General features: G+C 38.0%; 6 protein-coding genes and 1 long non-coding RNA gene across 9 annotated transcripts; 1 reads left to right on the top strand and 6 right to left on the bottom strand.

Moving 5' to 3' along the window:
- Positions 1-28,578: 28,578 nt before the first annotated feature.
- pitx1 (paired-like homeodomain 1) lies at positions 28,579-39,724 on the top strand. 2 transcript variants are annotated; one of them, XM_086177152.1, is made up of 5 exons: positions 28,579-28,678; positions 29,741-29,795; positions 34,522-34,671; positions 36,244-36,446; positions 38,531-39,724. In XM_086177152.1, the coding sequence occupies exons 2-5, from the start codon at positions 29,750-29,752 to the stop codon at positions 39,077-39,079; spliced, it is 948 nt and encodes a 315-aa protein (XP_086033278.1). In that variant the 5' UTR covers positions 28,579-28,678; positions 29,741-29,749; the 3' UTR covers positions 39,080-39,724. The 2 variants fall into 2 exon arrangements, with proteins under 2 accessions (XP_086033278.1, XP_086033279.1); XM_086177153.1 differs by lacking the exon at positions 28,579-28,678 and adding an exon at positions 28,690-28,707.
- A 10,150-nt stretch (positions 39,725-49,874) lies between these two features.
- Positions 49,875-77,575, bottom strand: LOC147216965 (pterin-4-alpha-carbinolamine dehydratase 2). The gene is made up of 4 exons (XM_086177254.1): positions 77,294-77,575; positions 65,276-65,407; positions 53,260-53,340; positions 49,875-51,627 (listed from the first exon to the last, which is right to left on the bottom strand). The coding sequence occupies exons 1-4, from the start codon at positions 77,465-77,467 to the stop codon at positions 51,532-51,534; spliced, it is 483 nt and encodes a 160-aa protein (XP_086033380.1). The 5' UTR covers positions 77,468-77,575; the 3' UTR covers positions 49,875-51,531.
- LOC147216966 (uncharacterized) lies at positions 74,235-77,233 on the bottom strand. Its single transcript, XR_015109070.1, has 2 exons — positions 76,864-77,233; positions 74,235-76,477 (listed from the first exon to the last, which is right to left on the bottom strand). It is a non-coding gene; the product is annotated as an uncharacterized LOC147216966 (long non-coding RNA).
- Positions 77,576-78,423: 848 nt separating the features above from the next.
- Positions 78,424-88,429, bottom strand: txndc15 (thioredoxin domain containing 15). Its single transcript, XM_086176884.1, has 6 exons — positions 88,213-88,429; positions 87,106-87,422; positions 86,432-86,569; positions 80,905-81,068; positions 80,561-80,691; positions 78,424-78,797 (listed from the first exon to the last, which is right to left on the bottom strand). Exons 1-6 carry the CDS (start codon positions 88,289-88,291, stop codon positions 78,601-78,603), a joined length of 1,026 nt encoding a protein of 341 aa, XP_086033010.1. The 5' UTR covers positions 88,292-88,429; the 3' UTR covers positions 78,424-78,600.
- A 2,341-nt stretch (positions 88,430-90,770) lies between these two features.
- On the bottom strand, positions 90,771-99,233 carry c29h5orf24 (chromosome 29 C5orf24 homolog). The gene is made up of 2 exons (XM_086176886.1): positions 98,967-99,233; positions 90,771-97,090 (listed from the first exon to the last, which is right to left on the bottom strand). The coding sequence occupies exon 2, from the start codon at positions 97,075-97,077 to the stop codon at positions 96,457-96,459; it is 621 nt and encodes a 206-aa protein (XP_086033012.1). The 5' UTR covers positions 97,078-97,090; positions 98,967-99,233; the 3' UTR covers positions 90,771-96,456.
- A 313-nt stretch (positions 99,234-99,546) lies between these two features.
- ddx46 (DEAD (Asp-Glu-Ala-Asp) box polypeptide 46) lies at positions 99,547-113,856 on the bottom strand. 2 transcript variants are annotated; one of them, XM_086176879.1, is made up of 23 exons: positions 113,717-113,856; positions 113,310-113,474; positions 112,834-112,947; positions 112,307-112,394; positions 112,027-112,195; positions 111,606-111,844; positions 111,124-111,234; positions 110,652-110,817; positions 110,336-110,456; positions 109,791-109,966; positions 109,517-109,638; positions 108,984-109,062; positions 107,749-107,831; positions 105,664-105,828; positions 105,385-105,547; positions 103,268-103,461; positions 103,001-103,138; positions 102,746-102,895; positions 102,345-102,572; positions 101,645-101,863; positions 100,350-100,494; positions 100,165-100,238; positions 99,547-99,998 (listed from the first exon to the last, which is right to left on the bottom strand). In XM_086176879.1, exons 1-23 carry the CDS (start codon positions 113,731-113,733, stop codon positions 99,951-99,953), a joined length of 3,174 nt encoding a protein of 1,057 aa, XP_086033005.1. In that variant the 5' UTR covers positions 113,734-113,856; the 3' UTR covers positions 99,547-99,950. The 2 variants fall into 2 exon arrangements, with proteins under 2 accessions (XP_086033005.1, XP_086033004.1); XM_086176878.1 differs by having other exon boundaries at positions 112,834-112,956.
- A 288-nt stretch (positions 113,857-114,144) lies between these two features.
- camlg (calcium modulating ligand) lies at positions 114,145-120,212 on the bottom strand. Its single transcript, XM_086176885.1, has 4 exons — positions 119,907-120,212; positions 118,410-118,876; positions 118,084-118,149; positions 114,145-116,990 (listed from the first exon to the last, which is right to left on the bottom strand). Exons 1-4 carry the CDS (start codon positions 120,058-120,060, stop codon positions 116,799-116,801), a joined length of 879 nt encoding a protein of 292 aa, XP_086033011.1. The 5' UTR covers positions 120,061-120,212; the 3' UTR covers positions 114,145-116,798.
- Positions 120,213-121,896: the final 1,684 nt, after the last annotated feature.

A 121,896-nucleotide genomic window follows, 5' to 3' on the forward strand; every position in this document is an offset into this window, starting at 1 on the left:
ATTCAACCTAGTGAATCATTTGAATCATAATCAACTAAGCCCATAGTTCCATATAACTTATGATGAAGCAGCTTAAGTTTTTCTTCACTGAGGAGATGTAAATGCATATCTTCACACTTCAAACAGAGCCAGAGTCGACCGACGAGAAACTGCATGGCTGCATTTCTATATCTGACATTAATCTTGGTTCCTGAATGCAGTTTTGTGTCCTCAAGTCTAGGTTTTAAATCGTCTGTCTGGCAATCACAAACTCAGTTGGCATTTAAAACAATGTGCTTTACTTGCAACTATTCATTGATGATAGTTCCAAGGACCCCACATGAATATAAACTTACCACAACATGTGACCCCAGCTGGAGGGATACCTTTGTTTTCTTACCAGTGAGGAGTTTATCAGAAATACAAAGTGGAGATAATCATCTGTACGTTTTACTGCCTTGTTTAATAACATCCCCCTCCCATTGTAGACTGAAGTATTGTTGTACCTTGATGTGGCCTGAATTTCAAAGGATACAAATAAATGCTGAAAAATATTTTTATATAAAAGCTTTTGCTGAAATAAAGGCATTGTTGTGCCTCCAGCATGATGTATCATGCTGCCTTGTTGCTTGGGGTGTTTTCAGGCAGTTCGTGTTTTCTCAAGAGAATAAAGTTTGATTTCGGCTACATGTGTCTTTTATGTGCACTTTAAATACCATGTATAGGTTGCTGCTTCAGTTTAAAGTGCAATGATGGAAATGTGCGTCAAAAGTAATTTTAAGAACTTCATTCTGTTTGTGTCTTTACAAATTGTAACCAGCTTGGGAAACCTAGCAGTGGTAAATAAATGTAACAGATTTTTCTGTTCATGAAAAAAAACAATCAAAAATGCTGTCTGTAAATAAAGCATTTTGTCTTTGTTCAAAAGTATACAGTGTTTGAGAAGTTTAGTTTGACTGTTACAAAAGGCAACACTGTTGAATATTATTTTCATACTTCATTAATCAATTGACAGCATTTAACCCGTCATGTATGAACCATGAGCAGCACCCAGTGTGTAGTGTCTTACTCATCAACATTTCAGCATTCTATCAAAACAAAAACTATACAGAATCTTCTACCACGCTGAGTCATCCCAACCCTTGCTTTATTATATAACATTACAACAATACTAACACTGTTGTTACACATATCATCAAAATGAAGTGTTAATACCGGTATGTACCCTTTGTACAACACTCTTGGTGTATTTTCTACAACGTACAGACAGGTTAAAGGATAATATTGCTTATTTATTAAAATCAGCAGCCATCCAGATCAATGTAAGCAGTAATACATCATTTCACGGCAACAAGGCCTGCTTAATTTTTTTAAGATGTTTCTCCTCTCACCTCTGAAAAAGGTTTCTTCGCTAATGGACAAAATAGGGGCAGCTTCTCAGTGAGCAGTATATTGCTCAGTAACTTCTTTTCACCCTGAACAATTTCACCTCACATGCCTGGGAGTATTCATCTGCTAATGCTTTGTGCAGTAAACTTGTCTTTCCACCTCTGCATCTAGTTTTATGTCTATGCGTTTGTGAAAAAGCTTGCCATCTCTTGTCTGTATGTCACTGCAGTGATCTGCAAGTAGGCCTGCAGGGTATTCTGTCATGTTAAGCGAGGAAATGGCAACATTTAAAGAGACAAAAAGTGTGACTCAAAATATCATCTTCACTTTGCTGTTTTAACTTCATGTCTTACATTTACTTAAAACAAAATTTGGCCGGTGTCCCCACAAACTATACACCCAAATATGAAAAAACTGTTGTAGATTCATCAATGGATTTCAAACAACTGCTTCTAAACAGAAGATGCCAAATAGATTTTCATCATACACACACACACACACACACACACACCAATAAAAAAGCTAATAATCAAAGGCCAATTATTAGTTAAACTAGCCAATAAATCAGACTAGACATCCAGATTTGTTTTGCTGTTGTATACAAGATCAAACGTTAACTTTGAATTTGCTGATGTACTTGTCATGCAATCCATTGTTTCAGAACAGCCACTATAATCAGAATTGTGGCGTGACTGGTTTCTCTGCCTCCGTTTTGAAGTTTAAGTGAACCTAAAATTACTCAAGGATTTCACCAGTCTGGCTGTAACTGAGTTTCCTGAATTTAAAGTGCGCAACAAAATCTGTATGCACCACTTAGATAAGCTGTTGACTGGAAATGGATTTTGAGAAGCAGGAGAACAACACTAAATGATGCTAAGTGCTAGTGCAGCTGAAGCCCGAAAAGCTACAGGGGGTGTGTTTTCAAGCTAAAATACCTATTGAAAACAAAAATAAAAATCATACGGTGATCAGATTAATGAGTGAACTGTGGAGAGTGTGGTAGAAAAGGAATGACATGGTATGCAAATTTCTGGTCCAAGTGATCAAAATGCTAACAAGCTAATACACAGCATACAGAAGATAGCGCCACTAACAATGCTGTTGTGCAAGCAGGCTTGCAGGAACTGGACATGGAAATGCATAGAGTTTCCAGTTGAATGCTAAGAGACATAACAAACAAATCTCTAAGCTAACTGGAATAATGTCACCACAGGAGAGCAGCCATGGACTATTGCAACAGTCAGTGGCTACTCCCAGGCAGACCTATCGATTTAGAGTAACAATAAGACAGGAGGTCAAGGTTAATGGAAACATCATGGAAAAGATAAGATTTTGTGTTTGAATCCAATGCACCAAAATGATCTGAGGCTAAAGAAAAATCACACTGAGGCTGAAATTATAGAAGCAGTTGTGCATAAGTTCAGACTTCAGCCTGTGTGATATGTTGGACATTAGGTCTGAGTTTATCACTGCCTGATAAATATAAAACACAGAGCAGAAATTAATTGCCCATGACGTTTAAGAGAAATTAGACTGAAAGAGAGACTGTTGGTGGCATCCACAGAGCCTGGCTTGAAAGAGAATTACAACCTGAAACTGAGCCAAAAGACATTTCTGAGAGCTGTGAGAACAGGCTGCGTCAGCGATAACATGACACATCAACTCAAGCATTCCTATGACAATTAGCCATTTCCTGATGATAAGTCAATTGCTAAACAAACAAAGCAGAAAGTTCTGAATGGGAAATCCAGTGAAATTTCAAACACCAAGGAACCCAAAGACAGGTATCAGTTTAGATATAACTGATATTGGCTTACACTGGATACTACGCAAGTCAGAAAAATAAAATTATATAAAGAGGTATGCAGAATATTCAGCGTATGTGGGTTTGCCAAATATTTTAAGCTCAATTACAGCATCCTATGTTTACTTTCTGAGGTAGGTCCATGGATCTTGATAAAACCTGCTATTGTCATTTATGTGATTTTTTTTCAATCAACTTATTGAGTATCCCTTTAAGTTTCTGTTGGCCACTATTTAATTCACAATGCTTCTTGCAAATAGGTTTCTTGTTGACTGAATTCTGAACCAAAGCAGAAAAAAAATGAAAGTTAGATGAACATATTTGGTTGTCTAATGTCAACAACATACATCCAAATTATCTTTGAAATCCTTTTGACCCACCCAACTTATCTTGTCAGTATGTTAATCAGTGAAAATAGCAGAAATCACCAATGTATTCCTAGATTCAGAGGTAAGTTAATTCTCTGAGAACAGGATGTTGCTTTTATGTGCTTTTTTGGATACAATGTATTAGCATTGTTTAAACGACGGGATCACATTCAAGTGCTGAGTGTGTGAAGAGTTGACTTTGTTTTGACAGGCACTTTGAGAGAGTTGTTACTCTTCCAGTGTAGCATTGAATTTGTTTTGATGGAGGGAGGTTAAGGGTGTCAGTCTCATATCTTGCTGTTGCCCGGCCTTAACAGTTATTACTGCAGTTGCTTACAGACTCCTCTAACACCCACACACCACAAACAGAACTAATAGAGAAAAACAGAAAGAAAGAAACTGTTCCTCTATTCAAACGTTGGAATTTAACAATAAACATTCAAAAGGAAATTATAAAATACTCAGTTTAACTCAATGGCAGTGGCAAGATGATCATCTTAAAAAGAAAACATCAACTTTCCAATGTTGTTACCGGGACATAATCCACTTCCAACTGACAAAGTAGAAATAAAGTTCCCCAGGTTGTCAGTAAATGATAAAAAATTATATACCACTTTTGAACTAGTCTTAATTAATGCTTTTAAAACTAGATCTTCATTTCCAAGCTCACAAGCCTTATATTTCGTTGTTAGCCAAATGCTAATTTGGCAGAGCCAGACAACATTCAACATAACTGATACCTTCTTATTTTTATTTGAATACTTCGGACCAAGGATAAACAAATAGAAAGTAATGGAAATGCTGGAACCAAGAAACAAAACCTTTAAAAAATTGAACAGTTGTAGCAACCCTATGCATTCAATAAACACATGAAAAGTTTCAGTGTGAACAAAACAAAGAGTATCTTGTCAACCAAGTCTCATACTGTGTTCTATATCTGTTTGTGTACTATACTATACTATATACTATATTATAGTGCAATGCACAGTGCAATGTACAGTCCTCCACTGGAGGTCCCCTATCCGTTTTTCAGGTAGTGGCTTGTACAGAGCTTGCCAGCTTCCCTTCAGGGAAATGTCTGCTCCAAGCCACTTGGACTCCTTCACTTTTGATAAAGGTTGAAGGTTTAGGGCCTTGACACAGGTCTTTTTTTCTTGGTTCATGAACATTTTTAAGTTTGGTCTTGAAGGTCAGCACTAGGTCATCTTCTTACTCCCGCTTCCAGGTCCATGGCAGGATGGTCAGCGAGGGGAACTTATCTCTGTTCACACTCTATGACTCATGGCAGAAAAGATCCATTAAAAAGCATTTCAGATGGGGTAAAAAGGCAGCTCAGATCATATTTCCTTATTAACACTGTTAACCAGCCTAATAGACATGGTCTATGCAGATTATTATAGTGCATCTAAGGAAAAAGAGGTTAGTTTAAAAGATGACCCAACTTTTTAAGACCAACCCTGCTGAAGCAGGGATGCAGCCTTGCGGAAAGCACAGACTGGGATCTCAAAAAGTTAGGTTTCTTCCAACAGCCACCAGACCAGGAGATCATTGGTACCCCGGCTAAACACTAGACTGACCTACAGAAGGATGTAAGTCCAGTTTGACTGAGAATCTTTAGCTGCATCTAAAAATCCGGTCTGTACAACCTTAAATGTTCAACCTTTTGCAGAAGCAGTTTTGCTGACCAGCCACTTTGGTCTACACTCATACAGAATACTTTTTTGGTCCACAGTCATCGGAATCCTTACTGCACTCTGAAAATTGATACTTTAGAAAAATGTTTGTGAGGCCTTGGCCTCCCTCTGCAGCCAGAAGATAAAGCACTGCCGTTCAGGTCCAATGTTTTCCTGACCAGAAGAAGTCCAACATTATTTTCTGTGTATCCTCAACAAGCCTCAACAATTTTATGACAATTTTATGTTGAAGCGATCAAATTAGTCATGGCCAGCGTGTTGTCATGAAAGTGTTTGTCCATATAGTTCTTCTTTGAAGAATTTTTCAGTTACTTGATTGATGTGAATATTAATATAACGTCTGCAGAAGTTTAATCTTGTAGAGAACAGTATCTTATTTTTTAAGTCTATCACCAAATGACATCACAACTGTTTATCCACCTGCTGGTTCATTCTCCCTGTCACTATGGAGCAGTGTGGCAGATACGTTTCCTGCTCTGCAGTAATGTTTTGTCATTCACTATAACGCATCGTTTAAAGTTCATAAAGTCAAATGACATACAATATCTGTGTTTTGCTGTGTTTAGTTACATACATGTCGTAGGTGCGCAGGAGCAAAGTTATAACGGCTGTTTGTGGTGGAGTCTGTATCACTTATTTTCTGTTTTTTACCACATTCCAAGCACCTGTCAAGACAAGTTACATCGTATCTAAGAGGAAGAGTTGAAAGGAAAGGTTCATTTAACAGCAACAATCGTCTTCATTTTTTGGCTAAGGTTTAACTTGGTGTTAAGTCAGTGATTCAACACACTATGCTAGAACACTTCAGTCAAAAAAAAAATTCTGGATGTTTAAAGTCACCACGATGGCAACAAGTCAGAAGTAATTGAATCCATGCCAGAAGCAGCAAAACTTGCATCAATGGCAAGTGCTGTACACGCCACAGCTAAAGTCACCAAGGTGTGAGCATCATACGCTACCCAATAAGCTCAGCTAAGAATGGAAAAGGCTGCTGGAGAAGCAGCGATAATCCAGAGAGATGCTCAGCGTCGGCTCAAAGCAACAAGAATAAACACATAGCTAGAAGTGGTAACACACCAGTACAGTGAGCGCTAGAGGCAAGTATTGCGGAATAACAAGTGTGAGAAGATACTGCCACAGTGAATTCTGTAACTGACAGAGACAGAGTAACTGGACCAAGAAAGACAGAATTGCCTGCACTAGTTCAATTAATATGTTCAATCACAGATTGAATTTCATGATAAGCCTGATTCCCCAGTCATTAGCAAAAATCATATCGTATGCTCAATCTCACAATAGCAAGACCTGGTATCAGCATAGGACCCTTCCGACTTATGACCTATTACTAATAAATGTAACCATGAAAATGATTAGAGAACTCATTCACTCTGACCTGATTTAACAAAACCAATTAAAATTGAGACAAATCTTGTTACTACAGGAGTGTACCAGTGTGATGATGAGACAAAATAATTGCCGAGCATGGCGGTCATCATTCATTATATGTAGCGGTTGAAGTTAACCCAACACCAATACAAGAACCAGGCATCATGATCAGGTGGCTTGGAAAGCTATCTCATCAGCCTGGCATATCAGCATACATCTTTAAGCTCTAGACCAATCGTGGACAAGCTCCCATACTGTTGGATCCTATGTGCCCACTGGCAGAATGTGGTGCATCATTTTATGAGGCCCGTGAGAGCTTAAAAGGTGTATGATTGTCTTAAGATAAAGCTATGTTGCTTTAAAGTGCATATTGAAAACTGACTACATCTCTGACAGAGCATGCGACTATGGTACCCTCAAAGTGACGGCTTTGCGCCACTAGACTGCGGTGTATCCCACATCAGAGTTTGCCAAGGGTGATTTTTCCAAGAAGCAGAATAGTGAACTTTCTACAAATTCTCTCAAAATTTCCAGGGAACCGAAAAATAAATGCTGGTAGAAGGACCACGCCCACCCTCAACAAAGACTGTTCACACTCCTACCCTCCGGCCAGAGGTACAGGAGTGTGAAACATAGAATGACACGACTCAAGAACTCGTTCTACCCGACTGCCCTCAGATTCTTAAACAGTTACACATGAAAGTTACAGTTGCACGGACAGCAGTCTTTTTTTCTCAGGGCTGATTCCAAAAGCTTGAGGCCAACTACAAGTAGCTACTGCTCTTGCTGCCACTGGCAAGTCATCAGAGTAAGTTCTTCTTCTCCTTTTGGCTTTTCCCTTCAGGGGTCGCTACAGCGAATCAACCTTCTCCAGCTAGCCCTTTTCTCTGTATCCTCCTGTATCATACCACTTCCTTCATATTCTCTCTCACTGCATCTTCTGTTTGGTCTGCCTCTAGACCTCCTGCCTGGCAGCTCCAATGCCAGCATCCATTTACCAATATAGGGAGACACTCGCACGTGTCGCCCTGAAGCTGCATTAAGTCATCAGAGTGAGGTAACCACCAAAAATGTACTCTGTTGTAGTGTGCCATAAGGGTTCATGCAATTTTGCAAGGTGCACAAATATATATTAAGTGTACTCACTAGACATATACACAAATAAATATTCAGCATTTTTAGTGTAGATAGATCATTTTCACATGGTCATTTGAAAAGTAGCTCACAAGGCGAAAAAAGCATGGGCACCTTTATTATGCCTTTTATAGCGAGGCATCGGAAATGGAGATCACTTCCTTCGAAACTCATTGCAGTGTCAAGTGACCTTATGGTATTCAATTTGCATTCCATTAAAAAAAAAAACTGAGCAGATTGAAATAATACAATCAAACCTACAATACATGCAAAGCAGAATAGTCCTTGATTTCAACATCTTAACATAATTTTTGGTTGGATCGAGGATCTTTTTGTATCATCCTGCTCTGTCTGGCCAGCCTACTGGCTTTGTACGTAGGATTGTTGGGCTCCCCGAAGAGCTGGGTATTTTCTGGGAGGCATACGTACTGGTAAGGGCTCAGGGCTTTGTTGGTCCTGTGTGTATGGAGACTCTGTGTTTGCGCTTTCTTTTTTTTTTTTAAAAGGACAAGCTGAGCTTTTGAGAATAATCAAAATGACCAGTTATCGACCAAAAAAGGATAAAAAGGACTCAGTAGGATATGGCGCTCTTCCATAGCACATGACGTCTCCATCCAGTGGCAAATGGTATGTGCCATTTATTGTAATAAATTGAAAAATATGGTATCTCAATATCTGGAAACAAATCCTGGCATGAGATAACAAACAGAGGGTGAATCTGAAGCGGCAAGGAGACAGGATTACCTCGGCGCTACCTCAAATCCAGCCGATCCCCACTTTAACCCTTTGTCCCCTATTATGTATATGCGTCCATTTAGCAGATGCTTGCAGATAAAGGTAGCTCCTAACAGACAAAATGAGAGACAATTAGGTGATAGCCTTGGCTTTGTGAAGCAGGATTACTGTGAAGTCCAAAGGTAAGTATATAGGAAGTCTCTTACTGTGTATTTCACTTCAAGCATCATTCTGCTTTGATTTTGGTACTTGTCCAGTTTCCAATTATTTCTTTCACTCTTTATTTCTTTCATGTATTGTTACATGTCACCAACCAAGCCACACACACAAACGCTCTCTAAAAAAACCTGGGGGTGCTAATAGGGCTGCAATTACTTCAGTTCTAATTGTCTGAATGTAGGAAGTCAGGGAGCTCTGTATTGCTGTATCTTCTGCATCTGTATATCACCAAGATTTACCTGACAATAGTTGGCATAAAGGGTTGTATTTCATTTTTCATTGAGTTGCCACAATCAAACTATTGTTTTGGTTAACTGTTAAGGTAAAACAACTAAAACGATTAGTGAAGTTATATTAGTTATATCAGGCAATTAGGTAATATAACTATTATATTAGTTATATTAGGCAAGCAGTAATAATGTTACATGTATATCAAGTGGCTTTTGCAGGAGCTTACACTATTCTACTGCTCTAACGTTTGTTTATTAATTGGTGATAAAGACTAAATTAAACTAATAATTAAACTAATAAATTACTAAATTAGCCTAGCACTATTTATAACATAAACAAACTTCCCAGGTATGTACTGATACTTATTTTACTTTCGAAAAAAATAAAATTGCTCAAGAGAAATCAAGCAGTATGGATTTGATAATCATTACTTTTTTTGATTGGTTTCCACAACAAATAAGTCCTACAGTTAACTTTGGACATTTACACATCTAGCACAATCATTATAGGTTGCTTGTTTGTTATGAAGTTCCTTCAAAATCATTTCAGGGTTGTCATTGTTATGTCAAGGCATAAGGCCATTTGTATCTAGAATTCAAATGTAGCAACATTTTCATGTAAAATGTTTGTATATTTATATATCTTCTCCTCCTTTCGGCTGATCCTTTCAGGGGTCACTACAGCGAATCAACCTTCTCCATCTAACCCTATTCTCTGTATCCTCCTCTCTCACATCTGCCTTCACATCCTCTCTCACAACGTCCATAAATCTTCTCTTCAGTCTTGGTCGAGACCTCCTGCCTGGCAGCACCAATTCCAGCATCCGTCTACCAGTTTAATCACTATCCCTCCTCTGTACATGACCGAACCCTCTCAGTCTGTATATATTTATATATACTTTATTTTATTCATTTTTATATTTATATATTTCTTTATTTGTTGTCATCCAAATGAATGAAATAAGCACCAAGTACCTGTGAACATACAGTAAGTACTGTATATAAACAGCCAGCCAATCAACTACTTCTCTAGTTGTGATGTGGTTGAAGATGAGATCTTTTTGAAACCTTTGTATATTGTTGTTGTTTTTGTTTGTTTGCTTGTTTAGTTTTGTTTGTAATATATATTCATGACTTAGTTTTCTCAAACATAGAGGCTGTGTCTAGAAGATTCGTTTTTGGGCAATCCTATTGGCAAAATAATAAATAAATTTTAGAAAATAAAATCAGTTTACGCTCATCATTTCTTTGGGGTCCAACTGAGTGATGTGGACTGGCGTGCGCTGTAATCTAAATATAAGAAAATAAGTCAACAGAAAGACAGACAAAAGTGATTCTTTTTCGACGTGCATTTGCTTTCAGCAGGCAAAAACCTCACTGAAAAACAGTTGCAAGATGATCTTTTTTGGCATGAAAATCCCACTTTTCCATAAATCTTCACGTTCATACAAATGCATAAGTAGGGTTGACAAACCCATAAAAGGAAGCTCAGGGGAAATTGAATTGCTCAAAAACAGGGAACAACACGGAAAAAATAGAATGGAGCTGACACATAATAATGACAAAGAATGAGTGAAAGAAAGAGGTTGAGGAGGGGTGCTTTTCTATGTCAACCAGGAGGAGTGTGTCAGCTGTGTTTATTTGAACTTTGACCTTAGGATCATTCCATTCTCAACAAAACCTTATTCTGACTTACTGGCATGCACACACACTCACATGTGGCTCAGCACAGAACCGCTGCAAACACTAGTTACCTCAGATTACCAAGGTTGTGTGTCACATTAATAAAATAGTACAGTTATAGCCACCCAACACGATATGAACAGAAACCTAAATGAAAACTAAATCAATCAACATTACACTTTTGACCTTTTCGTCCTAATAACTCATCAAGCTATTCCCATACATTGGAATTTCTGTCCTTGCTAGGGCCTCAAATCCTTCCTGTCCCCGATTAGATGAATACATCCTTAAAAGTACTGAGTTTGTAAATATCTTGCTGTTAGAATTCAAAATTAGAATGGTTTTAGGCTAAAAAAAAGATGAAGCATGCTGGTGAAAAGTTCCCTACATCATTGAACCTTGAAAATCAATGCTGTGTAATTAGTCTTTGTTCTAGAGATCAATTATCAGTATCACTTTCTGTCTTTATTGTTTTAAGGATCAGTTGATCCTGAAAAAGGCATGAATTACATGAAAAAAAATCACATGGTTAGTTACATTGTTACATCAAAATCTCACTTTCTTCTCGAAGACCAGATGCTTGATGCACTTATGTTTTTAAATGAAAAACAAAGCAATTGTTCAGATAGATGCATTGGAAGAATCCATTTGGCTGCATAATGCTTGCCAGAATTTCATCCAGATAATTGCCAAAAAGGGTCAAATCAAATTGCGTTGTGTGAGTTACACTTACTATAGCTAGCTTGGGCTAGAGATTGTTGTGAATAGTGCAGTTGACAACTATGGTTAGACCTAGCGACGGCATGGAAAGACAGCAATGGCTGCAATAGGTTAGCACCTCAATGGGGCAGTAGCCAGGGCCAATAGGCCATTCATCACACCCTACTGAACTAGGAAGTTGAATCATGGAAAAACAACCCTAGAGTCTGCAAGAGCTGAGGCAGAAGATGACTCACCTATGACTGACACGACTATTGACCCAGGAACGGATTTGACCACGAGTAGGGAAAACATGTCAGTGGGAGCTTCTAGTTCAGGCGTAGATGGGAAGAAACAGCAGGTTTGTTTGCGTGGCTAGCAGAAAGTAACAACTGTAAAGGGCCTTAGAACCCATCAAGGGAGGAAGAGGTGGGAACAGCATTGATAAATATTTCTTAAGAAGAATATCAAGTCAGTTGAGGGAAGTCCAGCGACAGAAAGTAACCCACAGCTTGCAAGACCTCAGCACCCCTGATGTACCGAGCACCGAGGCAGGCAGAGAGGTCAGCCAGCCAAAGAGGGAGAAGATTAGTGCTCAGAAACCTAGAGTTAAGTGACCAGGTGCAGCAGAAAGTAAGAAGTGGGAAGATGTTAATAGTGATTTGGTTAGGATGTAAAAAAGGCTTAAAAGGACTGTTGAGAGCGAGTTGGAGAACATAGGAGAGCTCATTTATGACTATGGTTAGAAAAGCTTTGGTGTTGGTGAGATAAGGAAGAAACCACAGGAGAAGAGTAGTTAGATGTAGGCGTCAACAAGAGGTCGATAGACTTGTTAAAGAGAGAAGACAGCGTGAGAGGCATTGGAGGAAAGCGACAGAGGTTGAGGGTGGAAATTGATTGATCTGCAGTTAGATTTGAAGGAGCAACTGGTAGTGCAAAGAAGAGCAGAGAATATTAGAAAATGTCTGACAAGAACAAACTAGAATAGCATTTTTAGGGACCCTTTTAGATTTTGTAAGTTGTTGCCTAGTAAGAAAAAGAGTGGTACTGTTGTAGAAGACAAGCAGTATTTGCAAGAGCTTTACAAAGATAGGGAAAGACATAGAGAAATGGCACTCCCCTCTGATATTCCACCTATTGGGGAGACAGATAGTTTGTGTGATGATAATCCGTTAAGGTGGAAGGAGGTTCAGGAAGAAGTGAGGTGAGCGAGGTCCTCTTCAGCCCCGGGACCTAATGGAGTGTCCTACCGGCTGTATAAGAGTGTGTTGAGGTTTCTGTTGAAACTGATGAAGGTAAATGAAAAAGCAGGTTATTCCCAAGGCTTGGCTCAGAGCTAGGGGAATCTTCATTCCAAAGTAGAGAGATTTGTTACAGATAAGTCAGTTTAGACAAGCCAGCTTACTTAATGTTGATGGGAAGATTTCCTTTAGTGTGGTGGCACAGAGGCTGTCTAGTTACCTCAGAAAGAATAGGCTAATGGACACTTCAGTGCAAAAGGCTGGAATCCCGTCTTCTCCAAGTGGTTAGAGCACACCAGCATGATTTGGCACAAAATCCAGTCAGCTAAGCATGAGGAGACGTATTTACATGTAGTGTTTTTAGACCTGGTTAATGCTTTCGGGTCAGTGCCACATAGGCTTTTATTGAAAGCTTTTGATTTCGTTAGAGTGCCAGACAGTGTGAAGAGTTTGGTGAAAGCATATTTCTCTGATATTCAGCTATCATATAACTGAATATCAGCAAATATATAAGCAGGTATTATGGTGGGTTGCACAATTTCTCCAACAGCAGGTTGTTGAAGAAGTTTAGTAGTAATCTGCAGTGGGCTAGACTAAAAGTTAATTCAAGTAAGTCTAACAGCATTTCAGTTATTAAAGGGAAGGTAGTAGACAAGTGCTTGTAGTTTGGGCTGTTGCCTCGGTGGATGTGACTGGTATCAGTGTTTGAGGTTAATGTATCGAAGGTAGTGAAGCTATAAAGGATGTTGAACTCAGTTATTAGGAAATGGCTTGGAGTCCCATGCTGCCTAAGCAGTGCAGCCTTGTATGGGAAAGGTATATTGGAGTTGCCAGTTTCTAGTCTGTCAGAAGAGTACAAGTGTGCTAAGGTTAGATTGGAAATGACTCTCAACCAGTCAAAGGACTTTGCGGTCAGGAGTGTTGCACCCATAGTTAGAACAGGGAGAAAGTGGAACCCAAAAGAGCACCCCTTGGTCATAGGAATATTATAGGCCGGGTGCAGGATGGGCTTTGAGGCTTAGGGCTGGGTGTAAGAAAACCGGTGCGGAGCAAGGCACCGGTTGCCGAAAAAGGAAGTTGATAGTTGATGAAATACATAGGCAAGAGGAGGTAGTAAAGCATACTAGAGCAGTGTCACAGGGTAAGCAAGGAGCAGGGGTGAATTGGGAGAATGTGGAAAGGAGCACACTGAAATGGAGAGTTGTGGAGAATGGAGGAGCATAGAATTAGGTTTATCATAGGGGCTGCGTGTGATATGCTACCATCTCCAAAACTTAAAGCAATGGTTGGGCGAGGACGCTACCTGCCCATTGTGTTCTGGGATGGACACACTTAGACATATATTGTCAGGGTGTAAGGTAAGCCAGGTGTTGAAATGCTTGGCAGCAGCAGTGGAAGAATGTAACTAATGTGTAAAGGACAAAGCTGGTTAAGAACAAATGTCGACTACTGCAACACTATATGAACAGCCGCCTGTTCAAGATATAAGCATTCTTGAGCAGGTGATCCAAAACACTCAAGACATGGATCATCTTCAAGTAACCTGAAATTAAAAATGGAAAAAAGCAATGTCATTTGATCTGTGGAGGTTGTCAGTCATCCAGGTTATGATGAAATCTTGTTGAAATCTTGACTTGAACTTCTTCACTTGAAGACATTTCACCCCTCATCCGAGAGCCTTCTTCAGTTCTAGTTTCCGCATAGAACTGTTATATTTGGAAACTCCCAACAGGTCATTAAAACTGAAGAAGCCTCTCAGATGAGGGGTGAAATATCTTCAAGTGAAGAAATTCAAGTTCAATTGACACGACAAGAAGATTTCGACAATGTAATTTTACTGTTGTCTATCTAAAATAGTGCTCACCTTACTGTTTTTTGTTTGTTGTAGCTGTAGCTCCATATTTTTAAGCAAAAACTAACTACCGGTAGTTCTTCATATAAAGATGAGTGGTCTTTTCTTTTTTATTTAGACACTTTTCCTGCACACAAAAAAAGAGATACTCCATGTTGTTGAAAGATTGCTGTGGTATATCCAAACACTGGTGTAGCAGAAAAATCCCAAAGGCAAAAAAGTTTATGTTGGCAGTAGGAGTACTTTTATGAAACATCTATGATAAAAAGCTATTGAATGTGGTTGAAATATTAATTTTTCATCAGAAAATCAATTACATTTTATCAGTTTAGATACAATGATAGCTACCAGGTGTACCTTATTTTTCTTATAAAGGTCAGAATATAAAATGTCCTGCAACAGATTCATACATTTGTCAGTTTGTTAGCAAGTATCGCTTAAAAAAGCAGCTGTTTAATTTTTACAGTAGGTGAAGTCATTTTTTTTTTAGCTTACCCATTCTGAGGATGAGTCACAGTAACAAACAGACTAAGATAGAGATTAGTGGGTTTTTCCGTGCCCACACAGGGAGATACTGTTAAACACATTGCCAAGATGCACTGACAAGCAAGCAGACATAAGCTGGTGCTTGAAGATTTGAACAAACAGAGACAATAAAAGCATATTGTGGTTTCAGGACCTGCTTCAAATGCTTTCAATATACTGTTCCCTTTTGAAGAAAAAAACAAGTTACTGGCTGTTTCAGGTAATGAGAAGACAGCAACTTTAGGATGAATCCTGTCTATTTCAAAAAGCTTTACTGTCACTTTCCATGATTAAAAATGGTTTCTCATATCTTAATTAAACTGGATCAAAGTGTGTTTGACAAGTTCCATGTTGTTTATTGTTCTTGAGCATTTACAGGCTATAATCTGGAAAGAATATGTTATCAATCAATATCTGTTATACCCACAAACCATGCACAATTATAACTGAATTGCTTGAATTGCTGTTGTGTGTCTCTCTCTCTTCTAAAATGTAATTTTGTGACAAGCAAATTTGCTGATATGCATGAGTGATATAGCTCCACTGGATAGGAATCCAATGCTCTAATTATGAGATAACTTGTGTATTATCTGTATGATGATTTAGGTGATCGATCAGGTGCATTTCAGATGATCATCAGAATTGGGCCTTTGTGTCCTTGGATGATTTATTCAACAATTTAAAAATACTGCCAGGTAATCATAACTAAAAACTCATATTGTCTACCACAGAAAATGTATGTATCAATCATTCATTTCTTATCTACCTATATAAAAACCAATTATGCTCTCACACATCTGGACAGTTTTCTACTTTTTTCCAATTAACCTTTTTTGTATTTTTCTACAGAACCCACAGAAAACCTGGAAGGCATGGGGTGAATATGCAAACTCGAAATAAAAATATATATATATATATTATTGGGGAATGAGGCTCGCTAAGTGACACACACAAATACCCTTTTAAATATAAAATGAAGGAGAGATACACATAACTTCATACCCAGATTAGAATATGTATATTGTTATTGTATGATACTCCTGGAAGTAAATTACTAACATATATTTGTATTCATACACAAACCAACACAGTAATGACATTGATTCCCCTCTTCCATTCAATTCCCCACATACCGCCCTTTCAAAACCTTTACGATGTTAAGGTAAAATGCATTCGAAGAATATGCACACAGAAACAAAAATGAATCAGATTTTACCAGTGTACGTGTCAAGGCAAGTATATTAAGGTTAACTCCCAACATCACACTGCAAACACACAGAAGCACACCCACGCAGCCAGATTTCACCGGTGGTCCTGCTTGGAGAGGACCTAAAGCTCTGCTTACTTTATCTCTTGTGGGAGGCCCAGACAAAAGCAACAACATGACAGGTGAGCAGGCAGTCATGTTTGGACAAACCTACCTGGGAAAGGCTCTTGCCTGTTTTCAGCATCACACACATACACCCTCCTTCCATTTCATTTCAACTGCCACAAGCTCCTGTTTTCCTTCTCTAATATGTTTCTCCACTACCAAGCTTTTAAATAATGTAATTTCCAATGAATCTTGCATGAATATTTAACTAATTGTAAAAATGCATGCATTTGATTGTCAATTGTAGAGTTGCCAACCACCAAATTTTGCTTATATATTTTGCTAATGAAAAACAAATGCAGAAAATGAAAAAAGAAACAACATTAACACGCTCAAAATCTTTGGGAGAGCATGCAGTGTCCTTGAAAGGAAGATATAATTTAGATGATTCAAAAAAAATGAGTTATGGTGTGCAAAAGGGCAACCATAATTGTCACCTTCCATCCAAGGAGGTAGTATGCTGCCTGGATGGGACAAGGGACATTACTACCATGTAAGTATGATATCTGCATAAGTCAGATTTCTTTTTGTGCAAGGTTTTCAAATTAATGATATACCATATGCTCATATACGAAATCTGTGTTTTTATGTCTAATAAAATCATTCTATATCTAAGAAAAGATTGTTGACGTAGGGGATACGGAAAATAATTTTATTTCAATATGAAATTATAATTCATATTTGTAGATGTCCAATAAATTGTCCCTCTAAAAGTATATATCCTCAATCATTTATTGTTGGAAAGCACCAATGCACTATAATGCTCTCAGATCACAAAGTATAGTTATCAAAATTATTTTTAAAAGGTCTTCTTTGTATTTTAATGGCAAGGACTACCATATTCTGTTCAGGGTTTCTTTTTCTTCCCTTTTTGCAAAGGTGTTGAGTTTGTTATTTATAAAATTCTGCCCCCATACACTTATCTTCAGTGCACTGTGATGCTTTCACAGAGCCACACGCATGTAGACGTACACTAAATGAGCACAATCCCATCCAGATTAGCCTGTCAGAACAATTCAAAACATTCAAAAGAAAGTCTGGAAGCGTAGGATACGATTCTGACAAGACAACTACAGCTGCTTTAACACCATTCTGTATTTCTTGAGATTTTGCTGAGTGTATCTTTCACTCTGCTCAACAGACAAAAGACTGATGAAATACTGAGATGAACAATTATCTTGCTTTTACAAATAAACATTGAAACATAGGCAATAAAAGATAAGGTGGGGAATACACAAGCTATTGCAGGAAATCCCGAGCTTGTTCATTCCCCACTTTTCAGTCACACAATACTGTGTGACAGACACCTTTACCTTTTTGCCATCTAGCCTAAAACCTCATACTTGATGGTAATTAAAAACAATAACTTTTGCAAATCCATGCACTGTTGTGCACATGTGGAGGGTATACTGTATGTGATGAATATTTCCCAAGAAACCATTATCTGACAGAATAAAAAAAATACCACCACTGTTGAGTGCATTAAAATGTAAATCCCCATGAAGCTGTTTGCTGTTTGCTTTTTGCTGTTGCTGTTTTTTTCAAGAATAGACTCCGTCCTGACTGATGATAACCAGAGACCATAAAGTTCATCTTCCCTGCTCCTCTTGACCTGGTCCTCCAGGAAGTACCTCCGTATCTGTGTTTATATCAATCCGTGTCTACCTACTGTTCATCTATACCTGTGACTATTGGCCTGTTTATGTTCACAACTTAGTGTGGAACAAAAAAGGAACAATACAGGCTTAAAAAAGTCATGTCAACGATTAATGTTTGAAAATATGAAATATTCTGGTGCACAAATCAAAATGAAAATCTTTGTATATCAACTTCTTATTTTATTATTAATAATTCAAAGCACTGGAGTGCAATCTATAGAGACTGATGCATTACATTTAGCACAATATTTCATTGACGATTTTATGAATTACGAAATCTCTTGGGACTGGATACTTCATATTCTTTCACAAGGGTGTAATATTGAAATCATTGTAGTTTGATTTATTTACAAAATACATCCTTCCAGTGCCAATTTCAAAGAGTATGGCTTTTGTACTATAAATACTGTAACTAATGCTTTCAAAAAATATTCACACAAATAGTCTGCCTTCGCTGAATAGTTGATTCTCCCAGCCTTCTACCACCTATACTGACCTGGATACAATGTTTGCTTTTTATCAGAAGACAGAATGAGAGGGATCTGAAGTGCCTTGCGCTTAAGATTCACAGCTCTGGTGCAGCAGATGCTGCGATAAGTGACAATAATAATAAAACTGCCAGCATGAGTTCACTGCTAGAGCTTTTCCCTCTCTCCATTCCAATAACTGGATCTTGTGGAATTTCCAGAGAAAGGCAGTAAATTGTCTGGCGAGGTGATGTTCTCTTTCTCCTCACGAGTAGCTTTTACTCTGAGAGAAGGACAAAGGAGAGGAGGAATGTTGAGTTTCACCTACTTGTCCTCTCTGAAAACACATACATCATTTTCGGAGGAGGATATTGGCTTGGGGTTAAGCAGTGTGTGTCTGTGTGCGTGTGTGTGCGTGCTTGTGTGTGTGTGTGTGTCTGTGTGTGTGTGTGTGTGTGTGTGTGTGTGGTGTGCGTGCGTTCATGCGTGCATGCGTACATGCATGCGTGCATATAAATATGAGTTTGAACAAGCTCACTCACTTTCCTAGATGACGGCAAATTGAATTTAATGCTTTATGAAAAAATATGTTTTACACTGTTTAAGCACAAATGCCAGGGATGTCCCAGAATAGATATGTAAGGGAAGATTCTGTAATTAAATCTCTGGGGTTACTTTGGATCCATAGACAATGCGTGCTTACTGGCTGCAGCCAGGCCTTGAACATGTTACCTCCATTGGCAAACATATACAAACCTCTCAGACAGAATGGAATAAACAGCTGACAGTTCTAAACACTGTGTTTTGGTCAAGTAAAGTTGTTTTATTGGAGATTTAATAAAAGATTTAATAAGATATAAGAGTAAGATTTAATTAAAAAATTGATTTTTATTCAAATTTTTTTCATGAGTTTTTTTAAGTTCTTGATGTAATGAAATGGAAATATTCTTTTCCTTATTTATAGAATATCTTAAAGCTGGGAGATCCATCCAAATAATTTGCCTTCGGTGGAAAATCTTTTTTTTTTTTTTTCATTTTAGGGAGCTGAGGGGTTCTTATTCAGAACAACCACAAGATATCATTAAGCAGACAAGAAAACTTTATTGCCAGTGACTCTTTTTAGAATGACAAATATAATTACACACGTAATGTATCAGTTATCACTGATAGTGATGCCAAATAAAGCCAAAAGATTGTACTTTTTTATCGTGTTTTATGTTGCAGTATAACTTATAGAGTTGGCAAGTAGGCTTTTTATTTTAAATTTATGAAGTAGCATTTATAAAACACCAACAACCAACAGAATGTTTTCTTCACTCTCTGATTGGATAAAATGGGGAAAGGGGAATAACATCTCTGATAGCAATCCAGCATTGGTGAAATCTATATTAGTTTTCAATTAAGTTCTCATTTCACCATTTTTTTTTTATTTTGTTATGAAAAATAACTGAGCTGAGTGTATCTCCCTAAACACATCTGCCATGAATAGTCATGATTTACACCACACAACTCTTGCATCTGTCAAAAAATTTGCATGAACTGTTAAAGATAAATCCCGATAAGATCCATCTATGCTTTTTCCTTATGCCGAATTATTCCTCATGGGATTAATTGTCTGATATTGGGTGTCCTCTTTTTGAAAAATAATACAATCACTGTTTTTTTCTTATGAAACCATCAAATGTCTGCAAAACCATAATATTCTAATCAGCACTGATGTAGATCATTGTCATGCAACATATGGAAATGCGTTTGGTGTATTTTGTGAGTAAATTTGTTATCAGTGAGTTTGTGTGTAGGCCTGCTCTTGTCTGCATGGGAGCGGGACTATTACTGTTTACTCTTCAGGTTCCTGTGCTGGGCCTGGTTCCACTGGGCAGACAGGTACAATGACAGGGAGGCAGGCTTCAGCGGCATTTCTCATCACATTTGTTTTGTTTCTCTTCTGACAGGCCTTCCTTTTGTTTGACGCCACCAACACAACTCCTGCCTGCCTACCTTTTCAGGTCTCCTGAAGCAAAACTACTAATACACTTGCTGCTCTCTCCATCACCTTGCCATGCCACCCTGAGCTCCAAACTGCCGTGACACTATAGGAGACTCCCTTTTGTTTCCCGTGTTTGTCCTAAAATTGTTTCAATATGTATTTTGGGGAACAGTAATGTTCACATAATAAATCTTTGTGTCATGGAAAAACAAAGCAAACTATAGGTCAAAATCTGGGAGGGTCTGATTGGATATTCACTCTCTCCTTTTCTCTCTCTCTTTCTTATTTACTTTTCACTTTAACACTGCCAGGTTGTTTTTCCAGCCCGTCTTCGTTCGGTTTATACACACATTGGGCCTGGTGTAGAGACAGGGATAGCTGCCTCCAAACAAATTTTTAAAGTTTCAAGCCCTCCATTTCTGTTGTCTTTACATTACCTGCTAATGCAAGGTAATGAAAATGTATAGAGACTTTTAAAATTCTGCAAAGAACATCCTATCCCCCATTCCAAAGAAAGCACAGCATTTTAATCCTGCTTCTGTGATGCGGGATTGTTTTCCAAAAGTAACAATTCACTGTGCGCTGAGTAAGCAGACAAATTCATGGCCTTTATGCCAAAGGCACCCTGGATGTACTGTATGTATGCAGCCAGGCTCATCATTTTCAAAATCAACCTTTGAAAAAGAATAAAAAAGTAAAAGTGCAAGGTGGATTGGTTCAGGAAAAAGAAAAGGGAAGTGATACATCTTATTCAATGTCCTCCGGTATCAATAAAGTATTTCTGATTCTGATTCTGAAGTTTGGTAACGCGTTAAAATCGGCGAATTAGGGAAGTGAGAACTACGAGTCGAGAAGTAACACAGGTTATCAACATTAGTTCAGACAGAAGACAAGTAAAATAGCACCTATGGTAATAATATGACACAAACACAACATGTTATATCTTTTTTTGACTGAATATTTATATTAAACATTTGCTAAGATCTTTAAAAATGCTGTAACATTTCTATTACTGAATTACTGATGATGGGATATATTTGGGTGTGTTTTTTTAAATGCATTGTCTTATTTGAAAGACCAATTGTCTAATAATTCATTCACTAAATATATGATATGCATAGTATATATTACATGTTGCATTGAGTGCTTACTGAAGCTGGAGCTAATTCCTTCCTGTCATTGAGCAAAAAGACAGGGTACACATCTGAGAAGTCACCAGTCAGTCACAGGGCCACATATAGAGACAAAAACAAAACAAAAACATTCACCCAAGCAATTTAGAGTCTTCAATTAACCTAATGCATGTTTTGGATTGCGGTAGGAAACTGCAGAGCACAGAATACTCAGTTGGAATCAGACCAAGAGCAGCAGATTAGTGCTGCTGCTGGGACTCTGCAGCTGTGAGGCAGCAGCGCTAATCATTGCGCCAGCATGCGTCCCATTTTCTAATGAGAAAGATGAACATTTTAAAAGAGAGTGAGTCTTTTACATCCTCCAGAGGCTTTAATGTAAAACTTTAATGTTTTTGTCATTGGTGCAGTTGTTTCATAGCATATTGTTTTTCCCAGAAGAGTTGATTGTACTTTCTGCATCTGACCATATTTGTCAGCAGATGCCTTCACAAAGATGTTGCACAGTTGATTTGTTTACTTTTCATCATTTTGAAGCTTAATGTCACATTCACCATTGCCCAAGAAATCTATAGATCCACCCATTCATTGTCTACCCTTATCCTAAGAAGGGTCAAGGGAGATGCTGGAGCTGATCCCAGCTGCCGTCGGGTGAACTTTTCACCATTCAATCGCAACGCCACAGAAACAGAAGACAACCATTCACTCTCTCATCGCTCATCTGTGCAATTTTCCCAATTGACCATGTTTTTGGACTTTAAGGAGAAACCAGGGAAACACAGGAAGAACAAACTCCACAAAGAAAGGTCGCCTGTCAGATTCAAACCAGGGTTTTTCGTGCCGTGAGGCCGAAGCACTAATTAACTTAGTGCTGGTGTTTGAATTGACTCATCCTAACCTGTTGCAACATCAATTTTCATACAGTTCAAGCTAGTAGCGACAACTCTAAAAGCATAAGTCAGCCAACACCACCGCAATAATCTATAACTGAGGATTAACATGCCTGGTTGATTTATATCCACTCGTTCAGCTTCTTACCTACTAATACATAGTTACGGATAGTTAGTTCCACACCCTTAAATTGCATTACTGCTACCAAAATAAAAGATACTGAATATGTTTCTCTAACTTTGGATGTATATGAAATAGTTAATTCAAAATGTTACAACATAGATACAGAGGATGGGTTTTAAAAGATGATGTACATATAGTGGAAAAATTGATTAATTTGCATTTGTGATAGTCATTGGAGTTTTAAATGTATGAGTATCATGAACAACAACAGAGCCTTGTTGGATTTGTTCATTCACTGAATAGTTCAAACGATAACGTCGATAAAATAGCACATAATTTGTCTATAATTGTCTGTTTCTACTAACATAAGCAAGCAGGCAGAGAAGGGAGGAGAGGGATTGCCAGTTTTCCTCAATAAAACTGAGGGTGAGAGACAAAAAGCAGAGTGTAGCGAACTTATTCGGACACAGTGCCAAATACATCCGTGCTGTAGGTGCTATAACTCCTTGCAAAATAATTCCAGGCGTGCCACACTACCACCAGGAATGTGTGCAACTTGTGAGGATGGAGTGAACTTGATAATGAATGATAAAATAATTTTGTGAATAATGTTTAAAAAAATGGAAATAGCTATCTCATTTAAATGGTAATGAAAAGATTCTTCAGTATTCCATTCTTGCTGGGAATAACTGATATTTTAGCAATATGTGTGTTATGCTGTTCAAGGTGTTTCTGAATCCAAGGCAAGTATATTCAGCTGGATTAGTAATACATATATTGAATTAGGTGAATTGAAAGGAGGAGCAGATGTGAAAAACCTCATTGGGAAGTAAAGGTTTTAACTTTCGCAAACCTCTCCTCCCATCCCGGTTGTATTATCTTGGAGAGTTGCCTTTAATTTCTGATATTATCATTGATTGCTATTGGATCCATTAGCATTTGAGTGCCATTGTTTTTTTGAGAATGATTTCAAAACAAAATGAGACATTTGGAGAGGGAGGCCTCGTCAAAGATCAGATCATCATAGGTTCGCTGAAGAACTTGGCTGATCATTAATCATAGAAATTAACCAAAAGTAGAATGTAGTAACACGAGCTACCAACATTACTTCACACAGAAGACAAGGGAAATGCCACCTATGGTAATCATCTTCACAGCCCCTATGACCTCCAGTAATAATATGACACTATCACAACTTGTTATATCTCTTTTTGACCGAATACTCAACATTCGGTCAAACATTTGCTAAGCTCTTTAGAAATGTTGTAACATTATTATTACTGCATTACCGATGATGGGATATGTTTGACAATCTTGGTATGTTTTTTTTTTTCAGAACATTGTATATTTTAAGGACTAATTGTCTAATAATTCACTATATTACATATATATAGTATATATTATATTCTGCATTAAGCGCTGGAGCCAGTTCCTGCTTGCTGAAGCTGGAGCTAATTTCTTCCTAAGCAAAAAGATAGGGTTCACACCTGACAAGTCACCAGTCAGTCACAGGGCCTCATATAGAGACATAAAAATATTCATCCAAACAATACAGATTCTTCAAATGTCAAAGGTAGAATTGTAGTGACAATGTTATATTCTTCAGTATTACCCGATGGTAAACGTAACAATACGGACATTGACAATCAATACCAAATCATGCTGAGACATTACAAATAAAATGTGGAAAAAACAGTAATTTGTTTCATATATTACTACATACAGTCAAACAAGCTTTTTTTCAGGTCAAGCAGAAGATTGAATCAGTTTCCAAGTATCACCTTAAAATTAAGTATTTGTTTTTTAAAAAGATAGTTATCTCTCAAGAATATGAATTAAGCCCTCTTTTGATTTACCTCAAATATTCTATTGATTTAGTATTTGCGTTCTAAATCAATTCTATTAATGTAGGCCCATATTTTATTTTACTTTTTTAAATGATTTTCTCTTATTTCTATTGTTTATTAAGTTCTTTACAAAAATGTCATCTTTAATTGAGATTCCCAAATAAAAATTCTGGTCAACAGATTTGAAGAAATGACTGGGGGCAGACAAACTGCAATGTTTAGGAGTGGGTAAGGAAGATGTTCCTGGTATTGTTACTTTTTTGCACTGCAATTTAAAACTCTGCCAAAAGGAAGTATCACTTTAACCAGCATTCAGTTCATACTTGTATGAAAAAGTAGACTGTGGAAGTCTAATTCTCATTAGCGCAAAGCCAAAGAGGCCTGGTAAAATTTGGATAAAGTGGAAAAGGGAATTATGCCCCATCTTGAGATGAACTATGCACCATACTTGTTTACTTTGTTAATCTCACAGCTGTGTGTAATCAAGACGTTACTAATGTCATTACTGTTTGGAAACTGTGACATGTGTTTTTGAAAAAAAAAAATCTCAAGAGGTCAAAGAAAAGAGGACAACAAGGAATTATCCAGTCCGTATAATAGCCTCGGTGAAGGGAGGGAGACTGTATTCTCATCCATTCAGATTTTCAGAAGTGGGTACATGTAAATGTCTGGAGTGGAAACAGCAAGTTGTGTTTAGCATGCCTGCTGCACGTCTAAACAGACAGTTACGAGTCTAAGGGTCTGAACAGATCCAATGTTTGAATTAGTGACATGCAGACAAACTCTCTAGCTGTTTCCTGACTTAGTAAAACAACTGCAATGGTAAAAAAAGACTTCCTACAGTTAAGGGCTCAAACCACTCCTAAGTGATTCTACATATGAAAGTCATACTTTCAAATGTACTTCTTTTGAACAAAAGCTAGCCTCACATTAGGTCATTTAATTTTCTGAAAAATACATATAGGGTGGGTTTTTTTTTGGAAGAACATGTCATGTGTTTTTTGAATGCATCATAAAGATACCACTAAGCGGAGTGATGAATTATATTTTTGGCTTTATTTGTTTTTTGTTTTTTGTTTTTTTTGCATTACCTCTTCTGTTTAGGAATAACTATTTACACTGCAAAGGTAACCATCAGATTCTGGCCACAGGCACACACCTGCCCTCTCTTCACACTCATATCAAACAGGTAAAATAATGCCTCCACCTATTTAAAGACAGAAGAGATTAGTCTACGATCTCACCTTCAGGGTACTACTTAACTCCTCCAGTCAGTCAATGAGTAATCACAGTATTTTCCTCCCTGCCTGCTACTAACATGTCCGATTGAAGTGATAAAAGCATTTGTGTGAGTGTCTGCGTATGCAGGGGGCTTTGTCTGTCAGTGTGTGTGTGTGTGTGTGTGTGTGTGTGTGTGTGTGTTTGAGAGAGAAAGAAAGAGAGAGAGAGGGAGAAAGAGAAAGAGTGAGCGCAAGAGAGAGAGAAATATTTTTACCTCTTGTTTTTTTTCTTGTTTAAACAGCCACACTTCTTCTTGGTGATAAATAAGATAAACATATAATTATAAATATGTATTATTTTTATTGACTACTTTTTAATATACAAGCATATCTGGCAAACATTGGAAAACAGTGAACAGTGAATAATTCAAATCCCTTTTTTTGTATTGACCAATAGACATGAATGTGTTTGTCATCTGTGTCAAGTGTGGCAAAAAACAGTAGCTGAATGTGGTACAAAATATGATAAATGGAGTTATAATTGTAGCAATAGGTTAACATGTGTATTTCCTAAGATTATTAATTTTGATCATATTTTACATTTAAAGAGCCATTTGTGGTTCTCAAAGTCAAATCAAGATTCTAAATCATCAATTTTGGTTGTTGTTTGTGTTCTACTTGTATAACTGTTTATTTGGTGTTTTGTTTTTGATTTTCTTTTGCATGACATCACCGCAGACAGACAGACAGACAGTATTTCGAAACAGGAGTCAACTGGGAAAAAAAAAAAGCAGCAGACGTTAGAAGAGGTGACAGAACCCTGGTCTGGTCCTGATGTGAATAGGTCTGTCTGTGCCCTGGAAAGAGGCCCGCAGCTCTCCTTTAATCCCCCTAGGATCCCTCTCTCAGAGCCAGGCTTTTCTTCACACACAGTTCTTGGCAACATCAAAAAGAAAGGCAAAGGGTGGGACAGTATTCAACAGTTCTCCCTGTCTTTACCACACAAATGTTGTGGTGCTTCATTAGTGGGTCTGGCTAAGCGTCATTTTAGTTCACTACAAAGATATTGTCTACTTTGCATGCTGTCTATTATTGCATGTAGTATCTCGGAACACTGTCACATCTGTTTTTAGCTAATCAAATAAACAAAAGATTTTTCATTGTTTTCTTTTTTTTTTTTGTCTATCATCATTGTTAAGTCTGCGTTTCCTTAGTATTTCAAATTGAACTCATTTTCAGGTTGTGTTATTTTTTTTGTCCATGTACATTAATTTTATGTTCAAAAAGATACATGTTTTCACTATTATTTGAATGTTGCAATTCTTTGTTTCAATTAATATAAAATCAATTTAATATTACTAGTACAACTACAAAACTACTGCAATTTCTGTATTACTACAGATACTGCTGCTACTGCTGCTGCTACTGCTCCTGCTGCTGCTCCTGCTGCTGCTGCTACGACTATCAACAAAGCAACTACGATTACATTTACCCTACCACTGCTATTACACCCACTACAACTACTAATATTGCTACTACTACGATTAATATTATTCATATGATTCCTCTTCCTCTTTTTCCTCTCCTTTCGGCTTTTCCCTTCAGGGGTCGCCACTGTGAATCAACCTTCTCCATCCAACCCTATTTTCTTTATCCTCCTCTCTCACACCAACGAACTTCATATCCTCTCTCATTACGTCCATTAATCTTAGTATGATGAATAAATAATAATGATAATGATAAAAAAAATCATGTTTTGAACAAGAAACTTTTAATATTAGAGTTTGATCATTACATGTAAAAGTGTCTTAGTGTTACCCATTTCACTTACGCACCTTTCTTCATGGCAAGGTACTCACCATTGGGACTACTAAAACAACAGCGGATACTACCACAACTAGCACTACTGCTCTTAGTACACCTGCAAAAAATACCTCTATTGCTGATACCTATCATCATTTTTAGTTGTTAACATAATTACCATGTCAGTGCAGTGAGGTGACTTGATGTTTTTTTGGGGCTGCACAGATATATAGATGGTGAATTTGGTAAATTGTGCCATGTAATGGGGTAGGCATGTATAAATGTATACTTCTGCCAACACCATTTTGACCATGTCAGAAGAATGAATGAACCTGCAAAAACAGTGAAATGTGATTTTTTTTTGTAAATGAACAGTTTTTTGTAAATAAGATTAAATAGATCAATAAATCATCATCATCATCTATAGGTCTTTCACAAGAAACTTTAACCTTTGTGTATATTACACACTTTTAGAATTTGAAAATGTTACTTTTTGCCTCGTTACTCAGACATCTAGAGCTATTTACGCATAGAAGATCCACAGAAAGAAATAACAGCTTAATTTGTTCCTTTGATTACAAAGAAAAGACAGACCAAAGCTAAAACACAAAAACAAGGAGTGATCATCTAGAAAAAAAAGAATAATAGTCGCTGTTAACGTGTAAATTTCTCTTTCGAGTCCGACTCTACATTAGAGAGATTCTTTAAATACACACACACACCTTTAAGCATCATCTTAACTCGTTAAAAAGCAGTGTCGGCAATGCCAAGAAAAACAATTAGTAATAATAAGAGTGACGAATAAAACCTGAAAGTTAAGTAATGTCAGAATCTGAAAAACAGAAGAAAAATAAGAAGAAAAGAATAGCCCTGGTGAGATGGGGTGAAATCATTGTGAAATCATCAGACCGAGGGTTATGATTAACGTTTCGGGGGGCCGGGGAGGGGGAGGATGGGGGGGGTCACGGTGTAACAGAAGGATGAAGAGATGAGCGACGTGGGAAGGAGAAGGGGATCGACAGGGGTTGCGATTTCATAATGACGTCATTTGAGGTGGTCGGCAGCGAGCTGGAGGAGAAAACAGAGGCGGCTGTGCGTAAACGCATCCAAAGAGACTGTTACCGGGGACGCGTCTTTTACGCGCAAAAACCACGCTGAAGTGGATTTTGTTGAACATCTGCATGGGGAGATCCTGAGGCTTAATTTCCTTATTTATCGTTTGCTACTGCTGGTGATCAATCGGTGAGTAGAGCACACAGCGTGTCAGTCAGGTCAGTGTGTTTTATAACTTTTTGAAAATATATGTGCTTGGTTGAGGATCTCGCCTTGAGCGTTGCCAAAATGACGCACGCGTTGGTTTCAAAACGATAAAGAAACTTTGTTGTTGGTTTTCGTGTTTGAGCAAAGTGTGATGTCAGGTTATTGGGGTCAGAAAGCCTACATAGTTCGTATTTATGCGTCCGGACAAAATTGATTTAATGTCAAACAGCTTTTTACGTGTAATGACATGTTTATTAAGCAGCGTTTATTCTCTGTTCCATTTGGCAGAAGCTAAAATATGCGTTAATGAGTGACTGAATTCATCAACTAATTCACGCGCATTACTGGATTGCGCGTACAAAAGTCGCGCGTTAAATCCAAGGTTGGTTCCAAATTGACAATATATGAAATAATTTTTTAACATACATACACATGTATATGTACATCAAAAGGAATATATATGTATATATTCCTTTTGATGTTCATATACATATAATTCATTATTGGGGACAAAATGAAAAAGGCCCTCCCTGATTCATATTTGTTCATATTTCCCATTACCAATGTTGTTTCTCATATTTTGATGATTGTTATATTTGTTATTGCCTTTCCTTAGTTAATACAAACGCTATTTATGAAGTGTCCCTTTTCACACATTTCTCTTTATATTTCCAATTACCATTCTTCATTTGCTAATTGTACTTTTTGCACTTGTTGTAATGTTCAATTTAGCTTTATTTGGTTATTTGTGAAGCAATTTGGATTAACTTGTCTATGATTATTTGGTCATTTTTCTAACCCTCTAATTTTGCTATTTTTAAATCTATTTGTAAAGTCTCGAATGATTTAATAAAAGGACTATTGCATTAAATTTATAGCTTAGCTCTACTATAATAACTTTCTTTTTGAAAAGTGACAAAGCTCTAAGATTTGTATCTTTACACAGTTTGGTCAAAATGAAACCAAAAATGTCTCAAGGATTCAATGGGCAAAAAGACCCCGTAATGCATTCTTCACTATGTTTTTTTTTTTGTTTTTTTTCAGGCAACTGGAATGGAACTGAATCTGTCGAAGAATGTTATTTCTTGTCGGGAGCCAGGTATGCCTTGCAGGTTTAGTTCAATCCACAGCTTATTTTACATTAGGATATGTTTGTTTTATTTTTTCAAATCTTTCTAGATAGATAGATAGATAGATAGATAGATAGATAGATAGATAGATAGATAGATAGATAGATAGATAGATAGATAGATAGATAGATAGATAGATAGATAGATAGATAGATAGATAGACAGACTTTAGTCGTCACCTGGGGAAATTCAATCATTCATACCTTAAGATAAAAAGCATGCAGTCGATACTAATAAAAACAATAATAATAACTATGATAATACTAGTGATAATAATAGTAATAGCTCTACTAACAATACCAATAATAATAACAATATGGTAGTAATATTAATAATGTGTCCGTGTGTGTGTGTGTGTGTGTGTGTGTGTGTGTGTGTGTGTGTGTGTGTGTGCAGATGTACAATGTACAGATGATGCGTCGGAAAGAAACTGATTCAGTACAAAAATTATCAAACAGGAAAATTAACTAGAGTGAACAGATGGACCAAGTAAAAATTAATCAAGTACATATACATTTTCTTGAGTTCAGATTTTCAAGAGGCTGTTTTCCCCGTGATGGGTACTGTTTTATTCATACTTATGGGGTTGTTTGTAGATTGTTAGGTTCCAGGTCAAACAGACCTTGAACCCAGCAGGGAAACTATTACCAGGGCAATAATCAGCTCTGTCCTTCTCCAGTTACTGACCGTCTCCTCTTACTTCCCAACTGCTGTCCATCCTTTGAATGCACTCGCCAGACTTACTTTTCTGTTACCTTTGTTTTTTGCTCCCAGGATCACCTCCACTGTGCATGGTTGCTTTTCAGTTGGAAAAAAAAAATCAGCAGTAGTGTGTGAAGAGGGGTGTTGGTGGACTTTATTTTCTCTTGCTGGAGAAAAATATGAGTGTTTGCATTGCTACTGACATTTAGCATGTCCTGCCAAATGTAAAGACTTTTTAACCCATCCATCACACGCAAGTGCACTCCACAGTGGAGGAGGATCAGCATAGAGGGATGCAAGATGGGGAAGCTGGTCATTTAGATTACACCCATTTATCAACCTGTAATATCTGCTGGAGGACATAGGAACTGTCATCCCCGCCTTGACATAATCCTTCTTTCCTGTTAATCTTATAATATTCCTCTGGGAGTTAAAGGGTCAGAGAGTTTATCATGATTGTGTTGTATTTCAATTCCAGTGCTGTTGTGTTATTCACAAGAATACACTTTGATTATTCAGATCCATGATTCAAAAGTTATGGATTTGTTCAAACATTGGGATACAATCAAATTCTTCAAGATATATTCAAAATTGTTCTCTCTTAAGAAGACCTACATCTGCATTAGTTAACATTAGTGTAGCTACATCTGCACTAATGTTAACTGCACAATTATACATCAGACTCACTGATCTTCATTAATATCTGCAATAATTCAATTTTCACATTCGTCAGTAAAAAGCACCTGCTGCCCAAATAGGATGAAAAGGTATCATTCAACTGCAAACCAGAAAATCAGTAAGATTTTGGAGAATTGAGATTTAAGAGGCACTTTTAGGATCACGAGGAATTTGGAAATGTTTTCCCACTGCCTCCAAGAACTTTACAGCTTAAACAAATAAAACATGCTCCAATAACCACTCCAATATGTTTTTTTTAAAAGTAAATTAAAGCAGCGCTACTCTGAAATTGCACGACAATTGTTACTGGGAACAATAAAAGTAATGCTCCATTTATACCTATCTATAGATTTAGAAATAAAGCATACATGAAATACAGCTCAAAAAGTTTTGAATTATTGAATCAAGGGCAGGCATTAGAGTAAAACGATCATGCAATGACAATAGAATCAAACATAGGATCACTGGATCACAAACAGTGATCATATAGACATACAACCACTCAATCTCATATGAACATTGTCACACACTAACCTGCTGCAAACAGGAATGGGAAGAATATGCAAACACCTCATTTCTGAGAGGCATGAGTGCTGATCCCTGTACCACTATTAAGTTCAAGTGTAAAATTTGATCAATATTTTTGAATACTTGTTCATACTCTGTATGAACTTTGAAATGATATACCTCACAATAAATATGAGTGTATCAATCACTGATTGTGAATTTTGACAGCATCAAGCTTTGTTTTATTTTATTTTTTTCAGTTGTTTTTTTTCTTCTGGTATTTTAGATTTTCCAGAAGTCTAAGATTGAAAAAATCTTTTCAAGGGTTTTCTAAATCTTCCTCGAGTGTTGAGATCCAGATGATATAACTAATAAGAAAGTGTGAGTAGTGAACAGTGAACAGTGTTGTGCTGTGAGTTAACCTCCTTCAAAAAATGAATAAACAGAATAAAAACCTGCTGATAGGGACAGGTACACTTGGATTTGAAGGTTTTTGTTACTACATAAAAATTCACAATCTTTAATTAAAATTCACACCTTGAGTACAAAAGTCTGTAAGGAAGTATATTATAATATTGATTATAGGTACACTTATTGTTTCAAAATGTAGCACAAGTCTTTACATGAGACCTTCTTGTCCGACAGCGGTCTCTGGAAGATGCACTAAAAAATGTAGATGGAAAAAAAAGCAAGTGATTGTTGACAGCTTACACAATTGTCTTCTGAGAGGGCTGGAGGGGGTTTTCCGGTTGGACGGGGATCTCATGTCAAAAGTCGCTGAGATACAATGGCCACAAACGCTGGAGACTGGCGCCGGGGACAGTGCGAGTCAGACTGTTAGGCCTCAGCCCAGTCACATTTACCTGACACATACAAACTATAGGGCCGCAAGAAGTTCGGAGGTCAGCTGCTCATATTGCATGAGACCGGCTTGAAATAAAAACCTTCGACTAATTTGAGCTTTCAGTTGAAGACATGGATTTTTTTTTTTCCATCTTAAAGCTGACTCTACGGATGTTCTTTCAGTAAAATGAGTTTGGCATTCTAGAAAAGAATATAACAAAAATACAATAATAATAATATTTTATTAGATAATTATATATATATGTATGCATGTATGTATGTATGTACATATATATATCTGTGTGTGTGTTTATGTATATATATAAAACTGAAAACCCCATAGGCTGAATTGTTTGTATTTATTTGAAGGGTAAAAAAAGACACTCACACACACAAAAAGGTTTTTTTTAATCAATTTATTTATTGATTTATTCATTGGGATACAATATCGAACTCCATAGTTCTGTAGTGTGGGCCGTTTCCTGGAATTCAGTTATACAGTACATTCCTCGCCATACCTTGACAACGTTCTAGAGACACATACACTTTCTGAAACCAGAAAAAAAAAACTTAATATATAATCAAACATTTCTCAGCATGAAATAATTCTCATCAATTCTCATCAAAGGGAAGAACCGCCTTTTTAATTCGGTGGACAGATAATTGGGTCCAGGGAGGAAAACAAACCATCGCTCGAATTAAAACAAGTGAACATATCGTCTTTTCCCGCTGCAGAGCCGAATATGCGAGGCCTCAATTGATGCAAAACGGAATAATATTACAATTTTCAAGAAATTAACATTTGTCAAAATAGGCCAAATTCATACCAGTCCGCAGCACTGAGATCTGCGATTGAGTCAAAGTGATGCCCCAGTTTTACAACGACTGCAAACTTCTAATGCGCATTCAAGCACGGAAAGCTACATACAACTGTTGTCCAAGTTTAAAAATGATTATCACAGAAAATCAATTATGTTTACAATATCGTGTCTTTTAGAACACATTTGACAGTTATTGGTGTCATTTTGCCATCGCTTCAGCTGTTCAGGGACTGCATTCCAGATGGCGCAACCTCAAGGGGATTCTAGCGCTAAAATAGCTTTCTGATTTGGTTTGGTTGAAGCTCAAATGTTGTTTGGTCGGGAAAGTGCGATGGAGGAACATATTTTTGCCGTTAAAAGACTGATTCCGGCGCAAAAAAAAAAAAAAATAGTGTGTTTTTGCGCGTTTAGTCAAGGGGCCCGTTGAAAGTCGGATCAACGACCCCAGGACACCAAAACATCGCACTTTTCTCCCCGAATTCACTCTCAGTCTTGAAACTCACAACAACACACACCGATAATGTGTTATTAACTTGTTTATTTTTTTTTATTTCAATCTAATATGTTGCTTTTAGTGTTCCATTTGAAGGACACAAAGGCTGATCCATGCGCGACCGAATTTTTAATCACCTTTTTTTTTAATTCAAATATATATATATGTGTGTGCGTGTGTGTGCGTGTGTGTTTATATAACTTGCCATCAGACTTTTCTTGCTTCGGTTGATGTTTTTCTCGCAGCGAGCAGGCTCAGTGGGTGGGACTCACGGGTTTTGGGGAGGTTTAACGCACCAGATAGGTGGGTCTCATGTCTTGGCTTCCTCTTGATCGAAGCGCCCAGCTGCTTTTAACGCAGCGGAGAGAAGTTTGCGTCAAGCTGAAACTGCTGCACAAAGGGGGAGAAGCGGTTCTATTTTTTGTCTATTTCTTCAAATTCGTCTTTGTTCCCCCCCCCCCCCCCCTTTTCTTTTTCTTTTACCCTCCCCGTGGGAAGATTGGAATTCTTGCGGAAATCGTCCCCACGCGGTTGCGGCTTCTCATGTCGCCGTGTGGCCGGTGGATTGCTCGTACTGTAGACATCGGGAAAGCTTTCGCTCTGCACCCGGATTCATTTCGTTTCCCATTTTTACACATCGTTTTCCTCAAGGTGGGATGAATTTGGACAGAATCGCCGAGGCGGTGAGGGCGCCGCAGACCCGAGATGTGGCCCCCGCGTTTCATTTACCGAGAACTCCAAACAGCTCTCGGGGAACTTTAGAGAACTCAAGCAGTGAATCTTCAGACACAGATTTGGCAGGTAGGCCCAAAACATTTCTTCCTCTGCCTGATGATAGTATAAAGAAAAGTTTTTTTGTTTTTTTTCTTACACTAGACTCGTTTTCGAAAGGCTTTCGGGAGGAGATATCTGTGCCAAATATATATTACTAATATAAAACTACATATTCATAATATAAGAAAGTCAGCCCTACCTACATATATAGTATTTGAGTATGTTGAAGCCGAATTATATGAACTGGATATCCGTTAATATACCTTTTTTTTTTTTTTTAAACATCACGCCCCATTTTGATTAATAGTCCCTTCTTCGTGAACATGCGCGTACAAGTCGATGAAGAAAAAAGAAAAAAAAAAGAAGAGTCCAGTTTTAGGTGCAATTACACCACTCAGAGGCCATCATTTGGCACGATAGACGGCGGTCTGTGAGGGAAAAATGTGCAGAACAGCCTGGCCTGCCTTCAACTACTGCATTAAAGTGGAATATTAATATTGGGCCTTCAAAAATGGAAACTGGGTGTCAGTGGCCAGATCTCTTAGATACGGATTTTCTTCTTCAACTTTGCCACATTAGTATTTTTTTTTTCTACACACCTTTAATTTACAATTTGGTTAGAATAGTTGAATTTATATCGCCGCTTATTTGAATTATAACAGTTTTTTAAGCGTGGAATAGATGCGAACACGTGTCGGAGCGTCGCATTAAAACGAGGCGACGTTATCGGTAGGGTAGTACAAGATAAAAAGCAGAGGTTATATTGTATCTAACACAATATAAATGTATTTTAAACAATATATATTCAGGAGTTGAATAATACTTTATTAATACAATCAACATTTGTAAATTTTACCCGCGCGTCTGTATCGCTTTCGTTCTTTTTTCTTATCTATTTATTGTATTATTTTATTTTTTTGGCGTGTGTTTGTATTTGGTGTTTTTTTTTTTATTTGGCTTTTTGTCGTTGATATTGTTGGGGGGGGGGGTGTTCGTTTTAGTATGCATTATTGTTTATTATTCCGGACAAAATGGTATTTTCCGTTGGGGTATAATTTACATACTTACATACTCACATACAACTTACATACTTCCGGCACAGCTGCCTGCCAGAGTTTCTCCTCACCTTTGAGTCTCTTTTTCCTAAAATTTCTTCTTTTTTTCTATTTACTTCTCTTCCTTCAGCCGAAGGAAATATTCAAATCTTTGCACTTTTTAATACCTTAAAACACTTTATAGCCTCGACTTTGACACTTTATAGTTTTTTTTTTTGTATTTCTTATTCTCCCTCCTTCCTACTATTATTTATTATTGTCATGTTTTACTTAAAACTCTGGCACAACAATTTCCTTTGGGATAAATAAAGTTATTCTTATTCTTATTCTTATTCTTATTCTTATTCTTATTCTTATTCTTATTCTTATTCTTATTCTTATTCTTATTCTTATTCTTATTCTTATTATTCTTGATGGGACGTATTTGAAAGACAGCGCGAGAGATGGGTGACGTCTTTTTTTTTTTTTTTTTTTTCTTTTTTAAAGAAAAGACAAAAGGAAGTATCCAGCTCGAATATAACGTCTTATGATTTCTACTCAACAGAAAAGCAGCGTAACGCTGAACTCAAGAGCGACGATGGAAACGCGGACGATGCCAAGAAGAAGAAGCAGCGGCGGCAGCGCACTCACTTCACCAGCCAGCAGCTGCAGGAGCTGGAGGCCACTTTCCAAAGGAACCGCTACCCGGACATGAGCACCAGGGAGGAGATCGCTGTCTGGACCAACCTCACCGAGGCCAGAGTCCGGGTAAGCCTGCAAAAAAAAATAATCCGTAATTTAATCGAGGGTTAGAAAAAAAGACAAACAAATGAATGTCTGCTTTGTTTTGGGAGGAAGCGCACGAACAAATATGAGGGATTTGAAATTTTCGTTGTTATAAACTGGTGAGCCGGCAGGAGAAGCTCATGTAACTTAGTGTAAATTTAAAAAATCAACTAAAAAAGAAATCCTAAACACCTAAATGCAATTTTTATGAAGGCCACGCAACTTTTTCTAAAAATAACCGACTCGCCGCTGATACTGACATCTGACTCGATGGTTCTGTGTAAATATTCCACGTCAACAAAAAAAAACAGACCGATTTATCAAGCATTTAAAGTTTTGTGTTTTTTTTTTCATTTGTTTTGTTTTGTGATGTTTTTCCCCTGTGCAAACTTTAATAGAATATCAAGGAAGAAGTCACTGTCACAGCGGCTACTTGTTAAGCCCTTTTTGGGGGAAAAAAAAAAAAAAGTTTTGTTTTTTTTTATGCGTAAATGCGCGCCTCACAGGTTTATGCGCCAGGAATACGCAAAACACATTTCAAATGTAGGTTAAAAAACAGAGCTATATTCAAAATGTTGAAGAAATTAAATGGACTCGGAATAAGTTAAGAAAGATGAACTCCTACCGCCAAGAATTTAGGAATTTCAAACTGTACAGCATTTACTATTTTAGTAGTAGTGGTAGAAGTTGGTAGTATCACCAAGCTGTAACATATGTTTTACTTTTTAATAGGGCAAAAAGTATTCAAAAGGTGTGCTGGTTTTTCATGGGGTGTGTTTCAGATGATGTGGCAGCAATGTTTGAGATTGTTTTACCACTGCATGCTTGCTTTGTAACTTTCAAACAAATTTTCTTTGTATTTGTGTTTTTTTGCCCGGCCCAAGAGGGTGTAGTCTCAAAGGTCTTTTTTCTCAGCAACCCATCCACCAAGAGACTAACAATAGAGCACTTGTAAAGTTTTTGTCTTTAAAAATTATTTGACGGAGGGAGAAGGTCCTCGCTTTGTTAGGATGAGATCCAGACTTCTGTAAACAGCACGTCTGTTTCACATTGATCACAAACTGACCAGGATACATGAAGGTATGAGTTTATTTTTACTTCTTGGCAAATATGTATTATTTGACGTTGTTCTACTACTCTAAAATTGGGGAACATTTTGGAGCAATGTGTCAGCACAGCATTTGTTATTCATCCATCTTGTTTGGCACTGTGAAGGTCTAATAACTTTTTACTGTTGAATACACCTTTGCTGTTCTGGGGAACTGTTTGATTTAAATTTGATTTCAAAAGAACTTTTTGGCTGAATTATGTTTCATTACACACCAGCACGCATTTCTCATCGGCTGCCAAGGAAGCTCAGCTGAATAAAAGAGCTATTGGATGGAGAAATTGAGGGGGTTGCAGGTGAAATAACATTGAACGCTAGCTCAGAAAAACAATGTGGCTTTCATGAGTTTGCCGGCGTTGTTTGAAATACTGTTTTTTGAATTGCGGAAGTGAATTAGTTATTATATTTCACTTTATACTGTCCTTCATTAGCTACGTAAATGATTGTTCTATCCCGGAGAGATTTGCATGAATGCTGTATTTATTTTTTTCCGTTCCTCGAAATGTTTGCACCGTTGTTTAAAGTTGCATGTGTCTTAATGTAAAGAAACAAATACAGGAAATGCTTTGTTTTGTTTTTACTCTGTTGTATTTACAAACTGTTTTAAATGAAATATTTAGACATCTGAGAACATTTAACAGATACAGTTGTATAAAAGCACGGAGCCACAAATTCTGACCTTGATTATGAACATTCTTTGAGGGATGAAAGGTTAGAGAAGCATCTAAAACATATTAAGGCTGTATTTGTGTCATACTTCAAAACATTTAAATAGGTAACACAACTCAATTAATGAGACTTTGAAACGAGGTAAATGTCATTTTAAAGAAATGATGGGCTTTGCTGTGTCGAACCATGTCGTGTCGATTTTTTCGTCTGGTGTTGTCAAGTTGGGTCTTTGGCGTTTCACTTTTTTCAGATGATTTTCGCAGTCCTTTTAACAGCGTTTGTCCTCCAGGTCTGGTTCAAGAACCGCCGGGCCAAGTGGAGGAAGCGGGAACGGAATCAACAGATGGACCTGTGCAAGAACAGCTACCTGCCGCAGTTCAGCGGTCTGATGCAGCCTTACGACGACATGTACCCTGCTTACACCTATAACAACTGGACTAACAAGGGCCTGTCCCCAGCCCCGCTGTCCACAAAGAACTTTACGTTTTTTAATTCAATGAGTCCCTTAACCTCTCAGTCCATGTTCTCGGCGCCCAATTCAATTTCTTCCATGACCATGGCTTCTGGGATGGGTCACTCGGGTGTGCCGGGGATGCCAGCCCCAGGTCTCAACAATATCAGCAACCTGAACGGGATCGGAACGACCGGCATCAACTCGGCCATGTCGTCACCGGCTTGTCCGTACGGGCCTCCTGGCTCGCCGTACAGTGTTTACAGGGACACTTGCAACTCCAGCCTGGCGACGCTTAGACTGAAATCCAAGCAACATCCAACCTTTGGATACGGCGGCCTCCAGAGTCCCGGGTCAAGCTTGAACGCTTGTCAATACAACAGCTGACGGACCAAAAATGAGCCCGAAATGCATAGATAAAAGAATATCTAATGAAGTGATACCTTGTAAGAGCTGATGGGCCGTCGGATGCGGAAAGGAAAGACAGCTGGACCAGTTGCAATCATTAACACATGGAATATGCGGGTTGTATGTTTACCATTGAACTTGCACAGCAATTGAAATGTCCAGTTTCTTTCAACTTTTTTTTAAATGAACAAGACTCGTTACATTGCTGCATTGTATATACATAAGTGTAAATATATATCGTATGTCCTTTTTTTTCTTTTTTTCTCTTTGTTTTGAAAGCTCTCCAGGGGAGAAGGGAAGTCAAACAGGAAAAAAAAAAACAAAACTAAACCATAAATCAAGAGTCGTTATAGATGTATTCTAACCGATGTTGTACATATGTCTTCTGTCAACTTTTTGTTCAAATACCGAGTACCCGCGGCCAGTTAAGTGACAGCTCTTACGAAATGTTTTTTATTTTTGCCTGAATGAAAATCATGCATGTTTAACTTGAGTGCTACGTGCTTTTGTACAATGTATGATTTTGCAGAAGTAAATTTATTACTCTCAACTATATACAAAAGGTGATTTAAAGTCTTCGTGTGTTTATGGTTACATGTGTACTTCAATAAACTCCAGCAAAAAGAGGCTTATTTCACTAAGGCCGCAGTGCACCGGCTTTCAACCGGAGGAACATAAAGTAAATAGATAAAGCGCCTTAAATCCTCAGCCTTATCATCAACACAGATTACTCGAGAAATATGACCCCAAACATGTAGGAATCATCGGGAGCTGACGGTAGTCTATTTGAGAATTCTTCCCATCAGATCAAAAAAATTATTTTAATCAGACACCAAAATACACTTATTTTGTGGATGACAAAAAAAAAATCCAAAGCATATACACATGACATTGAAATTAAAATGAATCTAAAGATGCTAGAAGAACTCGATTGTTGCTTCAACATTCGCTGTTGTGTTTTATTTTGATGGGGAAGATTCTAAAAGCATCCAGCTTTGGTCTTGTTTGAATATCAAGCCACCGCTATAGAACCTCGTCTTCATCAAATAAAATAAAAACAGAACTCAGTCTCGACTACTCCCTTCACAACCTTCAGGACATTCTTGAATATTAGGTCAATAACCGGTATGTCATGTAAGGTACAAGAAACACAAAAAATTATTAGACAATGAAATGTAGCTTTAATTTAAAAAACTGAATCCCTGCAAAATCCACCTATAAAATAATGCATATAATGTATATAAATAATGTATATGATAATGCAATCCTATGGTATAAAATATCCTATATGTTTAGGGAATCACATTTTTTCCCTCTTACATCGCATAAATCAAAACTTTCTTACCCTTTTTGGTTTTCCATTTTTTCCCTTTGTATTCTCCCAGTAAGTGATATATATATATTATATTTACATATACATACATGTAATATATGTATGTATATATTTATATGTATAATATACATATATATGTACGATGGAATATGTTAGTTAGAGTAGGTTAACTTGAACTGTGATACTAAAAAAAAGTGTTTTTTTTTCGTTCATCTTGGACTATATTATATCATTTCCGTTTTTTTTTCTGTCTCTATCCTCTGCATTTGTATGACAGAGGCTTTGTACACAAATGAGAATTCAACAATTATAAATAACTTCCTCATGGTAAATGTTTCTACCCAAACCTATTTAACCTGGAATTTTTTAAGTCGTTTTGACATAGTTATTGTACATGACCTACAACTGTTACATAAAGAATTGATTTTATTTGAATGATGAGATGCGTTTTGACGTGTAATATTTGTGTCAGCCAAACATAATAATTTTAAAAGAAAATTTTGTTGAGGTGACGGTTTGAATAAATACAAATAGAAAGAAGAGGGAAGAATCTGGAGCGCAAAGGTCCGTTCATGCGGCGGCTGGGCGGGCGCACACGCGAAGCCGTGCGCTTTCTCTTGGAATTACGCAAAAAAGGCAGTACAAAAATTCAAAGTAAATCGTACCAAAAGGCAGTCATTGACATATTATTTTTATCATATAATATATCACTAGGTTTATTTTGGTGCAAATCAACCTTTTTATACGAGCTCGCTCATTTGTGAACGTTTATTAACCTGGAGAGCAAATTAAAATGTGAACTTTACAATTTCTACATGCAAGAAGTAACATCTACCCTGTTCATTTCAATTAATTTGGTTGTGTACAACTAAAAAAGAACTTGCGAGAAAGCGTACTTTCATAAACGCATATAATTTAAGTAATGGTAGTTTTATTGCACATATTGACGAAAAGGTCAATTTTAAAAAAATGTTTTAACTGAGAGAAATGGTCATATTGTCGCCTATCAGTAAAAATGGGATACACGGTCCCATTGAAGAGTTAAGTGTAAGCAAATGTGCTGCCTGAAAGCCAGTCACTGCAAAGCTTTTCATTTTGCCAAGTCGTCAAACCTTCTCTTAAGCTGTCGAGGAAGAAAAAAAAAAAGTTTCAGAATGAAGGCCTCTCTTCAGTTATAACTGCTTTCTGTTCTTTCTCGTCTTCGTTCCTGTTCAAGTCGTCTGTTCCTCAACTTCCTTGCACGTTTGCAAATTGTAAATAAGCCTTATATTAACAAAAACCATAAAAACAACAACTACTACTACCATAAACAAGAGGAAAGCTATTCAAAAGAGAAGTAGTTTTATTCCATAAGCAAAGAAAATAAGTGATAAGTTGTTTGCAATAAAAAACAATAATAGTTCTCAGAACGACGAAATTGATGATGTTCCAACTTATCAGTTAATAAGAACACATGGCTTATTAAAAAGACAGAAAATATTTTTGCAATTGTCATGAAACAGCTATCACAAATTGCAATTATTGATGATAAATATTTAATCCTTCCAGGTGCTACTTTTATTCATGTGTCTCTTTGGCGTTGTGTCACTTGGGTGAAGCCTAGCTGTGTTAAATATGAAATTAATAAAACAAAGTCAATCGGTTTGTGTGACCGTCATATTAACACCGATCGGTAGCATAAATGGATACTTGAAAATAAGATTTTGGTGTGCTTTAATCCACCAATGGCCAAATGGTTGATCAAAATAAACACCTGGATATTTCTCATTGGAAAGAAGCCAAAATGAATTTATAATATTGTGTCTCAAGACCATAAAAGACAAACAGTCACAACATAGTAATGCAGGGTGGTGTTAAATACTGTGGTTAGTCCCACTGTGTGAAAATTGTCTGGAATAGATTAAAATGATATTAAAACCGGGAGTTCTCAATTTTCCTGTCCTAGCACCCACAAAAATGTATTACAATTCTTTTTTTTTTTATATATCATCGATTTAGATTGTGAACTGTTCTTACAATGACAACGAAATTACAGAAAGCAGCATAATCGTGCAAAAGTAAGCACCCCTGTCTATGATATCCAGAATGATCTGTTGTGCTCTCTGGGTTCTCTGGCCTTCCTGCAAGGGGCAACCACGTGCAGAGGTGTGTGAAAGAGTGAATGGGTGTTTGTCCCGCTATGCGATCGGCTGTTGACAGGCTGAGGGTGTGACCACGCCTCTCGCCAAATTACCTCCAACTGCGTAGATAAGGAATGAATAAATAGTACAGTGAGCCTTAAGAAACCTGCAGATACCGCTGATGGAGCGTTGTTTCATGTCGATGATATTTGGGAAATATGCTGACAAGCTAAAACAAAAAATAAATGGCGAATCAAAAATGTAAAGATAAACTATCTTTTTTTCCAGCCAGATATTTGGCAATTATCAGCTTGTTTATTGTTCTTCATATTTTGTAACTGTTATGGCTATGGGTATTTGTAAGTCGCGGTCATATTTGATTTGATTTCTGAAAATCAACTTCATGTCTGCCACACTATGCCAGAACCCCACTTTGGGAACCCCTGTTCTTTAAAAGGTCGTGCAGCAAACACACACACAAACACACACTTGTTCAAATTGCAGCATATAGAGGAATTTTTGTCCACTTTCCCACTTCTCATTCTGGCAAACCTGAAGCAACCTGTATCAAGTCCGAAACTCAAGCCCATCCACTGTTGGGTCAAGCTAAACCGTCCAAACCAGGGCACAGTATAGCCTTTTGATAGTTATTAGAAGCAAGGGTCTTTAAAGAACTCTAGCAACATATCAATGTGTAGAGTACTAAAAATCTAGTCGTGGTTATAAAATCCGAACTCATTGACGTAGTTTCTGAACATACGGCAATACTGTTTTGTTATTACTTGTTTGTCTGTCAGAAAGTCTTGCCCATGGAGAGAGAGAAAGATAGACAGAGAAAGAGTAAGAGAGAGGGATCCCAAGGGGAAATTAAGAAAGTGACATTAATGTTTAGAGTAAGAAGCGTAGTCATTACATTGGCTTACTACGTGAACAACAACCAAAACCTGTCATTCTTCATGCTATTCTTTGTTTAGTGGGCATAGAACTCACAATTTTCACTGGGAGAGGTCAGTGGTCTGCAGTCCAGGGCAGACATAGCTGAGAATTCAATTGAATGAGCAGTTGCACCGGTGCTTCCACCAAAATGTCTGCTCTTTACGATTTGGTCATTGGCTGGAACATAGCAAACATGCCAGAACTGCAAGGTGTGTGTGTGTGTGTGTGTGTGTGTGTGTGCGTGTGCATGTCACAGAAACAGTCCAGTCAACAGTTACAGATATGTCTGAGGTTGCGATAGTGATGTGGGAAGGTTAAAGTAAGCATTGTGTAACCTGTTTGTGTGAAGATAATTGTAGGCGTGTATCAGTGTTATTTTGTCAGACAATAATCAAGAGGAAATACTGTCACGAAGCACATTCCTCTATGCCTTTACTTATGTGCTTGCTCACTTTCCCTCTCTTTTTCTGTCTCTCTGTCTCGCCCAGACTCTCTAGAATCTCTCGCTCTCTCTCTTCTTCTCACCCTCTCTCTTTACTGTTTCTTATTCTCCCTCGCTCTCTTTAACACATAAGAACACTTTTTGTTAAAGGTGAGATGCTGCTTTTGTCAATTAAAAGACCTTATGAAATTTCATACTAGTATAAAATTACAACAGTGACACCAAATTTAAGTAGTCCTTTTGAAAGATAAAATGTTAAAAATTAGCTATGATTAAGAAGATTGAGGGTTCAAATATATATCCAAAATTGAAAAATAATTTTAGATTTTCTCAGGTTCATTTTGGTCCAATTGATCTCCCAAATATAGATTTTAAAAGTATGACCCAAACAAAAATAATGTATCATCAAAGACACTATCTCTTCACGTATTGATTGATTATGTACAGAAAATGGCATTAGGGCTTGAATTGAAATAAATTGAATGACTTGCAGGTTGCCCTTTAACTGCACGGTCTTTGAGATTTGTGATTATCTCAATTCTATGTGTGCTGAGAAAATATAGTTATTACTGCTTGTAACCCATATGAGTACATTAGAAATTCTAACAGAAGTGAAATATTGCATGGTCATTTTATATACAACAACCTCATAGTCCAGTTGTTTATGAGTCTATGCTTAAAAGGGAGTTGTGAGTGGATGAATAGAGGATGAGATTTACTGTGCAAAAGAAATACACTTATAATTAAAATTAGAAATTATCTGGTTTCATTCTGAATCAAATGTTGAATGTAACTCTTCATCTCCCTCAGTTGTTGCTTCTTTTTGATAAAATCTCCACGAAACACAAATCATCCGAAACTACCGGCCCATTTTCAGCAATACAGAGGCAATTAATGTGTCCAACTTTTGTACACCAAACCCTGACCTCACTTTAAACACCAAGGGTGTTGACTTTGCCACAGTAATGCACAGTGTTGTTCAAATATGCTTATATATTGTCGACTTTATGAGAGAATCCTGCATCCAATACAAACAACAGTAGGCTGAAATGATAAGGAATATATTTATCATTTTCTTTTAAGACCCAAGCTCCTGTTTGGTATGAATTGTTACTTTATCTGTCCTATGTGGGCTTATTAGGATTTGATAATCATAAAAACTAAGCATCATCTTTTGACACGATTTAGTTTTTGCGGAAATTTCACAATTTCATTAGGGCACAATAAGGTCAGCCCGAATGTGATGTCGAGTTGTTAGCCCCATTTGTGACATGCTAAAATTTTTAGCAAATATCATATTTTTAGCTACAAAATATGATATAAAATTCTGGATGGACATCAATCATTCCATTATCATCATTTCAAAACAAGGCAATGTGGTTAACATAAGTATTATGTAATACACCTTGCTATTTTTCCCAATATTTAGTCAAGAGCCATTCTCATTTGCTTATAAAGACTGAAAATTCTTTACTTAAAAAAAGAGCCTGTGGGCACAAGAATGTGTTAAATAATCTTCTGAACACTGGAATTTGACCATTTTCACTGTAAAAGTGATGACATGTAAAGCAATAAATTCTGGGAGCTATGATAGTAAGCATTGCAAGCTTAACGCAATAAGGATGTGGGTATGTATTTGTTTGCACTTCTCCTTTAAAATAAACTCCAAGAGGCTCATTTGTTGCTTTAAATTACCTGCAGGCGTGAAGATGAGTGGTTTTGAAAGGCTGTCTATACGTCAGCCCTTTAATTTACTGCACCCGTTAAGTTTTAAGGTTAGCTCCTCCCCCAGTCAATGTTTTATATGATTTTTTAATATTGTTACAACTTTGTGAAATTGGATGTACCCCTTGCTATATCTCACTGTGTAGGGGGACGGTACATGCCCATGGTGTATGCTTGAACATAAGCCATGATCATATTTTTCAAAAAAAAAAGGCAAAATTGATCATAAGTATTCAGAAACACCGACTAGTTTAAAATAAATAACTGTCAATTGTCACTGTCAATAGTTTATATTTAAAAATTTGGGAGGCAATGAACAAATAACAGTTATGACTCAATAGAAAAAATATTTTTTAAAACAAAAAACAGATGAAGAACTGAAGCCCTTTTATTCAGTGATTATCTGAAGCACATCTCCTGCACAAAGGGTTGCCTGGGGACTTGGCCAAGCCGTGTCTACATTGACGGTTGCCACTTAATCATAGGCCAATGCGCAAAGACTTATAACCATGCATTCTCTGAATTATGACTTAAAACAAATTAGAGTCTGAAAATAACCTAATGCATGTCTCTGGACATTTGGAGGAGCCAGAAGAACCTGGAGAGACCCCACACTGAAACAGGAAGAACATGTAATTTCTATACTGAATGACATATGTCAGCCACTGGAGTCAAACCAAAACAGAGGTAAAAGTTTACTAAACTTGGAAAAAAAAAAAAATCTTATTTTGGGATTGCAATCTTTTTTCAAGCTGTAATTAAAACCAATATGTCATTCAAGGAAACGGTTGTTTTAGATTTTTGAGGCTCACAAAAACGAGCCATTCAAGTTTCTCTGTGCATTTTAAGTTCCTTTTTGGAGTCAAGTACACCTTTATGGCTTATCAGCATTGACTTTTAGACCAGAGATTGTGAAAGCAATTTTGAGTCAACACTGACTTTTTATTACTTTATCCTTACTCTGCAATATCAAATAGGTGCCAGCTCCCAACTTCCTTTTTTTCGCCACGGAATGAAACCATTGATTGCCGTTTCTTGACTTGCTGAATGTATTGACTGTTCAATTCCTCTTTATTTGTTCCTCTTTATTCTATTGTTCCTCTTTATTCTATTGTAAGTCGCTTTGGATAAAAGCGTCTGCCAAATGCAATGTAATGTAGTGTAATGTAATGTAATATTTGTCTATTCGGTTTCTTCTTTTACTGGCAGCATAATTATTTTTCCATTGCCGAGAAAATAATGAAACTTATATCAGCCGGACTAATTAATTCACCTATTCTCAATGGTATTTCTCCTTCATCTTCCAACTCGTAATTGATTTTTATTACTTTCACAATCTGCCTCAGCTAAATTCCCCCAACAGACAGTTTCACTCCTCTTCATATTCCTACATTTGTCTATCTCTGACTATTTTTTTGGATGAGTGTGGAGAGTGCTTGAAGGCTTGGCTGTGAATTTGTACATCAAACATAAAATGGATTTATAGGCCAGAGTGAGGGGAGTTGACTAATGGGAGGCCTGCTTGGCAGCCTGCTGCTTCTCGCCATCACTTGAAGCAAATTCGGAAATGAGGCGACACCTGACCTGGTCTGGGCCAGCTTGTCCTGGCAGAAATGCCTGTCGGGGCAGTTAGAAAGTGCCTCTCCTCTATCCCTGCCTCAGAGGCCTGGGAAGTGCTAGAATAACAACTACAATAAGAAGTCGTCAATAGAAAATAAATCAGTGTTTTTATTGTGTGTTTGTACGTTTTTGACGTTTCAGTTTACCAGTGAATTGCTTGGGATTGACAAGGAGGAGCAAAGCAAACAAAACCACTGAAAGTGTTTGGAAATTTTTGGAAAAAGCTTTTTGATTCATGGTTGCAATGACAGAAAGTCTGGTGAAATGTAATTGTCTACAAAACAGCTGTAGAAATAACTGCTCAGCAGTTTCACCCCAAAACAGGAAACAAACTGATGGACTAATAAAACAAACAAAAAAAAAAAACTTAATACAAAATATTGTCCTTGTGAGGAAAACTCTTTATGTCAACAATAATATTTCACCCTGCTTTTGGTGGATCCAATATCTGAATGAATTTAAGAATTTATACCTAAACTTGTTTTCTGACAACGCATTTGTTGGCGATTTGTGAAAATCCTGGAGAAAATTCATTGGGGACAGTAAAGGAATCTATTAACGCTTCACAATAATTAAATCTTTTGCTTCGGTCGATGACAAAAGTTTGTATGCTGCTTCAAGGTCTGTCATCACAAGACGACTTATCGACAATATCGACAAGCTCTGTCTGAAAAATTGTTCATGTGGCAAGACCGTACATTGGCTACCATTATCTTTTAGAAACTGTTTACAAGTATTATAACAATTTCACCCTCATCATTTTCTTTCATGTCAAGTTCAAACCCATTCATTAAATTCTTCTGCAACATCTCTTAAATGTGCCTATTGAATCGCTCAAAAGTATAGAAGAAAGCAGTGGATTTAGTATGCCTGTTTTAGAGCGAAAGAAACAGAAACGTATATAGAAACTTCAAAAGTCTTGAGCCTTATATACCCAAGTTTTTTATATATATTGCTCATTGTACTAATTGTTTTATATTTTATAATTGCTCTTAGTGTATTATTTGTCTGTGATATGTCAGTTTTGCTGTTTAAGGACAGACTTGAAAATGGGTAACTAAAAAACATAACGCTGACATAGATATGTGTTATCGTCCCTGTTGTGAAATATTTCATTAATGCCTAGATTGTACAAGTTTGTACCCCAAGGGGACTTCAGTCATCTTATATTAATGTAACCTGTGAGTGTTTATGTTTACTTACAGCATTGTTCCTAAGCTTTTTCTCTCAGTTATTATGAAAAAAGAGGAGAAGCTTTTCAAATCATCAAACAGCCACCAATGTAGTAAACAATGTTATATACAAAAGAGACATTTTCAAGAAAAAGCTTCAGCCTTGCAGTGAACAAGTGGCTGTACGTGAGGTGAAGTGGGTCATTTTCTAATCAGAAATTTCCTGCAAGTACAAGAATGACCATGAGCATGTTTATAATGCAATTCTTTTAGAACATGTTGCAAGGTTATCACACTCTTGTCATGCCTAATATATATATATCAGTATCTTTTGTTGAGCTTTTGTACTACTAGCAAAATAAAAGATGGATGAATAATGTTGGAATTTATCACATTTCTACTCAAAAATAATGAAATTAAGGGTGGCACAGTAGCGTGGTAGTTAGTGCTACTGCCTTATAGACATAATGTCCCCAAATGATCCTGAGAGGGGGCCTTTCTGCATGGATTTTGCATGTATTCCCCGTGTCTCTGCGGGTTTCTTCGAGGTTCTCCAGTTTGCTGCCACAATCAAAATGCATTAGACTCTTTGAAATTGATAATATTTATCTTTGGTTGTGGACAATGTATGTCAATCTGGGTGGCTTTCCTAAGAGATTGTGACAGATAATATGATAATATAGCAGTTTAAGAGGCTTCAGGATGTGACCTTAAATTATCTGAGGCCTTATCTATGGTACAAACATATTCAACATATGGTGCTCTGTGTAATTGTTTTCAGTGATGTTTTGCACTTGCGTGTGACCTCCATTTCTTGGGCTCAACATACAATACCACTTTTTATGTCCCAACAAATAAAGGTTTAATTGCACTCTGTAATGCAATGCAGAAGAATTTTACTGTATTTAATTTCCTTAAGAATGTTTCAGGAAGTTTTCTGATGATGAATCACAGAACAGCAAATAGTTTGGCTTATTTGACATGAGCTCCACTAATGGAGACTTTGCGGTGTATTCTTATTAGTCAAAGCATTATACAATCATGCAATCTTTTTGATTCCTCTTTTTTCTTTTCAGATTCAGATACAAACCTTTAAAAGACGTAGACTGACTCTTGGATTGGGTTAGAGCATTGCAATATCTTAGTCTTCTTCTCTGCAAAAGTTATTCAGATGTGCCCTGAGTGATCTCAACAAACAGTTCCCCAGCTGTGCTGTATTTTAGTTTAAAAAATAGCATCAAAAAAGGTGATCATGCTGCAAAATGGCCCAAATATGACAGCATTATTCAAGCTACTGAAATGTTCAAAATTGGAGGAAGGTGTAATAATTGTCAGGTTTAAATTTTATTGAAATGTTAATGTAGTTGAAAGGTCCTCTTAAAGATTCCTTGAAAAGACAAAAAAAAGAAGAGTTATCCATTATCCATTCCCTACAATGTCTTAAATCATTTTATAATTTTATTATTAGTCAAAATCATCACAATTACATATATTTTTTCCCATTTTCTTCAGCCCTGCAATAAACGCACATCTTCTGGGCAATCACTCAAAGTTCGGACACAAGAATTGATACTGTTTGGCTTAAATCCTCATGAGTTCAGTTTTATTGAACTTATTTCTTCACTGATCTTCTGATGGCAATCTAATCAGGAAAAGTAACAACACCAACCAACTCAACCCTCAGAGTACCAATTTCAAGATGAAATAAATCCCCTTCCTACTAACTTTGACCTCTTCCTCAATTTGCTACAATTTCCACTGCCGAGAGGAGAACATGCGGTCTGGTAAACCCTAACCCTGACACGAAAGTATATCTTCTGTAGCCTTGGCAAATACTGGACAGCGTACAGCACAGCAATTACACCACGTTCAAACTCCATGTGTGAAAATAAACAGTGTTGAAATAGGAAAACCCCTCACACACGGACAATGACATTTTCCAGAATTGATGTGCAATGCCGTTAAAGTCTGAATGGGATGTCTTGACAAATCAATGACAAAATGACCAGTAGCATATCTATTTACATTAAATGAATGTATCATGATCTACTGCTTGATTAATAGATTTATGTTTGAGTATAGTACTTTATTAGCTACATTAGATGGACAGCATTGTCTTCATGCACAGGTTGGCTATGTCCCACCAACAGATAAAAAGGGATGCAGGATGGCAGCTCAGTACTAAAAGGAATGCACGATGAAACAATGTTTAAACGATAATGTGAGTTCAAATGAAGGCACTTATTAAGTTCCAACAACGACAGAAAAAGTTCAATCAGCTGATCCTAAGGTGAGGTGTCTTCTGAGGTGAGAGGTTGCTTCTTCTATAGAAATAGACTGACAGAGGTCAGTAGCTATTACGGGGTGCGGTAGTACGGGATAATAATTGTGTTGTTTTTATATTAAGAGAGGTGTAACCCTTTTGACCATAGCAGAATTATTGGGCTGGCTTGGAGAGTGTGAATCAAAATGTGTTTTACCGCATAAACACACTCTGTTAAAGACCCCAGTGTTGTTTCTTGGAGGATGTTTGACATTCTTTTTTGACCATTTTCACACTCTGTATAATGTTACCTATCTAACCTTTGCAATATTGCCTGCAATAGATGCCCTACCACTGTCAAAAAAAATAACTCCAAGTTTGTTTAATTTTTGGGGGGTTAACTAGGCTAATAGACAGCATTAATGAAATTAAGTACATGATATGGGTTATAAGACTCCAAAACAGTGCAACAAATCAGAATCAGAATTAAAAAAACTTTATTTTTCCCAAAGGGAAAATTGCATAAATGGAAAGGATTTAAATATTCCTATGAACATGTCTCAATGTAGAGGCGCCATTATAAATCAATCACAGCATTTAAGATAATGAAAAGTGTTACTCTGACAGACAGTTTGCAAAAAACATTCTGTAAATACATTAAGCATATGATACATTTCATAGATTTAATATGGAAAGCCCAGGGGAGCTCAAACTCCTCTCCTTTCAGAGTAACAAGACTTTCAGAGAACCCAATTATGTCTAAAAGCAAAGGGCTAAGGTACACTGAGGTCGAGAAGTAGAGCTGTTTGATTGAAGACCATTACATGGAAACTACAATTTTGTCGATAAACTTTGCCATTTTGATGTCCCATTTTGACAATCCTCCACAGCTGTGTGTTGTCAATGTGATCTGGACCTGTGAGAAAAAGGATGAGAGTAAAATGGGAGTGTTTCAGCAAAAAACAGGAAATGCTCAAATTTGAACAATGAGAATTTTAATAATGCTGGTGATGTTTATATTTACATTTATTTAAAGCCTCTTACAATAGAGGTTTGATCGAGCATGAAGACAACCATGGTGAGCATATAGAATTCAACATGAGAAATTAAAAAACAATTTTGACATCTATCCAGTCCTGAGTCCCACTTATTTCTTAATTCATGTCAGAATTGGCCCCTTTAGGACATCAAGCATTTCAATAACATGTTTAATATTCAAAGAAATAGACACCGGTGAAGTTTTATACATTATAGTGTAAAACATTAATTAAGGAACACATTATTTATGTTTCAAAAACCACAGTGTATTTATCCAGTTCAAAAGCAGGTTTCTTTGGTTGAATACGATAGAGCACTTTCACATTTATTAGCATTAAAATACAGTATTGTGTTATGATGCTAGGTTGACGTTAGGTAGATCAGTGTATTCTAAGACTTTATGTAGACTGTAAATGTCTACACTAATATGATATGAATGATGAAAATGTCCATATGACCATTCTAGTGGTACCAGAAATCTTGGAGTTTGAGTGCTTTATGTCAAATGGTGTCACTTAAATAACATGTACAACTCAGGGTTAATTTTCTTATTGAGGCCTTTTCCTCATGATATTATGGTATATTTATTGATAGTACTTGAGTACTTCAGCCTGCTATATGAAGTAAATTGGCTGAAATCTTCTTTTCTGAATATATTTACCACTAAATATTGTTTTGAGCTCTAAGAACTCAGACTCAGTTAGACTGTAGTCACAATAATCAGATCTCAACTCAGCTTTATATATTTGAGACAAAAAAATATTATATTACTTATCAATAACTTTTTGCTTGCCGTCCTCTCCCTCAAGCAGGCATTTGAATATATCTGAGAGAAAATTGAAACCCATTTCCAAATGTTGGCTCAGCCAATGAAGTAACAGACAAGCTGTATAACTATATAAATCACCTTTTTTTACTCTCGCTGAATTATTTTCAGTGTTGGATCGACGAGTGGGTGTGTAGTGGAAAGTGCTATGGGGTTCCTGAAACCTGTAGCACAATTGTACATCCACTTTAATAAAGACTGGATTACAAATGACATTCCTCTCTGAGGAACCCAGAACACCACACAGTAATTCAGTGGCTACAGCCTCTAATGCAGGGAGTGTCAGGGACTGGGTTTGTCCTATCAACCACTACTTAATTTCTATGGCTGTGTGAGAATGTGTTGGGGTTGCAGGGCCAAGTGGAGATATTTGAACAGCTTTTTTTTGTTACACTTGCTAAAAGGGTATTTCAAGCTTTATGGCCGAGACCAGATGGGATTGTCTGACATGACAAAACTTAACTTTATCCAGGGTTGATTTATCTCAGCTTGTCTGTAATTTGATACTAAGCAACTGTAGCATTGTAAATATGGTAGGAAGTCAGACATGAAGTCGGGATAAAAGTTTGATTCTATGAAACGTGATTTCTGCAATAGATACTAAACAAATGCAGCACGGAATAAAACTCTTCAGTCACCATTTCAAAATGTAATTTAATCTACAATTGTAAAGAGGGTTGTTACCTTATTATAAACATTAAACCATTCTGGATGATGGTTCATCTTCTCTGCCTGCAGCGCCACACGGGACATGAAGCCAAATGCCTGTTTGTCAGACAAAACAGTAAGTCAGTTCAGGAGGTGAACTTTATATATAATTTCAATTATGTGTATATTTTGATTTTGAAGTGATAGTTTTACTCATACATAAACTATCAATAAGAAATACAACATTGAACTACTTCCATTTTTTTTTAAAAGAACCTTTCACACATATTAACTATTCGACGGAGTCGGTAATTGCCACTAAGGAAAAAAAAAACATGAGATCGAATGGGTAAACATCCAAATGACAGTAACATTGTCCAACACATCTTCAGAAATGTATCTAAACACTAAAAAAAAGATTAACAATGTTGGCTCTGAAGGCAGGCAGTACAGCCAACAGATCCCCAGACATGGAAAAATCAAATACCTGAAGACAGAGTTGGAGCAGGAGCACAGGTATATTTAAGAGCAGGGATACATTTGTAGAGTGGAGTGGAGTTTACTATCCATGGTTAAGTCTACCATATTTTAACTGTAATTCAGAATATCCAACGCAACTGAATGTGTAGAAATGCAGAGTAATAAGCTAAAAAATGTAGAAGAAATGATTTCACTCATCTTCAAACCCTGATATAATTGAGAATGTATTGTTTCACAACCAGTAAAATGATTTCCAAAAACAATTTCTGAAACACAAGCAACAAACACAAGCACACTAATTTTCTAGAGCATAAGTCAAAAAAAAATGTAGATCTTAAAATTGCAATGAGGACATAAATGCACTCTGCTCCGAAACAGGTGAAGTATTTATTCAACAATCACAGACAAACATCCCAAATAAAAACTTTTAGCGGTAAAAACTTGCCAGACAAAGCTGCCATGTATGGCACAGACAAGAACCTGAAACTGTATCTTCTTTAGGACACAACACCATCATGAAGACATATGTTATACACATAAAACCATACCCAGGTAAAAAGCAGCTAATTTGCGCACACACACACACACACACACACACACACACACACACACACACACACACACACACACACACATACACACAAACATTCATATTTCATCTTTGGCATGTGGTTCTCTCAAATCACAGTCATCCAGGGAGTGATTACATATATTGTAATTATCTACAAAGAGGAGAGTGAAATCCCTCATCATGCACGCTGTGAAGAGAGGGGGAAAAATCAGGTAGACCTATTTCAGAGTAATTTCCCAATGCAATCTCAATTCATCTCCTAAATACTTCCTCTCTAGCTAGTTAAATCAACTGAAATGCCATTGTTTACAGGCCATGGCTGCCGCCATGTCCACCACCTGACATGACAAAACAGAATTAAACTCACAGAGGAAATTGCATTTATCCTTTTTAGTACGTTGTAACCAATTTGCGAGAAGTCCTGTGCAATGCCTTTGCAGGCAAGAGGTGTAATTTGATCGGCAGCCTGATCAAATTGGTTATCAGGTAAACAGTCTCCTGATCAATTTAAGTAATTGGCATATTCCTGCAACTTGACCCCATTGGCACCAATTTAGAGTCTTTGGCAGCCTGCTTTTTCTCAGCTCTCATTTGCTCTAATACGTATGGTTAAGCAGCCTGTCATGTTGGTTATTGTCTAAACATGACTGGATAATCTGCTGCTGAGGAACATGGAATGACAGGTAAAGGATTCTGGGTGAACGCTCAAGTTTTCCAGCAGATTATCCCATTTCAAAACACCATAGAACCAAAACAAACACTCCTTAAATACACATGCGTGCACACACGGACGCACGCGCACACACACACACACACACACACACACACACACGATTCAAAGGATAAGCAGTATTAGTCTGCTCTATTCAATTCTTAAATATTTAGAATTTTACACGACTCCATTCCCCACAATATGTGCATCTCCTGCACATATTTTTAAATGTCTTTAACAAAGGAAGCGCTCCTTGAAACATGAAAATACTTAACAATTGCTCAAGCAGCAGCATCACAAGCTGTGGATATATGACCAGGCCACAAAACAAAAAAGTCTGATCAAATCTGGTCAATTTGTTTCAGCAATTCAATTCGGTTCAGATCAGTCAAAGTAATTTTTCCAAAGTTAGAGAAGGTGAAACCTGCCCATCAGTACAATTAAAATGGTTTGGTCAAAACTAACACCAAAACATAAAACTGACAAGAATATGTGCTTTTAAGAAGAGGAGGAGGATTATTATTGCACTGTTTGAATCATGTATAATGTGGGACTGAGGCAAATCATAGCAGTCATTGGGCAAGAGGTCGGCTATAACCTTGGCTGGTCACCAGTCAATCACAGAGCCACATAAAACCATTCACTCTCTCAATCACATGTCTGGGCAATTTAGTCTTCAATTAACCTAATGCATGTTTTTAGAATGTAGAAGCCATGCAGACATTGGGGCAACATGCAATCTCCACACAAAAAGCCCTCCTTTCAAGATTGAACAAGGAACGCTCTTGCTGTGTGGCGAAAGAACAAACCACGACACCACTGTGCCACTCTAAACAAACCACTGCTGTAAAATGAATTGAGAGGAAAGGGGATTTTTAAGCTTAAGTGCATTCTGAATACATATTATTTATCTAATTTTCAATGGATGCCTACAAAAAAAAGTTCTACAATTATATTGTTAACAATCAACACTATGAAGTTATAGGTCATTTAGACATTAGTATAGACGCTCATCAAAAATTTGCAGCATCAAAAAGTACCTGTCATTTGAATAGATTCATCATATTAATGCATCCATTTTTTTTAAACAAATCAAGCCAGCTTGAATAAATAAGTAAGCCAACATCTCCACGATAATCTATAACTAAATTAAAATTGTATTCCACTGGCCCTGTGTCAAACCCATACGCGTAATTTAACGAATCCATGATCATTTAAATTCATGCTTAATTACATTTTTGATTTGAGATCAATTTCTTGATTGATTTCCATTGAAAACGATCGTGTGATATAAGCAGTGGGAGCCTGGGGCTTTTATGGGCATTTAGCTAGAGTGCCTCGAGGCAATTACAATACTTTATTGAAGAGCTTTGGGCCAGAAGAATACAGTTTCTTATCATAAACCAAACTTAATCAGTAAGTGACCTTTCCTTAAACAGACTGTGATCAGAAGGTGAACAGTCCATGTCCAAATATGAGACCTGAGGTAGCAGGTGGGGACAATTTAGATGAGGCCGTACATATCGTGCAGATAGTTATCATAGATGGATTTATTTATTTCTATATTTCTCTGAAGAGAGAGACTTGGAATTTCTTGTTTTGTGTATTGGATTTTTTGTGCAATGCAGCTTGTTCCTGTTCTGTTCAATCATTTTTTTGAGCTAACCCCTATAGAAGACACTCATTATAAATTCACTAAGGATGTGGATTGGTTGAATTGGAAATCCAACACCCTGAAATAATCCTATAAAGACCCAAACGTAATGCTGTACATTGTCATGCTGCTAACGGTGGTAGTCCCTTGAGGGCAGTAAGAAGAGTGGTAGGTTATGGTTTTTATATGTATTGTATGGCTCGTACTTTCAAAGGCAACAGGTGAGCCACTGAGTCAGCTGTCCATCCCTGCTGCCAGCCAGCCATTCTTTCCAACAAACCAACAGGCAGAAGCTGTCAGTTTGATAATTGGACATAACATTATCCAGGCCTCCATCTCAAATAATCAGAATCACTCCATGGCAGACCCCACTATGCCCCTTTCCCCATACACCAGCTTTTGAGGAGCCATTTTGGTGCTATTACAGCATGATTGTCATACAACATTGGATGAGACAATTTGACATCGGAGCAGACTAGTGTTCTCTCTCTCATTGCGGCTGAGGGTTGGAATACAGGACTCAGTTTAAAACACATGTGTCTGTTATTTACAGATCGGTTTTCCACCGCTGCGCAGTCTAGGGGCTTAGAAATGCCTGCTCTGCCTTGCCAAGACTAAGTGCATGCAGATTTTGCCTAGTCTTGTTCGCCTCTGACGGACACACATATACTGATATTTGTATGAATGCACATATGTGAACCCTCTAAGCGTACACACAAGTACGTGCCGACACACAGGAAGACAAGTATTCTTGTTCTGTAGTCGCTCTTCTCCATTACATACCACCATGACTACCCAATGATTACCCTGTGAGCCCCATCATCACACGCACCAGTGCCAGCTCCCTGGAAAAACATTGCTTTTCCACAGCAAAAGGCAAAAAACTAAATGGTGGTGGTGATGATGATCATGATGATAATAATGATGATGACGATGATGATGACGACCACACCTCTTATGTCCCATTTCTATTCTTTCCCAAAACACTCTTCATATGCTTCCAGCTGGCTCAATAAGATTGCCTGCAAAGTTGACATGTAACTTAAACTTCAAAATATCAAATAATTATGAAGTTAGCTGCCAAAACCCAAGATTCTGTCATATGCGAGGGTGAGTTCTGCTGGGCATGTGTAAATTCAACAGTTATCAACTCTTTGTATAAACAATTCAACTTCAAAAATAAAAAATATGAATTCTTACTTGATACTCTGACAGAATGAGATGTCTTCTCATATGGTGGACACTCATTCAGTGAATAATACTGTGCTTAATAAGTGTAAATGCACATCAGGCACTATTTATATAAGGTGTCCCATGCCATGCTCAAGCATGACATTAAGGTCAACTTGTGCAAAATCCTTCATAACTGAAGGGGTTACCAGCAATGGCTTATTATTATTACATTGGGTTTGACAAAAGACAGTAGACTTAAGAATTATCTCACCCTATCTAAACATTGATAGCCAGATTATCTAACGACCTCCACTTTAGTCCCTTGCTTATAGTTTGTCATTTTGACAACATTAGATGAATCCTGGATGATTGCTTTTTCCAAAGAAAGTTCAGTTATTCAGACAGAGCCGGAAACCTGTAGACTACTAAGCCATCAGACAATGTTCTACCCTCCTCTGAATATTGTTTTATAGTCTTGATATTTTTATGTTTTATGATGCTATTTTAAGATATTTTGAGCAGAATAAGAATATTGCATAATAAATTTAATTCTGATCGATAAATGAAACCGTAATTACATATAGACAAAAAGAAAAAGAATTACTGTACACCAAATAGTTTACTGAATAATGACCAAAATGATAAGGAAATGCCACTTCAAATAAAATATATTGATAATACCCAAAGTATCAGTGTACAACTGGTTTGAAATCTTTTGAGCCTAAATCAAGGAGGTATGGAGATAGCAGTAGATATACATGCAGCATGAGTAGGGGTTGTTCAGTTTGCCTCGGGGTTCAGTTTTGCCTGTTTCTAATTCAGCACCAACAGAATAAGCCCCACAAGAATGGGCTGAGGCTTAAAGGAGACTTGGTGGTACGGGACCCTCTGACAGAATATTAAAATAGAGTTTTGCCTCAGAGAATGTTTCTGCTCTCAACAAAAATCACAGCAAATGCCTCATAACAAACTTGAAAAAGAGCCTAGAAGATTTACATTTCCCAAGTTTAATAAGTCTCACAGCTGCTGTGAACATCTTTGAAATATTGTCGATCGTGTGTGTGTGTGTGTGTGTGTGTGTGTGTATATTGTGCGTTTATTTTGACCTACATGATAAAACCTATAATGTGATAAGAATCTGTGTTCATTTGGGGCAGTTTTTTTTTTTTTGTTATTATATTAACTGAAACCTTGTTCAAACAGAGTGCTGTTGAGTTTCACCACATCATGGTGTAGGTCAGTATTTTTCAAACTTTTTTCAGGCACTGCACATTTTTTGGGGAGGGGAAATCCTGCGGCACACCACCAAACAAAAATGGTACAAAAGTATATTCTGTAGCTTAATGTAGCTGCCATCCAGTGGAGTGAAAGAGTATTTAATTGCTTAGCTTGTCACTACGCATGCTCAGACACTTAATAATGACAAATTACATGTAGTCAGTGATTAATAATTTTTTTGGACCAATTATGAGAAATCTGACAATTACCCATGGCAAACCAGACAATTTCTTCAGAGAACCCACAGGTGTGACTCAACCAAGCATATGCACATACTTGAAGCCCTGGTAGCTGACCCAAATTGAATTTCACTACCGATAAGTTCTGGACAAATACAATTCACTGTACACTATCACATTAATCAACAGAATAAAAAGTTGAACCATAAAAAATAAAATAAATAAAAAATCTGTAACATTGTCCTACGCAGCAATATATGAAGCTATAAATGTCACAAATTTCTGCAGCAATAAATGTAATTATAAATGCTACTCTGTTGAGGGAAAAAGAAAATAATATACACATAAAATTCAAACAAATGTAGCCAAATATCACAGATCTCTACAATATTTAGAAAAGCATTCTGAGTCATTTTTATATTCTAGCTGTATGTATAACTTTCCTCTTCTGCATATTTATTTCACAAGTTCAAATAAATGAAGTAGGAGTTACAACCGTCTTACAACTCAAGGAATCAATGGACGTCCACAAGATGATTATATTTGACTGAAAAAGCAATGTAAACATATTTTACATGTTTTACAATTTAGTCCTCCCAGACTTGATTGGGAGAGGAATTTGCGGCCGTAATTCATTAAGCTGTGTATAAATCAGTAGAGTGAAAAGTGGTGCGGTGAGTAAGTCAAAAGAGGATCGTAACACTTTGGATTTGCTGTAGTCAAAGAAAAATAAAAGTTTAGGGAGAAAGGTAAGCAGCTTATTTGGATAATTTGCAATCTGTGGGTTGCTCTGTGTTGATCTATTTGGTTCTGCCTTAAAAACTGGCCAAAGAGATTTCCATTCTATGGTGCAGCTCTATTACCCCCTGCAGGCAGCAGTGAGAAGTGTTTCCAGCATAAGAGAATTTTGTTACTTGCCTTAAAACCTCTGAGGATCTAATTTCGTCAAAGCCATCACACAGAGAAAAAGGGCGGGTTGAAATCAGCCAGAATGTTGCTCCTGATCCCTTTTCCCCTCTGCTAAAAGTTCTTAAGAGCGGTCTTGAAAAATGAGCAAGTGAATTTGTGAAAATCACTGCAGGGGGATAGAGGGACGAGAGAATAGAAGAAAGAACAAAATAAAGCACCAAAAAGAGAGAGCCAACATGTTAAATTGGAACAACATGAGCTCATTCCCTTTTTTACATTGGGCACAAACTCAGAATGAAAGACAGAGAGACAAAGGCTGGGAAGGGAGTGTTGCGCGACAAAGAAAAAGCAAGCAAATCACATCTATCAGAAGGAATGATGGAGTCGTTAGTGGTTTGTGAACCAGATGAAACATTTTAACCAATTTGATTGTTTATGAAAGAAATCATTCTGATCGAAACCCCAATTGCTGCCAACTGGCCACCTGGCATGTCTCAAGGTAATGAAGGCTGACATGCTGGGGTAAGAGGAGAGGCTTTAAAACCAGAAGGAGCAGATGGGGGAGGTCAGACCTCATCCCCAACTTCAAATACGGGGAAGTGTAAAAGCAGACTATTTTAGGGGCTAAAAAAACCCCAGCAGGATTAGAGGAAGTCCACTAAGAGGCCTTGAGATGTTTACTTCGTCCCATGAAGAGGAAAAGCCAAGTAGCAAGATTTCTCCTGGTGATGTAAGGAAGAAAAGATACCTACATATACAATAAATTGTGTTGCTGTGTTTTCCTTCTGCTTTTTTAAACCACCGAAACCACGAGAATGTAATGGAACGGTAAACTTAAGTTGCACATATCTTTTCAGGTTTCCTGGTATTATCCAGATAGGATTAACCAAATCTGTCAGGCACAATGAATTAAAAAGTATTGTTTGTTAACATAGTGGAGGCAGACTGTAACAGGGAGAAGGTAAATCCAAAAACACAAATATCACAACAAATATCCTGCCAGTGTGGAAATTACTTCACATAAAACTGAGCCATAAAATGGCAGAAGTGGACAATAGTGGTACAAAACAAAAGCCAATGACACGTACTAAAAATGTAACCTCTGAACTCTGTTTAGTAAGACGCTGAAATTTTTGTCTATGTTTTTTTCCTCAAAGTAAGAAATTCCTGTATTTGCAATGAAACACAATGCTTCTCTGAACTTTAAAATCACATTACATTCATAAATTTGTATGACGTAATAAAAGCAATAATAGTCTAACATCCTACTACATATTAAAACTGCATTTGTGAATTAGTTCTACGAGTGTAGAGCAATTATTTTTTCTCTCTTGAAAATACAATTATCACCAGGTAAAAGTTTTGTTTAAATTTGGCTTTATTCGTACCTTTTAACTCAAATGAAGAACTAATAAAAGGATATGGATAACGATACATCAGTCATCGTAAACTCATAGCTAAAATATTCCACAGAGTAAGGAATTATCAGTGCGAGCCCTAATAGACAAAAAGGCCCAAACCTTTTCCACTTATTAGGTATAGTTTCAGTTTCAGTAATTATTTTTGATAACTTTACTCAGAAAGCTGTCTTTATGTGTTGTTGATTTAATATAACTGTAATAAAATAAAAACCTTCCACTTCTGTCACATTCATTGAAGGAATGTAATTAATACATTTGCCAGATATTCTACCAAACTATTTAGTCAGTCAGTCAGTCATTCAGCAATCATGCAGCTTATCCTGCAGTCAGGGTCGAGGGAGGGCTGGAGCCTATCCCAGCTGTCACTGGGTGAGAGGCGAGGGACAAACTGGACCAGTTGATCACAAGGCCACATACATAGACAAACAGCCATTCACTCTGTAATTCACACATTTGGGCAATAAAAGGTCTCCAACTAACCACCTACATGTTTTTGGACTGTGGGAGAATCTGACGGAAACCCAAACAGGAACAGGAAGAGCATGCAAAATCGACACTAAAGGACCTCCAGACAGAATCAAACCAGAGACCTTCTCGGGTTAAGGCAGAAGTGCTGACACCCAAAAAAAGGGTAACCGAAGTAATTTGGCATGAAAGTGTACTGTTTCTTCAAAAAACAAGATAAATAATCATTTAAAATATTCATGAGGTTAGTTCAAGATGCAGGCAGCATAGTGGCACAGTGGTAAGCGCTTCACAGCACGAGGGACCCTGGTTCGATTCCGACAAGGGACCATTCTGTGTGGGGTTTGCTTGTTCTCCCAATGTCTGTGTGGGGGTTCTCCAGTTTCCCCCTACAGTCCAAAAATATGCAGCAGGATAATAAGGAAAATTGCTCAGATGTGTGAAGGAGTGAATGAAAGTGAATGGTTGTCTGTCTCTGTGTTATGTGGCCCTAGAATTGACTGGGACGGCGGTTGACAGTGTATCCCGCCTCTCAGCCAATGACTGCAGGGATAGGCTTCAACCCCCACGCAACACTGCTGGTTCCCGAAACATGCCAAGATAATAGCAATGAGAAATGAAAACACATCTTTAAACAAAAGTCTTAAATGTTCCATAGTTATATATTACTTTATATGCGATAAAGCATCTTTTTGTTGCCTTCAATTTCTTACTATCACAGGTTTTTCATGAGGCTTTCGCTTAGACTCTTTGTTGCACCACCATACAAATTCACCACATCAGGGCCTCCTGATGATATAAAAACAACCTTTAAAAATGAAGCTTCAGTTCTCATCCCTCCTACTACTGCAACCAATCAGCAAACACACACAGATAAATTATGAGTTCCCAATGGCTATAAAACTGGCTGCTTGCTTGGCTGTCTGGCCCCTGTGCCCAAAGACAACAGAAGAATACACATAAAAACAGATTCATATTGATGGGGAAGTTATAACTGGCTATCTGGAATAAAAAGTGAGTTTAAACTAAAGCCCTTTTTTAAATACAAAATACTGTTTCCTTTTTTTTTTTTTTCTTTTTCTTTTTTAGCAATTAGCAATGATGGCTTATGGATTTCAAAAATACTGCATTTGATATGCTTGTAATCGCTGTATTATTTACATTGTAAAATCTCAATTATTTATTCAGTTGATCTTAATTATTTATAGATTTATTTTCCAGTTTCTTATATCCAACAGTGATACATTTCATGACAGCAAAAGTTCAAAACAAATAGATCTTACAATGAGCCCAGCTGTGTTCTTATATATGTTGTTAAAACTCGTTTGCAATATGTAATATGAACATCAAACTTGGTCACATTGCTTTGTCATACTTGTGTTAATTATCCACCAAAAACCTATTATGTATTTATTTTGTTTTGTACTTTAGACTTTATGCTTCAAAAAAAGTGGGGAATTGATGAAACTTGATTTTGATGTTTAAAGAACTAACAGCCTAAATTTAAAGGGAAATGACAGGAACAAAAGGGGGAAATTAGCAGGATCCTCAAGATATTGTAGCTAAGAGTCTTGGCTGAATTCCACCCCTCCCCAAAGCGCCATATGTACGGATGGTCAAAAAACAGGCCAGGCAAGCAGGATCCTAATTCTGCCATTTGCTTTCCAACCATCTTCTCCAGATATGATTTCAGACCCTGATATACTGACTTTGAATTTACTGCCACTGACACAACAGGCTGCTCATATTGGCCCCAGTTTAAAAACATACCAAGCACTATCTGCACTGTATCAGTCAGGTAGTGAAATGCAAAATGTCAACAGAGTTTTTATCACCAACACATAATTCACATGGATAAGGTTAATACAGACATGCCAGATTACAACCAACATGTGATCTTTGCCACCAGATGAGAAAACACACTAAACTTGGTTTACACAAACATTATACTGGCATTCAGGATGATGAGTGTTCCTTATACAGCTGATCTTAAAAGTAACCTACACAGTCAGCTAAAGCTAAACCACTGGTACTGAGAACATGCATAGGCGCCAGTGTATATGTATAAAGATCAACTTATGCACACCCTCTTAAACATCTACAACCCTTTGCTGAGCAAGCCCATAATACCCCAGTTTTTTATGACCAGGACCATCATTCCAGTGCTGAAGAGTTTGGCCACATTGATCAGCAGAGACTATAACCCAAAAGCCCTCCAATTATTATCACATCTTCAAGAAAATTATTGAGGACTCCTGGAAAAAAATCCCTTTCTGTTACACTTGACCCACTCCTGTTTAGGTTCTAGCCCAAACATTCAAGTAAAGATGTTAAAGTGTAACAGGGGTATTCCCATGGACCTCTATGCTCTGCTGAAAAAAAGTAACAGTTGTATATTGATACGTATCATTGACTTCAGTGATCAAAAAGCACCTTTTTATGAATTTGGTCCACTGGGTTTCAACAACTCACAGTGTAATTGGATATTACATTCCTCACAATTATAACCAGACTGTATTAGTTGTGAATATACTTTTAAAACCATTATTCTGAGCACTGGGGTCCCCTTGGGCTGTGTTTTGAACCCTCTGCTATTCAGCCTGATGACCCACGACGTATTATGCACTGTGCAACTTGAACTACGTCATCAAATTTGATAAGGACATGACAATGGTGGGTCTTATCTTTGACAACAACTCAGCCGGCAGGGAAGGTGTGAATCACCTAAGTGCCTGGTGAACAACTTGTTACCGAGAGTCAACAAAACAAAGCCCATCACTACTGTCTCCAGGAAGAAAAAGGAAGTATAGAGTCCACTCACAATTTTCAAGAAACACTCAGTTATTGGAAACAAGGTCTTGGAATAAACTACAAAAACAGCCATGCTTGCATTTTGTGCAATGGAAGAGGAGACCTAGCCTTCCCATCCTTTGCCCAGCCCACATTCACATCACTAAAACCATCCTGACCATTGCCATCTCAGTCTAGTATGGCCGCTGCCCTGCTGCAGACCATTTATACCTGCTTGGAGTCACGAGGACGGCTGAAAGAATAAGACAAAATATGAATCAGGCAAATCATGGAACACTATTACCATTTGTTATTCATCTTTACACACTCAGTTTTACATCTTACATCGTACAAGACTTACATCTATAGAGGTCAGGAGTATGTTGGTGTAAACCAACATGTATGATAATTGACACACACCTGATTAAACGTTTTAAAGTGAAGTTCTTTGAAGATGGCATCACGGTCCTCCACCTCCATCCATCCAGTTGCCCTCAGCTCCATCACTTGCTGATCTCTGTCCGCTGGGGATAGCCAATGAGAATCTGATGACTGAAAAAAGATGCACAGACTACTCAGAATGTGAATAATAACAATGGTGATAATAGCTATTTTATTAATTATCTTCCATTCACTATCTCATTCACCCATCTTGGCAATTTTCCATTTCTTTTCCAATTAACCAGCATGTTTTTGGACATAGGAGGGGAAACCCGCGACCCTACAGAAAACCCACACAGACTCAGGGAGAACATGCAAACTACACAAAATAAGGTCCCTTGTCAGAATCGGAAAAGGTTCCTTCTTGCTGTGAGGCGGCAGTTCTAACCACTGTGCTATCTTGCCACTGTAATACATTTATTTATAAAGCCAATTCCACAAAGCTGCATAAACCAGGAGATTTGTTGCATTATTTTGTAAATGTCAATCAATGATGATGGCCAAGTCTTTTCCTGAAATTATTTCCTGAATTTCCCAAAAATTGAACTGTTCATTTCCAAATGACATTACCTAATTTTGTCTTTTATGTATTTACAAGGCAATCTCTCTCAGATTATATTCCCATACCAATTTCACATTGACGCCATGTGTCTAACAAAGTATGAGTTAAAACATTGATAACATGATAACATGATTCTCACCTACAATTTGTTTACATACTAATAAACTGATAACACACACACACACACATATATATATATATAAAAATTCACATTGGTTAAATATATAGTAATGGGCATACGTTGCTAAAAATGATTGGTAAATGTAAAAGGAGCAAATCCGGCCATCACGTGATTGATAATGCCTTAGAATACTGACTGGATAGTGAACATCTCTCAAATAATGCAGGCTAAAGGGAGCATGAGCCAGCCAAACAAAGGGCATATAATACTTTATATGCTAGGATGGGCAGTATGGAGGGAGAGACTGAGATATACAAGTTGGTGAGGTGCGCCAAAGGTGTGACAGGAGTACAAGGTGGAGGTGGCGCTACATCAGGGATCAGCACTGAGCCCTCTCTTGTTTGCCATGGTGACTTTCAGGCTGACATATGAGGTTTGACAGGAATCTCCGTGGTCTATTATGTTTGCAGATGACATTGTGATCTGTGTTTAGAACAGGGAGCAGGTGGAGGAAGATCTAGAGAGGTGGAGGTAGAGTATGCCGTGGAAAGGAGAGGAATGAAGGTTAGCCACATAAAGACAGAATACATGCATGGGAATGAAAAGGACATGAGTTAAACGGTGAGATTACAAAGAGTAGGGATAAGGAAAGCGGAGGCTTTTAAGTACTTCAGGTCAACAACCTAGAGCAATGGAGAGTGCAGGATAGAGGTGGATAGAGGCATTCAAGGAGGCTGGAACGGGTGGAGAAAAGTTGAAAGGCAATAAAAAAGTATCAGCCAATGGCATTGAGAGGCAGGGCTGGAGATCGAAAAGCTGAAAGCGTTGAGGTTCTCTTTGGGAGTGACAAGGATGATAGATCAGGAATGAGTCCCTCAGAGGGACAGCGCATGATGAATGTTTGGGAAATATAGTCAGCGAGGTCAAACTGAGAGGATTTAGACATGTGCAGAGGAGGGATAGTAAATATATTTGTAGAAGAATGCAGGGGTTAGAGCAGCCAGGCAGCAGCCCAAACAGTATCAATGTAGGGAAAGAGGATTGAAGTTATTGTTGCAAAAGGAGGATACGGAAAATAGGGTTAACTTTCACAACAGTTTCCTCCCACAAGCTGTTAAAATGCTGGCCTGCTGATCTGCTAGTCATTAACAGGAATAACTACAGCACCTTATAGATTTTTTTCCGCCCCTGTATAAATACTGTACCTTGTCTGCATTTTGTTCCAGTTTTGATTTTTCTATTATTCTACAGTAATTCCATATTATTTATTAGAGCTGTAATTATTGGTCTCAGAGATGCAAGAAGGAGGTATAAGCTGGTATAACCAGAGAAACATTGTCTCATGTTGTCTGCACTGCCTGGTATGTATAGCAAAGTGACAATAAGCTTCTTGATTCTAGAGGTGGAGGAAAATGACTCTTGCAGTAACCCCTAAAAGGGCAGCCGAAAGGAAATGGGCATGAGAGTGTAATGTATATTCAATTTGCAAGATAAAGAATAAATAAAAATATTCACAAGGTTAGTTCAAGATGCAGGGTGGCACGGTGGTAAGTGCTTCAGCCTCACAGCATGACGAAGCCTCGTTTAATTCTGACAAGGGAGCATTCTATGTGGAGTTTGCATGTTCTCCCTGTGTCTGTGTGAGTTTCCTCCGGCTTCTCTGGTTTCCTCCCAGTGTCTAAAAACACACAGCAGGTTAATTGGAAAAATTGGGAAAATTGCCCAGATGTGTGAATGAGAGAGTGAATGGTTGTTTGTCTCTATATGTGGCCTCCAGATTGACTGGCAACTAGTGTGGGGTGTACCTCCCCTCTTGACTAGGCTCTAGTAGAATAAGTGTTGGATAATGTATGGATGGCTGGACGGGACAGCTCAAGATACTAAACTGCAAATGTTCAAATAAAAGTGAATGGATGCTTTATCTCTTTACGTGACAGGGCATACCTCCACCTCTCTAGATCTTCCCCCCTGCTCTCACTACAGATCACAATGGCATCTGCAAACATCATAGTCCATGCGGACTCCTGTCAAACCTCATATGTCTGATCATCTGCAAAGAAGAGACTCAGAGCTGACCCCATTGCACTTCCACCTCCCTCTTGAACTCTGTTACGCTTCACCACTGTCTCACAGCTCGTATACATATCCTGCACCAGTCTGACATACTTCTCTGTCACTCCAGACATTTTACAGTAGCAGAGGTCCTCTCTTGGCACCCTGGTGTATGCTTTTTCTAGGTCTACAAATGCACAATGCAGCTCCCTCTGACCTTCTCTGTACTTCTATAACAGCATTCTTAAAGCAAATACTGAACCTGTAGTACTTTTTTAGGCATAAACCTATACTGCTGCTCACAAATGCCAACTTGCTGCTCTCAGTCTTGTTTCCACTTATCTTTCCCCAAACTTCATTGTATGATTCATCAACTTTATTCCGCTATAGTTACAACAATTCTCACTTGTTGTTAAAACTAGGCACCGTTACACTTGTTCTCGATTCTTAGGGCATCTTCTCACTTTCTAAGATCCCGCTGAATAATCTAACCAGAAATTCTGATGCTGCGTCTCTTAGAATTTTCCACACCTCCACAGGTATATCATCAGGACTAACTGCCTTTCCACTTCATCCTCTTCATTGCCCTCCTCACTACTTTTACTAATCTCTGCCACTTCATGGCTCATATAGTCACCTCTTCTACCCTTTGCTCTTACAGTTTCCTGATTCATCAGCTCTTTAAAGTACTCTTTCCATCACTCTTCTGGCACCTATCAATGCATTTCCCTCTCTATTCTTAATCACCCAAACCAGCTGGATGTCGTTCCCATCTCAGTCTTTCTGTTTTGCCAACCTGATGTCGGGTGTTGATGAGGACAAGAATGTCCTGGAATGTACAATATACAATGTACATGTGCAATAACTCATAGTTTAAGTTGTTTTTCTATTCATATAAGAAGCTTCCTTATTTAAATACTTATTGCTCCTCCTATCATTATATTTTTTATTGTTGATTTCAACCTTGATGTGTACTATACTGTCTCCAAAGGGATTAATAAAATTTCTATCCAATCCTATCTAAATTATTCTTTCCCTCCTTACTTTCCAATTTATCATACAAGTCACAATATACCCTTTGTTTGGCCTTTGCTACCTCTACGAATACCCAGCCCTGGAACTGCCCGTTCCCCCATCTGCTCTCTTCAGACCCCTCAGTGTCTCACTTCTATGCTTACCTCTTCTTCTGTATATACTCTGCACTTCCTCATTCCAACACCAAGAGTCCTTATCGCCTTTCCTTCCAGATGACTCACCAAGTACTCTTCCCCCTGTCTCCCTGATAATATTAGCTGTAGTTGCCCAGTCATATGGAAGATCAGTCTGACAGCCTTTCTCAACTCCGACCTCCACTTTTATAAGGTGCCCTATGTTCCTGCCTCTTCAGGAAAAAAATATTCACTTGAGTCATTTCCATCCTTTTTCCCTAGTCTACCACCATCTGCCCCCCTGCGTTCATATCTTGGATAACAAATCTGTCCATCACTTCTCCATCCCCCCCAATTCTGCAACAGTTACCACTCTCTCACCTCTTGGGATATTTTTCATCAGTTCATCGAACTCATTCCAGAATTTGTCCTTCTCTTATAACTCACATCCCAACTGTTGAACATAACCAATAACACCATTGTGCACCACACCTTCAACGTCCAGCTTCAGACTCATCAGTCTACTTGGCACTTTTTTCACCTCCGGAACATTCCTAACAAACTCCTTCTTGAAGATATCTCATGTTCCATTTCTCGTCATGTTAATACCATGATAGCACTTGAAACCTGCAACTACGCTTGTAGCCTTGCTACCTTCTCGACACACAGTATATTCACTTTCCTTCTCTGCATCATGTCAACCATCTCTAGCTTTTCCTGTCATCGTCCGAATATTCAAAGTCCCGACTCTCACCCCTAGCCTCTTGCCTTTCCTCTTCTATCTCAGCTTACGGACAAGCCTTCCTCCTCTCTTTTTTGGCCCGCACGAGCCCAATTTCCAGGGGTGCCCTGTAGGTTATTGGCACGAATCATGGTTGTCGTTTACCCGGGCCATGACCCATGTGGTATGACAGTCGTAGGTCTGATTCACGTATTTGGCTTTGGCACAAGTTTTACGTGAGATGCTCTTCCCGATGAAACCCTCTGCATTTATCAAAGCTTGGGACCGGCTCAAAAAGACACCCACTTGTTGTCTGAGGCTGCATTATATTTAAGCCCAGTAGCATACAGCAAAAATCTGTAAATCATAACCTTTCTTGCAAATTTATTGTGAGGGTGTAAGTAAAATACATATACCGAGCTTCTTAGCACCTGCTGTATGGAAAAGTGTCTCTGTGTACAAGAAACACATATGAAAAGTTATATTTATAACTTCTTGAGAATTATATGAGGACAGAGGTCAGGTTAAAGGATTTCCTCAAAAAACTGAAAAATGTACAAAATACGGTACATTTTCAAAAACCACTGTTAAAAGGTCCGGTCATTTTCAACAGTTTTTAAATGTGTGATGGAGGGTGAGTTCTGACAATCTTCAGTAAGAACTCAGATATTTCTCATCAAGTTGAGTTACAATGGGAATTTAGTATGAATGTGGGAAAAAAAAACATGAGACATTGTTTTCCCTCATATACTTATGAGTCAAGACTGCCAACAACCCTGTTTGAGGTTGAATAATTCCCCTTCACTTTGGTTGGTACTGATTTACCACAAAAACCGAGGCTGAGGACTGACACTAATCCAGGCATTAATCAATCAGAATGTGACCCTTGGAAAAGTCACATCCTTACACAACCTCGACCATTACTGTTGGTTTCAGAAAAATCAACTCGAGGGAAAAATTTGACTGTTTGACAACAATATCCATTCCACTGACAGGTGCCATTGCAGTATTCAATTCATGACATCTGTACTGAGGTCATAATGTTATACCTCGACTCGCAGCCAAAGAATGATGCCACCTTCAGACATGCAGCTCACAGCAAAATATTTTCTGTGTCTGATGAGAGTTGTTCTGAATGGGCAAAAAGCCTGGCAAGTTGAAGACTGATTTGTGGTCAGTTCTATAGGCCATGTTAAACTTAGCTAATATCAGATTTTGAGTGCAGATCTGAAAGGGGCTGTAGTTAACTTACATTACACAGGAAAATTTGAATGTATTAACCACATTAACAAAGGCAATATGACTTCAGTACAGAGCTGCATGAATAGGAACAAAATTACATTTTTATTAATACTAAAGTCATGAATATTTATCACAATTGCTCATAGACTGGAGAAAATACATTAATTCATTCATTATCTACACAACTTTTACTGCTGCCAGGGTAGTGGGGATGCTGGAGCCTAACACAGCTGTCATTAGGCGAGACATAATACACCCTGAACCAGTTTCCAGTAAATCACAGGCCCACATGCAGAGATACAGCATATAACCATCCAATCTTATTCACGCTTGGACAATAAAGGCCCTTCAACCAACCTACTGTATGCTTTTGGATTGTCGTCAGAAACGGAGAATCCACAGAGGTAACCCATGCACACACAAGGCAAATATGCAAACTCTACACAGAACGGACCCCTGGAGAAATTATGCCAGGGACTTACTTGCTCTGAAAGTGGAAGCACTAACCACTGAATGACCATGCTACCTGCATTTCTTTAAATCATATGAAAACTAAAATATTTTCTTATAATGTGCTTTTTGAATATGCTACTGATGTCTTCTGTAGTGCTGAAATTACTTCAGATTGCATTATGTTAAAGAGTATTTATCACCACAAAACCAGTACATCTGCATCTGATATCTTGCTTACGAAATCTTCCCTTGGCCTTGAATCTTTAGAGGAAAGTTAGGCATCAGCAAGCAGAACTTGACCGTAATAATTTTCTTCTTCATCATCCAATCTCATTCGAGCAAAGCACAGCTTTCACTTCTTTGTTGTAACATTCATGGTAATATGAAAATCCATGCATCAAAATAAGACTGACATGCCAAATAAACCTCAATGTAATTAAGATTTTCAAAACAAAAACATAGAAATCCGCTTTTACCACATCAAGCCAGCAAAGCAGAGCTTCATCTTTCCACAATAAGCAACACAATCTTGCTCTGTCAGTACTATCTTCTGTCCTTTTCCCTTCCTATATATCCTCACTCTTTACTTGTTGGGGCAGTTGTCCTCCCATGAACAGTATTTCTGTGCTAGTTTCTTTCAATTAAAATTATTTTTTTTGTTGGTTGGCTTTCCGTTTGTGGTGTGTAGCAGCAGCTCTACAGTCTCTATAACCAGACTGAACACTACAATGAGTTGTGTTTTATCATCAAATAAGTGAGCTGGCAACACTGAACACTGCAAAGTAGCATGATTGTGCATGGTGCCTCTGTACATTATTAATTCTTTTTTTTTTGGCAGAATTGGGGTGAAAAGTGTTCTGCAATCTGCAGACTGTAGCGATACCAACGAGAGGATTAAGCGCAACTGAATTTACCTGTCGCAAAGCATTTGCATGTCTGCAGACAATCAGTCATACAGCAGTTGCTGAACATAAGAAAATTACCTCAAACCGGTTCAAGTAGTTACAACCAGGGATCTACCATTGATTCTGCTTCATCTCCAGTAACATGGCTCATTCAAGTTAGCATCTTTAACTTCAAAAGATGCTAAAAAAAATCCACAATCCAACAATCCGCCTGCTTTTGCTGGGTCACAAATCAAATAGCATTCAGCACCAGATGAGACCAGACAATTTCTGGGAACACTGAGCAATCCGATACCCCAACTATAGTTGAGCCCTCTGGTTACCTTGATCAAATAAGTAAAGAACTGCCCTAGTTTGCAGCTTAATATGTACAGTAACTTGCAAAGGGACTGGAATATCTGATAATTACATTGGGTATGTTCCAAATTATACATCACTACTTACACTCAGTAATATCTTTTCATGAGTATATGTTTAAATTACATCAAATCTTAAATCAGAGTAGCAGTTCAACTGTTTCGTTCAGATCAGCTGAAAGCACAGCTATAAATAGCAGAAATATGGTACTGAATAAGATTTAGTTGTGAGTCAATTTTAGAATACAATTGTAATGTAAAACTTAGCTTACTTTTGAATACAGCAATGTATAGATGTTTCAATCTTATATGAAATTTAAAACAGTTCACATTTACACCAAAAATGAAGGATGTATAATTAGATTAATCAAGTAAATAAGTGATCATGCTTTGCAAGAAATATACGAATTTCCCAAGCAAGGGCTGCTAGGTGCAGTGACCTTTAAGAGCACCAATTCGAATGATCTTAAAGGCAGGATCACAGTTGAAGTTTTGAGTTTGAGTATTGTCGAAGCAAAAAAAAACCCTGATATGGCCGAAAATAAAATGACAACTTGAAATGGGTGTTATGTGTTAAAAAATGAGACATTTATTGTACCCCTTTAAAACAGTATTACCTGCATTAGAGTATAAGATACATTTTCCACAAAAGAGGTCTTGTTAGCTAAACATTGAAAAGAAAAAAAAAATGTTTGGTTTTCTTATGATTCACATCTAGGATCTAGAAAACTTTTACTGGATTGCTGTAACTTTTTGGATTTGTCTGTCACCCCCAACCTTACCCCACCACACCCCCAAAGTTAGGTTTGTCAAACCTTTAATACTGTTTCAGCAAAGTTTCAAAATTATATTATACAACACAAAAAAAGATCCAAAATTCAGAAAGAATGTATTACTTTTATAGGCTTGTGCTCAATGCAAGCAAAATTAGATAAGATATTAGAATGCCCGAGAAATGTATAATTTCAGCAATTTTGCTATATTTTGCTAAACAATATTAAATGCTACATTTTAAATAGGAAAAAAAAAATATATATATATATGTATGTATATATATATATATATATGTGTGTGTGTGTATTTTTAAGTATACTTTCTGAAATACATATTTAAAACAGAGTACATTGAACAAATGCACCCTGAAAGTTAATAAATAAGCTTCTGGCGGTTAGTTGATCGCTTTGTACTATAACTCTCCAATTACCAATTTTGAAGAAATATTGAAAAAAAAATCATGTGCTCGTTTAACCTTAAAACTTTATAATGTTACAATTGCATGAGAAGTATGCATGTAAAAAATAAGAAATGTTCACAGCCACTCTGAGACAGACATTTCTCAATAGCCACACAGAACAATTAGAACATTACAACAATGTTGAAAAGTTCAATTTATTGTCAGGTATTTTGTGAAAATTGAAAAACGTATATTCGAGACTCATTACATGAACTAAACATCAACTAAAATGTTCCGACTCTTTTTTTTAATTACATTTTGATGATTAAACAGCTATATAAATAAATAAATCGAAATATTAGAATACCATAAATTAAGTGCGAGTAGATCACTACTTTTGCAGTAGAATCATCACCATCTCTGTCAGGTTAAGCACAGAATTAAAAAATTATAGTAAAGTCTCTGAAAGACTGAAGAAAAGGCTGGCTGTTCAGAGTGCTGTCTTAAAGCATATTATTGGAGCGTTCACTGGAAGGGGAACGCCTAACAGGAAAAAGTCCACAAGCAGCAGAGAGGATCCTCAACCAGTTGGAGGACCTTCACAAGGCCTGAGGCTGGAGACAGTGTCTTTAAGAATCGCCACATATGTCCTGGAAATGAGCTAAAGGTGTAACAATCCTAGTGTAAAGCCAAACCCTTGAGATTCCAAGTTTTATAGCATCCAATGCTATGTCTCTATGTTCAATGATAATTTGGGTTGAAATGCCATCTGCTGGAGTTGGTCCAGCGTTTATCAAGTCCAAAGTCAACATAGCAGTCTAACAGTTTATAAGACATCATGCTTATGTCTACTTACAAGACTTTGGGAGATGCTGATTTTCTTTTCCAGCAGGACTTGGCATCTGGCCACAGTGCCAAAACTAGTCAGAACTGAGTTGACGTATGGAATATTGTCAAAAAGAAGGTAAGCAACGCCAGATCCTACAATCTGGCTGAGCCGAGGTCCGCTATCAAAGCAACTTAGGGTTCCAGAACTGCTCAAGGGTGCCACAAGATGACAACTCTGTATTACACCCAAACGATGCAGAAATTTGTGAAAAAGGAGACTGACCAAATACCAAGCGCTTAAATGAACATATTTTTCATAAGTTGTACCCTTCTGTGTTATAAATTATTTTTATCAAATGTTTTGATACTCTAAGCTACTTTTTTTATTTTATTTTCATGAGCCATATGGCAAATTATCAAATTTAAAACAAAAAAAGGCTTGAAACATTCCGATTTGGGAGTGAAAAATAACAAAAGCAAACATGTAAACAAAATAATGTGACAAATTAACTTTTGTATGATTTTCAGGGATTTTAAATGCACCTGTATATTTGGAAAGAGATGACTTAAGACTTAGACAAACTTTTATTATCATTCAGTGTACAAGTGTACACAGAACAAAATTTTGTGTAAGTTTTCATTAAATTTTAAATATCATTAAACAAAACATCATTAAATTTACAGTATATCATAAAATGTAGCGCAGCAAAGGGAAGTGTAATAGGGAAAGTGATCTGTGGAGTTAACAGATGTAGAAAAAGTGATTTTATGAATAAAAAAAAATTGAAGGGGTATGACAGTAAGACTGCAGGGGCATGATGTTCAGGACAAGGTATCCAGTATCGGCAGAATATTGTTTTTAGAGTGTAGCAGTCTGATGACCTAGGGGAAGAAGAACCTGGTAGTTCTACATTGGATGCTGCAGAACCTCTTTCCAGAGGTCAGCAGGAAGAAGGGTGATTATGTTCTTTACTCAGATCATGCAATTCTTGGGTGCAATGTCCTTGATAGAGGGCAGAGTTCCTGATGATTTTCTTTGCTGTCCTCAACTATCTCCTCACATTCTTCCACCCAGAGGCTCTGCAGCCTCCGCACCACACCTCACAGAAATTCAGCTGGTCAAAATGCTCTTCATTGCACTTCTGTATGGAATGTAGTGAGGATGAATGGGGTCATATGGGCTCTCCTCATTCTCCGCAGGAACGGCATAAGCTGCTGTGCCCTCTTGACCAGTGACACAGTGTTTGCACACAAGGTGAGGTTGCCAATGATGTGCACACCAGCTGCTCCACCTCTTAGTCTGTTGGCAACTGTGGTTGTCACAGACACCGTTGTGTCATCAGCAAACTTCACAACATGGTTGGTGTTGGCCATGGTGATTCTCCTTACTCCAGCTGAGGGCTGTTAAGGAAAGATCCAGTATAAAGCACCACATCCAGCAAAAGTGTTCGGTGTTGCTGCGTGATACTGATAAACAAAAAAAGTCTGTCCTGATGGATTTGTGCAATTGCCACTGGGTGGTGGTCACTTAAAGCATTCCCCTTAATAGGCGGCAAGATCCTCATGCTTGAAAAATATGTTTGGAACATTGTCAGTTGGGTGGATGACAGTGATGGCAGCTGAAGGAGACAAAAATCAGTGTCATTGCCATGATGCCTGTAGTGACTGATAAAACACAATATAATGTAGGGCACTTTATAGCATTTGGTCTTTACTATTGTTACAGGTTGTTAAAAATCACAAAACAAGCAAATCAAATTCGCTTTCTCTATTAAACGCAGACTAACGTGTTAATGTCAACAACGCTATCAACTCCGTGCTGACAGTAAGACCGACAAACTAAACTTTATTTAACCAAAAAGCGGGATATTCGAGCCTCAACTGATGACGCTTCACAACACAGGTACGCGTAAAGTACAGGTACGTGTCGTTCCTGGCAGACTTGTTATTGACCGACTGCTGACTTTATTTTCCACGAGAAAAGGTGGATTCAAATGATGCTTACCTGGCATCTCTCTCTCTTTCTCTGCGAGGCTCCTCTTCGTATTCGTGCGCCGTCACAAAATGCAAGCTAGCATCCAAGTGCTCCGCCGTATGGCCGCTTCCAAAACTCGGGCCCGGTCTTAAAGCGAAAGACTTACCTCCTGATAGAGGCTTTTTGTAAACCTTGAACGCTTCTCTCTTTAATAAAGGTAAGTCGTGGCGAACGAATTTGTATAACCGCTGCTCTCCACGGAGTTTGCGTATTTCTTCTTCCCTCGCGGACATGGATTTAATACCAAGTAAATACGATAGTTTACGAAGGCGTTCGCCTCCGTTTGCAGCTAGCTAACGGGTTGGCTCCAGCTTGCCATACTTCGCCAGCGCGGGGGCGGTTTGAGGTACCTGGCAGGCTCTTCCAGGCGAAGGGCTGCCCCGCGGCCTGCAGCACTCACCATTTTAGACGCGCCGGTCTCGCAGAGTCTTGGTAGAAAAAGACTCGTCAGTCCGTGCAGACGGCTGGCCGATGAGCTGCCGGTTCTCAGGCTAAACATTAAACCAGACATGGTCCGCGCTTCGCGTGTGTGGTCCGTCACCTCGTCTAACACTTGTCCTCCTGGCACTTTCATCAAAGTTGTTCAGGTAACTGCCAGATTAAAAATATTTTCTATAGCAGCCTGGTTATGTTGTTTGAAGTAAATCACCAACCCACAGACCAGAACCTCCACTTGACTACCGTGATGGATGCAAGATGATGATTTATGGGTGTAACACACTCTTGCAAGAAAAAACACAAGGGAGACTATTTCCAGGTACCATTGTAAAACCAGCAGCACCCTACTGGAGTGAAGGAGTCTTTCAACTCCTTCCAACTGTAACCCAGTCATTCATATAATAGCAAGTCACGAATGTTGGGGTTTATGTTGATGTTTGTTTTCTGTGTGATTTTGGGGTTGCTGGGAATTTCTTGTGCGTGGTTTGGGGTGCAATGAATTCTATTTTTTTTTTTACCTGGAATTGAGCAGTTAGTTGTATTGCAGGTTTGTGTGGCATGGCTGTGGCCAACAACAGCTATTGCTCATTAAACAGATGTTTTGCCATCACCCGGCGTTTCCCTGACTAAAACGCCACAATATTATAGTCTGTAGTTGTCCAAGAATTTTCAATACAAACTAAATTAGGATTTACTGATGCCATTTAGTATTTGATTTGTTAATTAAAATGCATTACTTCAGACCTAACTCAAGGACTAGAAAGGTTGGGTTGAGAACTTGTGTCCTACCACTGACCAGCAATAAACTAACCACTTCTGAGAAACTAATTAACCCCAATCGACCCAGTGTGAGCTTGCATGTGTGAAAGCTTGAAAAGCCAGAGGGGTTAAGTAAATTATAGGAGCAGAAAATGAAGGTGGTCTGATAACTGTGTTAAAGTTAATAGTGAATTAAGCTTTACTAATTGCTACAGCCTTTGATTTTAATTTCTTTCCTAACTCACCTTTGTTTCCTCAGTTCCTTGCTACAGGGTACATCAAGAAATTGTCTGCATTGGGAATTTTGCATTAAAGTGTCACAGAGAAAGAAGTGCACAAAAAACAGAACAACCTTTAATTAGTAACACGCATTATAATATTTAATCAAAATGGCTCAAATGTGGTTAATGAAACACTTAAACTGTATTATAACCCTTTGCTTATTGTTTCACTAAATCAACTAAATCAGCTGTCAGATAATTGGCCCAGTCCAGAGACATGACCTTGGTTTCAGTCTTGATGCTCATGCTCCTGCCCTGGTATTAGCCAACGGATGCTGTCAGTCCGCAGAATGGCATATATAGTGAAGCTTGTGATGAAGAGCACAGAGAAGATGAACAACCAGTCGTTGCCATTTACTGGGATGCTGGAGAGGGGGCCCAGCGAATCTGCTTCCGTCACATTTCGTTCAGGTCCAGCTTCAAGCCCTACAGTACATAGATGATATGGATTTCTCCATGAACAGCAATTTAAATCTTTAGGACTTTTTTAACAAGCCCATAGTTTTCAAAGAAAACCCATTAACAAACTGCTGACTAAATCTGATGTGAAAAGAGGGAATAGAAAAGAGAATAGCACTGAAGTTTGCGGTCACTACGTTTTTAGGGATTTGGAAATGTCTCTAAAGCAGTGCATGATGCTATAAAACACCGGAACAGATACAAAAGAAAATCATTAAGTATCCAAGTTTGGAAAGGGTTTTAAAGCAGGGTCTGGGGTTTAGGTTCTCTCGCAAACAACACAAGGGCCCATTCTCTACAAGTTGGAGATTGATACAGTGCATGATTCCACAACAAAGATGACACTGGACAAAAATGAACCCCCTGGGAGAGTTCAAGAAGAACACAAAGGCTTATCTCATAATTTTGAGGACCAGAAACACTTTGGGGATCATTGTCTGTGGATAAATTAGTCAAAATGAACAATTTAAGAGGACCTGCAGCAAGTCTCTGTTGTAAAGGTAACAGAATTCAACAATATTGATACAAAATACAATGGAACTACCGGTATTATACATTAAAGGTAGTCTGAAGGTCTATACTAGAGGCTTTGCTGCTTCGGAACTTGGATAGTTTGAACAATGGGATGAAACATTTAATTCTGCGACTGAACAAACCTGTGACCATTGAAAATGTTTTTTCCGCCACAGGGGTGACCTTTAAACCTATGTTAATAAATACAATGATCATTTGAAAAAGTGCTTTTTGTGTTACTCATAAACTAGCACTATTTCTCAGACACTGAACCATGGTTAAGCTGGTGTGAATGCTAAAACGGACTCTGGTGAGGAATAAAGAACCGGACCCGCTTGAAGAGACATGTCGGATCACTTCCAATTGAAATCTGGTGTGGTTCACTTAGTTTGAAATAAGAGGGGAAACTAGCGATGTGTCGTTCTCGGAGAGGCGAATCATCAACTGGCACTCTTTCTTTGAAAAGAGCCAGACTTTTCATCCTAGGGAGAAATGGGCCTGTTCTGGATGACAGAGTGGTGGCAGAACAAAACGCAGTGCATCATGGGCATCAGAAAGAGAAACAAAGGATATTGACTCATTGTCCCCACACAGGGGAAATAAGCTGTGTTGAATCTCATGTTCAATCTCATAGTTGAACAGTGTTACCTTAAGATTAAAAAAAAAAAGACCATCCCACTCATCGAATAAGCCGGCGGAGAGATTTCCGTTGCTTGTTCTGTCCAATAGAAGAGCGGTTCTCGTTTTTGTTGTCTTCTTCCCTGGTATTTATTGATGGTAATCCTGCCCCACTAATCCTTTTGATAACTGTTGCCATTCTATCATCTTAAACCAGTCTGAGATTTTGGCATTTGAACCCAAAGAACTTCCATTCGCAAGGTACTCTTCAGATCATTCACTGTAGACTCGAAATACGGCATAAAATTACCAGTGGATGAGCAGTTTATGAACTACTCCACCCTTCATCCAGTCCACAAATAAAGTATTTCAAATCACCAAAGAATGTCTGATGATTTGTATGAACTTTATAAGGTCATCTTCACCAGGTTTACCTGCCTCAATCTAAAGAAAGAAAATCCCTTTTGTTTCTTGAGCACATTGCCCTTGGTGAATCCTGAACTTACCACTTTTGTGCAAAACAAAGTCAAGACTGCCCGTAGAATAATTTACATACCTGAAAACAGTGTTTTGTCATGTATCTACTGTATATGTCATACCTGTCTGGTTGGCAATAAAGTAGGTGAGTGTCTCCAGGGTTCTGTCTGTGTGATTAAATCGGGCCATTGGTTTGGCACCTTGGAAGAGAAGGACATTGGGTACTGCCACTGTCCCAAAGCGGGTAGAGAGGCTGGTAAAGAAAAAGAAAAAAAACACACCACAAGAATAATATAATAATTTTAGCTGGCAATATTGTGTCATGTATAAAGAATGAAAATGCAGAGGTTAGATCAAGAAACCTAAACTACAATTTTCTTCAACAATAACTCCAAATTATTATTATATTCTACAGCATGCGAGACTTTGGGTAGTGATGGTGTCATGTGGTGTCATACTTATTCACCTGCTGTGCTGTGAGGCATCCAGTGCCAGGAAATGAATGCTGGGAAAAACACGGGGGAGGGCATTGTAATGAGGTGCAAGGTTTGCTGAGAACTGGCACCAAGTGGTGTAGAACAGCACCACAGAACACTCTGTGCTGTTGGCATTTAGGAAATCCATCAGGTCCTGTGAGAAATGAGCATCAGAACACAGTTAGGGGGACAATTTAGTTTTTCCTCTGATTAAAGACGTGGCAATCCATACCATTCTCATTATTATTTCGAGTGAACTGAAATATGAGGAAAAGACAGCAATTGGACTGGTAGTTCTTCCAAGTTTTTCTAAAAATATAGGCATTTAAATATCATATACAATCAAGCTCAGAATTATATATACATCATGGTGTATGAACAAAATATATGTATTTGGGATAGGACAACTCATACAAAAAAAAGTTGTGAAATGCTTCAAACTGATAACACACTTTTTCCATGGTAGTGAAATGTAATAAGCAAATAATATGTGGTATTCATTAATACACAGGACAAAGTGTTACTGTCCCTTGTGGCAAGATCCCAGGTGAAACACATCTGGAAGCCCAATTCAGGCAGTAGAGCAGCTATCTATAACAAACAACAAGCAAGCTACCAGCAGGCGAACACCCTACCTAACAGATACCACTCACCTCCATTAACCAACAGCAGCCCGAGGCATGTCATTGGGGTTTTTAAGTGGGCAACTTCTTTCATCTGTGTTTCATTGAGTTAGGCCCACAACACCTCAAGAGGGCTTGCCAGTGAAATCCAGCGTCCTGGAAACACCCTCCTCCATGCTATATAACTGATCCCCAAGCAAACTACCTTTCCTTAGCGACCTCCCCAGCTACCATGCTTCCTCCTTAGCCACAGCCATTCACTTGCTCGTTATGCTGCCTGACACATATTACTGACTGCATGTTACTGTTACTGACTCCGGACGCAAATGACCAACTCAGTCAGTAGAGCAACGACAGACTCTGCGACAAACCCACGACAGCCCACCTCTGCAAGCCGCACTCGAGCCCTCAAACCTCACAGCACTGCCTCTGCTGCCATCTCAGCATGCCTCTTTTTGGTGCTCACGAGCCTCTTCAACTCAATCCTCCCAGTAAGTTTGATAAAGTACGGTATTCTCTCCGCCCCAGACCACAGCAACATATCCGGGCCGTAGCCAGGTACTAACTAAATACAGTTAGGCCCAGAATTATTTGGACAGTGACACAAGTTTTGTTATTTTAGCTCTTTACGAAACATATTCAGGATGCGATTATATAGTCTACATGGGCTTAAAGTGCAAACTCTCAGCTGTAATTTGAGAGTATTCACATCCAAATTGGAGCAAGGGTTTGGGAATTACAGCTCTTTAATACGCACCTGCCTCTTTTTCAAGTGACCAAAAGTAATTGGACAATTAACTCAGAAGGCTGCGAAAAAAATAACAAGGCTGCCCGGGCTCTTCCCTCAGTAACCTGTAATCAATTTAGCAATTCAAATATATGGAGTTTGCATTTGGAAGCTGTTGCTGTGAAAACACAACACACATTCAAAGGAGCTCTAAATGGAGGTGAAACAGACCATCCTGAGGCTGAAAAAAAGAAGAAATCTATCAGAGATAGCAGAAATGTTGGGAGTGGCCAAATCGACAGTTTGGTCAGGGGAAATGGTAGCACGTCATACGTAGCCCCTTTGATAAACCTAATTCTATTGGCCTCCATGCTCCACAACTCTCTCCACTTCAGTGTTTTCTATACATTCTTCCAATTCACCCACTGTCCTTGCTTTGCCTGTGACACTGCTCTGGTGTGCTTTACTACCTCCTCTTGTCTATGTATTTCATCAACTATCAACTTCCTTTTTTATATAACTGGTTCCTTGCTCCGCACCAGTTTTCTTACACCCAGCCCTAAGCCTCCACGGCCATGCTGCACCCTGCCTATAATATCCCTATGACTAAGGGGATGCCTGTGCTTGCTGCACTGCCTCCTTTGGGTTCCACTTTCTCCCTGTTCCAACTATGGGTGCAACACTCCTGACCACCAAGTCCTTTGACTGGGTGAGAGTCACTTCCAATCTAACCATAGCACACTTGTACTCTTCTGACAGACTAGAAACTGGCAACTCCAATATGCCTTTCCCATACAAGGCTACGCTGCTTAGGCACCATGGGACTCCAAGCCATTTCCTAATAATTGAGTTCAACATCCTTTCTAGCTTCTCTACCTTTGACAGGGGAACCTCAAATACTTTTAAAGGCCACATCAACTGAGGCAGCAGCCCAAAGTACAAGCACCACAACTTCCGCTTCCCTTGGAGCCCTGATCTATATATATACTTAAAATGCCTTGAATAATTTCCTGCATCGATTTCTCAAATTGTCCCTTATCACTAAGTATTGCATCAAACCATCTATCCAGACATCACCTCACCATTTATCACGAACCTCTTGTCTACTAACTTCCCTTTATTCCCTTTAATAACTGAAATACTCTCAGACTTAATTGACATAACTTTCAGGCTAGCCCACTGCAGATTACTACCTTACTTCTTCAACAACATACTAGTACTTATAGGTATAGTTCACATCAACATCATTATGTCATCCATGTAGGCCCTAACTGGAGGGAGATGCAACCCTCCCTGATGCCTTTCTCCACCTATCACTCATTTTGAAGTCCTAATAATTACCTCCATTGCCATAATAAAAGCTAATGGATAAATTGTGCACCCCACCATAATACCTATGTCCAGCTGCTGCCATGATGTAGTAATACTCTACTGTGATAAAGCAGAGCTGAATGTCAGCAAAATATGCTTTCACTAAACTCTTTACACTGCAAGGCACTCAAAAAAAAATTGAAAGCCTCCCATAACAGCCGATGTGGCACTGACCCAAAAGCATTAGCCAGTTCTAAAAACACTACATGAAAATCCCTCTTGTCACACCTAGCTGACTGGATTTGGTGCCAAATCATGCTGGTGTGCTCTAAGAACCCAGAAAAGCTGGGAATTCCAGCCTTTTGCACTGAAGTGTAAATTAGCCCATCTTTCTGAGGTAACTGGACAGCCTCTGTGCCACCACACTAAAGAAAATCTTCCCTTCAACATTAAGCAAGCTGATTGGTCTGAACGGACTTATCTCTAACAAATCCCTCTCCTTTGGAATGAAGATTCCCCAAGCCTTGGGAATAACCTGCTTCTTCCAAACTATCTTCATCAATTTCCACAGAAACCTTAACACATCTGGTGCACTCTTGTGTAGCCGGTAGGTCCCATTAGGTCCCGGGGCTGAAGAGCCCTTCGCTCGCTTCACTACTTCCTGAACATCCTTCCATCTTGGTGGGCTATCATCACACAGACTATCTATCTCCCCAGTAGGTGGTATATCAGAAGAGACTGCCATCTCTCTATGTCTTTCCCTATCTTTGTGCACTTCCTGCAAATACTTCTCAAAAAAATGTGCATTTTGACTTCATATACCCCAAAAAGCTAAGATCAATGCTTTGTATTAAGCAGCATTTTGCCATGTGAAGCACTATCGATATTTCCACAGATGTTGATGTAAGAGACAGTGAAAGTACAACTTACATTGTTTTATGATACAATATAACATTACATAGACTCAAGGCCCTACTTATGTTATGATAGAGTCATTTTTGTGGAGATAAAGCAAGAGGCCAGAGTGAGATGGTTTGGACATATACAGAGGAGAGATAGTGAATTTATGGGTAGGAGGATACTGAGGTAGAAACTGTCAGGTTGGAGGCCGAGAGCCAGACCAAAGAGGACAATTTTAGATATAGTGAAAGAGGACTTGTGGTTAGTTGCTATGAGAGAAGAGGATGCGGAGGGTGACCCCTAATGGAAACAGCTAAAAAGGAGAGGGAGAATAAGAGTCAATGTCCCATCACGATTTGAGCCATGACGGAAAGATTATGATCGGTTTAGTTGTACAAGAAACTGATCTACATACTTCTTCCAAAAGCTAATGAGATGAATTGTATTTGATAGTACTTCACAGAACAGTTCAGTTGCTTTTTTTTCTATGACTCACATGGATTTTATCACATTGAAAAAGAGATACATACACTTTTGACCTAAAATATTACAACATAAAGGACAAAAGCTTTTTTCCCCATTCAGAAAACAATTTTTAACAACAATGTTAAGACCATACTTAGAGAGCAGGATGCATCCTTCAGGATGGAGTGCCTGGTCTAGTGCTGAAAACATGAGCAAACTTGCTCATTATATTCATTATAAATATATTCAGGCTCTCTTTGTAACTTGCAGTTGTCTCCACATGCCTTAAAACATGTACCATCATTCTTCTTCCGAAAAAAATCTACTGCCAAATGTCTGAATGATCTGTTGCAGTAATACAAAATAGTCATGAAGTGACTTTTGGTACAAATTGGTTGAAACTTCCACAGAAGCTGCTGTTAGCTTCTACAGGAGTACAGTAAAAGTCATCCTGACGCATGGTTCAGCAGTGTGGCATATAAGCTGCACTGCTAAAGAGATGAAAGATCTGTACCAATTGGTGAAAGCAGCACAGCATATTGCTTGGATCAATTTCCCACATCTGGACTCCATCTATGTCAACAAGATGAAGAAGTTGGCAGACAGTATCTTCAAGGAGAATGCTACCCCCCATCACTCTGTTGAAACCACTGTCATTAGGACAGTGGTTCCAAACAATAAATGCAAAAACTAATAGACTCAGGAGCAACTTTTACCCTAGAACAGAAGAGCAGAAGCTTCCATCACACAACAAAGTTGTCTATGAATATGGCTTGGAAACACTTTCAACCAATGCTACAATATAGCACTGAGGACATGAAAGCAGTTTCGTTGCATGTATGGCTCGTGCTGTTTGTATTTGTTTAGAAGACTAGAATAGAAGAGAACAGACCTTTGATCATGCCACAGTGGGTATATGTTTTTCCAGTCGCTATTTTATGCCCTACTACCCTACTACATCACACTGGCGGCACTGACATTTTTTGGGCACTAGTGTTTCTTTTTATGGCTATTGTTTATTTTTCTTGGAAAAACAGCTTTCACTCATTTACTTGTCTATTTTTTGATTAGCATTTTTTCTGCCACATTTTTCAGAGAGCCTAAACAGAATTTTTCAAGAATTGAAACACTTGAACACATACACTTGAACAGAATTGTTCAAGTGTATGACAATGAAGATTAATTTCTTTTTTCATAACAATACAATGATCCAATTTTTAATAAAAGGATTCCATCATATTTAAGATGCAGATGGGCTTCATTCATACAGTTATGTGAAGACAGTAAGTCATCTTCAGTTGAACAGAGGAAGCATTGCTGAGTGATAATTTGCAAATGTTATATTCGCTGAAAATTGGCAGCAGTTGAGGATACCCCTCTTAAATGATAGGTCTTTAAGATTCAAAACGATCCAAATTTAATTTCTGTAACATAGTATATATGAACAAGTGAAGATGTCTCTATCATAGAGCCTCACAGTAGCATGAATACCTGCGTCGCAGTGAGGACCTGGACAGTGAAGGTCTCCATTCCAGTGATGTTCCTTTTGTCACAGCTGACCTTGTATGTTTTGGAGGTTTCTGTGGTGTTCTTTTTGTCTCCTGCCACATTGACCATGTCCAGAGTCACCTGTAATCAAACATCAAAGGAGATGTAAAACAGCTGCAATTATCCCAGAGTTTTTTTTCATCACATATAAGGTTTGCTCTGTAGAATTGTGAAAGAAAATTAGAAACTGAAAATTAAACATGTCATGGATTCTAAAAATAATCTATTAAATTACTTTGCGTTCAAATTGTCGTGTTTCAAAAGAACCCGCAAATCTTAGACTTGGCCAAATTCCATAATTTTCAATGCACCTTTAAGCAGTTTCTCTCAAAAAAATCTGTACCTCTATTTCCAGTGACAACTCCCTTTTATTTGCTATATGTTGCCAGACTTTATTAATCCCAGAGAGAAAATAATTAAAACTGCATTAGTTGACTAGAAAAAACAATCTTGGTAGATAAACGTTTACCATAATTCATAATTTAGATTTTTAAGTAACTCAGATAAAGTGAATAAAGTTCTAACATTTTGTAATTGGAATCTGAGACCTTTGTAGTGGTAGGCAGTTAATTCACACCTTACAGTTCTCAAGTATGAAATGTATTATGATTCACAACCTGATGTGACGTTTCAATGTTATTCTCCTGAAGTGATTCTTCTTTAGCTGAACCTGGTGAACCAGAATGGGACCAGTTCTCATCACAAGGAGGGGAGAAGCCAGACTGGAAGTCTTTTGCATTTTTAGGGAGAAGGGACTTTATGTCTGATGGATCAATGGGGGCTTCAGTCACCATCACAGCATCTGCAATTTCTGCTGTCTTGAACTGCTTCTTCAGCTGAGGGTCAAAATCCTCTGACTCAATAAATTTGGGACTGTTCTCCAGGTCAGACACGTCATTATCCAATAGTGAGAGTTCCGGAGATTCGTCACTGTCTGAAAAATACATTATGAAAAACGATTTTGTGGTGGATGAACATGAGAAGATTTTTGACAACCACTTTGAAAACAGATGTATATCTGAACAACATATTCTTTGTTACTGTACTTCATTTCTTATCAATTGTACTTGCTGCTGCATGTGCTTTAAGATTGCATAAGTCTGATATTAAATATTCAATAGTGTGCAGACAAAGACAAATTACAGGAGCGAGGCCAGGTACATGCATTTTTACTGTTATGTTACATATTTTTGACAGCATTTATATCAGCATGTAAATGAAACTATGGTAAATTCGAATGTTAAACATTTGTTTGAGCTAGGATATAGCTGAGTGAAGTTGATACTAAGATCTGTCTGAATCCACCACCTGCCAGCGAATCCCACTTCTCAAAAATGACGGATTGACATGGATTATTTGGTGGTTTGATTGGACATTAGATATATAGTAAGAATTAATAGTTTTAGTCAGTGTGTTAAGAGATTGGCGCTTTATTTCGCATCCACAACTGAAAGAGATAGCTGATTGGCATGCACTATTTAGTGGTTGGATTTGAAGTTTGAATTACTGTAAGACTAGCTCAACGAAAGAATAGCTCTATATCCGGTAAAGTGTTAAGAGATTAATGTTTCATTCCGCATCAAAGTCAAATGAAACACATAGCTTCTTAAAGTCAAACTCATATAATAACCATTACTAGCAAGGATTTGAAAGTTACGGTACGATATCACAGCTCAATGTTTTGCTAGCACTATATAGTTAGCAGGGGGCTCTCCCTTCCCTACCTTGAGACGTTACAGTCGAGAACCACAGTAAGAATAAAAAAACATTTGAGGACATAATTTTCTTCAGAATTTCCATCATATGTCTAGATTGTTTCTAAAGAGTAATAAAGACAGTTATCACGGCATAATGAGCAAATGTCATTAGTTAGCTTAGAGGTAAAAACAAAAACAGCTGAATGACCGTGATCGGAGGAATTAGACTGTTACATCGCCGTTCTCAACTTCCGCTTTAGTTTTAGTCAATACCAGATTGTAGCCAAGACGCTACAAAAGCAGCAAAAGGGCTAAATGAATTTAAAAAAATTACTTCAGTTATCTTCAAGCTATAAAAAAAAGATTAAAATGGGACATGAATGAGAAGGGAACTCTCAGGGTTGTGATCGGAGGAACTAAACAGTAACATTGGAGAATCCAACTTCCGGTTGTCTTCTTTTTTTAAAAAACATGTGAACGTTGTATTTCGTCAATCCGCTTTAGAAGCAGGACACCAGCGTGAAGAATCAGATTGAAAAATACGTACTATTTCAAAATCCAGAGGTATGGTTGAAAACAATTTTCTAAGACACAAAACAAGTATATCCATGTTAGTCATTATATAGCACGCTTGTTCTTCTCTTTTCAACTTTTCCCTGCAGGGGTCGCCACAGCGAATCAACCTTCTCCATCCAGCCCTATTCTCTGTATCCTCCTCTCTCACAACAACGATCTTCTTATCCTCTCTCACTACGTCCATAAATATTCTCTTTGGTCTTCCTCGAGACCTCTTGCCTGGCAGCTCCAATTCCAGCATCCGTCTACCAATATATTCACTCTCCCTCTTCTGTACATGACCCAACCATCTCAGTCTGGCTTCTCTGACCTTCTCTCCAAAACATCTAGCATGAGCCGCCCCTCTGATAAACTCATTCCTGATCCTATCCATCCTGGTCACTCCCAAAGAGAACCACATCTTCATCGCTGCAACCTCTAGTTCTGCCTCCTGTCTTTTCGTCATTGTAACTATTTCTAGGCCATACGGCATCGCTGGTCTCACCACTGTCTTTTACACATTTCCTTTCATTCTTGCTGATAGTCCTTTATCACATAATACCTCTGACACTTGTCTCTTCCAATTCCAACCTGCTTGAACTCGTCTCTTCACCTCTTTTCCACACTCTTTGTTGCTCTGGACTGTTGACCCCAAGTACCTGAAATCCTCCAAGTTCCTCATCTCCACTCCCTGGTGCCTCACTTTCCAGAGCATACCTCCACCTCTCTAGATGTTACTCCACCTGTTCTCTGCTCTCACTGCAGATCACAATGTGATCTGCAAACATCATGGTCCACTTAGATTCCTGTCTAACCTCATCTGTCAGCCTGTCCATCACCACTGCAAACAAGAAAGGTCTCAGAGCTGATCCCTGATGGAGTCCCACCTCCACCTTGAACTTCTCGGTTACCCCTATAGCACACTGCCCCACCGTCTCACAGCTAGCATACATGTCCTGCACCAGTCTAACATACTTCTCTACCATTCCAGATTCCTCATACAATATCAAAGGTCCTCTCTTGGCGCCCTGTCATATGCTTTTTCTAGTTCTACAAAAACACAGTGCAGCTCCCTCTGGCCTTCTCTGTTAGCATTCTCAAAGCGAATACTGCATCTGTTGTAATCTTTCTAGGTATGAAGTCATACTGCTTTTCACAAATGCTGACTTCTGCTCTCAGTCTAGTTTCCACTATACTCTCCCATAACTTCATTATATGACTAATCAACTTGATCCCTCTATAGTTGCTGCAATTCTGCACATCCCCGTTTTTCTTAAAAAATGGGCACCCCCATACTTTGTTTCCATTCTTCAGGCATCTTCTCACTATCTAAGATACTGTTGAATAATCTAGTCAGAAACTCTACCGCTGCCTCTTCTAGACACTGCCACTTCCACACCTCCACAGGGGCTGTAATTCAGCAGGAGGAATACCGAGTATCTCAGGTTGTGGAACTGTTAACTGTCTTAATTTTCATGTTGGCCTAGGATTGTCAATGGAAGAGACTCAACCGGTTTATATGCGCTTTGTGGCCTTGGAAAAGGCCTCCCTTGGGTATTTTGAAGTGGAAGCTTCAAGTCTGGGGTTGAAAGAAGTCTGTCTGCACTCTTGGCACGTGGCAATCATGTTTGAGTGGGTATTAAGCTGTGCCACATTCTGTGTTTTGTCTTTATACACAGGATTTTTAGGTAGTGCTGGAGGTAACAATGCCCATTACATGCCTCGTGCTCAGGGGGATTCTGGCATAGCAATCTGATGTAATGCCTGAAGGTTGACCCATAATCCCCAGAGGAATTGTATATCTAGTTTGGTCTGAGAAGGCCTTAGAGAGCTAAAGAACACATTGAGGAAAGATTCACCTGGGCCAATGTACTAAGTAATCTTTAACAATAAAGTTCAAACCTCTTTTAGCAAGATATGTATGTGATGATGGGAACAGGAAAATACTCCAGAAACAGTATTTACTATGTATTCCAAGTGTAACAGTTTGACTATTTTGTGAGTGAATAATTGTAAAGATGAGTTATCAGTAGATTACTTAATTTTCAGATTTATTACACAACATTTTAACATTCCACAACAATCATGCAGGGATAAAATGGAAATTATACAATCCTTTGCAGGCTTCAGCAGTCACACTTAAGCAATAACTGGTCATCACATCAAAAACACTCAAACTGTGAGGTAATATTTTCTTCAAATTATAATTTACATAGAACAGACCATATGTGAAAGTGAGAAAATATAAAATCAAATATGTAACAATCTAGTCATTTTGAGCTTCAAGCTAATAATGAATTGTAATGTATAGATAAAATCGACATCTGTCCTATGTTTATTTTAAGGAACCTTCCATATTGATTCAAAAAGTGACATTTGAAATTTGAAATAACACAATTTTAAAAAATCAAATTTATCTAAGTTTCATCAACAATAAGTTGAATCAAAGACAATGTTTGCATGTTATGCACATTGTTAGAACTTTTCTTAGACTGAGAAAGCTAAATCAATATTCATGACATAACAAGGCCTATTTGTTTTAACATCCAGAATAAATGAGTAAATGGTTGCTCAAATGTAGCTAGGATTGATTAATTTATTACAAGTTTGTCTAAAAGCTCCATTTGACCTTTTACCCCTACTCTTAACACCCACCCACCCCCCTCTAGATGCTATTTATGCAATTAGATTTTATTGTTTTTCTCTGCAGATATAAACTGCAGAGATATCTGTTCCATCAAATTTAATGACATTTTGTCATGTCAGTAAGAGTGCCTACAACAACATTAAGAGAGCTCAACAATATTGACCACTGAGTTATGACCTGGTTCCTTACGATAAGCCACATACTGCATCGTCAGCTCATTGAAAAGATACTACTCTCTGAAATTGGCCATGGCATAAAAAATATTATCATCCTGAAATTTCAGAGAGATTTCTGCTAAGTTTTGCAATTTATGTAAAGGAGAAACTCCATTAAGTCATAAACAAGGGTGGATATCTCTACAACAGTTTTTTTTTTTTGTGAACAATCACTAACCACAAACTTGTCTAAAGTGATCATGTGTAGCACAAGCAGAAGCATTTTTCTTGTTGTTATTGTGGTATCTCAACAATAACAAGTCATATTCAAACATAGACAAATGAAATTTGTTCTTGATCACAGGTCATAAACCCTGCATCAAAATCATATTTACCACACACACACAAACACACACACACACACACACACACACACACACACACACACACACACACACACACACACACACACACACACACACACACACATCATCATCATCAGAAAGCCCTCTCATCCTTATCTAGGAAATGGCATTCACAATCACCAATATATCTATTTATCAAGAATATTGAATGCACTGAAAAAAAATCACTTTGTTTGAACATTTGTCTTATTTACTCTTGTCATTTTATGGACAGTTTAATTTCATAATCATAATCATTTTTCAAATTGCAATTTGAAGTTCTTGTTAAAGATAGTGTGAAATACAGAGAAAAGCCTAACCTGATTTTGTTAAATTTGTCATATGTGAAAATAGTAACTGATTCTTTGTGTCTTCAAAGTAATTAAAAGTTCACAAAGCTCAATACCCTTCAGTCCCAGGGAAGACTCTCCACCGGCAAATTTTTAAGTATAATATGACATATTTTAGGTAGAGCCGTAACACATAGAGCTCTCTGACAAATAGTTTGAGTAATTTTCACTGAGAGCGACATTAAACTTTGTTTTCCTGATATTCAAGACTATTAAAAAAGTTAAGATAGGTAGAAATGGAAAACAAAGAAAACCAACATAATTCAAAATGTGATCAAATCCTGATATTCAAGACTATTAAAAAAGTTAAGATAGGTAGAAATGGAAAACAAAGAAAACCAACATAATTCAAAATGTAATCAAATCACTCCCGCTGGCTTGTTATTTACTTTTTTGATTTAAGAAATAAAAATGAAATGAAATTTGTTCTTTGGTATTCATGACAAAAAGCCACTATTTCTCTATTTCCCTATTTTCAGATTTTGAACTCTTAACTTAATATAAAAAAAGGAATGTTACACTGAGCTCTTTCAAGAAAAAAAAGATTACCCACACAGATAGGGCAAGACAAAAGCTTTTTTTCACAGGAGAACATTTGATGTCTTTTGGCAGATAAAGTGCACTATTTGCTGTTCTAGTCAGCATCCCCAAAAGCAGGAGCCTGAAAATAGAAGGGCCAAGTAAAAACAAAAAATAAACAAAAACAGGCATTTTATCCAAACAATTATGCCTTACCATTCCCCGATGTAATCCATCAATATGTCAGTTTGAGTTCAAGGTAACACCATATCCAGCCAGCATTATGTTAATTTTACACTTCACTGTGTACAACAATGAGTTGGCAAGCCATGAGAACATAAACCTCTGATGAAAGCCAGACATACAATTAACCTTGACCTTGATAAAAAAGAAAAAGAAAAATAATAACATTCATAAAAAAAGCAACAAAAAACACATTAGTTATATATTAGTCATGGCTACATTGGAACATTATATAATAGCAAACTTTACACATAAAATAAAAGATGGGTTAAAAAAATTTTGACATAATATTTTACATATCCAACAAAATGAATTTTGAAAGTTTGTGGGATATTGGAGCACCATTAACAACAAAAAACTCAAATGGTATAAATGTCGAGAATTACATAACATAATATTCTTTGGTAAAGGTGGTTTAGGGATTTATATTCAGAGACAGCTGATATAATGGCAAAAGAAGAGATAGAATGCCTTGTACAGAAGTATCAAAATACCACATTTAAAAATTCGCTAGTATCAAAGTTACAACAGTATTATAGACATGAAAAATTACACCAAATTTAAGTATTAAATGTTAGAGTAATTTAATTCCTGTTGATTACAAAAGAGATTGATTGGAAAATAAAATTATCAAAACCTGAAATAAGAAAAGAAAATTAGAAAATAATCAAAAGCCAATTGCTTATTAAAGAAAAAAAATCAGAACTATAACTGATTTATGGGGCATATCGTCTAATAACAAATATGACATAAATAAAACATCAATGCGTAGCATTTAAAAAATGATTAAATCAACATCAGAATTTCACACCAGCACAAGCTTCCCAAACAGGCAGATTGCACTACAAGGCTATAGAATTGTACTTAAAAGAAATGATAACATTAATTTGAATTTCACTGAGAAAGTAGGAATGATGGCCATTACAAACTGTGAGACTGAATCTTTTAGTACTGTAAAACATTACCATATTAGTTCAACTGTGTAATTTCAACATTAGGCAATCAATTACTGGTTCCAGTCAGTGGGTAAGAAATGTTACAGTGTTATGTACATACAGATTCAGTTTGCTCCGAGACCAATAAAGTATTTCTGAACCGAATAAATACACCAATTAGCCATAACATTATGGCCCCCTGCATTTAATTGCAGTGGTACCACTTTGGCCACTCAAACTCAACGAGGCTGTACTCCGCTGGAGCTCTGAAAGTGTGCTTTGGTATCAGTAACAAGTTGTCAGCAGTAATTCTGTCATTGTCTGTAAGGTAGAACCCCCAGGGAATCAAAGAATTATGATGATAGCTTTGTTTATAAATTCCCAGCAGCAGTCTCAGCTGGACAATGTGACATCAGCATCAGAGCGTTATGATTTTCACAAAGAAAAAATGTGATTCATCAGAACATCTTCTATTATTTTACATGGCCCGCATGCTGGCTGTAGCTGCTCTCAGTGATGAACAGGTGTCTACTACATGGGGAAACCTTGTTTGTCCTTCTCGTCGTTCACATCCTCTATGCTTGAATTTTTCCTGCTCCCAGTACATACACTTTGCAGAATGTTGCTCCTCTTACAAAAACATCAAAGTTATTCACTTCATCCAACTGTTGTCTTAATGTTATTCCTGTTTGGTGTATGTTTTGGACAAAAAGAGACAACACTGATGTAATCATCAACAGTTTTAGAAAAGATTTAAGGAATATTCAAGGAGATGTTAAATGTAAGTAGGCCCTTGAATGCTTAACGACAGCAATGAAAATTCGGTTAAGTCATCGGACCAGATATTTATCAAGATATGTATTTGCTATAAGTTTTACTTGAGGAACTTTCTTGCACGGCTGCTCTGAGATACACTTGGAAAAAAGCTTTGAAATAATACCCAACCTTTGACAAGAAAAAAGAAATAATGCTGAATTTACAATAATTCTTTTTTTTTTTCAATTTCGTTTTAAAAAGCAAGACTTTTAACTTAATGCATGTATGTCTTTTCTTTCAACAGGAAAGTTGACCCAGTTGTTTGTTCATATGCTAATGAAGCAAGACATTTGAGATGAGCAACTGAACAGCAACACATTAGTAGGACAGGATTGGGTTTTGTTGTGTTTATCCTTGAGTCAGTAAATGTCCTAATTGGAGTTCCAATAATCTATAAGCCCCAAAAGGCAACCAACATGATTACATCATTAATGTTGTCAATCCTTTAAGTGGTACTCAAAGCCGGTTCAGCCCCATTCAGTAGTCAGTCAAAATAAGAGTCCATGGTGAATTGGTCTATGTTTACAACGTGTTTTAATGGTGCCGCATATAGCATTTCTTTCATTTAAAACTGCCAGAATCTGCCATGAACCTGCTTCTTTTCAATTACAAACCTGATGGCAATAGACACAAAGTAGTTGAGCCTGTCTGATGTATCCATGTAATCATTATGTGTTATCTTTTGTTATGTTGGTAGGTAATAAGTTTTTAATAGCGAACATTATTCCTTACAGTATGTGATAGCTTTGTTTATATATTCCCAGCACAGTCTCAACTGGACAATGTAATATCAGTGTCAAGACTTATGCTGCCAACATTTTTTTAGCATGACAGCTAATGTATTCTCAAAATATTTTAAATAATCAAAATCGAAGATCTATCAAATATCTAAATACTGATTTTATAAGTCCAAAATTATATTTTATAATTAACCTGATTTTAATATTCAATCATAATGTTACATGACTAAACTAACATGTTTCTAAAGTAAACACTTTCCAGTACATCCGATACTTTTAAACAGTATCATCCAAAGTTAGCAGTTCTGTGCTCATCATATAACATACGTGTTTTATTTTGGCAAAATAAACTTGGAATAACAAAGTATAGGATACATAGGTCAGTTTGTTTTACTTCATTATTCTCATTGACATTTGTATGTATTGTTTGGAAGATCATTTTGTCCAGCTCTCAACAAACTATCTCATAGTTGTCAGTGATGAGGGACAAATGATCTTCTGGACTGTGGTGTAAGCCAAATGTGTTATTTGATTCAAAAATTTGATACTCCATCAGTTTTCTTGTGTTGTTTCAGTAATTCTGTGTAGTTAAATGGTACACGTAGCACGCTAAATGTGCTATATGTAGATGATAAATAGGTTTCTGCCTACATTATTTAACCAGACCCTTTTTCCGGTATTCTTCGGCATGAAAACAAAAAAAGCAATTCGCAGTGAAAACCTTCATAACATATATATTCTATGAGGGGGCAGACACACCGATGAAGCCAACACAGATGAAAGCAAATCTCATTCTCTTACACAAAGATTCAGAAAGATTACAATTATCCCTAAAAGCCTGCAAGAAATGTTTAAACATGCATCTCTTATTTCCACAATGCAGCAGGGAGTAGAAAGAGCAGAGCCTTTACTCATTTGCTGTCTTCTCTTTGCAGGAGGGTTCACAGAGAATTTCTTTGTGTGGTACTGGGTAAGGAAAAGCAGCTCCACTGCACGGGCTATTGTAAGACAGTTTATTGAGGCGAGAAAGACCCTTGATGCTGCCAGGGGGTCGTCCTGGGCTAACCTTGTACCCCGCGGCTCTGGTGGTACCAAGGGGCCTTCCAGGGCTTGTCTTAAATCCAGCAGCTCTGGTGGTTCCCAGAGGTCGGCCAGTGCTGGTTCTGTATCCAGCTAACTTGGTGGTTCCCAAAGGCCTACCACGTCTGCCTGTCTTAGTGGCGGGCTTATTCTTCTTCTTCCCATCATCTGCTGCCTGGTCAGTGGTTTTGATACCTGGAATTTTTCCAGGTGAACGAGAGCCACCCGTGAGGACTTCCTGTCTCTGGCACACCATGGGCTTGTGGCTCTGAGCAGGTAAAGCCATAGGACTCAGTGTCATCTGAAGTGATGATGGAGGAGGGGGGTAGAACTTGCTCGACTGCGATGTGCAAAGGTCAAAGTGGGTGGCAGGATGGTGGCCATCTTCTGCTAGGCACGATGGCCTGCTATTGATGCAAAAGTCACTGCCTGTCACCTGGCGCATCATCTTCTGCTGGGGGCTGTAAATGAGTTGCAAGTGTATTATTATTCTGTGTCTGTGCATTTCACTATCAAAGATACATAATGATTGGGTCACATTGGAGAAAGTGGTGTCTTCTCGGTGGAACAATGTATTGGAAATAAATACAAATTTAAGGGGAGGAGAGGGGAGACAGAACAGATAAATGCAATCCTGTCAGCCCAGAGTGATTGATCAACAGAGAGGAGACACTAAATCCCCTTCTACTGAATGAAAGCATAAGTTTACAATGAAATGCACATAATTTTGCATAATTCAACATCAAGTGTTTTTTTTCTTCCAACAAAGTGATGATATCCTTATAACCGATTGAGACTAAACCAGTTGTTACAAAGATATTGGACAGGATGACTTGAGCATTTGAATTAATAGTCAAAGCAAATTTGCTGTTCTTTACTAACCAGATTAATTTCTGGTATAACACTCTACCCATATGCCCTCTTGGGGAAATACTGCTAATTTAATATCGATTTAATAATTGTATGTCTACTACACTACCAGATTAACTTTAAATTCAAATGTAAAAATATCTGATCTGAATGAAATCGCATCATTTTGATATATCTGTGTACATTAATGTGTTGTCCTTGAAATGTACATAGATTTCCTTTCAGGTGAGTGTGTATCTGACTCTAGAGGTGCTAGAGGTTTCCCCATCATAATCACAAAAAAAATCCTGCAGATAATTGATGTCTATTATTTGGTCTGGTGAAGGTCGTAACATCTAATGCAGGACAGCTGCATTAGATTACAGGCCAAAGATGACACTAATCTTTTATTGTTATTTTTAATGATTTTGTTAGCTCACTAAAATCCAGGTTATTTCAATATATCACTGTTTCTTGCAGACTACTCCACTGTGGCGAGGTGAAACAAGCTCAGCCTTTAAGAGATTAGTGGACTTAGTCCTTTTGGAAGTTCTTAGTCACAAAAATCAGTAGAACTTCTGTTGTTTTACTTGTAAGCAGAAGATTTCACACAGTGAACTGCAAAACACAACACTGATTAGGATTTGTAACAGTGTAGTATGTGCCAAATATTAAAGGTCTGTGAGCTAGTGACAGCTTCAACAAAATATGATCTCATTTTTCAATGGGTCTTGTTTCAGTTACAGTTTAATGACCTAATACTGAAAAAAATGAAAGATTTTGGGAGCTAAAGTGGCATGTCATCCACTTCAACTGCCATTGGTACCATTATCTGTCTTATCAAGCTGATTTGGTATCATGTGTTCATAGCTCTGGGTCACATATACTAGAACTGGCAGGAGGTTACTGAACATCGTTTGCTGCTCATGCTCAAGTGATTTTACTAAAGTAGGTTATTTCCATTTGCGAACCTACTTGTAACACAAGAATGTATTAAACAGTGACTCATTTACTTGTGCAGCGAACCACTCTGGTTTCGAGTGAAAGGGGCAGCTTCCTTCGCTATTGTCAACAGTCATATGCCATTTAATTCTGCAGCACAATGCAACTCAACAATGTTATGAATATTTTAAAGAAGCAGAGCGCCAGTCCCAATGAGATCACTGTCTTCTGCGGTGGACATAGAAAGCATGGAGGTGTGGACTCGTTACACCTACAGTTAGTAGTATTATTCATTCACAAAAATATGCACATGGATTCTTCTTTTTTTTTTTTGCATCCAGACGACAAGCCCCCTTTTTAATCGGTGCCGACCCCCCTCCACCCCCTGCACAATACAGACGGTTGTTGGATGTAACCTCATTTGGCCTGAATAAAGGTTCTGTAGGAAGGTTTTCAAATCTTAAAGGGCGAATTGCATTGAACTGATTTTTATTGTCAACATCTAGGCCATTATAACAATCAACATGAGCACCAACGGTACTGTACCTCGATTGTTCGCAGATGTCGAAGCAGAAAGGGTTAAGGAGAAAAATAAGCTTTCATCCCTCAACGTGTAAGTCGATCAATTATCCCAAATGTTTTCACGCCACAGGACACCGGCTAGTTAGCTTACGAGCGCAACATCGAATTGCTATTGCGTGAACGCTGCCAAGGCGTGAAATACTTGAGCAAGACAGGCTTTTTCTTTTTCTTTCTTTCCCTTCTTTTTTTATCTCCGAGCTCCAGAGGTTTGGAAACGAAACGCAGCCATTTTCCATTAAAATTTAATAAGTCGAGAGTGCGGACTGCGCATGCGAGAAACACCGACCAACGACGGGAGGGTTTTCTGCTTCCCCCTCTGAAGGTCTTAAATGTAATCAAGCCATTAAGGCCATGTTTTTTTTCTGCATCAGACAAGAGGAAATTATAAAAAAATATTTTTCTTAGCTGTCTCCCTTGAATGATCTGATTCTCAAGTACTGATGCTAAACAAACAACACTTCCCACCACAGTTGAAAATACACAATTTATACCATGTAGGTGTACACCTTAAACACAGATGTGTTAAAAACAACAAAAACACAGATTTATTTGCATAGCAACACAATTATTTATTGCAAGGACATATGAAAACATCCTTGAGCTCACCATTTCTCCATCGAGTTTTGGTGGTTCATTTAACTATGCATGCTACTCGGTGAAATCATACACATTTACAATGTGAGACGAAAGTCGATTTAAAAGACAAATAGTTGACATCCCAATGCTGACATAAACGCGGTCACCACCAGAGGTCACACAGCAAGGATTTTTACATTTACTGTTTGCATTTTGGAAAAAAAAATATCTTGAGCACATATAAAACCAAGGGGTAATAAAAAAAAAAACTAAGCTCAACTAAAGACAGGAAGCAAATATTAAAAATGACTAAATATTCTATATCCAAGTGGTAAAAAGACATTGAAATTTCAGCAAGTACTGGTGGTTCCTTTACAATACTCTATACCGGCCTTTGCTTGTCGGTTGATAGGAGTTTTGCTGCAGAGAAAAAGGAAAAAACAAAACAAACTGTAAGCTATCATTCAAAACAGCCTGCCCTTTATCATTTTTTGTTGTATAACACGACATTGACTGAACCATGCGGTTATCGATCTACACATGGTGCTCGCCACTGATACAGTTTGAATGACAAAAGGCTACTTACTAGTCTGATGAGTTCTTCCTTGATTAGCCTTGTAATCTCTGTTTTGGCTTTTTGCACAGCCAGTTCATTTGCACCTGAGGAAAGAATAATTAATACAGTAAATACGATATGCTGTTCCTTCCAGCAGCTAATTATTTCAGAGGTAGTTAAATTTGGACTTTAAAAATGCTTTGGTGGACCCTTACTTTCAATGGCTAGGTAGATCTTGCGTTCTCCTTCCTTGGGCTCTTTGCCTGGAGGAAAATATGTCCCTCTGATGGTGATAGCAGCTTCAGAGTATTCGCCAATTCTCTGCAAAGCTTCTTTCGATGTCACCTTCCATCTGGCTGTCTGGAATAACCAAAGAGGAATATTCAATTAGATAATTGTTGTCAAAACTTATCGTGGCAGCTTGACTTAAATTCTCAGATAAGAGCGACTTCAGGGAGAGAAACGAAGTCCAGTTTCCATAAGTTTTGACCACAACCTGGATGACTTAGAACTTTCACAGATTCTATTACATACATACTCCATTCATATCATTCTCCATCAAAACACTATATCTTGCTACTCTGGAACGTGAACGCTCCTGATCTGAATTGTCAGTTGGGAAGCCACAGAATTAAAGTACATTCTGTTGGATGAAGTCAGTGGCTTCTTTTAGAGTGCATTATTATCAACAGGGCATTTTCATGTGGCAAGATCCAAGTTTCAGAAATGTCACCTGAATAAGTGCTGAATCATTAATATCTGATACAAAATGACTTCCAAAGGATGCTACTCAAATGCTGATTGGGATTTAATGAGGAAAAAATATAAAATCATGTAGGGTTCTGCACATCTGACATATTGGCAGAATGTTGCTGAAATATTATAAAGACATTTAAATATCATAAGGAAAGATAAACCCTAAATTGTGTACATTTCAAGGGCTGAGCACACAGCCCACGTTTGTTACGAGACCAAACATCTGTTTGAGAAAAAGACATTACCAAGATGTTCATATTATTATGAAGAAAAATGTAAATGGTATGTAAAATTGATCATGTGACCAAACTATGCAAAGCGAGATTCACAATAGATCCCCCATCTCAGTTAAAAGAGAATCAAACACCATGATATTCGAATTTAGAAAATTATTAAATAACACTACCATGATACCAGTCCCACCTATGACACGGTTTATGAAAAAAAACTACACAAAATTGTAGCTATATCTTGATTGAACACATCTTCACAGGGAGCTGAAATACAGCCCTGACATGTAAACATGTCACTTATTTCAAATGGTCAGTTGCGGTTTCTCCATCTGTCCCTTTTATACATAGCATTAGGCCCAGACGAACTCCGGTGGTCTGTCTGATCCATATTGATCAGCTCAACAATGCCACATCCTGACACTTAGAAAGTTGACAAGGTGTAACAGCAGTACAATATTGATAAATATTGGAAGTGAAAAAAGGCAAATGAAATACATGGCCCTGTGCTCCATTATGCTGACCTGGGGGAAATCATTGATTTCCAGCTCCTCTTCATATCTCTTGACAGTCTCTGCCTGTTCTGCTGCCTGTCGCTCCTCCTCAAGCTTCTCCACGGGTGTATAGTTTAATTTGGCGTTGATCTTTTCAGCCAGCTGCTCTGCAATGGTCTTTGCTGATACTGATGGGGTCATGATGGTTCCACCCCGCAGAATTGCATTTGTAGCCTGCTGCATTACATCCTAAACCGTGGAAAAATGTATTGATGAATAAGCGAAAATAAATAAATAAATCGGGAAATCAGGAGGAAAAACTGTCAGTGGAGAAAAATAAAGCGATAAAAAAAGTATATCAAAGCCCCTTCCCCCAATATTTAACAAGAAGCTGAGAACAGTGGCTGCGACATTGTCAAATATGCACAAACCGATACTTATGCAGAAAATGTAAAGAAAATATTAGGATTTTATTGTAATTATTTTAAATTTTAAGTCACCTTTTAGTGGGTTTATCTTGGGAATAATTAGATAGCTTAATTTTGAAACAAAACATGACAATGACTGGAAATATCACGGTTGGTTTTTCTGTTTTGTTTTTAGTCAAAGCTGTTGTCCACTGAACGTATAGCTTTCAAAGGTTAAATCCAAGTGCCAAACTAAAAGAAAATCATAAAAAGATAATTCGATAATGAGCATGCACAAAATATTTATTTTCTTCCCATCCTACCTGAGCCTCAGCACCAAGGTTCTTCTGAGCGTTGATCTTGAGAGCCAAGCGCTTGGCCATTTCCAGTTTCTGAATGTTTCCAGCAGATGTGGGTCCGATGCCTGGTAGTGATCCTGCTGCTGATGCAGAGGCAGACACTGATCCTGCAGATCCTGATCCTGCTCCTGGAGCAGAAAAATCCTTCACCCGCTTCTTTGAGTTGAACATGCTTTCAATTTGTTCTTCAATCTGGAAAGTAGGAAAGATGAGCAAAAAAAGATAGGACAGAGGGCCAGTAATGCTATTTTTTCCTGTCCAAAGGAGGACAATATTCAAATCTTCACTGATTGAGAATCAGCTTATGACCGGGTTTTGGTTTGCTGTCACAAAACAGTGACCGATAAAAAAATAATACCACTCACATCCAAAGCTCCATCTTCATCATCTGAGTCTTGGAGTCCCAGAGCAGCTTTCTGCAGTTTCTTTCTCTCATTGGCCAAGGCATGTTCTGTCTCATCAAACTTGAAGCCTTTTCCGGAGAATCCACTGCTGCTCTTAATAGTCTTACCTTCCTGCAAGGATGGTTGATGAAAATCGAGACAAAGAATTTTACTTTCATTCTCAAATACATGGTTTTCATTCTTCTTTCTAGAGTTTACATGATAAAGAAACCCTACTGCTTTCTGTTGGTCTTTGAAGGAGGCCCAAAGTTGCTCCAGTTCAGGTGGGACGGTAGAACCAGACAGTTCTAAAGCTTTAATTATATCACCAGCATAGCGTACTTGATCCTCTGTTATAAAGGTGTATGCATAGCCCTGAGAAAGGGAAAAAGATTTTAGGCTCTGCAGAAAAGTAAATCTATTCAATGTAAAAAGTTGTACAGTGGGATGTAGAGTAGGATTTAAGGATCTGAAGTAAAATAATACGACTTTTAAGTAGCTGACCTTGTTACCCGCTCTGCCTGTGCGTCCAGCCCTATGGACATAGTCTTCGTAATGGTTGGGACAGCTGTAGTTAACCACCAGGATCAGCTGCTTGACATCCAGGCCTCTGGCTGCCACAGATGTGGCAACCATTAGACGACAAGCCCCGTTCTTGAAGTCATTTATTATGCTATCTCTGTCATACTGATCAATACCTAGGAGGATACAAAAAGGAATATCACAGTCCAACAAGGATACATATCTTGAATAGATACTAAGTGAGATGCATGCGAGTCAGTCTTAAGAGTACATGTTACTCTTAAGACTGACTTGCATTCATCTATTTACGATACATTAATTGATCAATACATTTCAGGGTTTTAAACCTTTGTTAAAGTAGAAATCCAAGTGGTGTATGTGACAATAGCAGCATTTACTTTAAGCTTTAATTTAGCCCTAGTCTGATCTGAAGTTAGCTCCCCAGTTCAGTCCACAGACATCACTGCTACAGCTACATGGTCATTCAACATAGTATAAACTGTTATCATTACACCCAGTTTTCTGAAGTTTATTCAAAATCATTCAATGACGGCCAGTGAAGAGAGGCTCTGTCTTTATCCACAAAGACATAGTTCAGACGGCATTGTTCTGTTTTGGCTGAACCATGAGCTTGTACCTTTTGTTTCAATCAATTAAAATTTTCCACAAACTTAATACTCTGACTTGACATTACTTCCCAGCAGAACGATCCTACTAATAAGTGATAATAATGGTAGTAAATTACATTATTTATAAAGCATTTTGGATTAAAGTACTGTAGGAACAAGTATAAATGAGTGTAAGATACATAGAAAAAAAAAAAAAACATTAATTTATTTATTGTCTATCTTGCCTACTGCAGGTTTTTGGCCTGTGGGAGGAAACTAGAGAACCTAGAAGAAACCTAGTGAGATAGAGAACATGCAAATGCCCAATGTCAGAACTGCACCAGGAATGTTCTGTATATGAGGCAGACTTGCTAACCACTACACAACAGTGCCCCCCATAACAACAACAAAAATAATTCAAAACTCATATGCAACAGCTTTGAACTAGGGCTTCAGCTTTCCTTTAAAAACATAAACAAAACGTGATGTCACGAGGCAGGCTGCTTTATAGAGTTGGTGCACCGAAATGTCCACTTGCCAACCATATATTTATGGACTTTGTGGACAAATAATAGGACCCTGGGATCACCTTGTATGCTCAGGCATATACAGTTTCAACATGTCAGATAAATATCATGGAATGCCACTGTATGTGCAAAGAGCAACATCTCTAAGTCTGCTCTCACCTGAACAGGAGGCCAGTGGAGCGAGGCCAACACTGCAGTGTTATGTTCGAAATTACTTGCTAAGGTCAAAGCAGGTGCTGCCGCATTCTGAACAATTTGCAGGCCTTGGACGCTCTTCTTAGGCGACCAGATAAATGGGCATTACAATAATCCAATTGCGATGTAGAAAAATGCATGGACTGGGACCTCTGCGTCCTTTGACGACAAGGCAGGTCTGATCTTGTTGATGCTTTAAGGACGGAAAATGGCAACCAAAGTAACCTCTATAATAATAAAGTTGAAAGTGTCTTATCAAAAGCCAAGGTTCCCAGGGTTGACACGATCATCCAAAGACAGAGTGAAAAGAAAAAATGACTCTGCCACACTCGTCCAATAAGTATAATGTTTGTCTTTTTGCTGCTAGGAGCAGCAAGACAGGCATCAAGCTTGTATGTATCCAGTCTATCTATAGCCAATGGCTTGTACAGCTGCAGATCATCGGCATAACAGTGGAAATCAATTTCAAATGAAAACAGAATCTGACCTAGTATGGGCATTGTACAGTGAAAACAGCTGTGGACCAAGAAGAGAGCTCTTTTGAACTCCGTATCTAACAGCACAGAGGCTACTGTTATGCAAAATACCGCAAGATATCTCTAAGTTAAGTTAACCACTGGAGGAAATGACCTGTCAAAACTCTGTCTCACAGTCTGTCCAACAATGAGCTGGCATTAAAATAATTTAAAATACATTCACACATATTAAATTGCTAATTAATTTTGCAAAAGCATATATTTTTTTAATTGTAATACGTGCTACTTAGTACCTCCGTGCAGGGACATGCAGGGATATGAGGCTTTCATGAGGTCTTTCAGAAGCCCATCTGCATGCTCCTGTTTGTCTACAAAGATTATGACAGACCCCTTCTCCTGGTAATGGCCTAGGATCTCCAAAAGCTTCAAGAATTTCTTGTCCTCCTCAATTACTAGCTGTATGAAAAAATATGAAAAGAGTCACTACATGACATTAAAAACAGGAACTATTAAAGTTCACATCAGTCAATGCTCAGATAAGCTTTGTTCTCAAATAAAAAAGAAACATTTACCACATGTTGTTCCACATCTGAGCAGACAACACTGCGACCTCCCACCTGAACCTCAATGGGTTTGGCTAGGATTCTTCGAGCCAAGGCCTCCATGGCTCTGGGAAAAGTGGCAGAGAACATCACTGTCTGACGGTCTGGACGCACGTTGTCCACGATACGCATTACCTAGCAGAGAAAATAAACCAAACTTAAGAGTTTATTGTTAAAGGTTACAATGATAGAATTACTATGCTGTTGCTCTGCAATTAAAGTTGTGGTTCAGACATAAATGCATTATCATTATAATAAAGAAATGTATGTTCTGATTTACACCGCATTAGTTCCAGGTGTTGAAAAATGAAATGATGATGGGAAATATTTATCACCCAGTCCTTAAGCCACCATCTTGTCATGGTAGAGGGATTTGTGTGTTCCAATGATCCTCGGAGCTGAATTGCTTGGGGTTTAATGTCCTTGGTAGAGTCGCTCAAGGCAAACAGGTCTGAGGTGAAGGACCAGCAAATTGCAGCCAGAAGGGCTCTTATTATGACCAACAACTTTTATTCCCTTGCCTGGATGAGGGTCAACTGGGCCTATTTCTTGAATTATGTCAAACACCTGGTGGCTGGGCCTGCGGACCACAGGATGCAGACCATGGGCAGAGCCCCAAGAGACAACGTGGGCCCACTTCTTATGGGCTCACAACCAGTCAGTCAGTCCAATTTCCTTGTTCTAATACAGCGTGATGATAGCAGCACCCTGCAGGATACTGTCATTTCCTGTGGCTTCAGTGCAAGTGAAAGACTCACTGATCTTGCATACTTCTTCTGGGTAGATGGATTGTCCAGCGCTTCCATGGTAGTGAGAAGACTGATGTTTTCAAGGTCTTCTTGATTGACAATATTCTCCCTAAAGTGGAGCAGTAGTGCTCTGCCCTTCTTGACATTTTTTTGATCCGTTCTATGATAGAATCCCCAGATGATGAGCTAATTGGGGCAATTCTAGATGCAGTGGAGTCGAAGACTTCTTTATCTCTTCTTACATGGGTCTAAAGTTTGCCACAGTCAGAGGCCACCCTCATTGATGTTCAGCAAGTGGGCAATGGCCCATCTGGGCAAAGCACAGCACCTTAGCTCTGGCTTTCCTTTGCACAACAAGGGCATTCTGTGAGGGAAATGTCTAGCAACTCAACAAATCTTCTCTCCAGAATGATGCTGCTGGCACAAAATCTGAAGCTAATTGTTTAAGCTTTTAAATGGAATTCCTTAGTGCGACCCCCCATATCACTACAGATGCTGGCTTTTAAACTTTACGCTGACCAAAATCCAGATGGTCCTTTTCCTCTTTGGTCCAGGGACATTGTGTCCATTATTACAAAAAACAATTTGAAATGTAGACTCAGACTACATTACTGCTTTGGATCAGTCCATTTCAGATGAGCTCAGGCCAACAGAAACCAGTGGCATTTGTGGCTGTTGTTGATGTATGGCTTTAACTTTGTATGGTACAATGTTAACTCACATTTGAAGATGTAGCAACAAACTGAATTAACTGGCAACGTTTTTCTGAAGTATTCCTGGGCCTGCGTGGCAATATCTTTTACACAAAGATAATTCCCTGTTCTTTTGTTGCTTCTTTCACAGCTATTTTGGAATGTGTTGCGGGCATCAAATTCAAAATGAGTGACTATTTGCACAAATCCATAACACTTATCAGTTTGAACATTAAATATATTGTCCTTGGATTGTTTTCAACTGAATATGGGTTGAAAGTGATTTGTGAATCACTGTATTTTGTTTTTAATTTACATTTTACACAATGTCCCAGCTGGATTGCAATTGGGGTTTGTAGAACTATAGGGAGAGGGAGGAGCTGGCAGGTAGGTGGTCTAGCTTCGAAGAATAATTTTTGATATATATATAAATCAGTAACGGAGGAGACAATGAAGTTTGAAAAAGACGGACAGAGAGAGGGGAAAAATTAGTTGTCCCTCAGTTAGATACTGTTAAATATCTGGTTAAAGGTGATTACTCTCACATTTCTCACCAAAAAAATAAATAAAATAAAAATAAAAACTATTGATACGTGTAAATTTGTGGCTCTCACCTGTGGCTCAAAGCCCATGTCAAACATCCTGTCCGCTTCATCCAAAACCACATATGTTACCCTGCGTAGATTTGTGACCCGACCTACAAATATAAATAAAAAAAACACAATGGAGACCTGGTTAACAAAAAGGGCTCATATCACATATATACTACCTTTTCAAGAGCTAGAAAGTTCATCTGCAACTTAAAAACTATGAAATATGAGAACGAATGTCGATATCAAGGCTTAATATTTCTTTTTCTAATTGCTGTTTTGGTTTTCTTGGTGTTGAAGCTTAAGGGACTCAAGTGACATAACTGCATCAAGACAATACAACAGATCATCATAGATTACGAGTATAAAGAACCCAAACCAATTCTACTTGAAGTACAGCGTTCCAGATTGAGTCACCTAACTTGCAGTTTTTACAGAATCTATGTCTAAGTATGTTTAAATATATAAGAAACTATCTTTGAATTTTAAGCCAACTGATGCATGTGGGAAGCAAGGAGGTGATATTGGCTGAAAAAGGTCTGGCTTTCTTTTTGCCATAAGGCACGGTTAGGCTGGATGGTAAAATTTCCCTCGTTAAATGTTCCCATAAAAATCAAAGCATAGAATTGTCCAAGGTGTCTTGGTGCTGAATCACTAAATTTACCTTCATAAAAACTACCAACTGTAAAAACCTGTATCCTTCTTCCACCAAACAACTGGCACAAGATTTTCGGGTCACTTTTATGGACTGGTTACGTAGTAGTACATTAAAAACAAAAAAAAAAATCATCATATAGGACAGATCTTGCTTGAATTCAGCAAGTTATTGAAAAAAAATATATCTGCACGATATTTAACATATGTAGCTTGCTTGTCCAGGTTCTTTATGTTATAAATCTGTCACAATTGGTCTCCAAGAAACACTTACAATTGAGAGCTTAAGTTGTGTTTTCCGTACTTTTGCCCATGTAGTGTATGTACATTGGTTAGCATATACATCATAGAATAAACACAATAGGACCCTGGTCTAATTTCTGACTAATCATTTAATATAGGTCATAAATGACGGCGAACCAAAATTCATTTAAATGTATTAACTGATAGATTTTATGTGGATTGACTACAGAGCCAGCATGTCAACCCTTGGACTGAAGAATAGTCATTAAATAAAATTAACAAAAAGCCTCTCAAAGCATCATAAATGCATATCGACTTTGACATTATGGGAGAGTAAAACAATTCTATTGCGGAAAACTCACCACTGTTGGCACCTAACATGTCAATCATTCTTCCAGGAGTACAAACAATGATCTCCGCCCCTCTCTTCAGCTCAGCAATCTGAAATCAAACAACTGGTTGAGTTATTAAAACATTCAAGAATCAAACCCAAAGAGGCAGTGTTTAGTTTTTTGAGATAAGTCAACTCAACAGAATCAAATTTAATAATACCAAGCTAAGAATAACAATCTAAAAATAAGGTTGATAATACAAGAATAAGAATTTGGGGAGATGGGACAGAAAATAAATAAGCATAAAATGTGAAACCATGCTTTATAATAGCAAGAAATGCAAAAAACAAGGTCCATAATTCTGTGAAAACAATTACTTCCAAGTTGTTCTGAACAGCTGAAAAAAAATATGAACAGATAGCAAAAGAAGCTCAGGTAGCTGACCATTAAGATGATAAGTACTTTTACAGGGTCTTAACTGAGTCAATCTACTGTTATAAACCAGCCAATGAAATTTCCCTTAAGAAAAAATTTGAAGGCCACAGAGCCAGGTGTGTATTTACCTGTTCGCTGATACCCGTGCCACCATAAACACAGACCACCCTGAGTCCCAGCTGTTTAGAAAACTTCTTGCACTCCTTGGTGATCTGCAGAGCCAACTCTCTTGTTGGAGTCATGATGACAGCTTTAAGTATAGAAGCAAAACATGACTAAAATACAAAATAGATTTTCACAAAATTTGTGAACAACACATCTCTGTGAAGCATATCAAAAAGGCTACACAAAATGGGTTTATGTTCAATCACTCAAAAGAATTAGGAGGTATTAAATACTTACAAATAGGTCCCTCAGATTCTTCCAGTGGTCTCTGATCCATGATGTGACGGAACATGGGCAGCAGGAAAGCTATCGTTTTCCCGCTGCCAGTTTTGGCAATACCAATCAAGTCCCGGCCTGACATAATTGCAGGTATGGCTTGAGCTTGAATGGGAGTCGGTTTTTCATAGCTGTGCCTGAGGACATTAGGCAGAAGACACCGCATTGTCGTGTTTTTGTCGCTCTGGATAAAAGCGTCTGCCAATGACTGTTTTATAGACAACTATTACTACTATGGCAGTGATATAAGTAAAAAAAAAAAAACATATTTTTTTAATATCTGAAACATTCCAAGCAGACAACTAAAATGTGGTTGTGAATCTGGCCAGTAAGACAAGAAGGATTAGTATATTTTGAAAAATGTACACATCAACCTGTTAAATGATGAATTTGCTGTTTAGACATTTCTTTTTTAATTACCCTGAATCCAAATGAATTTGTCATTGGTCAGAAAATTGCCAAGTATTTGTCAAAGGTCAGTATTTAAACACTCAAGTCACACTCACTTTTTTAATGCATTGAGGATCTTCATAGACACTCCACATTGCACCCAGGTCTTAATGGGTTTGGGGCAGCCTTTTCCCTTCACAGTAATTCCCTCCAGTTCCAACCGTAAAGTGTTCACTTCTGAATTGGTAAATTAATAGCCGCACACAATGACAAATTATAAAAGGCTCTGCAAAGCAGTAGGGCAACTCATTTTCAATAATTATCCATACTCTGTATTTTAAATTACTGGGAAAAATGTTAAAGTTCCCCGTCTTGATTTAAGGGTTTTGCCAAAAACAAAAACCTATTATCACTATTCTATTATAAACTCACCTTCTGTAGTCATTCTGGCAAGTTCGGGCACCTCTACATAGAAGTTTTTGCGATAAGACTCATACTGAATCTTCCCATGGTCAACAGGTTCCAAGATCTTCCTCTGTTTGGTCTGAAAGCCTGTTAAAGCGGTCTGGAGATCCACCTCCTCCTCTTCAGAGGAATACTGTAAAACACAGCCATCAGTCAGAGTTTTGCAGATTTGTTTGTTTTCCATTTGATTTCTACAGAGTTCTTGTCTGGTCATTATTTACTCATCTCAGTTAGTCCTTAAATTCACTGGGAGTTTATGTTGGTTTAAAATGTAGTTTGAATTTATCTATTAATGAGAATGTTTTAACTTCCACAAAGTCTGGGATAGTCTGAAAATGTCTCCTTGGGAAATAAGAGCACATCTTCTTAAAATCTAGACACGGGAAATGCAGAGATATGTATGATTTTCATGGGAAAAGTTAACTGGGCAAAAGTTTACCTCCATAGCATCCTGATCATTCTCCATCAGTTCCCCCTTCTTCTTGTGAGTGTGAGGTCCTTTCTTTGTTTTAACCACTGTAACTACTTTGGTTAATGTTATGGCACCCTTCTGATAAAGATAGGGAAAAAAACACGCAAAAGTCATGCAACAGAAGTCCGTTAAAAAACAGAGCCCAAATACAATCCAAGGACAACCACTGAACTGGCAATGCACAATATAAATGATCATCTATAATGAATTCTGTTTCACAAAGTAAACTCAGGATCTAACAGTGATTTATTGGTTTAATAATTGAAAAAAAAAAAAAACACAAAATGAAGTGATGATTTCTACTATTTTTTGCAAAAACACTGTACATGACCTTTCTCAGTGTTCATATACTGTAGTGACTTAAGACTTCATTTGAACTTAACATTGGATTATTATTATTAGGATTTTGGATGATTTGACATTGAAACTAAAAATAAGGAATTACAGACCTTGTCATTTCCTTTCATGGATCCCATGTTAAACTTCTTCACCTCCTGTTTCACCTCCTCCATGTAAGCATCCAGAGGATCCACATCATCTTCCTTGTCCTGCTGCTCCATGGGTGTCTCCTCTTTCTCAACCTCATCTGTACTCTCCTCCTTTAGCTCTTTCTCTGTTCTTTCCACCTTCCCTTCCACGTCTTCCTCATCATCTCCCTCAATTGGAGCAGATCCGTCTTCGTCATCATCTGCAATCAAGAGTCGCTATTAAGGGACAATGGGGAGTAAGGTATCACAGTAATTTCATAGATATTGTTTTCCAGTTTTAGGTTATGGTTATGATCTGGCTTATTCCTAAAGGTTTGTACAATAAGTAGCCCACAGTCAAATGAAAGCCTTGCAATTGTATTTCAAAGGATTTCTTTTGCACCATCATCATCTTCAAGGCTCCACTTTTTGCCCTGCTTCATCTCTTCCAGTTCTTTCTTTATCTCGCCGATGTTTTCAATGGCCTTTTTCCTCTGTTCTTCTCTCCATTTTTCCACCCGCTCCTTCCGCTTCCTCATTTCCTCCTCCAATTTGTTTTGGTCAAAGTCTTGCTACATAGACAAAAAGAGAGACCAGTGGCAGCAGACCCCCCCAAATGAAAAAAGTACACAATATTAAAAGGTATTTGAATGAATATCAATGTCCTAAATAATGCAACTTACATCATCAACCTTTTCTTCTTCCTTCTCCTCCTTAGACTTTTTCTTGTCAGACAGAGGCTCAACATTGTCTTTCTCTTTGCTCCTTGATCTTAAGGGAGAGGGAAATAAAAATCAGTAGCATGTTGAAGTTGTATCACCTACTGATTACTCTAAAAGCAACAGTGTCATGCAGGTTTTTACATCCAAGATTATAAAAGCATTTCAAATGCGTCTATACAAAATCACATTCTAATGGCTATCCTCAATTTTCACTGACCCGGCATCAATAACAAGAACTAATATCATATATTTGCTTTAAAAACAGCTGTTCGCAAAACAGGCAAAGTGCATAGAAAGCTATCAAGTAAGAACAAAATCAATTTTTGAATCTAGTTTTTTTTTTATTTTATATCCACGGAAGAGTGATGTAGAATTGCTTCGATTGGAACGAGATGCATTTCAGTGTCTTATATTAATTTGATGTAATGTTATTATCATTAAAATTAAACCAGGTTTCGCAGCCCCACAGAAGGAGAAACAAGCCTCACTTTTCCTCTGCTCTTCTACTCTTGCTGGGGCTCCCAGATCTAGACCTCCGTGCTCTGCTCCTGCTGCTCGATCTCCTCCTGTCCCGACTTCTGGATCTCCTCCTATCTCTGCTCCTGGAGCGTCTAGACAGCAAAGATAAATCACTTGAAAGAAAATATGCAACTTTTCACAAGAATTCAGTTATAGTTGTGCAGGAATAGAAAATACATGCATTCTTATGTGACTGTTTCAAGAACGGTCTTTTGCACTGAGCAACAAGAATCTCCTTCTGAAAAGGTTCACAAAGGCGCCTGGTTCCATACAGTTTATCCTCAGTATTAAGACTATGGAATGATTGTACAGACTTCAGAAAAGTTGTCAAATAGCGCAATTTTTAACAAAACTCTGCCTTATTTCGGCGTGTTCGAATAACCCATGAGATTCAGAGTGGCTGATGACGTCACGGAGCTTCTATTTTGTTCATTTTGCGACTCACCGAGCTCGTTTTCTATCCCTGGACCGAGACCGACGGCGGTCCCGACTCCGGGATCTCTCCCGCCTGCTCCGGTCCCGATCGTCCTTCTTGGATCGTTTCTCCGGGGAACGACTCTTCGATCTGCTACCTGACCGTCCTCGAGAGCCGGAGCGCTTCCTGTAGTGTCTTGGAGAAACCAACACAGCAATAAAACAACGGGCCTGTTGGGGGACTCTAGTTACAATATTATAAACTTCTCAACAAAATGTTAATATACAGGGAGTGCGTAACAATGGTTAACGAAGAATGGCAAAAAAGACCATTCGATTGTTAGCCATTGAATTTACGTTAATGAACTGCGGCTGCTCGTCAAAATCATTTGATACGAATGCAGAGTGGACATATTATTCCTTTGACTTTGGACATACCTCGACTCGCGGCCCATTACAATAACACAAAATGAACTCCTACGAAAAGTTAAGGTAGTTTTCAAATAATACCGACACTAGTGCAGTTCTTTCATGGACGACTGTTAGCAGATTTCAACCTGTACGTAAGAACACTGCGACACGCTTTTGCAAAAGCACCTCCGTCAGCCGCAGGGTGCGCCCCCTAGTGGTGGGAGGTCAAAATGACGGGTTGAAAACAAGATAGATCATCCCTGCACCCGAAAGGGAAAAAAAAGGAGGAAAAAAAAAACACACAAAACGTTTGACGTTTCGGATGTATGTGGAAATGTAATGCATGCCCAGAATCTAGAATCTTCTTTTTCTTTTGCTTGCTATTAATCATGCTTATTCCTCTGTATTGTGTAGGATAATTTGTGCAAAGTAGAAGGCAGTTAAGCAAGGAAATCACACATGTAGTATTTATTTGGTATGAACTGTATGACATTTTTGCATTTATACATTTCAAGCACCGACTGTTAACATCATGCTAAGAATACTTTTTAAATGCAGTTTAATTCTGTACAGGCCTGAAAAAGTAATTAGAAATAACTATGTAAACATCTTTGGAAACAACCAGGTAAAACGGGTATCAGGAGTCATCATTCATTCAATTTATGAGGAAAAATACGCACACCAATTTTTAATCTGTTAAAATACAAAATGTAAAAAAAAATGCAAATTACTCAGGAGTCTGTATGAATTAATCTTAAACAAAGCAGGAAACAACTAGTTTACTCAATTTCATTACTTGACACATTAATATGTACAGCAATTCTCAATGACTCGCTGGAATGCAATGAAAGCTCTTTCAAATAAAATCAAGTACATTTATAAAAATCATGCATCAAACATATAAGCCTGAATGAAATTTACTGCCTTTTTGAGTTCAAAGGTGTGCAAAATGAACATTCCACATTCAAGGACTAAATGCTTTGTCTGGCTTCACTTGAACAAACAGAAGAAAATCATTTACGGAGACCATTTCTAAATACTACACGAGAAATCACAGTAAAACACACAACTCAAAATACCGTGAACGAGCAAAACAGTCACAGCAAAAACACTAAATATTATAGGGGAAAATACAAGGTTTTAAGACACCAAGTTGAACCAGTAAGTTTCTGTAGTTGTATTGTTTTTTTTAAGCACTAATTTTCACTTGATAGTTGAAATTACGTTTACTACAACAAGACCACAAAACTAGAAATATGGTTCATAAATACTTTGACTGTAGTGTTTAATTCATTTTAGTCCCCTGATAAGTTAACAATGAAGAGCCAAGTGTCATTGCCCATCACTTCATTCATTATCATTGATTTCACATCCAACCAGTTGAGGTCACCTATTCTACTGCAATCTTAGGGAGTTAAGATTTATTTTTCATAGTGAGTAGAGCGTTCTTATGTGCAGTAAGAGGTCTCCTATTTCACTGTTCACTTAAATCAGTAGTGTTTGTGTGAACTCTTACTACCATTTTGTTTCTGTATTTGCTACAGTGAATGTTTAAGGTGACAGTGCATTTTGTTGATTTTTCAGGGATGAAGCCCTCGAAACAAAGCTTATGAGTACGTCTCCAAAGCAGTGTTTCATGTTATGGTTTGTAACAACTGCAGGATTTCTTCGTCTGAGACCTTAATGTCTCAAGTTCCTCACTGTGAGTGAGGATCACTTCTTTCTATTTTTTGTGATAATACCTGTAAAGCGTTTTGTGGCTGTTTAGAATGATAAAATTCTAAAGGGGCGGCGTAGCACAGGGGTTTTAATTCGGTTCCGATCAACTTTGGAACCGAACATTTCTGGTTCGATTCCTGCCTCCTCCTGGTGTGCCGTTGTGTTGTTGAACAAGACACTGAACCCCTAACTGACCCCCTGGCGCTGGTCGACAGAAGCCTACTGCTCATGGTTAATCCATGATGGGTTAATTGCAGAGAATTCACACCTCATATTTTACCACTTCACTTACAGCTCAATTAAGTCACTTTAGAATTTGTAGAAAATCATTACAAATATGGACACTTCACTTTACACATTAAATTTATCCTGTGAGGTCCCTGTGAAGATTACTGTAACACTCATAATTTCAAAAGTACGACCCAAATTCGCCACCTCTACTCATGCCATACATAGTGCAGATCTGTCAAACAAGAAAATAAAAGCATTCAGTGTTACAAAAAAAAGGGCATTTACTAACTCCAGCAGCATTCAATGTTTAAAATAAAAATGTACTTTTACAGAAAATAGTAGTGACAGATAGTTGGGCTGGAATCTCCTCTATTTGAGCTGAGCAGGTAATGTACTATGTGAGCGTTAAGTCTCTCGGAGAACAAAGGGTCATTCTGCAATGTGCCGATTTATTGTGAAATCTGAAATTTGTAAATGAAAAAAGTTATACTGCATAATTTCACAAACAACAGTAGCATTCTGACTAACCATTACATTCTTTTGCTCACATGAGGAGCAGAATATATGATATAATACACTGATATATAACAATAGGCAGGTGTGCAGTAATGATCTAAAACTGTCAGGTTTTCCGACGAGCTTAGCGGAGAAGATTAAGATTGTATTGATTTATAGCAGATATTAGTGAGATCCTTGCTTCTTTGTCATCCCTGTCACATGTTTTGGCATTTACCGTGATCTTGAAATTGCCAAGTGCATGCCCAGCCCCTGAGTAGTTAAGAGTTTCCACTCCCAAGACAAATGGAAGTTATGATTTCCCAGTGTACTGAAAAGTATTGTACATCAACAATTAATCCATGCTATAAACACATATGATATGGATTATAAATTGATTTGAACTATCTTCACACACCACACAACTATAAACTGTCTTTTTGCCCCCGTGAAAGTGACAAAGATATGCAACAAACAATAAGCTTCCTAGTAGCAGGATGCTGTAACTTTGTCGAATCCTTTAGCTCTGGGATTGGATCCTGGCCATGAGGGAGCAATGTGACATGATCCAAATTTTGAAAGCAAAAGCCATGTGGGCAGTTTTAAATAGATAAGACACTGAGGAAGGAGACAAAAGCAACAAGAAAGAAGTCCTTTGTCTTCATCAAAGAGTCTCTGAACCTACGAGAACCAGGATTTCATGTGAGAGGATAAACGTGAAGAAGTAAACACAGAGGTCAGCAAAGACATCACCCATCCTTCTGTAGGTGTCCATGGAGCGGTTGATTACTTCAGCAGGTATGCCAGACAGCAGCAAGGCAGCAGTCAGTACAGTGGTCTTTGTCTTCTTCTCCACCTGGACAAAAAGGATTGCAGCCAATTACACTTATGTATTGCTATAACATTTTACTAATTGATGACTTCTACATGACTGAATGACTACTTCTTTGATTGATAAAGAAGATGAATAAGCAAGCAAAAGTCATCAATGATACATGTGACTGACTAAGAATGATACCTTAAGATAATAACCGATTAAAACTTAACAGCTATACACAGAACAACGCCAGCATACAATGAGCTTGAAACACCATCTCCAAAACATGTGCCTATTGCAGTATCATTTAACAGTAATAAAATGTGTTGCTTAGTAGTAACTTAGCAGACAAAGTAAAGTCATCCTGAACATAAATTGTCAATGGTCAAATGTTAAAGCAGATAATATTCAACACTAACTAAATGCCCTGTCAGCATTCTGGTTATGCCTTTATATATTCTATTATGGTGCTTGTCTTTTTTCGGTTTTACAACGCCACAAAAAGTCCATAGCCTCCTTTGACCAAAAATTATTTTCAGTTTGATAATCATTATTACAAATTATACAGATTAAATAATCTTAAGTGGCCAAAAAGCCCCTGGAAAGATACACAGACTGCCAGTTTGGTACACCTGAAGAGCATGGCAGTCTTGCCAAAATCAGGAAATTTTAAAAACACTACATACCCCGATCCAATTGGCATTGTGAGGTCTTAATTAGCCCAACCTGATGCATAATTTATAGACTAACCAGCACTTTAAGTTAAGAAAATTAAAAGAAAAAATGTCAACTGGTCAAGAACAGGTTACATCTAGACAGTGAACAATTTGTCAAAAGTGATACAAAACAAAACAAATGTTGAGGGATCAAGAAATGAAATTTAGCAAAATGGGTTAATGTCTATTTCAAAAATTGATTTCACAGTCCAAAATGATGATGCATGTTGCACTTTTAATGTAACACCCTGATACTAGAATATTTCATGATTATATTGGTGGTTTTATAGTTATTGGTGAAATGGGAAGTACTTTAAAACTATATTCAATTTCGACTGTATGTATATTGTGAAACTTAAAAGTCTTCAGTTGAAAGCGACTTCCTAATTACTTACAAATATCTACTGTATACTCACTTTTGGAAAGTAATTGGACAACCCCATGAAGGCCAGTTCAAGGGTCAGAAACGGAGCAAATATTGACTGTAACAAAACATAAATATGGGTGTGAAATCTACATGTGTGTCCAACATCCCCCCCCCCCCCCCCCCCACACACACACACACTCTGACACAACTTATATCTAAATTCTGGTAAAATATCAGGATCATTAATCTATGATTGGCTATTCTAGAATCATTCTATGTACGTTACGTCACTAATCGATTTTATCTTTATCAATTACATTCTCACTTGTCAATGTAAATAGATCGGTTATAACATGAATGAGATGTCATGCTCACCAGATATTTGCAGACAAACACTCTGACAAAAATAGCTAGAAGGATGCTGCCAATGAGCCTGACAATTCTGAAGGGATCAAACTCCTCTAAGTCAGATCCCTCATCTTGTCCTGGCTTCTTATTGGCCAACTGACTCCTCAGTTTCAATGCATCATCAAAACGGGACAAGTAGTTTTGAAGGCCCCGGCGTGGGGAGCCACTTATATCATCTGACAAGAGCTCCCCTCTTGGTCTCTGTCGCACTGTTGCAAAGTTTTCATCCAGAGCATTTCCTCCTGAGTACTTGTCACTGCAGTCTGGCAAAGGTGAGTCCCTTCTTTCTGGGGTGGCACTGTGAGATTGGTTCCCAGGTCCTGAGGACTCAGGTAAGAAAGGGGATGGTCTGGGGGAAGATGAGCTTGATGACCAAGTCTCTGTTCTGTCGAGATCCAAGTGGAAGCGGGGTTCTGTTGGACCCCTGGACAATCCTTTTGAGAAATGAAGACAGAAGTAAACAAATGATAAAAAAAAAAAAAAAAGATAGTCAGGCTGCCTGCTTTAAATGCAAAACTACCCAAGTGGTTCCTAAAATACAAGCAGTTATTATAAACAACATTTTGCCTACACAGATTACATCAGATAGCTATTTAACTTAACAATCTAGTCATTCATAAATGTATACATATTTTAGTCTGTTTTTCTCTAAGGCATATACGCATAATACTCTTTTATAACATCTTATTTTTGGCTTTAGTCACCTCTAGGCTGCCTATGGTCAAGAGATCCCAAATTGACTACCCAGCCCGGACTGTCAGTAAAGTTGAAGTCAGTTAAATGATGTTCCAGTAATGCCGGGGCATGTGGTAACATCAAATTCTCAATCTCTCAATCAGTCACAAAGGGCCCTGCATTTGTTGTTACGATAAGCCCCTTATACAAATGCTACTGATCCACACGGGCGCAAAACTTGGCCTCGGGCTAATTGTGCCAAGGTCCATTATTTTCCGAATCGTTTAATATGCTAATGAACTACTCAATTCATACACTCAATAGATGTTTTAAAATATCTTCAAGTCAAACGCCAAACGTGCAGTTCTGGTTCCAGAATCTAAAACCGCTAAATATGACGTAACAGAATGGTTGATAAAAACAAACAACCACAAGAATTTAAGACACTATGGCCTGTCAGATAAAGTAAAAAAAGAACATGAGCCCAACATTTATTTTGATTGTCCTGACTACCAAGTGGTACTTCAAGGAGGCCATGTTGAGGCACTGTCGCTCAGGAGAGACAATAGAGTTTATTTGAAACTATGAAAATGTACTGTGCATACTTCTTCTCCATCGTTAAAATTCAACCTGGAAACCAGACTCACGTTATGGTAGTTATTTAGAGTTGACGATGAGCTGGCTAAAGTTCAAACAATGGCAGCGATCAAGTTATAGAACGAGATGACCAATTCGTGGTAATCCGACTGGAGTGAAGACGTTTTGATGTAAAAAGCAACCAGATCTTACCGTTATTACCGTCCGAATCGTTTTTTGCAAAACCCACGATTCTATTCATCCTATCCTCTGAATTCATGAGCAGTTTTCTCCTCCTTAGCTCTGCTCTCCTTTGCGCCGCCGTTAGTGGCCCTGTTTTTTCCTCGATGCCCTCTCCAGGCTCCATTTGGAAATAAATAATAGTCAGCTATCAAATTTGATCACAGTTTAGAAATACTGGTGATACAGAAAATGACAATGGACTCTGTAGCTACTCCGTGGGCTGGCTTATATGCCCTCACAGTGCAAAAAGAGCGTCGTCAGAAGAGGAGTCGCACAGTGATGACATCATCCCCGAGCATGACTACGTGATTGTCGGACGCATGCGCAGAGCAACTGTGGCCACAAAGGATGTTGTTGACTCGGAAATTTAAAACGTGTCTGACTTTTTTTTTTTAAATTAGTCTTTTAATTAGTACCGAAAAAGAACCCTCACTCAAAATAAAAGGGAGAAGATGGCATTGATATCGGACTGTTTATCCAATTTATTGCCTTTGATAATGTTGAACATCCACCTGAAATGTTCTGGTATAGATACTGTTGAAAATACTGTGAAAGAATGGTTTATTGTGCTGTTCTGATGCAGCACAAGATGAAATTTTAGACTCACTCATGTGAGATACAATGCTGCCTTTGGGGGACTCAAGCCAGTGTCTTCTTGAGGTGGTCAGAAGCCCGGATAAATGCAGAAGGTTGCATCAGGAAAGGTATCTGGCATAAAACTTGTGACAAAACCAAATATGATAATCGATCCTATGAATCGCATTCTGGATCAGCCAAGTCCCGGGTCAACAACGACCGCCATTGATGCCGCTAACCTACAGGGTACCAGTGGAAATTGGGCTTCTGTGGGTCAAAGAAGGAGAGGACGAAGGCGCGTTCGGAAGCAGAGAGAGAAGAGGAAAGGCAAGAGTCTAGGATTGAGAGTAAGGACTGTGAATATTGGGATAATGACAGGAAAAGCCAGAGAGTTGGTTGATACGGTGCAGAGAAACAATGTGGAAATATTGTGTCAACGAGACCAGGTGGAAAGGTGGCAAGGCCAGAAACTTAGGACTCGGTTTTATGTTGTTCTGTTATGGTATTGGAAAAAAGAGAAATGGAGTAGGAATTGTCTTGAAGGAAGAGTTTATGTTCTAGAGGTGAAAAGAGTGTCAGATAGAGTTATGAAGCCGGAAAATGAGAGGTAAGATACGCAGTGGTGTCAGTAGCTGTGCTCCACAGGTGGGATGTGAGTTGGATGAGAAGGAAAAGTTCTGGAGTGAGTGAGATGAAGTGATGTAGAATATCCCCAGAGGATGGAGAGTGGTAACTGGTGCAGAATTCAATGACAATGTTGGTCCACAACAGAGGGGATGGAGAAATTATGGGATCCAGGATATGAGGACACACGGGAACAGATTGAGTTCGATGCTGCAAAGGGGTTGGAAATAGCTGTCAAGACTTCTGTCGCCCAAAGGAGGAAGGAACATAGGGTAACTTTTAAGGGGGAGGTAGGAGCACATAGGTAGACAACATCTTTTAAAGACAATGTAACCAGAAGGATCAGTGAATGAAACGTTACGGTATGTGAGAGTGTAGCCATACATCATAGACTGGTGGTTTGTTGGATGACTCTGGGGACGAGGACAATGAAGAGGACAAAGGCAGAGCAGAAGACAAAGTGTAGGAACCTGAGAAGGAAGGAGGGCTGTATGGTTCTCAGGGTGGAGCTGAGAAAGGCTCTGGGTGGTCAGAAGGAGCTTCCAGATGACTTACCAACTGCAACTGATGTGATCAGGGAGACAGGTGGGAGATTACTCGGTATTTGGTCTGGGAGGAAAGTAGATAAGAAGACTTGGTGGTGGCGTGGGGAAGTGCAAGAGTAAATACAAAGAAAGTGGTTAGCAGAAGTGGAACAGAAGTTAAACACTGACGGGACCAAAGAGAACAGACAGGGTTACAGGGAGATGCAACACAAGGA

Source organism: Fistularia commersonii, chromosome 29 (assembly GCF_037954325.1).
Source record: "Fistularia commersonii isolate RoL2024-O1a breed Wild chromosome 29, RoL_Fcom_v1.0, whole genome shotgun sequence".
Taxonomy (NCBI): domain Eukaryota; kingdom Metazoa; phylum Chordata; class Actinopteri; order Syngnathiformes; family Fistulariidae; genus Fistularia; species Fistularia commersonii.

Coding starts and splice junctions, on each gene's coding strand:
- txndc15 (XM_086176884.1), bottom strand. CDS start 88,291: ATGATGGAAATTCTGAAGAAAATTATGTCCTCAAATGTTTTTTTATTC. Junction 87,423..88,212: donor CTCGACTGTAACGTCTCAAG/GTAGGGAAGGGA, acceptor TGTATTTTTCAG/ACAGTGACGAATCTCCGGAA. Junction 80,692..80,904: donor GATGCCTCACAGCACAGCAG/GTGAATAAGTAT, acceptor TTTCTTTACCAG/CCTCTCTACCCGCTTTGGGA.
- ddx46 (XM_086176878.1), bottom strand. Junction 100,495..101,644: donor AAATCAATGATTTCCCCCAG/GTCAGCATAATG, acceptor TGGTTATTCCAG/ACAGCCAGATGGAAGGTGAC. Junction 100,239..100,349: donor GATCTACCTAGCCATTGAAA/GTAAGGGTCCAC, acceptor TTCTTTCCTCAG/GTGCAAATGAACTGGCTGTG.
- camlg (XM_086176885.1), bottom strand. CDS start 120,060: ATGGAGCCTGGAGAGGGCATCGAGGAAAAAACAGGGCCACTAACGGCG. Junction 118,150..118,409: donor TGTTTGTCTGCAAATATCTG/GTGAGCATGACA, acceptor GTTTTGTTACAG/TCAATATTTGCTCCGTTTCT. Junction 116,991..118,083: donor TGTCCAATTACTTTCCAAAA/GTGAGTATACAG, acceptor CTTTTTGTCCAG/GTGGAGAAGAAGACAAAGAC.
- pitx1 (XM_086177152.1), top strand. CDS start 29,750: ATGGAACTGAATCTGTCGAAGAATGTTATTTCTTGTCGGGAGCCAG. Junction 29,796..34,521: donor TATTTCTTGTCGGGAGCCAG/GTATGCCTTGCA, acceptor GTTTTCCTCAAG/GTGGGATGAATTTGGACAGA. Junction 34,672..36,243: donor TTCAGACACAGATTTGGCAG/GTAGGCCCAAAA, acceptor TCTACTCAACAG/AAAAGCAGCGTAACGCTGAA.
- c29h5orf24 (XM_086176886.1), bottom strand. CDS start 97,077: ATGATGCGCCAGGTGACAGGCAGTGACTTTTGCATCAATAGCAGGCCA.
- LOC147216965 (XM_086177254.1), bottom strand. CDS start 77,467: ATGAAAGTGCCAGGAGGACAAGTGTTAGACGAGGTGACGGACCACACA. Junction 53,341..65,275: donor ACTTTAAAACGTTTAATCAG/GTGTGTGTCAAT, acceptor TCTGACAAACAG/GCATTTGGCTTCATGTCCCG. Junction 51,628..53,259: donor GGTTTAATGTTTATAATAAG/GTAACAACCCTC, acceptor TTTTTCTCACAG/GTCCAGATCACATTGACAAC.